At 51.5% G+C, this 121,896-nt stretch overlaps 2 protein-coding genes and 1 long non-coding RNA gene across 8 annotated transcripts; 2 read left to right on the top strand and 1 right to left on the bottom strand.

Moving 5' to 3' along the window:
* Positions 1–1,800: 1,800 nt before the first annotated feature.
* On the top strand, positions 1,801–34,441 carry MX1 (MX dynamin like GTPase 1). The gene is made up of 15 exons (XM_053657741.1): positions 1,801–1,905; positions 3,774–3,862; positions 4,774–4,899; positions 11,459–11,651; positions 12,659–12,796; positions 13,565–13,719; positions 14,416–14,554; positions 15,247–15,445; positions 17,790–17,868; positions 19,472–19,594; positions 19,973–20,114; positions 23,329–23,487; positions 25,493–25,569; positions 26,731–26,970; positions 33,861–34,441. The coding sequence occupies exons 3-15, from the start codon at positions 4,795–4,797 to the stop codon at positions 34,089–34,091; spliced, it is 1,980 nt and encodes a 659-aa protein (XP_053513716.1). The 5' UTR covers positions 1,801–1,905; positions 3,774–3,862; positions 4,774–4,794; the 3' UTR covers positions 34,092–34,441.
* A 2,816-nt stretch (positions 34,442–37,257) lies between these two features.
* On the bottom strand, positions 37,258–92,162 carry TMPRSS2 (transmembrane serine protease 2). Of its 6 annotated transcripts, XM_037144605.2 has the most exons (17): positions 92,003–92,162; positions 84,664–84,814; positions 73,016–73,146; positions 70,614–70,704; positions 60,825–60,895; positions 58,188–58,410; positions 53,986–54,072; positions 53,113–53,232; positions 48,807–48,933; positions 47,557–47,667; positions 44,284–44,327; positions 43,296–43,467; positions 42,082–42,257; positions 41,599–41,694; positions 41,043–41,185; positions 40,403–40,555; positions 37,258–38,885 (listed from the first exon to the last, which is right to left on the bottom strand). In XM_037144605.2, exons 5-17 carry the CDS (start codon positions 60,837–60,839, stop codon positions 38,874–38,876), a joined length of 1,479 nt encoding a protein of 492 aa, XP_037000500.2. In that variant the 5' UTR covers positions 60,840–60,895; positions 70,614–70,704; positions 73,016–73,146; positions 84,664–84,814; positions 92,003–92,162; the 3' UTR covers positions 37,258–38,873. The 6 variants fall into 6 exon arrangements, with proteins under 6 accessions (XP_037000500.2, XP_037000501.2, XP_037000502.2 ...); XM_037144606.2 differs by lacking the exon at positions 73,016–73,146; XM_037144607.2 differs by lacking the exons at positions 70,614–70,704; positions 73,016–73,146.
* Positions 92,163–95,386: 3,224 nt separating this feature from the next.
* Positions 95,387–101,712, top strand: LOC119048818 (uncharacterized). Its single transcript, XR_005082401.2, has 4 exons — positions 95,387–95,484; positions 100,440–100,609; positions 100,897–101,076; positions 101,425–101,712. It is a non-coding gene; the product is annotated as an uncharacterized LOC119048818 (long non-coding RNA).
* Positions 101,713–121,896: the final 20,184 nt, after the last annotated feature.

Genomic DNA, 121,896 nt, shown 5'->3' with positions numbered 1-121,896 from the left:
TGAAATTTTGTTCCTCTGGTACCTCACTTAACTGCCAACTGCTCACTCCTGGGGCTCTGTCTCATTTCCCTCCCTAGCAGGAGTCACCAGGGAGAGACTCCTGCCACTTAAAGAGGCAGCGTCCCAGGTCCCTGGGAGTGTCCAGCCCAGGCCCACCTTGCTCCCACCTCCCCTTGTGTTTCAGCTGCATGCTCCCTCCCACCAGCAGCCCCACCAGGAAAGCGGTCACTCTTCTCTGCAACTGAATTACGTGACGGTGTCCACAGGACCAAAGTTTTGCCGCCCCGATACTGCCTTTTGGGATATTGCTATTCAGCTGGTTACTAAAAGCCAAAAGACTTAGGAAGAACCTTTGACCTGCCCCCTTTGTACCTACTAATAGGTTCAGATGGAAAGGCCACCCCCCCCCAAGGCAATCTTACAGTGCTCACCTTAGTCTAGTTTGAGTTAAACATGGCACATAGAGGGCTTCGGTCAGGGCCTGTCGGCTAGCCCCCAGCCCCATGGTTTCTGGCTTGCCCAGAAAGGGTTTGCCTGACACCTCCATTCCGCTCTTTCTCAACTACCCGTAAATCACCCATTCTCCTTTCCCCCTTTTCCAAAATGTCATATACACCCAGTGTTGCCTAGCTGCCTGGCATTTTCATACATATGTGAGTTCCCCATGCCCACATATTAGAATTTGATTTTCTCCTGTTAATCTGCCTTAGCCCAGCTAGAAGAACTGAAAGGGCAGGGGTAAAAAAAGCAATGAAAAAATGTATTCATTGCTCCCACAGAGAGCAATAAAAAAATGTATTCATTGTTCCCACAGAGAAAAAGCCCCACTGCCCCCTCACCTCCACCCCAGGTGAGTGGCCCGATAAAGGTTTCTCATTAACTCCTGGAGAGCATGTGTTGTCCCACCAGGCCACTCTGGGTGGCATCGCCCAGACCCCAGCAGTGACTTCTGCAGGACAAGGTGGGACCCCAGGCTGTGCTGTGGGGCCTCTTCCCACTCTCTTGGAGGCAACCACTTTGAATTTGTTTCCATCCATGCTTTTCCTGATCCCAATACTTGGAGCTAGGCCTGGTTTGGGGTCTTTGAGTGGAGTGGAGGTAACACTTCCTAATCACAGGAGTCTTGGGGGAGGGGGTCTTATCTGAGCTAAGGAACATGGAGGTAGAAAATACGTTTTCCAAAGAGAAATGTCACTGCCCACTCACTGAGTCATCACAGGGAGCTCCACTCTTGGATCAGCTTGATCTCATCCCCACTTTCCACCCATTTCCACCCCAGAGAAATCACATGAGCCAGGAAGGCCTGAGAAGTACAAGGAGAATTGAGAGAGGAGGAAGATGACCTGAGTCAGTAGGGACAGGAAGATGGGGGAAACTCCGTTAAAGTAAGATGCTTGAGAATCCCTGTTGATGCTGGAATGATCACAGGGAACCTCCAGCAGGAATTTAAAGTCCCCAGTTACTGTCAATGCCATTCATTGTTCAGAGACCAGGCGTTAAGGCACTCTCTAGCTTTGGATGACTCAAAGCTTTTAGAGTAGCGGTTCTCCCAAAGTGCAGCAGAATCATCAGAACCATCAAGCTACTGGGCCCAGCGCCAGTTTCGGATTCAATACGTCTGGAATGAGGCCCAGAATCTGCACTCCCTGAAAACACCCAGAGCAGTGGATGCTCTGGTGCCCGGGGCACCGCCCTTGGAGAGCCCAGGGAGGCTGCAGCTTAGGGCGGGCTCAGCGGAGGAAAGTCAGTTTCGTTTCTGGTCCTCCTGCCCCTCCGACCCTTCCGGTGTTAGACTTTCGTTTCTCTGCGGCCTGGGCGGGCGAGGATCGAGGGGCGGAGCAAACGCTGCAAAAAGCGGAGGAGCGACTGGCTTGCCCACTCTTGGCTGCGAGCGCAAGGGGAAAGGTGAGTGTCGTGCTCCTGGTCCGCGCGCACCTTCCCGGCCGGGTTGCGGGGCGGGGAGGTGGGGAAAGGCGGTTCAGAAAGGGACGTTTGGGCTGCTGGCTGCGGAGACAAGCTCTCCGCAGAGAGGTGGGCATTGCGGGGTCTAGTAATAATAATAATAGTCGTAATAATAACGGTGTTGGCGGCCGTGCTCAGAGCATGCTTGATTCTAATTCAGACTTTCAGGCTGCTGAGGTTCCTGGGTGACCGATCGAATATGCACCCCCCCCCCCCGCCCAAGCCGAAGGCTTTTCTGCAAAAACTTTACGCAAAAGAGTATTTCTTGTCCTGGCATATTCGCATGGAGCTGATGTGGATGGCAATAGAGAGACTCCTTGAGGGCCGGGACTGTGCCTTTGGTTCATGGATTCAGATTACACTGAGGATCTTTTCTGTGCCAGGCCTGGCGCCGGTGTGACTGAATGATGCTGGAAAAAAAAAAAGACACAAAACTCCTAATAATTGTCTTGTTTATCCTCACCTGAAGGCATGCTTACTGATTTTTCGAGGGAGGGGGAAAGAGAGAGAGAGGGGGAGAGAAACAACCATGTGAGAGAGAGAAACTGCGTCAGTCGACTCTCCAAAGACCCCCACCCACCGAGGGTAGATCCCTTACCCTAGGCAGGGCCCTGACCGGAATCGACCCTGCTGCCACGCCCTGAGCCACACTGGCCAGGGTGCATAGTAATTATATTTAAAATCACTCCTTGCTGAGACTGTGTGTGTGGGTAAGAGACACACGGAGTCTTCTGGGCATCGGGGTCTGTGGAGAGTTAAGTGTTTGTTGTCTTGTCTCCAGGTGGAAGACATGCAGCCCTAGGAAAGGCTGACAAACACTAGAAAACCGGGACAGTGCGAAATGAGTAGGAGGCAGAGAGTAACTCTGACCCCCAATGGCTGGTGTTCTCTTTCACTGACAGGGATTTTTTGTTTGTTTGTTTCATAAATTACTTTATTGTTGTTCAATTACAGTTGTCTGCATTTTCTCCCCAACCCACACCTCCCCCCCCCAACCGAACCCACCTCCCTCTCTCCGTTCCACCCTCCCCCTTGGTTTGGTCCACATGTTCTTTATTCTAGTTCCTGAAAACCCTTCTCCCCACAGTCCCCTCCCCCCTCCCTGACTGGGAATTTTTTTAATTCTGAATTCTGAATTTTTTTAATTCAGAAAACTGCCATTTCTGACCTAAACACCTGTCCCTGGGAGACCTTGGGACCCAGAGTAGACAAGGCATGTGTGGCCAGAGGAAAGTATGACTAGGAAAAAAAACAAAACAAAACAGGAAGGGGATTTATTTCTAAATACCTTTCATGGGATGCCCTGAGCACAAAAGATTTTTCAAAAGCATGGGGTTGGGGAATGAATTTTCATATTGCAAAATTCCATAATATTCTTTAAAATTGATCGCCTTTCAAAATCACCATTCTCTCCCTTTACAATAAAAGGAGTACATCCCTGTCTCCCTCCCCCAGCCCATTTTTTTACCCTTGCCATTTACTTATTTGTACCCTTGACCTTTGAACTGCACACTTTGAGAAAGACAGCATAGCTCTTAGAGGAAAGTCCAGTGAACAGAAGCCCAGAGCGCATCAGAAAAAAACTGTGGATGTGAGCGGAGAATGCACAGCGAGGTTCTGTGCCTTATGAATCTGCCTCAGGTTTAAAATAGTCAAGGTTTCCTAAAAGGATTCCAGGAGCCACGAACTGGCCTCAAAGGAGGTGCCCTGTGTCCTGTCTGCATTTGCACCTCTGGAGGCTATGGGAGTGCACCAGGATGAATACTCTCGTTTCTTTGCCCAGGTTTTGGTCTGATTTGTATGTTTTGCAGTATTTCAAGGAAGTGCAAGAGAACAGCCCTGCGTTTCTGCCCAACTTGTCAACGCGACATCGCCAAGGAAAAGGAAGGGATATTGGGGGTAAGTATGGGCTTTATATTTTTATAAGATTTATTTCAAGTCAAAGGGGAAATATTTTTACTTACTCTTATCCAAGATTACTAGATGTGTAAAATTTAAAATTTAGAGACTTGTGGTCCCAGAAAAATGTTCACATCAATTTCAAACACATGCATAGAGTTTGGATGCAGGCAAGTATGATAAAGTGGTCAATTAAATGCTTTCAGAAAGGAAATGAATAACAATAAAATACATGTATGTGAGAGAAATGGAACAGAGATAAAAATCAAGGATCAAAAAGAACAGGAAAAATGACTTGGAATTCATATATATTTTTTTAAATCGTAGGTTTGCCTATCAAATTACCATAATTAGATTCTTTTGGCTACATTAGAATATGTTCTATAATAATTTTACTTTTAAATGTAAATTAAAAAATGCATCATAAATTTCATTCCTTGGCACTATCTACATTTATGATGAGAAAACGTTTTATGTTTTTAACCTAAAATTATGACAGGAAATAACTAGTTTGAAAAAAACCTTGGGGACCCGACCCCTGTGGCTGAGCCAGTATCGTGGGGCTGGTACTCAGTCGGGACACGGGGCTGGGTTGCAGGTACAATCCCCAGTCCGGGTGTGTACGAGAGGCAACTGATCCATGTTTCTCTCCTTCTGCTTCTCCCTCCTTTCCCCCTCTCTAAAAATAAATAAATAAAATCTTTTAAAAAATCTCTCGAGTCCGGAAACACATGCATGAAGACCACTGAGCTGCAGCTCGGCCTTGGTCTCCCTCCGACATTTGCTTCCTTGGGGCCCTCCTGCCGGCTGTTGGGTTTTTTCCCAGTTGGTGAAGAGTGGTGGGGGGCTTGGTTCCAGGGTTGAGTACTCCTGGCTTCTGACTGGTGTTCTCCTGCTCTGCCTGGTTTTAAGCTGAACTGATAAAGGAAGAAGATGGTTCGTTCTGGCCTGCAAACCGAAAATCCCAATTCAGCTTCTATATCCAATCATGAACAATCAAATGAAAATGCTGATAAGCCAAAGAAAAATGTGGACACAGTAAGTTGCTGCCTGAAAATCCCTCTCTGTGTAGATGTGAACCGCATCCGTTCCAGGGCTGCCCTTGTGCCGAGTGCTGTCACTGAGGCCTGAGGGGCCTGCTCCCTCGCGTCTCCCCTGAGCAGGACCGGGAGCACTTCTTGGAACCAAATGCAGACCTTTCTGCCTTTGGCGATGCTGGGTGAGGTGCAGTTTCGGCCAGGGAAACCAGGCAAGATGCTGAGTGGCTCGCGTAGGAATTAGCCTGGGCCTTTGGGCCCAGGGATCCCTGTGTTACTGTGCATCCACGCCATGGTTCGGTCTCGGCTGCAACCCTCTAAGGTGTCGTTATGATGTTCCCACACGGGGTAGCCAGATGGTGTCTGTCTCCTTTTCCTGGAATCAAGGCATATTTTCCTTGGGAACCAAACGTAGCTTCTGGAATGAACCCGACCTAAATGTGGTCCCAGCACTGACACCTGCAGCTGTGTGACCTTCGAGTTGGCTGTCCCTTTAAAAGGCCAGGCTGCCCTTTTCTGGAGGGCGTGGTAACAGGGTTTACTTCCTGTGGCTATTGAGAGGAGTCAGTGCAGGTGGTCTGGCCACTTAGGAAAAGCTCCTTTTCTTGCCATTAACATGTTTTAAAGCCACAGATCAAGAGCTTCATGCAAGTTGACTTCTTTTCATGTTATCCATATTTTAAGCAATATTTAAAACCATGTTGAAGGACATAGAAAAGTAAAAAGCCCACCCATCTCTCCCCGTCCCTAGTATAACTTTCCCCGGCATGGCTGAAAGTGACAGCGAGTGTATGTGGCAGTCAGAATTCACACAGCTCACACCCACTTGCTTGGAAGTGGCTTTCCCTTCTCTGGGCAGGTGGAACGGAGGGTGTCTTGCGACCTGGCCATTCTACTTCTGGGGGGGCCTTGGTTCTCCAGGTGTGGTCCCCAGACCAGCAGTGTCCGCATCACCTGGGAGGGCGGATGTTTGAAATGCAAATGATCACAGACACCCACCCTGTCTGCTCCTCCTCTAGACCCAGAGAGCTAGAAACTCCCTGAGTGGGGTTTTTACAACAAGCCCTCCAGATGAGTCCACTTTGCGCTCCAGTTTGAGAACCACTAGGCCAGAGGAGTCAAACTCATTTTCACCGGGGGCCACAACAGCCTTGTGGTTGCCTTCAAAGGGCCGAATGTAATTTCAGCTCCTTAACAGTTAAGGAGCAGTTCCATTTATATAGTCCTAAAATTATTTTGGTCCCTTTGAAGGTAACCTCAAGGCTGATGTGGCCCCTGGTAAAAATGAGTTTGACACCCCCGCACGAGGCAAACTCTTGCACAAACTCTTACAAACAAAACTGTCAGCCATGCTCCTAACAGCTTTCTTTATAAGGAAAACCCAGAACCAACGCAAATACCCATGAGTGACGGGATGTGTATAGAGATTGTGGTGTGTGTGTGTGCAGCAGAATTCTATACAGCAGTGAAAAATGAATGAACTAGATTCCCAGGCATCCAGGTGGCTGAGTCTAAAAAACAATGATGAACCAGTGAATCAAGCCTTAGAAGAAATGTGCAGTGTGATTCCATTTATATAAAGCAGATGACAATAAGCAATGTATTGTTCAGGGAAAGATGGATAGGTGGTACAAGCATGAAGAAGAGCAAATATGCAGTTATCACAAGCCTCAGGGTAAATGGACCCCTGGGGAGGAGGGGGGTGATGGGGTAACAGGAGGAAGGTGACTGGGGATCAGTGTGCAGCGTGAGTGTCTTAAGTACTGGGAATATGTCTTCTTAACCCGGGTGGTTGGCAATGCATATTTGCTAATTATTCATCTTTTATACACTCTGTGAATGGAAAATAAAAGAAAGGAAAGCGAAAAGAGCCCAGAAGGGGCCCCGATCCCAGAGCTGCTCACAAACACAGAAACATACCCAGTCTCCTGGCACGGTCACTGTGGGCTTCCCCTGCAGCGGTGGGCTCCTCACCTTTCTCAAGTGTTGTTAAGAGAGAAAAATTCACCTTGTTAAAATAAAAACTGCAAGGGAGATTTTGTTCAAGAATATTGCAAAAGGGGAGAGAGATTGACAACTGGGGATTTTAGCCAGCAGGCGGGGTGAGAGAGAGGAGGGAGAAATGTAGTTATGATGGAGGGGGTGGGGGGGCTCGATTAGCTACAGAAGGTAAAGGATTCTGGATGAACTAGCTTAGCAGCAGGCTGAGGGGAGGACTCAAGGGAGCCCCATTCAAGGTTGGTTGAGAGAGTCCTTGCCTCACCCTGAACTTGGTCAGTATTCCCCACAGGTGAAGTTTCGAACTCATGCACTCGGTGAGGTGGTGGTTTCAGCCCAAGGCAGCTCTGTCTCTTGGAACGTGCAGCAGCGTCTGGAGACGTTTTGGTTGTCACAACTCATGGGCAATAGTGACTAGAAGCCAGGGATTCTGCTAAATCTCTTATAATATACGGGATAGCCGCCCCTCCCCCACACCACAAACACTTCTCTGGCCCAAAGTAAATGTATCTTCTCACCATGGTGTGAAGGAAATATTGTAGTAAAATTTGTGTATATTATAAAGCATATACAAAATAGGAATTCAAAAGGAACAGGTAAAAAGAAACAATATTATTATCTCATGTTCCTCTTAGGTTGTCTTCTTACTGTTGCGTTTTGAGAGTTCTTCATGCATTCTGAGTGCAAGTCCTTTGTTGGACATGTGCTTTGCAAACATTTTCTCACACACTGTGGTTTGTCTCTTCATTCCTTGAACAGCCTCTTTTAAGCATCCGATGTTTTCATTTTGATGAAGTCTAATTTGTCAGTTGCTTCTTTTACGGATTCTGCTTTTGGAGACATACCTAAGACACCATAGCCTAGTCCTCAGTCCCAGAGGTTTCCTCCTGTGTTTTCCTCTAGAAGTTCTGTAGTTCTAAGTTTTGCCACTAGGGTTAGGATCCATTGCGATTTAATTTTTGTATATGGCGTGATCTATGAGGGAACCCCAAAAGATAAAACAGAATTATCTTCTGGAGGGCAGGCCCCTTGTAGGACAGGCTTTCTTCACTAGGTGGGTGTTCTAGGAACCCACCTGTGTCAGTGCACCAGCTGGCGTTGTGAGAGGCTCCGTTTGGCTTCAGTGAATTTTTTAAAATATATTTTATTGATTATGCCATTATATTTGTCCCATTTCCCCCCTTCATTCCCCTCCACCCTGCACACCCCTCCCCCACCATTCCCCCCTTTAGTTTATGAGCACGTGTCTCAAGTTCTTTAGATTCTATATTTCCCCTACTATTCTTGCCCTCCCCCTATCTATTTTCTACCTACCGTCTATGCTACTTATTTTCTGCACCTTCTCCCCCCTTCTCCTTCTCCCACTCCCCTGTTGCTAACCCTCCATGGGATCTTCATTTCTGTGGTCCCGCTCCTGATCTAGCTGTTCTCTTAGTCTGCTTTTGTTTTAGGTGTGATCGTTAATAACTGAGTTTGCTGTCCTTTCACTGTTCATCTTTTTTATCTTCTTTTTCTTAGGTAAGTCCCTTTAACATTTCATATAATAAGGGCTGGGTGATGATGAACTCCTTGGATTTGATCTTCTCTGAGAAGCACTTTATCTGCTCTTCCATTCTAAATGAAAGCTTTGCTGGACAGAGCAATCTTGGTTGTAGGTGTTTGGATTTCATGACTTGGAATACTTCTTTCCAGCCCCTTTTTGCCTATAAGGTGTCTTTTGAGAAATCAGCTGACAGTCCGATGGGAATACCTTTGTAGGTGACTGTCCCCTTATCTCTTGCTGCTGCTAGGATTCTCTCCTTCATTTTAATTTTGGCTAATATAATGATGATGTACCTTGGTGTGTTCCTTCTTGGGTCCAACTTCTTTGGGACTCTCTGAGCTTCCTGGATTTCCTGGAAGTCTATTTCCTTTTCCAGATTGGGGAAGTTCTCCTTTATTATTTGTTCAAATAAGTTTTCCACTTGCTCTTTTTCTTCCCCTTCTGGTATTCCTATAATTCAGATGTTGGAGCATTTAAAGATGTCCTGGAGGTTCCTAAGCCTCTCCTCATTTCTTTGAATTCTTGCTTCTTCATTCTTTTCTGTTTGGTTGTTTCTTCCTTCCTTCTGGACCACTCCCTTGATCTGAGTCTCAGTTTCCTTTCCATTACTATTGGTTTCCTGTGCATTTCCCTAATTATTCAATTAGTTTAGCCTTCATTTGTTCCTCTAATTTGTGACTAAAGTCAACCAGTTCTGTGAGCATCCTGATCACCAGTGTTTTGAACTGTGCATCTGATAGGTTGGCTATTTCTTGGTTGCTTAGAGTTATGGGCTCTGGGGCTTTGAGTTCTTCTTGAACCATGTTTTGCTCTGTTTGCGCTTGTTACATATGAGGAGCGGAGCCTTAGATATTCACCAGGGTAGGGCCACCCAGGTCACTGGGTTGTGACGCTGTATGTGGGGGCGGGGTCAGAGAGGGGCAAATGCGGTCCCCTCTGCTGCTTTTCGGTGCTGGGGCCTGCGAGGTCTGTCTCACTGCTCGCTCCTTCGCTGGTTTATCTGCTCGTGAATGTGTAACCACGGTCAGCCTGCCGCCTTGCACCCTCACTGGGTCCGTCTGTTGCTACCCCACACCTGGGATCTGCCCACAGCTGCTTGCGCACCCGGATCGGTCTGGCGGCTCTTTCCTGCCTGACCCAGCTCCGCCAGTCACTGACTCAGCCCCTCTTACTGGTCTTGCTGAACGGTTCCTTATTGTTGGACTTCCGTACAGTTCAATTTTCTGTGTTTGGCTGCATTTTTTGTTACTAAAACTTTGTTGTCTTTAAATTTGGTTGTTTGAGAAGGCACAATGTTTCCACCTAGGCCTCCATCTTGGCGGAAGTCTCAGTGAATTTTTTTTGAAGACTCTTTCGGTGTGTTTGCTCACTCCATGATTTGTGAGCACACCTGTCCACACCTTGCTGAGTGTTCAACAGTTTTGACCAGAAGCAGCATGACCTCCATGCGTCACCCTCCCATTCACCAGCTCTCACCCTGAGTGACTTTTTTTTTGGTTTCCCTGGATGGAAAAAGTCCTCAAAGGGAAACATTTTGCCGATGTGGAAGAGGTGAAGTGAAAAACAGCAGAAGCACTAAATGGCATCAAAATCGACAAGTTCAAAAGTTTTGAGCAGTGGAAAAAAATATCTGGACAGGTGTATTGTATCACATGGAGGGTACTTTGAAGGTGACTGAGGTTTAACAGTGTAAGAATAAATACACATTTTATAAGTAACTTCTGTGGTTTTTTAGGTCCCCCCTTGTATAGATATGTTCCTTTTTTTGCATGTTGATGATTAGATTTTCATCATACCCTTTGCTGAAGAGCTTATCATCTGTCCCCTGCACCATGCTCACACTGTTGTCAGTTCACACGTGTGTCAGTTTATTTCTGGAATATGTATCTGTTCTGTTGACTTCTTTCTCCATTTTTATACCAGTTATCACATTGGCCGGGTTACTGAAGCTTTATAACAGTGACTGAAATATGGTAATTTAGCCCTCCAACTTTGTTCTTCCTTCTCAAAGTCATTTGAACTGGTCTAGCAGTATTGAGACCATTTATATTTATTATGATTGTTTATATTAATAATTGGGTTTGAGAAGGTCATTTTGCTATTTGTTTTCTATTTACCGTTTCGGTTCTTCATTTCTTCTCCTTTTTTATCTTCCTTTGAATTAATCAAATATTTTTATGATTTCATTTTATCTTCTTTGTTGGCTTATTAAGTATAAACACTAAGAACTGTCTTACTGTTCATATTAAACATCGTTAACTGACCAAGCCTACCTTCAAAAGATACTATACTCCTTCATGTTTAACATAAGAACCTTATGACAGCAAGCTTTCACGTCTCCCCTCCCAGCCCTCGTGCTATTTCTGTCATGAGTTTTAACTTTACCGATACCAGAATCCCCACAATACCTTGTTATTTTTGTTCAACAGTCAAATATCTTTCAAACATGCTCAAGTAACTTAAAAAGTGCAGTAGTTACCATTTCTGGTGTAGACTCCTCTGTGTAGATGAAGATTATCATTCATTGCCATTTTCCTTTCGCTGGAAGGAATTTAACATGCCCTGTGGTGCAGCTCTGTTCACCTTTGGTATGTCTGAAAAAGTCTTTATTTCGGCCTCATTTTTAAACGGTATATTCAGTATTTTGTGAGTGCTGCTCCGCTATCTTCTTACTTGCATTGCTTCTGATGAGAAATCGGCTGAACTCTGCCCCTCTGTGCACAACGCACCATTCTCTGGCTGCTTTAAACGTTTACTCAGTATCGCTGGTTTTGAACAGTGTGACTAGACTGATGTCATTTACTTTACATTTCTTATTCATTGAGTTTCTTGGATCTTTGGGTTCATAGTTTTCATCAAGTCTGGGCAATTTTTATCTATTATTTCTTCGATTTTTTTCCCCTTTCCTTTCCCACTCTCTTTGGTGGCCTGAATAACCGGTATATTAGGCCGGTGGACATTGTCCATCTTTGATGCCACAAGACCTGCAAGTCATGACAACATTCTCTTGATTCTCCAGGAGCTCGAGCACCGCCTGTGCAGCCAGTACGAGGAGAAGGTGCGCCCCTGCATCGACCTCGTGGACTCCCTGCGGGCCCTGGGCGTGGAGCAGGACCTGGCCCTGCCCGCCATCGCCGTCATCGGGGACCAGAGCTCGGGCAAGAGCTCCGTGCTGGAGGCCCTGTCGGGCGTTGCCCTCCCCAGAGGCAGCGGTGAGCACTCACCCTCCCCATCCATCAGCTCCAGCTCCCATAACACATGAGCACAGGCTGGGGGCTCAGGCAACAGGAACTTGTTTCTCTCGGTTCTGGAGGCTGGCAGCTCAAGAGCAAGGTGTCAGCAGGCTTCCTCTCTCCCAAGGCCGCTCTCCTTGTGTGGATGACTGTCTGCTGAGTCCTCCTGTGGCCTTTTCTCTGTGTGCGCACATGGATGTTATCTCATTCTCTTTTCTAGAAGTATGCCAGTCATATTGGTTTGGGCCCCACCCTTTGACCTTAATCACCTCTTTAAAAGAGGGCCCTCTCTCCAAATACACATTGGAGGTTGAGGTTTCAACATGTAAATGTTGAGGGGGACCCAACTAGGTCCTTAGTACTCACTCCCTACACGTTTTTGTGTAAGCTGCAGTGTGTGGAAGGTCTCCAGGAAATGCACATGGGTCCCCAGCCCAGAGTTCTGTGCCTCTTTCCTGGACCCCTCCCAAGAGCTGACCCTCTGTCTGGGAGGGAAAGATTGGTGTTCTGGTCAGTGGTGCTGTTTGAGCTACAAGGCCAAGGCTATTGGTGAGGGCTCAGAGGACGCAGACACACCTCAGATGGGTCTTGACGTGCTCTGGAGGTGGAAGATGGGTGAGATTTGGGAGGGGTTTCCAGTATGGTGGCCTAGTGGGAGTTGCATACATACTGGGGGATGATGGAGGCCACTTGCAGACGTTGCTGTTTCCTAACCGAGCTGCTGGCTCAGGACAATGCTGGGATGAAGTGAGAAGCCTAAAACGGTGGCTTCCGTGCATTTGGGAGCCAGAAATCAGTACGCATGCCCATTCGAAGTGTGTATTCTGGAGGCCACCCCAGACATTGGGCATGCTCTGATGAGAGGGACGTTTGCAGTGTGCATGGTCTCCCAGAATGTGTAAGACTTTGAGATCCACTGGTCTGAGGCCACCACATAGGATGTGTCAAGAGCAGAGTATGAAACTGATGTGCACATGGTCTCCTAGGTATTGTGACAAGATGCCCCCTGGTGCTGAAACTGAGAAAACTTAAGAGTAAAGAGAAGTGGACAGGAAAAATCAGTTACAAGGATATCGAGATTAACCTTTCAAACCCTTCACAGGTAGAAAAGGAAATCAACAAGTGTAAGTACCCTGTGTTCATTCATCCTCACCTGTTTAGATATCGGGTCAAACCCTGTGATGCGGGTAGCGTCTGCCTGTCTGTCACTCTCTCCTTTCCGGGCCTGCCTTGTACCCTTGGGAACCAGTCCTCCCTCCCTCCTCCCCTCCCTCTCCCCCTCCTTGGACATCAGGCCCCAGGTCCCTTGTGTTTTCTCTACTTTTTCCTCATTAAGAACAGCACTTTTGGACAGAATCTGACCTCAGTAATATATTGCTTTGTATGTAAGTTAGGTGAATAACTTACATACAAAGAATGTAAGAATAATAGGAATTTTAACATTTAAAGCTTGTCTCCAAATATGGAGTCTTTTTTGTAAAATTATTCAAGGGCTTCTCCATTCCAGAGACCTGATGGAGAGGAATCAGGGTGGGCCTTTTTCCCCAGAAGCACATGTGTTTACAGAATCCTTGTGTCAACTTATTTGCAGCAGGTCTCAGTAAATGCAAACCACAGAGATAATCTGATCAATTTGAAACCTCTGAAGGGAGAACTCACACTTGAAGTTGATATAGACAGAGGAGTAACATAGTTAGTTGCTGCTAAGTGTGATTGAGATGGATAGATAACTTTTTATCAGTTCTAATTTCTTCCTAGCGTGTCACATAATTTTCAGTCATTTTGGGAAGGCACAAAAGTGGCTGGTAGGTGTTGCTTTCAGTGGATTCGCTTTCATGAGTCACTTTCATCCTAAGTGCTAGGTTTCTTTTTTTTTTTTTCCTCTTCTTTAGCCCAGAATGTCATTGCCGGGGAAGGTGTGGGGATCAGTCATGAGCTAATCAGTCTGGAAGTCAGCTCCCCGCACGTCCCAGACCTGACCCTGATAGATCTTCCTGGCATCACCAGGGTGGCTGTGGGCAACCAGCCAGCTGACATCGGACATCAGGTGAAACCTCAGGCTCCATCCTGACCTTGGTCTTGAGGGGAAGGGAGGCCCCATAAGATTAGAACAAGAGTGCTTTCAGGGCTGAGGCTGAGGGGTGGATATGAGGAGAGGTGAGTGGGAAATCTGGAGCCCATGATGGTTACAATTTCCTCCATCAAGTCCGGTGGAGGCTTCTCTGGAGAGAGTGAGGCAAAACTGTAGATTTTTATACTACAGTTTAACTTTTAAAAAATCCAATTTAAATGTGTGTTACACATTTTGTTTTTGCACAGTGACTCATTTTTAGCTGTAGTCACATTTTGTGGCAGACCCAAACTGGCAGGTGTTAGGGAAGGTCTTAGATGGAAAGACAGAGGATTAGAAACAATGATATTTCCGTATCAATGACTCTCATCTTGTGGATAAATGATGTAGGGAAGGATCAATTCCTGTGGCATCTCATTTTTCATTGTAATCATCAGATTTGAGGTTTTAGAAGATGATTAATGAGTGAAAACCATGGCTTTTCCTGACCTCAGAGTTCTTTCTCCCACAAAGAACTGAGTTCTTCATAACTCTGGCTTAGAAAGTGCCACCAGGCTTGTGTTGTGGGCTCATTTGGGGTGGGAGGCAAATACCCCTGTGATGCCAACGGCCTGAAGCAAGTTCAAGGTGAGCACCCTTCTTAACTCTCACACTCGCTCATTTTTTTTACAGATTAAGCAACTCATCAGGAAGTACATCCAGAGGCAGGAGACCATCAACCTGGTGGTGGTGCCCTGCAACGTGGACATCGCCACCACGGAGGCGCTGAGCATGGCTCAGGAGGTGGACCCCGAGGGAGACAGGACCATCGGTGAGAAGAGGGAAGAACCTGAAAATGCTAGGTGGTCTGGTATGGGGAATGTGTCCCTTGAATCCAAATGGGCATTTGTTGGCACACATGCAGGCTGGAGGGACTCCCCCAGCAGATGAGAACTGCTAAGATGTCCAGTTTGGTGCCCACTGAGACCAGATGATATGGGTCAGATGGGCCCTTTTTGGCCACAGGTTGGCTCGTAACACTTGTCTACCTGCTTATAAAAACAGGTGAGCTCAGGGGGTGGGTCAGAAACAGAAAGTCATTATGTCAGTTCATGGATTTGAGGTGGAAAAAAAGCAAGGACATTGTGACACATGCCACAACATGGGTAACTTTGAAGACATTTTGCTAAGTGAAGTAACCCAGATGCAAAAGGACAAACACCACGTAGATTAGGTCCCTAGAGGAGTCAGATTATAGAGGCAGAGGATAGAATGGTGAGTGCTTGGGCCGATTGGCAGGAGGAAAATGGGGAGTTGGTGTTTAACAAGGACAGAGTATCAGGTGGGGAAGATGGAAAGTTCTGCACCTTGCGTCTGGGTTCTACAGGCCCTGTTGCCTGCCCTCAAGCAAGGTTGGGGGACATGCAGGGTCCCGAGACTCTTCTCCCCCAGCGGAGTGAGCCGTCCACGTCTCAGGCCAATGAAGCTGTGAGTGTGCTCTAACGGAAAAGCTCCGGTTCACAGGAATCCTGACCAAGCCTGACCTGGTGGACAAAGGCACCGAAGACAAGATAGTAGACGTGGTGCGAAACCTCGTCTGCCACCTGAAGAAGGGCTACATGATTGTCAAGTGCCGGGGTCAGCAGGACATCCAGGATAGAATGAGCCTGGCCCAGGCTCTGAGTAAAGAGAAGGCCTTCTTCCAGGAACACCCGCAGTACAGGTACAACAGGCTCTGTTTGCCCCAGGTCCCACCCAGACTAAGGACCTCTGTCCTCCCCGGGGAAAACTGCCGCTTTCCCAAAGCAGGTAGCTGGGGGGGGTGTGTGAGTGTGTTTGTTCCTTAGCAATGACCATGGGGTTTGCCTGGAAGAATACTGGAGGAATTCACAAGCATTGCAAAAAACTTTAAAAAATTCAAATTTAAAGAATCAACTCATTGCAGTGACTTAACTAATATGGTGCTGGAGCCAGAATAATAAAACCATAAATACAACAGAATAGGAAAATAGTAGAAAACCCAGAAGTAGACCCAGATACATTGATGTGATGAGTGGTCAATGTGGTGTTTCAAACCCATGGGCTATGTCAGTTTGATTATTCATTGGTGGCATGGAAAAAATTTTTTTTAATATTTAGGGGAAAAATAAAATCGGGCCCTTACTTAACACGTTATACCAAAGTAAACATCAATCAAACCTTAGAGTTTAGAATCCCAGGAGAAAGATCCTTCTAACCCTAATGCCAAAGGCAATTTTTTTTCCAAAAAAAAAGGGAAAGACTGGTAAATTGGTTCAATTGAAAATACTGAGGAAATGCACAGTTGGCAGGAAAGGCGGAGCCTGGCTCCTCCCCTGCAGCCGGGCCAGGAAGACGTCAATGAAAAGGTGTTTGTGGGGTACTGAGGCCCCTGTGTGCACACATGTGTAGCAGGTGGACATCATTACGCACATCGCTGACACCATTATAGTCGGTTTTCCCCGAAGCCTGTGGAGAGGCCTTGTTCAGGGTTGACCGGTGTGTGAACCGGTCCTTGTCCACCGCTGGGCACAGCAGCACTACTCACAAAAGCCGGAAGGTAAAACAACCCACGTGTCCATCAGTGGGTAAACCAAACATGGTCTATCTGTCTGCTGGAACGTTAGCCTTAAAACAGGAAGGACGTTCGGACACCTACTACAGCATGGGTGAACGGTGAGGACATTGTACTGAATGAAATAAGCCAGTCACAAAAAGGCAATACTGTGTGATTTCTGTAAGGCCCCTGGAATGATCGCATTCACAGAGACAGGATAGAAGGGTGGGTGCCAGGGCCTGGGGGGCGGGAGGTTAGTGTTCAATAGGGAGAGAGTTTCAGTTTGGGAAAATGGAAAGCTCTGGAGATGGATGGCGGGGATGATTGTACAACAATGTGAATGGGCTTAGTACGCCTGCCCTGTGCACTTAACAATAGTTAAAATGCTAAATTCCGTGTGATGTGTATTTTCCAGTCACTAGACAAGTTGACAGGTGTGGAAGGAAACACAGGTTTGCATGTGATCTCACAACACAGCCTGCCCTCGGTTTTCCTGCCTTTTACCCCAGAGAGTTCTTTACAGTGTCAACGCCCCGTCGTAAGGCACCCTGGGCACACAGGTCTGCATGGGGCGAGAGGAGGGGTCGGCTTCCTTCCTCCAAACAGCCTTGGTTTGCTTCAGCTCTCGTCTTGGGGAAGAGTGTGTCCCCGGTTCAGTTTTCCTCCACACACCTAGGAAAATGTGGGTCAAATATATTTTATGAAGCCCTATACCAATATGCATCATATATATATTTTATTGGGTTGGCCAAAAAATCTGATTTGTTTTTTTTATAAAATAAAAGACGTTTTTTTATTTTCACCAATAAGTTTATTGATTTGGATATTTTGAGTATGCCAGCCATCTCCTGCTATTGGCTTCTAGTGGGTAGAGGCCAGGGGCGCTGCTAAACATCTTCCAATGCATGAGACAGCCCCACAGCAAAGAAGTATTTGGCCAAATGTCAATAGTAACCAAGAAACTTTGCAAACCACTTTGGACACATTCGATCAGTCACAGCACCTTCTCCGTACACTGCACAAAAATTCACCAATTTTGATGTTTTTTTAAATGCACACTGATATGACAGCTGTCCCAATACAGTCTAACAAAATTGTGCCAAATGAAGTTAAAGATGATGACTCAGCACTACTAGAGCCCTCATACGGAAAAACCAAAGGAATGTTTGGCCCACCCCGTACCAGTGCTACACACAGGAGGGTGTGTGTGTGCATGACGACAACTTCTAACAGATGACTGTATTTTTTGTAAAGACGCACTTGATATATCAGCTGGAAGGGGACATTCTATGCCATTTTTGAATGATCCAGATTTACCAAAACGCAGTCACAGTTCTATATGATCCAATTCTGAACACCGATGGGGCTCCGGCTGCAGGACATTCCGTGTGGGTGGAAGCCAGTGGGGTTGCTGTGGTCTCCCAGCAGCACGAAGCTGACTGGCGTCTCGCGGCTGCACCAGGACGGACATGCACATTGTCTCCTCCCGCAGGGTTCTCCTCGCAGAGGGAAGAGCCACGGTGCCCTGCCTGGCGGAACGGCTGACCACGGAGCTCACCGAACACATCAGTGTAAGTGTGCAGAGAGCTGTCTGTTCTCTGGGTAGATTCCTACCCACACACAGCAGAACCGTGGTGACGGCTGGGATTGCGCACGGGTGGTTCCTGAGGGTCTCTGTGCGGCCCCAGGCCCCAGTGCAATGGGTCTGGGGTACAGCCTGAAATCCGCCATGTCTAGAGAGGGCCCGGGTCGAGTGGGGGTGTGCTTGTCAGAGACCACACATTAAGTGGGTTGCTGATAGACTGAATCCATTTGGCCAAAGTAAAAATCGGAGTCTTCTCAGCTCTGTACAACCTCTTCCTTTCTCATCACTGACCACCACCCTCAAGTCCTGGTAATTGTGGTGATTGTATTTCCTATCTTAAACTCTTCTGGTTCTTTTCCAATCTGTCTGGACAGTCTCTTGCTTGTTTACCCTGGCAGTCCTTTTAAAATATGTCTTTGCACATACTTCTATTGTCCCTTGACCTTCATGAGTCCAGTATCAGAATCCCATTGTGCTGGGCTCTGCTGGCCACCGCCCACACTGACTTGGGCTGGACTTTGGGCTGTGGGCCTGTCTCTCTCAGAACTGGGCCTGTGGATATTTATGGAAAAGCCTGCATTCAAATGGAGCGACTTCAAGGAGAGGCAGCATTCACTTCTCCAGACACCTGGAGGGGCTTCCAGCTGGAACCACTTTAGCTTTTTAGCTTGAGGTTTGGGGGACCATTCAGCGAGTGTGAGTTTGGGCAGCCGACCTGTTTGAGGGCTGGCTTCTCAGTGGACATTTTCTTTTCCCCTCTGCATGCAGCCCCCTGGGGCAGGCTTGTGGGCGGGGCTGTGCCTGCCTTACCATGAGAACCCAGCTGTCGGGGTCCCAGCACCTTTATGTAGAGAAGGTGCTCGCTCACTGGATTCCTGCCCAGAGCAAGCCCACAAGGGTTTCTCCTCTGACTCAGCACCAAGTACATTCCTCTGAATGGGGAGCTCAAGTTCGCTCCCTTACAAACACCCTGGAGGCCAAACCTGGCTTTCCTCTTGCATTCATGGGCATTCACTGTCACCAGCTGTGGCTGCCCAGTGTCTGTTACACACCTGCCAGCTGACTGACACATTGAAAGGGGGGCTTGTACCCTATGAGCCAGTGTTCTTTTTCGACGTTTGCAGTGAAAGGCAGAGCCAGCACATGTAATCAACCATATTATTAGGGTCAGAAGTCCCTGATAACTTTTCATCTCTATAGACAACACGTAAGTTGCCGAATCTTAAATTGTTGCAACTGCCACTTTGCAGGACCTGCAGGGCAGGTGGCTCTCCCTGACCTCCCTGCAGAGCTCACGTTAGTCGGTCAGGGAAGGAGTTGCTCCTTGTATTGCTCTCACGGGGCTAGGGGTCCGCACGCAGTGGTCTTCTCGGTGCGGTTCTGCAGCTCTTGGCCCAGGAGCAGGAGAGCGGGCAGGCCTGGGGTGGGGGGTAACAGTGCCCTCCCTCCTTCTGGAAGATCTTTCTAGAGGAAGCCAGGATGTCAAATGTACTGTTCAGCTGCCCTGCACCTTCCAGAAGGAGGCCTGGGACCTTCTTTTCATTCCCTGTTCATATTCATGTATTTCCAATATCTTGTGTCTGCTTCAGAAATCTCTGCCCCGGTTAGAAAAGCAGATAAAGGAGAAACAGCAGAGTGTCATAGCGGATTTAGAGATGTGTGGAATGGACATACCGGAAGAGGAAGGCGAGAAAGTGATCTTTTTGATTGAAGTGAGTATTGCTCGTTGAATCGCATCGGAGGGTCACGCGTGGAGTGTATGAAAGGGGCCAGGTGCCCTGTGCACTCCTTCTTCTTCCGCCCACTGGGCAGCAGAAAGGGGCTGGGCTTGATGGACAGAGGGCAGGGTGGGGTGCAGAGGGTGGACGGTCACGTTGCCCTTTGATTCTTCATCATGCGACTCACCCGTGATCCCGAAGGCCATCCATGGAGAGTGGGGTGGTCTGGTGGCCAAGCCTCTTCTTTCTCGTTGCCGCACAGTGGCCCAAAGGCAGCAAAGAATGACCCACCTGCCCCGAGCACACCTATGACCTCCAGCCCCCCTCAACACTTGCATGTGCAATAGTTCCACTTACATTTCTTCTTCACAGAAAATTAAAGCATTTAATGAGGACATCCGCACTTTAATAGATGGGGAGGAATTTGTGGAGGAGAATGACACTCGGATGTTCAACAAAGTCCGGAGTGAGTTTTGCAAATGGAGCATCATGGTTCATTCCAGCTTCGAAAAGGGTGAGTACAAGGTGCCACCGCCAACCTGGCATGTCAGGCTGGTGGGGGACAGGGGAGGCAGGGGTGCCATTGGTAAGGGTGGTGGGCATGAGGAGTTAGTGACAGAGAGCCTCGCTCACTCTGTTCCACATTGTGGAACTCGAGCCAGTGAGCATCTATTTCAGAGGACCTTGATAGAGGCTTCTAGAAGAATCAGTGGGTCTTTGTGGTGGTCTGTGTCATGCTCTTTGCATGGCAAATGGTGAAATGACCCAGATGGATCTTGGTTATTAACTGGCCAAGTCCTTGAAGTGGGACCTGTACCTTAGTGGACTTGACAGTCACAGCAATAAAAAAAAAAAGTCCTGGGGGCCACCCTTGCATCATTAAATCCTCAAGAGTTTGAAAAAGATGGAAAATGTGGTATGAAATTTACTTTTTAACATTTCAAGGAACCTAAAGAAATTCCTGTGTCAGCCAGTGAGAAAGCTGTGGCAGCCGAAGAAAACGTTGTGTAACTGCTTTTATTCAAGCAGAATAGTGGGGTTCCATAATTCATTTCAGTGGAACAGAGGTTCAGCTAGACAGGTCTTGGTTTTGAGTGATGTTTGTGGGAAAATGGATTGCACGATTTTTCCCATAACTCTGGGCCACATCTTTGAGTCCATTTGTTCCTTGGCAGAGGGGCGGTGAGCGCGACTGGGTGGGTAGCAGTGTGCCTGATGGAGACAGACAGGGAAGCTCCTTTCTGGGGCGGTCACGTGCCATCAGCAGGGCAGAGGGTTGAACCCCTGCTGTGTGCATTCTCACACCAGGAAAAGACCTCCCCTCCCCCCGCCCCCGTTTGGAGGAGGAACACAGAGCTCAGTTCTGGCCCAGCCCTTGTGGGCTACTTGGCCAGCATGTTCCGTGTCACAGCACTGGTGTTGATGGTGTGCAGCCTGTGAGGACAGAGCTCTTTTTTTTTTTTAAATGCTAAATTCCTCCTAGCCAAGTATTAGTTACAAATCACTGTATATCCACCAGCAAGAGAATTTGGACCCCTAACCCACCCCCTATACAAAAATTAACTCAAATGGATCAACAACTGAAATGTGAGAGCTAAAACTCTCAAACGCAGGAGAACACAGGGCTAGATCTTCATGACCTTGGACAAGGCAGTGGTTCGAGAGAGCAACAAAGGAAAAAGCAGGTAAATTGGACTTCCTCAAAATCAAAATTTGTTTTATGTTTTTCGGTCACCCACAGAATGAGAGGAGATACTTGCAAATCCTAGATCTGATAAGGCTCTAGTATCCAAAATATATAAAGAACAAAATGATCTGATTTAAAGATGGACAAAGGATTGGAATAGGCATTTCTCCAAAAATAAGATATTTTTATGCAGGTGGCCAATAAGCACATGAAAAGAAGCTCAGTCGCATTAGCCATGTGGACCCAACCCAACATGAGATCCCGTCTCACATGTGCGGGGATGGCTGTCATCAGAAAGGCCAGTGAGACGCGTCGGCAAGAGTGTGGAGGGAGGAGAACACCCCTGCCCTGCTGAGGGGGGCGCCAGTGAGCCGTGGCAGGTCCTCACAAGGCATGTGGGCCAGCAGTCTCACTAGTGGGCATATACGCAAGAGAATGAAAACACGTTTGCATAAAATTTGCATATGCCTCATCTGGGCAGAATTACTCCTAAGAGCCCAAAAAGCAGGAACAACTGGAATGGCCATCCGCTGATGGTTGGAATAGGGCACATCCATACGTATTAGTCTGCTGGGACCTGCTATCGCAAAGTCCCGTAGCCTGGTTGTCTTATTCAGCAACAGAAAGTTCTTGTCTTCCAATGCTGGAGGTTAGGAGTTCAAGATCAAGGTGTGGTCAGGGCTAGTTCCTCCTGAGGCCTCTCTCCTTGGCGTCTTCTCCCGGTAACGCTGTAACACTATACAATGGAATATTACTGAGCCAGAGAAAGGCATGAAGTCCTCACACAGGCCACAACATGGATGAAGCTTGAAGACTCGCGCTAAGGGAAAGAAATGAGACACCAGAAAGCCACATGTTGCCCGTGGGGTCCATCCATGTGAAATGTGCAGAGTAGGCAGGTCCGCAGGGGCAGAGAGGAGAGCTGTGGTTTCCAGGGGCTGAGGCGGGAGGTGGGGAGCACCCGCTGGTGAGAACAGGGTTCTGGGGACGATGGAAATTGTTGAGGGTTAGAGAGAGGCAATGATTGCATGCCTGCGACTATACTAAACACCACTGAACTGTGCATTCTAATGGGGTGCATTTTATAATACAGAAATGACAGCTCACTTTACTTTTTCTCCTTGATGAGAAAATATCTCCTGACCAAGAAAGGGTACCCAGGTTGCCATCCCTGGTTAGTTCTTCAAAAAGAGGACGCAGCCCCCTGCTGAATATTTCCCCTGTGGGGGTGTTGTTCTCCACAATCTAGTGCATTGAGAGTAAAAAGAATTTCAAAAGTAGGAAGACAACATTAAGTGGTTTTTTTCTCGTAAACAGTGATACCGTATCCCATTAATGTGAAGTTAAGGACCCAGGTCCTCTGTTACCCCTTTGATGTATAAATTCTTCCTACTCAGGTGAAGCGCATGAAGGAATGACATGTAGCTGATTCCAGATGGTATTCACGGTCAATCCTAGTTTAAAGCAAAATTTTTACATTTTTTAGAAAGAGGAGAGAGGAGGGAGAGACACACTGGTGCGAGAGAGAAACATCGACCCATTTCCTTCCACACTTGGTCCCCCCTCGGGGGAGACCAAACCCAAAACCCAGGCAGGTGTGCTGACCCAGGAATCGAACCGGCATCCTCTGGGTGGGCAGGATGGTGTCCAACCAACTGAGCCACACTGGCAGGGGCCAATCCTACCTTTTAAAGGAACTGCAGGTCCTAATATTCTATTGTGATACAATCGCTGTGGTGGAAATTCCACTGGATTTATGAAACTTCATACTCAAGTACCTCTTTCAGAATTTGTCTGCACGCACTGCTTTCTGGCCTCACACCCTGGCTCTGCCCTTGCCGGCTCAAGGTGAAGAAGGAAAGTATGTTGAGATCTGTTTCTTTACTGCAACCCCCGATATTTTTGGATTTGCAAATCGGCTTTAACGTTTTCCCTTGCTCCCCTGCGCTTTCAGAAAGTCCAGAATGGTATTGTGTCTAGAAAAAAAAACCCACCACGTTATTTTTGTAAAATAATTCAGATCTCTTCTGTCTGATGGTAGGTTACAAGAAAATTGTAAACAAGATCATGGAGTTTGAAAATCGGCATCGCGGCAGAGAGCTGCCGGGATTTGTGAATTACAAGACGTTCGAGAACCTTGTGAGACAGCAGCTGAAAACACTGGAAGAGCCGGCTTTGGACATGCTACACACCGTCACCAGTGAGTCCTTGCTGCCACTTTTAGGGCAGTGTCAGCCTTCGGAGCTCTCCCCTGGGGCGTCTTCCAATCCCAAGAACCTGTTAACCTAAAAATAAAAAGCCAAAGTGAGAGGCAGCATTATTTTATTTGAGTTCCAAATATAAGAATAGCTATTCTGGAAACATTGATTTCAGCAGAAGCCCAAACAGTGTTCTGATTAGGGGGCAAAGGCCAGGGGTATTGAGGAGAAGTGGGGGGGCAGCTACATCCACAGAAGGAAGGCGCTGGTATTGTAACGTGCAGGTAACGTAACGTAACATAGTACCGCCGATTTGAAACAATGTTTGTGAATTTCCAGTGCTGTCGTCCTGTCCTCGTACCTGCTTTCTTGCTATCCTTGCAGACAGCTCTTTAGGACACAGCGTTGCTCCAGGCCCAGTCCGAAGGCTATTTGGCCTGTTTTAACATTCCCATCAGATATAGAGGCGTAAGACACGGGAGGCAGTTTCTCCATTTTAAAGTGGCTCCGTTTATATGATTTTTGCCCAAACCCAACCAGTTCTTGAATTCCCCAGACATCACCTGGGCATTCAGCAATTCACCTCAGTTCTGACACTAACTCCCCAGAGTCAGCACAGAACCCGCAGCCTAGGGTCTCAGTCCCCCAGGACTGCCCCACTTCCAGTGGCAGTCACCTGTCCGCTAAGGGTCAGTACTTTGCTGGAACAGCTCACAGGACTCAGGACCACACTTTTCTTACCTTTACTGATGTATCATAAAGGATCGATTACAGAGAAAGCAGGTGAAACACACACTTAGGGCAAGGCCTGGAGGTGTCCCAGGTCCAGGTCCCATGCAGTTGGTGGCCACCGCTCTCTTGGCATGTAGTTGTGTCACTAACCTAGACGCTTTTCGAACCCTGTCACTTAGGAGTTTTGTGGAGGTGCCGACTACCCTCTTTTTCATGTGCTTTTCTCCTTGGCTTCGGAGGCGTTGCCAAATCTCTTCTCTTTGTCCACTGCTCGGCTGACATGACCACACACAGGCTTCACCCGCCTCATTTTAGCAATAAGTAATAATCCTTCGTGCATTACTGGGGGATGGCCTCATAATGGCTCATTTTTAAAAATAGTTATTTATTTTTGGAGAGAGAGGAAGGGAGGGAGACGGAGAGGGAGAGAAGCATCGATCTGGGAGAGAAGCTTCCATGGGTTGCCTCTCATATGCCCCTGGAGGGGGACGGAGCCTGCACTGGGAATAGAACCGGTGACCTTTCAATGTGGGGGGCAATGCCCCAGGCGACTGAGGCACACCGGTCAGGGCCTCATGACGGCTCATTAAAAGACGTATTTCTAATAAAGTTTTACCTTTCGGCTCAATAATTATATGCCAAAACCTGACATTGTGTTGTGTCAACCAGTGGTGCTGTCTTTATCCATTCCCCCCAAAAATACTCAGTGCTAAGAGCCTTACAGTCACAGAAGTAACTTCAAAACGTGTGTGTGTGTAAACTTCTGTTAGAAAGGTAAGCTGTGAGGTCAATACAAGATTTTCAAGCATAAAGATACTGTACCTCATCTTAGGATAAAATTCTGCGAGAAAGTCCCATAGAAATACAGTTTTCAAAAATTGAAATAATGGAAATATTCTGATTTAAGGGCTTGTCCATGTATTTCTTTTAAGATAGATAATGTGGACATTTTGATCCCATTGATAAATGTAAGAGCCATGTAAATTTTCACTACAAAATATCGATACATTTATAACTTACTAGGAATGACCTTCTTTGCAACTATTTATATTCGGGATGAAAACTTTAACTGTCAACTGAGCCAGGGGACATTTGGGCTTTAAAATTCTTCTAGGGAGTTCTGGAGCAAACAGAAGTATGCCTTCCTCCAGAAGGGGGGGCAGGAGAGAACGGTGCAGGGGGAGTCCTCCCTCCCGTTTCATCCTCTGACTTTCTGCAGTTTGTAAGGATGATGAATGATTCTACAGACTTTGTTTTTTGCCTTTCTTTCATCAGAAATAGTCCACCTTGCCTTCTCAGATGTTACCAAAAAAAATTATGAGGAATTTTTCAATCTCCTCAAAGTCTGCAAGGTAAGACCGACCATTTGTTATTTAAAAATAATAATAATAATTAATCCTGACACTAGAAGATAGATTTCTTAGATTAAGAGCATTGCAATTTTATTGTATACTTTGAGGATCAAATAATGAAGCTTATTAGTGAATCTTACTAACTATATGACCAGTGAAGTCTGATTAGAAGCAATAAAAGGCTCAGAGAGAGACGGAGACAGGCCTGTGGTGCCTCTTTTTATAAAGGCACGAACCCCGTTAATTGTGAGGACTCCATTCTCAGGACCTAGGCCTACCAAAGCCACCCAACCCCCAAATACCGTATTTTGCCGTACATAATGCTCACCCATGGTTTTTGTGTACATTCTTCACAGGATTACGTACCCACGGTACATAATCAATATACCCATGCATAATGTGAACCCTTATTTTACCCTCAAAGATTTGGGCTAAAAAGTGTGCGTTATTCATGACAGAATACGGTGCCATCACATTGGAATTAGGCTTTTAATAGATGGCTTTGGGGGAACATGAGCATTCAGTCCCTAGCACCGCACACAGACGGGCGGGCCGGCTCCGCCCCGCACACCCTGAAGGTCTAGGGTCGGCCTGGGAGGCTGCCTGCACCTCCAGCTCCCCGTCCTGAAATCACTGGCACGAGTACCTTCCCTAGAAACCTGTGAGGACACGTCTCGTGCCGTGGCACTCAGTGAGGTCAGCAGGGATGGGGGGGGTGGTCCAGATGTTGTCTGCGTGAAAGAGCCCCCTGACTTTCAGGCAGCCTGTTTCTCTAAATCCCAGAAACAACAAAAAAGATTCACCCTTCATCGTACCCCAGTGAAGCTTGCTTTCTGATGGAGGCACATGCAAAAGGACAGGAGAGAGCTGCCCCGCTCAGGCCCTGAAACAGCCCTGTGGGTTCCCGGGCTCTGGAGACCAGGGGTCCGGTCACACGAGTGGCACAGCCTCTTTGGGAGACTGTGCCGCTCCGTCGGGGTGGAAACCCTATCTTGGACAAGCCAGGGTGGGGTGCGGAAGGCTGCCCCCTAGCCGTGTGCTGTTTTCATTGGAGTTCGAGTGCCTGCTTTCTTTCTGTGGGCTTGGCAGAGGGCCTATTTTCCTAAGACCCAGTGATTCATTCCTGGAGGGAAATCCTGTTGTGTCTCTTGTGTGTGTCAGGCCAGCGTGGAAGACATTAAGCTGAAACAAGAAGAGAAGGCCGAGGAGTCCATCCGCCTCCAGTTCCAAATGGAGCAGGTTGTGTACTGCCAAGACCAAGAGTATCGGACTTGGCTGCAGAAGATCCGAGAGAAGGAATCAGAACAACAGAAAAGGAAATCCACCTTGGTGACTTCTGAAAGCAGCTCTTCCCAAAGCTTCCTTGACGAGATCCACCAACACCTGTGGGCCTACCACCAGGTGAGCCTGCACATGCCTCAGAACGGTGGCTGTCGTCTCGTTTCCTGTCTTACTGTCTCTTTAAGGGGCCCACTGGCCGGCTCTGTCCTTGAGCCCTTTGTTGGCGTCCATAGAAACCACTCACCTCAGATGAGGAGGGAAAGTTGTGGCTGGAGCCAGCCGCTCACATCTGCTGTTGGTGGGCTGTCTGGCCCTGGCCACCTTCCTTAACTTCTCGGAGCCTCAGCTTTCTTCTCTGTACAGTGGTCCCTCCTCATAGGTTTCTAGTGACTACGGAGGGAGGAGAGTGTGCAGAAGTCCCTTAGCGCAGCAGTGGGTTACAGTGGTGGCTTGCCACGTGGAAGCTACTCACGGAGACGTGCACTTTGATTGCTGTTCTGTACTTCCAGTCCTGTGAAGGGTCATCTGATCTGTCCCCGGAAGGCTGCAGGGCTCAGCTGAGCACACCTCATTGAGAACCACTGTGACGTGTAAATCTCTGGCCCGGTAAAGCCAGCAGGGACTCTCTTGCTTCACCAAGCATCTCCATCATTCCACTCTTCTTGTGCCGAAGTCAGTGTGTCCCAGACTTGACCTCCTGGGGTCATGCTGAAACGCAGGGGTGGGCCGCAGGTCTGAGGTGGGGCCGAGAATCTGCGTCCCTAACGGGCTCCCAGGGCAATGCGGTGCTGCGGGAGGGAGACCAGGCTCCGAGGCTCTGAGCCCAGAGGCTGACTCCCAAGGGTCGAACTGCGTTTCCCACAAGCCCTGGCAGGGGGCGCACTTGGGAGTGAAGCCAGTGGAGGCCAAGGTGGAAGGACTCGTGCGCCTTGGCCTCCGGCACAGCCTCTCACCTGCCTCGTAGAACCTGTTAGAGGAGGCGATGCGCACACCCAAGGCGACGATGAGGGTGAGGAACGGTGCAAAGTGGGCCTGAGGTCCCGGTGTGTTAGTCAGGGTCGCGCCATGGAGACAGAGCCAGTAGGACGTACTGGCAGATAAAGAGATGCGTTTCAAGGCACTGGCTGACAGGTTGTGGGGCTGGCCGGACCGGGCAGGAAAGGCAGGCTGGAGGCTCTTCGGCAGGAGTTCGCGTTGCGGTCCACCAGCAGGATTTCCATTTTGCTCGCAAGGCCTCCAGTGGATGGGATGAGGCCCACCCACTTTACCTAGGATAACCTCCTCCATTAAAGTCATGTGACTGTGGATGGTAAGCACATCCACAGAACACCTCAGGTGGTGTGTGTGATCGAATATCTGGGCACTATCGTCTGGCCACGCCGAGGCAGGACAGGGACCATCACAGCTGGGGCGAGGAGAGCACCTGCTTTGTATTGATAAGAGTGACCTGTGAGAGGCCTGTATCTTCCCACACCTGCTGACTTAGTCTTCCCTGAAACTGTCGGCGGCTGGGACAGCGCGGTAGGTGCGGAATGGCATCTCGTTGTACTTTCAATTTGCATCTCTCTTGTGGCGATGAGAGACATCTTTCCATAGCATAGGAGTCATTTCTGTCTCCTGCTTTGTGAACTGTCCGTCGGTCTGAGCTTTTCTTTTTTAAAGAGGATTCGCGTTTTAAATTTTTATTTATTTTTAGAGAGAGGAGGAGAGAGGGAGAAAGAGAGGGAGAGACACACTGATCGGCTGCTTCTCGTGCCAGCCCTGACCGGACCAAACCTGCAGCCCAGGCATGTGCCCCAACTGGGAATCAAACTGGCGACCTTTCTCTTTGAAGGGCAGCGCTCTGACTGCGGAACCACACCAAGGCTAGTCAGGGCTCTTTCTACAGTGCGGTGTTAGCCCCTGGCGGGTCGTGATGCAAACCCTGTGAGTTCAGCATTTGCCCTCTGACTTGACTCATGGTGGTTTCAGACCGTGCTGAAGTTTTCTAGATTTGTCGGTTGGATTTTAAGAGTCATTTCTTCTTGGGCTTCTGTGCTCTCTGTCATACGTTGAAAGGACTTTGTCTCTCTGAGTTTTTTATACAAAGTATTTTCTTCAAGTAACTCATTTCAACTTCCATATTTAGACCGTTGGTCCTTTTGAAATTGTTAGATGTCAGGAAGGAGATTTGCTCCAGGTGGCTAATAGTCGTCCCAGTACTGTCACTGAAGAACCTCCCTTGTCCCCCCTGGTGGAAAATACACCTGTTCACACTCCCTTCCTGTGTATGTTGGTCTTTTCCCACATCCTGAATTCTGCTCTCTGTTTGCTATTCATACGTCAGCATCAACATGATACATCAGTAGGTCTTTGTACGATGTGTAATTCTCTAGTCCAGTAAGTGATCCCCGTGGCGTCCCCATTTCTTGTTCGCATATTGTGGTCAAACAGACACCGCATAAACCTGACCATTGGGACTGTCGCGCAGAGTGTGGTTCGGTGGCGTTCAGCTGCTCACACAGCTGTGCAGCCAGCCTCCACGCCCACCCATCTCCAGACTCCCTCGTCTCCCCAAACTGAAACTTTGTTCCCATTAAACACTCACTCCCCATCCCTCTCCCCCACCATCCTACTTTCTGAGCCCATGAATTTTCCTACCAGGGACCTCCTATAACACTTGTCCTTTAGAGTCCAGCTTACTTCACTCAGCGTCATGCTCTCAAGGTTCCCGCCTGTCCCGGTGTGTGTCAGAATTCCCTTCCTTTTGGCGTAGAATCACAGTCCGGGGCCCGGACGGCCCACATTCATCTCTGCACTCCGTGCCCATCGCATTGGTCCAACCTGGCACCGCTCTGCATGGTGCCACTGTGAACACGGACGCAAGGCGGCCTGCGCTCACCACTCTGTGCAGGTTTCCCCGCTGTTCTCGTTTGCTTCTGCTTTAATATAAACTGTAGAACTCGTCCTGTTCCTTCTGAAGAGAGGGGTGTTTGCATTCTTGCTAGGATTACACTCACTGTATGGGTCTGCAGAGCGAGAGTGGACGCCTTCACGACTGTCAGTCTTCCTGTCCGGGACCTTTGTGGGTCTTCCCATTTCTGAGGGCTCAGAAGTGTTGTGCATCCTCCGCATGCAGACTGTGCCCACTTCTGCAGTCCCCTCCTGCATGTGTTCTCGGCTCTGTCCTTCCTGCGGATGAGTCTTCGTTCCACTCTTACTCCGTTTGCTGTCAGGAGAGGTGCTTTCCATCATTCCACCCCTCCTGCTGTCCATAGTAGTAGCTATGGGAGTAGTAGCTAGTGGGAGTCTTCCTGGTGAACACTCAGCCCCCTGCAGTTGGTGGGAGATCACCAGCCCTCCCCTTTCCACTCCTGGACCTCCAACTTCCTTTTCTTGCCTTTTTGGGTCCTTTTAGTGCAATTTGAAACAATGGTGACACTAATGGGCAGCCTTGTCTTGCCTCCAATTTTTTTTTTTTTATTGATTATGCCATTACATTTGCTCTATTCCCCCCCTCCCTTCCCCTCCACCCTGCATACCCCTCCCCCACCATTTCCCCCTTTAGTTCATGAACATGTGTCTCAAATTCTTTAGATTCTGTATTTCCCCTACTATTCTTACCCTCCCCCCTATCTATTTTCTATCTACTGTCTATACTACTTATTTTCTGTACCTTCTCCCCCCCTTCCCCCTCCTCCCACTCCCCTGTTGCTAACCCTCCCTGTGATCTTCATTTCTATGGTTCTGCTCCTGATCTAGCTATCCTCTTAGTTTGCTTTTGTTTTAGGTGTGGTTCTTAATAACTGTGAGTTTGCTGTCCTTTCACTGTTCATCTTTTTTATCTTCTTTTTCTTAGGTAAGTCCCTTTAACATTTCATACAGTAAGGGCTTGGTGATGATGAACTCCTTGAATTTGACCTTATCTAAGAAGCACTTTATCTGTCCTTCCATTCTAAATGAAAGTTTTGCTGGGTAGAGCAATCTTGGTTGTAGATCTTTGGTTTTCATGACTTGGAATACCTCTGTCCAGCCCCTTCTTGCCTGTAAGGTCTCTTTTGAGAAATCAGCTGACAGTCTGATGGGAACTCCTTTGTAGGTGACTGTCCCCTTAGCTCTTGCTGCTTCTAGGATTCTCTCCTTCATTTTAATCTTGGCTAATGTAATTATGATGTGCCTTGGTGTGTTCCTTCCCGGGTCCAACTTCCTCGGGACTCTCCGAGCTTCCTGGATCTCTCGGAAGTCTATTTCCTTTGCCATCTTGGGGAAATTCTCCTTTATTATTTGTTCAAATAATTTTTCAACTGGTGGTTGTGCCTTTCCCCCTTCTGGTACCCCTATAATTCGGATGTTGGAACGTTTAAAGATGTCCTGGAGTTTCCCAAGCCTCTCCTCATTTTTCTGAATTCTTATTTCTTCATTCCTTTCTGCTTGATCATCTTTTTCTTCTGTCTGGTCCTCTCCCTTGATTTGAGTCCCAATTTTCTTTCCATCACTATTGGTATCTTTTGTATCAGCATTCATTTCAATTAATTTAGCTTCCATATGTTTCTCTAATTTGTGACTAAAATCCACCAGTTCTGTAAGGATCTTTATAACCAGTGTTTTGAACTGTGCATCTGAAAGACTGGCTATTTCTTCATCACTTAGGTCTATCAGTTCTGGGGCTCTGAGTTGTTCTAGAGCCATTTTTGGTTTATTCGTGCTGTTTAGTGAGCGGAGCGAAGCCTTAGTTGTTTACCAGGATGGGGCGACCCAGGTCGCTGGTTTGTGACGCTGTGTGTGGGGGCGGGGTCAGAGAGGGAGCGATGGCGTTCCTCTCCGCTAGCCCAGAGCATCCAGTCACTCAAACGCCTCGGGCTTGCTTATCCGATCCTAATTTTGCGAGCCTGCTGCACCGCGCGGGTTTCCCTTCTCACTGGTTTCTCCGCACGTAAATGCACGCGACTGAGCGACCCACCGCGCCTATTCCCTGTGCGCTCCGGCAGCCAGCTCGCTGGCGATCAGCCCTCGGTTGCCTGCGCGCCCCGCGCACCGCCCCGGGAATTTTTTCTTGCTAACCTGCTCTGCTTCTGGCCTCGCTCCTCGTACCGGTCCAGCCGAGTATCTAGTTGTCCTTTGGACTCCGTATTGTCGATTTTCCGTGTGGCTTGGTTGTGACTGCTGTTAAAAATAGTTGTTCTTAGATTTGGTTGTGCACAGAGGCGAGGTGGACCCTCTACCTACTTCTCCATCTTGGCGGAAGTCCCTTGCCTCCAATTTTAACGGGAATGCTAGCCACTCTTCCCCATTACTCTTGATTCTCACCAGCTCAGATCAAGGTGTGGGCAGGGCTGTGTTCCCTCTCGAGGCCCTTGCTGTATCTTTCCTGGTCCAGCTTCTAGAGGTGCCCTTTCTCCTCAGCTCATGGCCCCTCTTCCATCTTCACAGGCAAAATGTAGGCATCTCTCCTGCTCTGTAGTCACATGACCCTCTGACCCTCCTATCTGCCTCCCTCCTTCGCACTAGATCCACCAGATAATCCAGGATCATCTCCCTGTCTTGCTGTCAGCTGATTAGCAATCTTCTGTCCACCTGCAGCCTCACCTCCCCTTTGCAGTGAGAGTCAATGCATTTGCAGAGTCCATGGCAGGCACATTTGGTGCCATCATTACTTCCGGCACATGCGTCCTTAAATGGCTTGGACTTCCCTGGGTCAGCGATGTGCACAGTGCCCTTGTGGGCATGGGGAAGAGGTCCCAAGGAGCTGGTTTTCACCACTTAAAAATGTCTTCCCATCTATCAAAGAGAGTTTCGTGCAGACACGGACCTACTATGACAGTCTCTGTGTGGCAGCAACATGGTGCCAGCCAGGGGGAGCTTCTACCTCCAGCCTTGCTCACCAGGTAGATCCCCTTCAGGAATCTGACACATGACGCTCCCTCCCTTTCCACCTTTTCTCTGCCCCCTCCTCCCAGGTGGCTCTGCCCGATGGCCACTGTTCTTATTACATGTGGGTCAGGGCTTGTATGGTACCTACCTCCTGCTTCCACCCAAACTTGGATGTTTGGGACGATCTCCAGGAGAATGAGAAAATGACTCTGGCAGCCATATTGGTATCGGAAGTCTCAAAAGATACTTCAGGTGCCTGACTTTGTCATCCAGATGCTAACCACCCCTTTTCTCTTGTGTCTGTTCTGCAACATCAGACTTCAATGCCTGTGGCCCCCAATATTCCTCCTAAATGCCTCCTATCAGCCTATCCCTTCTCTTCTTTCCTCCATTTCAGTTTGGGAACAGGCCACCCTCCTGGCTTACTTCCCTTCTAGAACACATAGCATATGTGCCCTGTCTATCTTGCTGACCCTCTGGGTTAAATTCACCGAGTGCTTATTCCATACCTGGTGTCTTCCTAAACTTTTATCTTTCAGCTCATTGAACTCTTTTAATCATCCCATGAGGCCTGGAGCTAATATTTTACAGAAAAGTGAACTGAGGCACAGAGCAGTCACAATGCTTGCTAAGTGCGAGTATATGCTTTCTGAGAGAAAGAACACTTGTCTTGGGGAAAGAGAAAGTTTTCACTAACCAGTGGGATGGGGGGGGTGAGAAGGAAGGGTTGAAACTACCTTTCAACCTGCACAGAACTCACAGGGCTCCTTTCTGTGACTTTTGACAGCTTAGCCTCTGTCCTGCTAAATAATCTCAGTGTTGATTTTTTTTTAAGTGATAAAAAAATCTTTTTGGCAGAGTTGTAAATAATTTGAAAGTGTAGTTTTCAGACTCTATCCATTTACCTTTCTGGAGCACATTTTACCCTCTTCCGTCAGAAATAACGCTTTAATCGTAAGGCCAAGCCAGTGGGCGTTTAGTTTGCCCTTGAGTCCGGGCCCGTGCCCTCTGCCTTCTGGGGTGGGGGGGGGCTCCCTGCTGCCCTGAAGACAGGGGATTGAAACCCACCAGGTCCAGGTCCCTCCTGGTGCTCACAAGGGGCAGAGAGAGTCTTTCCCCTACAATGTCCCCTCAACCCCTCTGGGAACTGTTCTTTCCAGGAGGCCAGCAAACGCCTGTCCAGCCAAATCCCGCTGATCATCCAGTTCTTCATGCTCCGGTCGTACAGCCAGAAGCTGAGCAATGCCATGTTGCAGCTGCTGCAGGACAAGGAGAAGTACGGCTGGCTCCTCACAGAGCGCAATGACACCAGCGACAAGAGGAAGTTCCTGAAGGAGCAGCTTGCACGGCTGACAAAGGCTCGGCTCCAGTTATCCAAATTCCCCGGTTAAGTGGAGCTCTATCCCACCCGCGTCTCTGTGACTCCTTTCCCCGACAGCTACCTTTGCTAATCACCCACAACCTAGGAGAAAGCTATGATGAGCCACTTGGTGGCTAGCATGAGACTCAAGGGCCCGCCTTCACGAAGGATGTAGTTTAGGTTGGGTGGATGCTGTAGTCTTCCCAGGCACTCTCCATGTCTGTGTCAGAAACCAACACACGTGAGCGCTGTAGAAGGGCTATTTCCTGCCTTCGTTCCACAACCTCTCACTGAGACAATGTTTTGGGACCATTAGTATCATGTATACACATGCTGTAGGAGTTACACCTCCTCCAATTGTATTAAACTCCTTCTAACAGATATTTCTCTGATGCGTTTTTTATTGGGGGGAAGGACCTGAAAATGACAGCAGGTAGGAACCCCGGGGAGCAGATGCTGCCCCCTGTGGGTGGGATGAGGGAGCTGAGTAAAAGACGGTGGTATTCACCACCGCCGGTATTCATCTGGTCATTCACCACAGTCTGAAGGGAGATGAGGGATGGAGGTAAACAGCGTGAAGCAAGCAGCGTCGCTGGTTTGTCGTGTGCACTGACCAAGCGTCCCACTGGTAAATCCCTGGACACCTCCTTGGAGTTAAAGACAAATGCCCGAGTCCGGGGAGGTGGCCCAGCAGGCAGACGCTCTGGCTGGGGGTGGTCTGGGAAGCAACGGCAGTGGAGTACTCAGCACGATTATGCTGCAGGAGCTCAGTGGTCGTGACTCCTGGTCTAGGGGCTGGGAACATTCACAGATACCCAGCCACGGCCGGCTCATGGGGAGGACCCTGAACAATGGGGCTATAGCTGGGGGTGAGGGGTGTCTGAAAGGACCTGTACCATGTCCTTTAAAGTGAGTCGAAGCATCACAAGCCTTCAGGAGAGAAAGCCAGGGGAGAAGCAGAGAGAGGAGGTGTGTGCCAGCTGTGCCAGAGAGGAAGACCCGTGAGTGAAGGCTTTCCGGAGAGACCGACTCTGCACCACCGGCACGGGCAGAGGGAGCCCTTTCCACCATGATGTCCAGAAAGGAAGGGCTTCTGGCCAAGCTGGGCAAGCACTTGTCGAGGCCAGGGAGGTGGGCTTAATTACACTGTCCCCTCCCATCAGCCCCCTGCAACCAGAGCACTTGTGCTAATGCTGTTCCATGCTTTGGGACAGTATGAGAATTTGTTCACAGGAGGAAGTGCCAGGAGAACAGTGCACCCCGGGGCAGCACCTCTGTGCCTCTCCCAGGTGCCAAACACCTGCAGGTTGATGCCGGATCGAGCGCTCACAGGAGCCAGCTCGACTCATATTTAAAAGGAACCCTATAGCAATACGCACAGAGGTTTGGTAAGGACAAGGGTAAGCAGGCAGTGCACATGTCCCCAGTCCAGTACTGGCCATGTCCCTTTAGACTAGGCCAGCTCCTCACCTTGGTGCCTGGGCGCTGGTGCTCCCTCATGGCTGGCCCGAGTAACTCCCCCAGTACCAGGTGTCCTCACCACTGAGCAGAGATTCTGGGAGACCAGGGACACCAGTGGCAGTGTTGCCAAGGGTTCTTTGCTGCTATAAATGTCCTGGTAGTCCCAGAGAGGGTGGAGAAAGAAAGATGGTAGTGTGTGCTCCAGATAGGAATTTACCTGGTGGGGCAGGGGTAGGGGCGGGGGATAAATCTGAAGGGGGCTCAGGAGGTGCTCGCAATCTTCCCTTTTGGGTAGAAACAGCAGGTGTCCAGGGACCTCCAGGCCTGTGCTGTCAGCCATCAGTGAGTGAGAAGTTCACTGTCCCTCCTCCCAAGCGTTCAGGACACAGGAAGAAATAGGCATGGAGTCCACTCTGGGTGATTCCTTCAGAAGGCGGCAGGACTCAGGTAAGGGGTTGGACTGCCCCAGATGTCCCCCACCCCTGCCCCACACCATGAGGGACACCCCCTGATTCTACTGTCCAGCCTGTGGCACCCACCAGCTGGAAGGTCATCACCCTGGGCAGGAGATACTCAAATGTTAATGACACCCACTGACGGAAACTTCCAGGCACATCTGGGGCTCAGCTGACCCACAGGATTGGGCTGAGTTTGGAGCAGAGCACAGTGAGGGGCTGGAGAGAACTGGACTGACCAAAAGCCTCGATTTTCCAGAACACATGGTCTGGCGCGCTGCAGGGGCTTAATAAACACTGTGAGGGAAGGAGGTGTGTGTGGGAGATGCTGGGCCCTTGGTCAAATGACTTTCTGGATTTGTGGTTGTCCTCCAAAATGCTACCCACCTTTGACACTATCCTTCCCAAGCAAAAGCAAAGCCTAAAGCGCTCCAATCTGAGCGTGAAACCCTCCACCGGGTACAGTAGAAGCAGCCAAGGGGAACGTCTCGCTTTCCATGGGATCTGCGCGGCGCAGGGGCTGTTCAGAGTGACCAGCCTGCAAAGCAAAGTGAGGACCCACGCACCACTGTTTACGGAGCTAATTCTTTTTAAAGGAGACAGCTGGGACCTTCGTGGATTTCTTAAATGTTACTTTAGAAGTAGCATAAACTCCAGCCTTTTCTGAAAACGTCTGGAGCATCGGGGAAGTGGGCTCCGGAAACTATTTCACCCTCCCTGCACATCCAAAGCAGCCGAGGGCTGTGGTCTCGGGATTTGCGGTTCTGTACAAAAATCAGGCTCCAGATGACACCTTGGTCCCAACGGAAAAAGGCTCTGAAATCAGAGCTGGATCAGGACCGCAAAACAGGGAGAAAGCTGCGAACAGACCAGGCCCCAGTGGAAAGCCAGAGGTCGGTTCCGTGAACTCAGCAGGAGGTGAACCCGGTGGGGCGTGTTTCTAGGTTAGGAACCTCCTGTGGGCCCAGCGGGGAGAAGCTGCAAAAGGATGGGCACAGATTACGCACTTTCATTAATACTCATGTTCGCACTTTACTATTAGTATTTTGGATCATTTTTATAGTAAGCAAATTACCTTGTTTTTATAAAGCTTTAAATACAAAAATAACAGTATTTCCATAGTCTTGGCATTCTGGCTAGATCTTTTAAGTGAAGCCAGCCCCATCCTGAGGGAAAACCATTCACAAGATAAATCCAAAGTGAAGAACAATGGAACAGGTGGTCAAATGCCCACCTGGACGGTGTTAGGTACATATCCCCTCACCGGTCACCATCTCTTATCTGTGAACCCGCCCCCTCACTGAAATTCAGTTGTATCTCGCAATTCAATAACAGCAATGCTTTTGTGACTGTGGCAAAAATCCACACAGGCGGGGGGCTTCAAAGACTTGATAAATATTTGGAAAAAGAAGTATAATTTATTTGTACAGCATTTCACAATTCAATTTTACAGTTACAAAAAGATACAAAACAGAAGACAAACGGGGGGGTCACATAAATAAAAAGACACACCAGCGGAGGAACACATTCTCACCGTGACAAGGCTTGTTAAATGACTGGCTTGGGCGGGGGGCAGGCCCCTCGGTGCCGCGTGTCGGGGAGACCTCTGGGGACACCGCTGCCCCTGAGGCCCGAGGAACAGAGAGCAAGTCCTGAGAACAGGGTTGGGAAACCTTCCATTCTGACTTTAGCAGGAGAATCATTTCGTTCTTGGAAAGCAGTGCCCAGGACCGAAAGCGGAACCTCGGGGGAAGTAGTCCCGGGGGCGGAGGGGGACCGCTGACCTCCCCACCCCACCCCCAGCAAGTCAAGCATGACCCCGCCTCCAGGGGAACCTCGGGGCCAAGAGGGGCTGCCCGGAGTCCAAAATACACCTTTGTCTTCTTTGTCGCAAGCACGGTTCTGTTCTTCAGCAAACTCATTTCCAGGACATGAAATTGGGAGCCAGTCACTTGGGAAAGCAGCTCGAATTGCCAAGGACAATAATCTCAAAGAACCAAATGTAGCAACTACTCAGAGGCGTCACGGCCCCGAGTCCATGCGCACTGAGGTAGTAACGTGTGGAGACGTGCCGTGGAGATAGTGTACCTTGAATCACACATCCCTGATTTCCCCAGGTGACCGCAAGTTCCTGTGGCTAGCGGACAGAAGAGGGTCAGCAAGCTGTGCGCTCGGCCCCACTGTGGGGACCTCGGGGCGAGCTCGTCTCCCAGGAGGCCGGGAGGCGAGCCAGGGAGGAGTGCAGGGGTCAGGCTGGTGGAGCGCATCCACCCTGCTGTGGCCACCTACCCCGCAGCGCTCAGTGGTGATGGTGGGCCACGGTGGTCCTTGCTTCAGGGGATCCGTCAATACACTCACCACCACCCCCAAGAAGAAGAAAAGGTTTCTGACACCCTTTCAAGTGACAATCAAGTCATCACCCATGAAGGGTGATGGTCCCTTTATTTCCAGCCACCATCCTGGGCTGCTAAGAAGGCACTTAAAAGTTAATCAGGAAAAACGTTTGCAGGGTGGGGACAGGCCCTGGGGCTCAGAGGGCGGCTGTCCCACCTGGCTTTGTCTCACGCGGTGCCACAGAGACTGAGGGTCCCCAGCCCACGGGCATCCCTGGGTGGGCTGGGGAGAAAGATGCCCATGGCAAACTCCGTCCTCCGCCCTGCGTGGCCCTGGGCACCCACACGCAGCCCGGCCGTCACCCCTTTTGGACTAGAGGTCGGGGAGCAGCCACCGTGGCCTGCACAGCACTGTGAAGACCGCCAGAGACAGACAAGCTCACTATTTAATCAAAATGAAAGGACCTCTGAATCACTTCTAAAAATACATGATTGTGCGCAGGGAGTTAAACAGCAGCCCCTTCCTTGTCTCGGGGAACGGTGTTGAGGAGGGGGCCAGACACGTTAGCTGTTTGCCTGTTCAAAAGGAAGAAGGAATGATGTTATTTTTTAAGATAAACAAAAGTAGAGAACTACTTTCCCCCTAGACTGACAAGGTACTGACATACACCAAATGAGCATGCTTAATAGGACAAAAGGAAATGATTTCCCTACAGCAGGGGCATCAAACTCATTTTCACGGGGGGCCTTCAAAGGGCCAAATGTAATCTGAACTCCTTAACAGTTAAGGAGCAGTTACGTGTACACAGTCCTAAAATTATTTCGGCCCTTTGAAGGCCACCGCGAGGCTGACTCAGCCCCCGGTGAAAATGAGTTTGACGCCCCTGCCCTACGGCATGAAGGTTAAGCAGCTGGGCTGACAGGGGAGGGAGGAGGGCGCAGGGTGTGGGGGGAAGCCCACCACTCAGCACAGCTGGGGCGTGGCCTCCACTGGGAAAACCAAGCCTGACTCAGCCACTGAGAGACATCAGGTGTTTGACACGCCGGCCCTCGGCCCGCAGTCTCTCCTGCCGTCCAGCCTCCACTGGGTGCTCCGGCCGTGCCCAGCCATCGGCCGTGCACTGGACACACCACACGGTTTGCTGTCTCACATACTGGACAGCAGTCCACCCCTTGGCCTGGCTCACCACCCAGCCCCACCCAGCCCCACCCGCCTCGCTCCACCGCGCAGCCCCCAACAGGACAGCTGGGTTGTCTATTTCCAGCACTCGGCCCTTTGCCAGGGGCGGACAGGCCAGCCACTGAGGTCACTAGAAGGTAGTAGGTCCCATGGTTTTATGTGAGCGCCAGATCAGGGCCTGCCCTTCCCTCCCCAGACTGGAGACTTTGGAGAATACAAAACAGAACTTTTCCTTTCATCCGCAGCCTGTCCCTGGCAGGGGCAGAAACCGGTGGAGACCGCCGTCCGTGGGGCCCCTGGGGTGGACGGCACCTGGCTCTCGCCCAGGATGTGGGCGGGACCCAGGAAGAGGCCTCTGCTAAGCACCATGGTCCGGCCAGGAGTCCCAGAAGGCGGGGTCTCAGGCAGCACCTGGGACCTCCCATCTTCACCGTCTCTGTTTACACAGGGGAACCCCCACTGCTCCCCACCCCCAAACTAGGGGACCTGCCCAGGGCGCACTCAACAGTCCAGAAAAGGACAAGGCAAAGCCACAACTCAAAGGGCTGATTTGCGCCCCTGTGCTTTTGCATGTGAGGCGGTGGGGGGAGCCCGCCGAGCCAGCACGGTGCAGGTCAGCGGGGCACGCGGAGCAGAGCGCAAGCCCATGTGTCACGTTCTCCCTGCCAAGCTGAGCCCGATTTTTTTCGTCCAAGCACCACTGGGCAGCACATGAGCGAGGCCAGCCAGTAGTGACAGGGGGCACTGGCAGGGACAGGTGAGGGGCAGGCGACGCTAAATGCAAATCGTCGTCAAGAGAGGCGCTGTTTGCCTCATGCCGATGGGTGGCTAGCAGTCAGCCCCCCGCAGTGGGGCCACAGCTCGTGGACACCCGGGCTTTGATGCCACGTCCCTGCCAGGACGGGACAATTACCCTCATCTGTTGATGAATCCAGTCTGTGAACACGGTCATGTTCCCATACACTCCTGGTCTGTTTGCCTTGGCACAGCCGGATCCCCAGCTCGTTTCCCCAACCAGCCACCAGATGCTGTTCTTCAGAGTGACCAGAGGACCACCGCTGTCACCCTGGGGGAAAGAGCAAGGAATGGAACAGGAGTTCAGATGCACGACCACGCACGCACCACTGACCTGGAACAGGGGTGGGGGGTTCAGGTGGGGTTCTCAGCAGGATGTCTGGGTGGGTGTGTGGGTTTCATATCTCCTCCCACAGGCAACAGTATGTAATATAACCCCAAAGAGACTGTACCCTCGGTGAACTTCGTTCTATGTCAGCTGAGAGTCACTAAATCAGGCGGTGTCTGTATTTTAAAAACAGTCAAAAACTTCCATCTCTTCCACTGACACTTAGACAGTAAAAAGCCCTCCTGGAGGAAGCAGGGGTGTGTGGGTGTGGTTGACAGTGCAAAACCTTTCACACCGTGACTGTCAGCCGCCATGATGTCCCCCAGCTGCCCCCAAGGTGACTCCCTGTCCCCCCGACAAGGAGCCCTCTCTCTCATGGGCTCAGTGGGGTGGGTGGAGCCCAAAAGGCGGAGCAGAAAGCCGCAGTCACCTGGCAGGAATCGACGCTGCCCTGCAGGTACCCGGCGCAGACCATGCTTGGTGTGATGAGGTTGTTGTAGACGTATCTGCTGTTACACACCACGGGCTCGATGAGGGGCACCATCACGGCATTCAGCAAGTCCGACGTTTTCCCTGAGACAGACAGACAGACAGACCGTGCTGTGTCAGAGTCGCTGCAGCCAGCAGCCCTCACAGGAGGAGTGGACCCCCTCCGGGGGGCAGCTGACTTCCAGGGTGGCCTGTCAGCAGCCACAAAACACGACCACAGGCAGATTTTTACACTTCTCACACTCACAAAGCCTTTATCCCGTGAAAGCTAATCCCCCACACAGTTTTGTGTGACCTGACCAAAAACCTGGTGTGTTAAGCAGGGCGAGTAGGATGCATCCCAGGCAGCAGATGGGGAGACTGAGGCACAAGGACTGAGAACCTGCCCAAGTCATCCGGTCACTCAGGAGCAGCACCGGGATGGAAACCCGGGCCTCCCACCTCCACACCCAGCGCTGCGCGCCACGGACCTGCAGACTCACGCGCCGGAGCCTCACCTTTCTCGTACGTGGCCCCCCACCCGGAAATCCAGCAGTGCTGCTTGGGCTCCAGCATCATGCCTGGGTTGGGCAGGCACACGGGCTTCACTCTGTCTGTTTCGAGGAGAAAACACACCGTGAGCCAGTGGGCAGGGGCCAGGGACCCTGCTGACCGCCCCCCACGGAGCACTGGCCAGCCCCCGGACGGCGGTGAGTGGGACTCTTCTCTGCGGCTCCTGCATCCATTGAACCACCGCCCACCGTGGAGGAAAGTGTGCCGGCTGCTGCTTCCCCTACACACAGGGGCCCCGTTTTCGGGTGATCTGGCTTCCGGGGAGCGCACTTCCGTTGGCCAGCCCTCCCGCACATTCCCCGCCCCCAACTCGACAGGGATTCCTCCCTTCTGCTTATCACAGCACACGTTTCTTTCCAATCAGCCTCTCCTTCGGATTTGGTCAAAACTGTCCACACACCCCGAGCCCCAGGAACAAAGGGACACACCGTTAAAAGGCAGAGGCGTCTGCAGCTTCATAAGAGCGACATCGTTGTTCTTGGTCTTGGAATCATAGTTCGGATGGGAAATCACTTTTTCCACGCGGTAGCCATCGCCGTAGAACATAAAGGACTGTCTCAGAATCCCTGCAAAGGCCGTCCAGTACCGTGGGTTGTTCAGCGGCCTGGGGGACAGGCACGAATGCCACTCAGCGCCTCGGGGCCACACAAGTGACGCTCTCACTCGGTGATCAAAAGTCATCCACTGGAGCCACGGGTCCCAGGACCGACACGACCCGTCCGAGCCAGAGGGACAGGCGAGGGGCCTCGGGCTCCTCTCACCCCCACCTCAGCACGGCCGCCCCCACGCACCTTCCCTCCCGGGCGGATCCTCTTCTGAAATTCAGCAGCAGCAGTTCCAAGAACATTTTTGCTTGGACCTGAATGCCTCTCAGAGGTTTAAACCTCATTTCTGGCAGGACTGGGTCTTCCCTACCTATACATGCTAGGGCATTTCCTGACACACAATAGGTGCGTGATAAATGTGTGGTGACGGACACACTCTAGGTCTACAGCCACTCAGGCATTACCTCCGTGTGGGTGTTCCCCGTTAAGAGCACCCCAAAGCCTAGCGAGCGATCCTAGTCCGGGGAAGGGATGGAGCGGGCAAGCTTGGGGAGTGAGCACTGCTTCCTTCAGCCCTCCCCACGCCCTCGGGGGTCGGGGGAGCAGGCGCACCTGCCTCATGGGTGTGGACACTGAGCTCAGACACCTTGAGTGAACTGCCTGGGGCCACATAGCCAAGCTGGCCCAGCCACGGTCTGAACCAGGAAAACAGCTCTGGTGAGTGAGGTTTCCTCAAAACTCCACGTGACCCCCAAATTCTGAGCGTGTCTGAGCGGCTCTCCCGGAGGTGGGTCATCCAGAACTCCCGAGATGGCAGGAAAGGACAGCGAGCTCCCAGCCACACCCTACTCCCCCGTCCCCAGACCCTTGCATGCCGTGGGCGCCACCTGCCTGCTGGCTGGGGACTGGGCTGGGCCACACGTGTCACACGCAGCGGCCCATCTGACCCTCCCAGCGATGCCACAAAGGGGGCACCATTAGGACCCCCAGTTATACACAGGAAGCTGGAGCTTCAAGGGTCAAAAGATTTCTCGCAGGGTCACATGGCCACAGCGTCACCTCCAGACCCAGGAGCCCTCCTCCGGCCGCGAACGTACTCTTCCACGCAGTGGGCGGCCGTCACGACCCACTCGGGGGTGATGATGGAGCCTCCGCAGACGTGGACGTTCTGCACGTGCAGGCTGACCTGCCAGGGCCAGTCTCCGGGGGCGGCGCTCGTCCCGCCCACGATCCGACTCTGCCGGCCCATCTTCCTGTTGACCCCACACTCTGAGGGCGACAAGCACAACGCAGCTGGCCAGGGGGCAGAACCGGGCCCCCTGCCCCGCCCCGACCCTTGCAGGGTGTGCCCCGATGGCTCCCGTCCCAGAGGTCCCCCTAGGCTGGTGGACAGCTGCCACCCCCTCTCATTCAGCTGGTTTGGGGACTGACTTGCAGCGAACATGTCCTGGTTTCTTTCTCGTTAGAGGGATGACGAGACACTCCGCCAGCCCCTTGGGACCCCAACCCCCACCCCAGGAAGTACCACTTCCGCTGCCACTGAGGTTCCAGACGCCCAGCTGGGGGCTCCTGGATGACCCAGGCCCTGGGATCATTGGGAATGAATGAATGCTCAAGATCCCTGAACAAAGCGAAGGAGGCATTTCCTCCTGTGTGCTGGTCACATTCCCCAGCACGTGGCCAGTGAGGCCCCATAGTGGGTGGGATGGGCACCTGCTCTCTTGGAACCTAAAGGACCTTGGGTCCATCCCGGCTGGGAAGCCCCTGCCAGGATCACTGGGAGCATCTGCTAGTCTCACCCCTCTGATCAGAAAAGCTGAGCTTCAGGACCAAGAGCCCCTAAAAGACCGGGACAAGGTCGTCCCGGAGAGGGCGCACAGGGGCGGAGCCTTCCCTGCTGCCTGTGGGTTCAGAAACCCTGTGTAACCCAGACCCAGTGTGGGGGCACCCACAGGTCTCTGGCCCCACCTTGGGGTGATGCAGGAGCGTGGCCCCTTCTCTCCCCAAAGACACGGAGGTACGTGTCTGAAGGTACAGAACGTGTCCCTCCTTGAAACACAAAAAGGAAAAACAGGACTCCCTTACCTATACAGCGTAAAGAAACCACGGTTTTCGAAGAACAGACATCACTGCAAAAGAAGAAAGAGAATGCTGGTCACAAACGCGCAGGAATGGACATTTTCTTCCAACACCCCCAGCTCCCGCCTCCCCAGACGGAGCCGTGATTGAGGGCTGGATCGGGAGAGCGAATCCACACAGTGGGGAGGGGTGAAGGGCAGACACGGAGCATGGGTTCGTGCGTCCGTGGGCAAGTTACTTAACCTCGTGCCTCAGTTTCCCATACACAGAATGGGCCAATTGCAGCACCAACTCATAGGGTGGTTTTGAGGATAAGCACGCAACGTAAGCTATTATTATTATTATTATTATTAATTATTTGACCCTCCCCCAAGGACATTTTTATTGCCTTTTTAGAGAGAGAGGAAGGGGAGAGAGAGAAGATGTTATTTTTAATCTGGAATTTAAAATCAAGCTCTAATTTTTTAAGGGAACCATTGGTAAACTTTAATTTTTTATGACTGCTTTATGTCTATTGCACAGAAAACAATACTATCAATTACTTGCCCGGGAGCAGAGGAAAAGAAAGGTCCCAGTTCGGGAGGTAAACATGAGAGGGGACAGATGAGAAAGAAGTGGCATCCAGTCGCAGAGCGAGTTTCCTCCTAATGCGCTGATGGGGAGGGAGCTGCCCCTGACCTCCAGCCTGCAGGCTGCCCCCCTGCACACCGACTGGGGCACCCGTGTCGGCCGGCTCGCAGACAGGCCTGTTGCACACTCCTGCCGGAACAGACACGCCGGGAGCCTGGCCCAAACCAGCGACCGCTCGCCAGTCCCAGAGCCAGCCTGGCTCCCTGCCACCCCTTCTGAGAAAAGAAGCCCAAAGATGCCAGCCCGAGAAGCCCCCTGAATTCCCGACAGCAGCCAATCCAAGGTGAATCCCTGCTTCTTCGACCCTCCCCCCAGATAACTCAACACGAGCCCAAACCCTGTAAGTCCTTTATAGCACCTCCAATGGAGGGTCCCCGGGACTTTCAGTGAGTCCTGGGCTCTCTGGCTGAAGGACCCTGGCAACGCCAAGAGAGCACATTCCCATGACAAGGTGTTTTCTTTCTTTCTTTCTTTTTTTAGTTTTTAACTATTTATCTTTAGAGGGGAAGATAAAGAGAGAGGGAGAGAAACATCAATGTATGGTTGCCTCTCCTGCGTCCCCTGCTGGGAACTGGCCTGCAACCCAGGCATGTGCCCTGACTGGGAATCGAACCACAATCCTTTGATTGGCAGGCCTGCGCTCAATCCACTGAGCTATGCCATCCAGGGCCGACAAGGTGTTTTCTAAGAATCAAGAGGTTGCTCCTCCCGGACAAGACAACGCCGCCGCATGGCCCCTCAGACAAACCTCACTAGCAGCCGAGAGACTCAGATATTGTCAATACAAAAAGTGTCCAACCTGAACGAATTTTTCACAAGTTTATTTGTGCCAAACTGATGACAACTGCCAGGAAGCAAAATCTCCGTAGACTGAGAAAATGCTCCGGAGAAGGTCAGTTCTGCACCTTATTTCATGCATCAGAGTCCAAGGAGGCGGTGGGGGGCGGTGGGGGGGGGTCCATGAAGTTTACTGACGACAGACTAGGGAGGTGGGAGGAGGCCAAGTGCAGAAACAGCTGAATGTAATGAAGAAAATCAGAGATGCACTTGTTTACATTGGTGAGTGAAGGATACTTGACTGTTAACCATTAACCTGCTACTCTGGTGCTGACTGTGCTTTGAGGGGTGGGGGGTGTGTGGGGGGTGGAAGCGAAGGGATATCCCAAAGGTCTGTTATACGGTGCGTTATCTTAGATGCAAAAAGGTAACAGACGGGCTCCGTTAAAGTAGAGACTGGCCTCTGTTAGAGAAACATAACACCCAGCAGACTTGACTGCCTCTCCTGAACTACTTTTCGGTAGGAAGTTCTACCTTCAGGCCATCCTAAGTGGGTACTTTTGATCTCTGAGTTCGTAAGGCCAGCACACAGGCCTCCCCTGAGCTCCTCAGGTTTAGTATGTGGCCCCCTTTTCATCCACAATATCGAAGGACAACTTCTGGAAATCAAAGGAAAGTCTCTGCCACCCCCTCCACGGACAGGAGACACCATGTGCCCGGCGATGACCCTCCCCTCTTTCCTCCAAAGGCTGTGGCCCAAGTGAGCACCCACTGAGAGGCTCCGCCCAGGAAGACAGGGGCAGCTGTATCCGAGCCTCACCTGGGCCGGCCCAGCCCCACCGCTCTCATGGGCACACCTGGCTGTGCACGCCCCTCCTCAGGCGGGGACTGGTCCTGTCACATTCCCTGGGACAGCCAACCTCCGGAGGAAGTCAGGCCCCCAGCCACCTCAGCCAGCGGTCGGTCTGTCTCCAGGAATGCAAACCTGCTTCCAGCCTCCCACTCAGGGGAAAGGAGGGGCGGAGTGATTAACCCACCCTTCCCTAAAAAAGCACCTGGCCTGTGGCAAGCCACCATCCTGGCTAACCACCTGTGGGGGAGTGACAGGGACCTGGGAGCTGAGGAAGGCTCATTCACAAAGGACACTGTGTCTTTTACATAAAGAACGCTATCTCTGCTAATAATGACCCTGAGGAGACTGTAAACATTTTAAACAGGTGCAAAACAAATGGAATAGCTTAAGCCCACCCTTCCCCCCACCCCACCCCTCCTAACAGGTTAAGCTACCAACTCTGTGACCGGATGTTTGGGTTGATTTCCACCCACAGGGCACACACTGTGCCCCACCTAGAACCTCTGGGACCCAGCGTTTGCTAGTCAGCTTGGAGGTCTGGGAAAAGCTGGCTGGACCGAACTAGCTTCTCCCTCCTCACGCCCCCCCCCAGGGCATCACATGACACTAGGCTTGGGGCCAGCAGACCCACGGTCACTGTTGCCTGGGACAGGGTGGGTCCCAGGGAAGCAGGACCTTCAGTGCTAAATCCAGCCCCATCCCTGGCAGGCATGGTGGGCGGGTCACCCTGCTGAAACCAGGAGGTGCTCTCAGTTCTAGAGACCCTCCCCGACACACTGCAGGCACGTCTAACGTCCAGATAGTGAAGAGAATAGTGTGGGCTCTCGGTTTTGCAATGTCACCTAGTACCCTGGAGGGCAGAGGGCACAATGCAATGTCGCGTGAGCCTTGCTCCTTGGTGTGAGAATCCAGCCAATCCCAGCATCGCAGCTCGGAAAGGCCAGGCTGGGGACCGCGAGGCCCGGGGCACCCCCCTGCCGTTCTCATCACACACTGTTCCAAGGAGACAGAAGCAGCACCTGTGGTAGAGCTTCTGATACAGGTCCCCGTGGCTGGCACTCAGGTTCAGCTTCATGAAGCTGGTGGCCCCGCTGTCATCTGCTATGCCTTGGCTAGAATAAAAACTGTTCCTACAAAGGACAGAAAATCACATTTAAAAGAATGGGTAAGTTGTGAGCAATCCCCAGTCCTGTGCTGTATCACATGACTCCTCCTGCATGAGATTCGGGGGCAGAAAAACGCCTTAGCATTTGGGGAAACAAAATCACAAGGTTTTAACAAGCGACCGTGTGATGACCATCTCGATCCGATACCCCTGAAGCATCGGGTCAAATCCTCCACCCAGTCAAGTTTCTCATCTGGTTTGGATGAGGATAAAGAGACGATCATGGGGACAGACTCACAGATGCAGAGCAGGGGGACAGCTAAGCGGGGAGGGGGAGACGTCAGGGGTGGAGGCATTGAGCAAAAAGAAAAAAGGACTCCTGGGATGGACAAGAGCGTGGGATGGTGGGCAGGGTGGAGGGGGACTGGGAGGGTAAGGGGACGGAATGGTAATGGGGGAAAATATAGGTTAAGAAAAGAAAATGAGAAATGGGAACAAGGACGTGTGTGTGCACGTGATCTGACAAAACGCACGGATGTTGAGACGCGTCACCAAACGGGGGCTTCACCATGGCACTCAGCCCTGAGGGGGGGTGGCATTTCAAAGTGTTTCGTTAGCTGAGATGCCAAGTTCTTATCAACGGTCACACAGGGACACTCCAAGGAAGAGACACTGGTTGTAAAGTCCCACGGCCTTTCCTGGTGAGGCCAGACGGCCGCCCAGCATTTCCCAGACATGCTCTCCTGAGACTCGGCTGGGACTCTCTGGGAGGGGACCCTGTGCTCTCCTCTCCCACCCTTCCTGAGGCCATATGCAGGAGGGAATTCCCTCCGGTACAAATCTGATGATCAACTCGCACCCATTCGTGCATGCTGCAGAGGTTGTGCAGGGTCTGTTCTTGCAGACCTTCCCCATGCACCCCCCACCTTCAGCGCCCAGCCCAGTATGCCCTCCATCAGCATCCTGGACCCTGGGGACTGCAGCACTGGATGGAGGTCCAGGGAGGGCGCCGCGTCCACTGGACAAGTCAGCCTGGGACAGAGATAACTGTCTGTGTCTGGGACTTCCAGGGAGAGGCAGCGAAACTTTCCTAAGTTTCTGCTGCCTGTGGCTGTTGTCAGGGTGCCTCAGTGCCCGTTGTGAGCTGTGGGGCTCCAAACCCACCTGTAGCCCATGTCCTGGCACGCTGCCCTTCCGTAGCTGTCACTCCAGTCGTCCCGGCACACGGGGTGCCAGGACTTCCTCTGGGGCGAGTACACCTGCAGGATGAAGTTCGGGCCGTAGAGACGAACTGCAGGAGAGAGAGGGCTGTGAGTGCCAGGCAATGGTCCCAACCGCCGCGTGAGCCCCACCCTTACCCGGGACACGGAGGCTCGCAGGTGGCCAGTTCCTCTCCCTCCGACGCTGCCCACCCAGGAGGGATGCCGGGGAACCCTTCTCGCCTCCTGAAAAGGGCTCTTTACCCAAAAGAATTGAAAACAGCGATTCAGACAAAACTACGACCACGGCGTCCCCGGCAGCACAGTCACACAGCCAGATGGCCGACACAACCCGAGGGTCCATCAGGGCGTGAATGCACCCCGGACGGCCCATGTGCACCATGGACTGCTCCTCGGCCTCAAAGGGGAAAGAGGCACCGACACACGAGAAACATCCGTGAGCCCCAAAGACACTGCTGAGTGACAGAAGCCAGACACCAGGGGCGGGTCCCACTTCTGTGAAATGTCTGCAGTAGGAACTGGGCAGAGGCCCAAAGGAGGTCGATGGTTGCTCAGGGCTTAGGGGCTGGGGGGAGCGGTAAGGGGGCGCCGGCTCAAGGATTGCTTCTGAAGCGACAAAAAATATTTTAGAACCAATCACAGTGATGGCGGCACATATCTGAATAGGTAAGATCCACTGAATTGTACCACTTAAGTGGATGGGTCTTGTGAATTATATCTCCACAACACTGCTTTTGAGGGATAAATGAAGAAGATAAAAGGGTTTTGAAAAGTGCTCTTTCGACAGTCGCTTGGAGCAGCAGGTTGGCTGTCTCGCCCAAATCCTGGACCCGGGCAGAGCACCTGGGGGCGTGCGGAGCAACTCCTGTAAGGCTCCGCCTCAAAATTCATCCACATGTTGCCCAAACCACAGCTTTTTGAAGAGATCGAACTTTATAAATACAGCGTGAGCCCCTCCCAATTCCATTCCTTCCTCTCCCCAGAAGTGGCTGCAACTCAGAATTCTGCGAACACTCCGTCCTGTGGGGGACAGTCCAGCAGGGATTCGTGGAGAGCAGCGCTGCGTGGCCTGGACTGGCCGGAGTGTCGTGGGAAACCGGCCCCGTGGCTCGGGGGGACACGTGCGGGACCTTCACCGTCGCCGCCACCGGCCCTTGACTGGCTGGACTGTGTGGCTGACACTCCTCCGTGAGATACCAGCCTTGACCTAATGATTTCCCATCACTTCCATGAGGCGTGATTCCACGTGCTACGTGTGAACTAGCCACGTGTTCGGGGTGAGTGGGTGGACAAATCTGCTGGATCCGGACAATAGAATAGGACTCGGGGCTAAAAAAGAAATGAGCAATCAAGCCATGAAAAGGGGGACAGGTACATGCCTGTTACCAAGGGAAAGAAGCCCATTGAAAAGGCTAGATACTGTGGGGTCCCAACTCCTCGGCATTCTGGGAAATGCAAAAGTGTAGAGACAGTAAGGTCAGTGGTTGCCTGGAGGTGGGGGTGGCGATGGGGGTATGAACAGGTGGAGCATAGGGGATGTTTAGGGCGGTGAAGTTACTCTGCATGACACTATGAAAATGCAGACACGTCATTATACATTTGTCGACAGTGTCAAGAGTGAGCCCTAAGCCCTAGCCGGTGTAGCTCAGTGAATTGAGCGCGGGCCTGCGAACCAGACGATCGCGGTTCGATTCCCAGTCAGGGTACATGCCTGGGTTGCAGGCCAGTTCCCAGCAGGGGACGCACGAGAGGCAACCACACATTGATAGTTCTCTCCTGTCCTTCCCTTCCCCTCTAAAGATAAATAAATAAAATCTTGAAAAAAAAGAGTGAGCCCTACGGTGACTGCAGGACTTGAGTTAATAATAATGTGCCAACATTGGCTCCATTGTAGGGCATGGATCACACCGACGCAGGTATCAGAAATACAGGCAGCTGTGAGGGGCATGGGAACCCTGTATCTGCTCAACTGCAGTACAACTAACACTGCGCTAAAAAATAAAGTCTACTCACTTTTTAAAGTAACCAGAATTAAATATACTTTCAAAATTGAAAATAAAATGTAAATGGGCACGGTAGACAGTAGGGGAGACAGCCCCGGCTGGCATGGCGCAGTGCATTTGGTGCCGGCCTGCGAACCCAAGGGTCCCCAGTTCGATTCCCAGTCTGGGGCACGTGCCTGGGTTGTGGGCCGGGTCCCCAGTAGGGGGCGCACAAGAGGCAACCACACATTGCTGTTTCCCTCTCTCCCTCCCTTCCCCTCTCTCTAAAAAATTAGTAAATAAAATTTTTCTTAGAAAAAGAAAGTAAAGGAGACATTTCATTTCTGATTTGTGGATAATTCGGGAGATCCCCCCCCTTCCAACCAGGTGCATTCCAGTGCTGACTAGGAGGACAGCGATGCACCTACAGAGCCTGTGCTGGGCTTTTTTTCTGTTTTAAGTATCACGAAGTTTTCAGCTTGACTGACATATAATGGACAACTAAACTCTGTGGGTATCCGAGGTGCACAACTTGCTGTTCTGACAGACATTCGCGTTGTGAAATAATCACCGGAGTCGAGCTGCCTAACGGATGCGTCACTTCAACCTGTTCCCTCGCCTGCTGCCGCCCGCCCTCTGTGGCGAGGGCACGGAGACCTGCCCTTAGGGAATCTCGGGCGTCCACACGGTGTGTCAGCCGTCCCCGCCAGTGGCCCTTCCGCCGCTCTGCTGGCCTTTTAACACTCACAGAAAGCACAGCAACAGACATAGAACGCAGGATTGATGTGAGAATAGATACACTATCTATTTACACTCATAGGCCCTTGGGAAGAAAGCGCTACACACTCTGGAACGTTCTCCACGGGCTGGGTGACGTTCTTCGGCGTCTGAGGACGAACACCCCCTGGAAAAGTGTTTCCCCTCTACAAGGACGGTTAGAGGCACATCTCGTGCACGGTCTGCTCCAGGAGAGATCACACGTGTCACGTTCGTCTACCTTGTTGTGTCTGAACAATGATGGAGGAGTCAGTGCCTCCCTGAGGAGGACCCAGCGCAGCACAGACGCACAGCCCTCCGACGCCTCGGCTGGCTTCTGGAGACGTTTCCTACCCCACGCTCGGGGCCTCGGCCACTGTGGGCAGAACCGAGCGCCCACCGGGAGGAGACTGGCGGGGGCAGCAGAGGGAAGGGAGAGGAGCCCCTGTCCCGATTCCCTGGTGCTCGTCAGCATGTGCCGCGGAGTCAGCTGGATGGCAGCCATTGGGAAATGGCCTTGACATGCAAGCAATATTCGCTTTTTTTAATGCAAAATCTTGCTTGAACGAGAAGCGAAACCTCGTATTAGTTGCCTTGAAGGTAAACCGTTACTGGCTGGTGAACAGGGGTGTGTGTGTGTGTGTACACCTGGTACGTCTGCAAAAGAATGTGTGTTTGTGTACATGCTATGTGGACACGGCAGTGTGTGTTTGTATATGTGGTATATCTGTGTGAGTGTGTGTATGAGCATGTACTTTACATGTGTGTTTGTATATAGCCTCAAAAACTCTCCAGTTTATGTATAAAAATGGAGACAAATATTATCTATCATCACTAAAATAAAGTGTGCCAAGAGTTGGAAGAGTGAGTCATTTGCAAATACAAACACTCCCAACCCGGAGCTCTTGGCGCAGAGTCTGAGGCTTTCACCCGGGGACACAGGTGGCCATGCAGGTGGCAGAGGCCCACCGGGGGCACAGGCTTCCTCGGGGAGGAACCCACAAGCCAGGGCAGATGGAGCATCCCACACAGGTGTCCGACCTGGCGGCGAGGATGTGCAGGAAGGGGACGCTTGCCGAGGACGACCACGGGGGCAGGAAGAGGACCACGAAGTGCACAGTCTTTCCCCAGCGCCAACTGTGGGTCGAGCAACCAGCCCCCAGACGTGGTGTCGGTGGCAGCAGCCCAACCCTGGCCCACGACCATCACCTCTCCTGTCACAGCCACGGACACCTCATGCGCTCCCCACTTCACACCCTACACTGGCCGCTCCTTGTCACTGCCATGCAGTGATGTCCTGTGGCAGACGGGAGCGGGCCTGTCCCAGGAACCGGCCCTGTCTTGTCCTTCCCACTGCTGTGTGATGCAGGGGAAGCAGCACGCCCTCTCTGAGCCTATCTCCTCCTCTGAAAACCGGGTTAACCCAAGGCTCCAGGTGGGGACTCGTGCGGAATGGACCGACGTGCGGGATGTGGGCCCTCGGCCCCCGGCTGCGTGCATCGCCCCACTCACCGCACTGGTTCTCGTCCTCCCCGCTGGGACAGTGAAGGATCCCGTCGCACCACTGGAAGGCGCTGACACAGGTCCCCGAGGAGCCGCACTCCATCGACGACACCGTGCACTTGCTCTCCGCTGGCAGAGAGACGGGAAGGAGACACCCATCAGGCTCAGAGACCAAGGAAACTGCCCCACGCCCACCAGAGTTCTGTCGTCCACCCCATGTAACAAGGGGGGGAGAAATCTTCTGCTGAACTTTAACAAGGAGGGACATTTCCTCGCTGCTACATATCAAAGAAGACAGGGCCACAGGCCAACGACACAGAGTCCAGAGGGTGCCCTCCAGTCAGGGTGAGGGAAGGACCCCTGGCCTCGGACAGGCTCCAGGTCTTCTCTGCCCCACGGGGATCCCCGGGGGTCTGTGTGGCCCCAGGCTGATGGAAAAGGGCTGGTGGCAGAGGGAGGGCCTCCCGGGCCAGCAGTGGCCGCTGCTGCACGCTGGGGTGCAGGGGACCAGGTGTGGCCCCAAGGCTGGCCACAGTGGTCAGAGTGCCAGGTGGCACCAAGTGCCCCAAAGCACTGGGTAAACTTGAAATACTTCTGCCGAGTGTCAACACTACACACATGGCTCAGAGTTAGGAAGAAGCAGGCAACTGGGACAAAGGTTTGCCAGCTTCCAAGAGGGGTCACTCATGTGTCACCGCAACCGAACAGAAGCAAAGGGAAGGCAGCTCGTTGTGTGTGAGAGAAACTTCAGGAAGGGCCGTGGGAGGGACCCCCAGCCCAGGGAGCAGGGCCGTGGAATGGTGAGCACGCTGAGACAGCCTGAGCACCCATCCCCAGCCCTGAGTCGCACCCTCTCTGGCTTCAGGGCGGTTGCACACTTACTGAACTTCCAGAGCAAGACCGAGGCCACCACGGCTCCTGCGAGGACGGTCACCAGGGCGAAGGTGATGCACAGCGCCTTCTTAGTCTCTGAGAAAAAGACACGAGCTTACAATGTGTTGCAAAGTTCTGTGTGTGTGTGTTTTGTAAGTTATTTTTATTTTTTCCACATTTTTTATTGTTGTGTAAGTACCATTGTCTCCATTCCCCCCCCACCCCAGCCATCCCCACTTCCCACCCGCGATCCTACCCGCCTTGGGTTTTGTCTGTGTGTCCTTGTATAAAGGATATGTCCTTTATACATGTTCCACAAAGTTTTTCCTGAAGTCACACTCTCAAACTTTATCCACTACTCCTATCATACAGCATATTAAGAAATAATCGTTTATTATGCACTTAAGTGGAACACAAAATCAGTGTCTCTCTCAGATCAATCAATACATTTTTTTTAACAGTTTAAAGTATGGTCTTTCACAGAGGAAAGAAGGAAAAGGGTCGAGTCAAGGAACACGCCTATGAAGGACCCAAGGACAAGGAAAATGGGAGGGGAGGGTTGAATGTGGGAGAGGGGGGTGGGCAAGGCAGAGGAGAGCCATGGGGGTGGGGAATGGGACAGCTGTAACTGAACAACAACTAAAAAATATTTTTAGAGAAAAAAATAAAGTATGATCGTAAAATTGTTGCTGATTAATATAAAAAATTGCCTGAAAGAGGAAAAGTACCTTGTTTCGGTAATTACAAGCATAAGCGAAATAATAATAATGTCCCCCAAACTACCACCCCGAGGGCCATGGTACTCCAGGCGAAGAACCGCCTCCCCCAGGACTGTCAGTGAAGGCCACGGTAGACCCACGCCGGCCTGCTCCAGCCCCGAGCCACCCGTGGGTCCTTGCACTCCCACTACTTGCGGCTCGATGACTACAGAGTTATGTAGGTGCTCAGGGGTCCCTGTGGCCACTGGCTACCATGCCATTTGGTCTGAGAGCAGGGACGTTTTCAGCTAAGAACGAAGACTCTGGAAAAGGTAACCAGCGTTCGCCAGTCAAAGCTAACTGACATGCCACCGTGGGTCAGAACAGAAGCCGAAAGTTGTGTCAAGCTTCAGAGGGCAGCGCCAGACGCCCTCATGCCCAGCCGTTCCCCCGTGGAGGGCGGCCCCCCAGGCCCAGGTCCTCCTGGCAGCCTTCCTGGGAAGGAAGGTGGAGGGGAGAGGGGAGATGGGGGAGAAGGCATTTAAACGGACCCTCCAACTGCTTCAGCTGATACAGGAGGACTCCCGGCGGGAGAGGAAGTCGGCGTGGAGAGGACGGCACACCGGAGTGCACATCTGTGCTGCTGGAAGTCCCGCAGGGCGGGCCTCTGGAGTGGAGAGCCCAGAGCTCTGGTGTGGCTGGGCTCAAAGCCACGCCTCCCGATGCTCTCCCATTCTCGGAATTCCAGTCGTTCTCAGACTGCAGCAGGTTCAGGGACACCTGGGGAGCCTGCGGGCCAGCTTCCTGGCTGCGGCCCACAGCCAGAGATTCTGATTCAGATGGGGTTGAGCGAGGCGTGAACCTGCAGCCCTGACAGCCTCACAGGTGAGGTCAAGGCCACTGGTCTGAGGAATGCCAAGGGCCACGCTGCCACAGTATCAGAACTTGGCCTACGGTGACTCCATCTGAGGCAAGCTGAGTGAGGTCAAAGGGGCCGCTCTCTCTGGGGAAATCTCACATGGCCAATACTACCCATTGGCCAAGGATGGTTATTTCCTTTGTACGACTTCCGTGTATGCCATTTTATTTAAGAAAAAAAAAACAGCTTGCCGGGTGAGTTGAGGGATATTAAATTAGGTGGTCATATCCTCTCGGGTGTGGGGCAGGCACTCTGCCCAGGTCTCACGGGGAGCAGTGGGCAGCGGGCGCTCCGGGGTTGTCTTCGGTGGACAAGCATTTTATCCTCTGCGTCCACTCAGACCAGACTCGACTCAGGGCTGGTCCGCAGCTGTGTCTGCTGTTGAGTTTCACGGTGACTTCGTCGTTATCGACTGAGCCTACCGCTGATTCAGCCCCCGGTTTCTGGGGCTCCCGAGAAACGGCAGCCCAGGCTGGTTGAGCCTCATTCTCCAAACTGACGCTGTGAGATGTGTGCACACCGATTCGGGGTGACACCCCCGTGACCGCGGGGTGCACATGGACTCCCCACACTCGGTTTTTCTGTAAGCCTGCAACTACTCTAACCACAACAGTGTATTGTTGAAAAAACACTCCCAAGGCCAAGCACTCCGCTCATAAAACATCCAGGGCCGGGCGGAGGGAGGGCCTGCTCCAGCGTGGTTGGCAGGGCAACAGTGTGGGTGTAATGAGTTGCAGTTTTAATTTGAACATTTCACCTAAAATACCCCATGGTGTGCTTGAGTGTGATAGTGTTATGTTACCCAATCACACACTTGTGATTGTGTAATAAAAGATTCTGTAATAAAAACAGGGTGTTACTTGTGCCGAACCCTGCATGTTTTATATGTTATAACCCAACAGAATGTTCTAACAATAATACCAAGGTAAGTTGAGGAAGCTATTTTAGAGTTTGAAGGGCAATTTTAGAATGCCAAAACCTTATGTGTAGGCTCATCGTCTTCTCTTATAAAAAGTAACTGACAAGAGATTTACATTCCCATCCAGCTGCCCGCCGTTACCAAGTTTCCCCGCCCCCACCCCAGAAGAGTGAAAGCATGCGTGGGCTGTCTGAGTCGGCCCGGGTTTCGGTCACTGGTGTGAACACCGCCGGCTGGAGGCGCTGACCTCAGGAAGGAACCGCTGGTTTCCGAGCCCTGTGCTCTCTCTTTTGGAGGCAGGCGCCGCTGTGAGGGCTCCCTCAGCCCCCCCCACCTGGCTCCTCCCACCCTGACCGAGGAAGCTCTCCGACTGGCACCTCAGCTGGATCCTTCTTGGTTTGGGGGCATCCTGTGCACAGCAGGATGTTTAGAAGCAACCCTGGCACCCACTCAGGACAGGTGGGCAGCAACCGCCCCCCACCCCAGTTCTAACAACCAAAACTGTCTCCAGACAAATATCTCTGGGGGTCAAAATGACCCCTGACTGAGAATCACTGGTCTCAACCTACCCAACCACCAGAAAGACATCAGCACGGAGACGGCACTTCCTTGAGCAGAGTCAGAGGGGAAGAGAGAAGCTCAAAGGCAAGGAGAAGAGACCATTGAGGGGAGGAACCAGGGAGGGGGTAGCAAACACTGGAATGAGCCCCGTGAAGGGGGAGGGGAGCAGAAACACAGGAGTGTGGGCCAGCGCTGGCTGCCAGCTGGGGGGGCCAGGCAGGGGGTGCAGGGCCCCCAGTAACACGGGCGCTATGCATCGCACCAACCCATGCTGCCGTGAGCCCATGGAGGCTCACTGTACCGCTCACCAGGAACAGCACAGGCTGAGTGCACATCTCCCCAGATAAATAAAAACACCACTGGTGCCAGCGTTAGTCCAGACAGCCACCGTGCTGGCTCCAGGAGGGGACGGGCCGTCCCGGTCCACTGCCGCCCTGGGCCGCTCTTCGCGGACGCGAAGAAGAAGAAGGGGCCCAGGGAGGAAGGAGACAAAGTAGAATGCGAAGCAGGGAGATGAACGCGAGGACACGAGAAACACGCGATCAAGTGATGGGCAAAGGACACAGAGCCGTGGGTCCCTGGGCCTTCGTCCCTACAGCCCGTGCGGGCCCGCCCGTCTCGGGTCGTTAAAGACACACTGCGGTCACGACGACCGCACAAGCCCCTTCACTCCCTAAACACAAAACCTTTATTGAGCACCTCAGCCACAGGGGCTGAGTCTAAGGAACCATGCCACAGGGCGGGTCAGATAGTGGACTCCCGAGTCCTGATCTCGCCACTTATTTATTTACGATAAACCACACAGACCAGGAACAGTGAGAGGCCCACTCTGAAAGACCATCGTGGGAGGCAAAGCTGAGACCAGGAGTTAAGGGAGCGCCAAGATCTCTGCAACCCAGAGACTCTGGAGAAAGGCCCCAGGGCAGGGGGTGGCACCCGGCAGCATCCAGCCTGGACGCAGCCGAGGGGGAGGGGGAGGGCACGTCAAACAGACCAGCCCCAGCGGCCGGGACCGCTGGCCATAGAGCTGGTGGGAACGGTGAACCCACCAGAGAACATGAGGGACCCCAAACGTGGGTTCGGGTACAGGAAATAAATGCAAAGAAGGTCCTACTTGAGGTGCACAGTGTCCCCGAGGAAGGTTTGGGCTGCGTGCGGACGGCGGGTGTTGAAGCGTTCGTCAGCACCCTCACGGTGTAGTGGGGCACCGCGGGGGGGTAGTAGTGAGCAGGATACATGGAGAGGGCGTTGGGGGCCCTGGCGGGCTGCGGCAGGTACAGGTTCTCGGGCTGGTAGCCATGGTTTTCGTAGTAAGGTCCGACGCCGGGTGGTAATCCCTAAACAATTAAAAAGAAGATGGATAATTTGAAACCCCAATGACCCTCAAGGTTAAATACAGGGGCTGGCACAAATAATGTCCCTTTTTTTATTACAAAATCTTCTCTTACAATATCACACTCAAGCACACTATGTGACATTTTAGGTGACATGTTCAAATTGAAACTATCAACTGTTACCCCCACATCATCACCCTACCAACCACACCTGAGCAGGCCTTACTTCTGCGAGACCCTGGATGTCCCACTGGGCGTCCCACTGGGCTTGGACGCCACACTGGAAGCAGTCAGGAGAGTCTTTAGGGTGTCTATAACAATGCTGAAAGCTAAACTTACCTAGACTACAAGCTAACCAGAAGTTTTAGCTCATTGTCAATAGGTTTTATATTTCTTTGTTTACTACTCATTTTTAAAAATATTTTATTTATTAATTTTTAGAGAGAGGGGAAGGGAAGGAGAAAGAAAGGGAGAGAAGCATCAATGTGTGGTTGCCTCTCATATGTCCCCCCACTGGGGACCTGGCCTGCCACTCAGACCTGTGCCCTGACTGGGAATTGAACCGGCAACCCTTTGCTTCACAGGCCCGAGCTCAATCCACTGAGCTACGTCAACCAGGGCTACTATTTGTTTTTAACTGAGGTATAATTGACAAGTAATATATTAGTTTCTGGTGTACAACATAATAATTCGATTGCCACAATGAATCTAGTTAACTTTCATCACCACACACAGTTATAACTGCTTCTCTTACGATGAGACCTTCTACAGATCTGTTTTCTTAGCAGCTTTCAAACACATGATACAGTGTTGTTAACTCTACACCGGCTGCCCCAGATCGTATAATGGGCAGTCCATACCTTTTGGACCCTCTTCATCCATGTCATACACTCAGGTTTTAAGAAAAAGAGTAGAAGTCTGGGAATTCTGAGTCGGCACCTGGAGAATGGGGTGCGAGGTATAAACTAGCGATGCCAGCATTATAAATACACCCATTTTGCAGAGAGATGCGTGAGTGACAGAGGCTAAGAAATTTACCTATGCGTGTTATTTGCAAATTCCTTTTCTGGCTCCTCTTGTCTTACAAAAATGAATCCTGCTTCCACACCATCTCTTCATGGGCATGCGCCTGGTTTACAACTGGGGGCCCTGAGTGGTTCTGCCCAAAACAATGTCCTTGCTCAGCACATGCATTTTTTTGGAGAGTGCGTGAACCTCTGCAGCCCTCTCCCTGCTGCAGGTGGGATTTCTGGGTCCCCAGGTCTAGACCCCACCAGCCTTCTATCTTCCCCGAGTCAACACCCCTCCGTCACCCGCTGGCGGGAGGCCACACTTGCCCTCTACCAGCGTCAGAGGTCCCCACACAGACCTTCTTCCCACTCGTCGTTAATTTCTCCCCTTATTTCTTATTGATTGCAATCTCAGAGAGGACCATTACTCTGAACAGAGGCAACACAATGCTGAGAATTTTAAACGGAGCCTCCGGGGAAGTGAGATTATACAGAAATGAGCCCCATGCAGGCTCCCAGCTTAATAACTCACCAACGCTCTCCTTTCAAAAGTCCAAACGCTATGCGTCTAAACCAGAGCGGCAGACAGGAAGAGAAAATGAGATGCAATCTCCCATCTAACTGGGGCGCCAGAGGCAAAAACAGGCAGTGCGTGTGTTCCGCCTCTATCGGCCACATCTGAGAACACGCCGTCCACCCAGGAAAGGCTGAGGCAAGCACAGTTTCTGGTCCTGGCAGATTCCCGAGCAGTGGATTTGAAATTTCCAATGGGCCCAGGGAATATATGTACCGGTAACAAGTAAAGGGGTGGGGTTGGGGGGCAGGTGTATTTTGCAGCTCTGGGAGCTAGAAAATTGTTGTCAACCACAGCTCCCCTAAGTGCACTTTCCCAGGTATATGAGAAGTAAATAAAATGAGCAGGTGAGATATGACAGTGGACAAGGAGAGTGCACTTGTCTCCAGTGCAGGCTGGGGTCCAGGGAAAGAGAGCCAGCCCGACCCCCCAGTCAGCCACTCCTGCCCCAGCGTATCAGGGATACACAACAGTCTGCTGGCCCCTGCCCCCTGCACGCTTCCTGCCCCTGCACTTACCTCCTCTTAGCACCGTCCTGCCCCCATCTGTTCCCACGCTGACGCTGACCTCCGCCCCATCCCCACCGGCCAAGGCGAGGACCCACATCTCCCCGCACCCGCCCAGGGCTTTGAGGCTCCCATCCCTGCAGCTGCTGTGCGGCCACACCCTGGCTCCTGTGCACCTTCTGTGCAGGTGCACGGAAGACCTGGCCCAACATCCCACATCACACGCAGTCCAACAAAGAGCTCTGAACAGGCCGAGCAACACCCCCCCCCAGGAAATAGCAGAAGAGAACAAAGAAAAGTCCAGGAGGATAGTAGTTAATCACTTACTGAGTTTAAAGCCATTCCAACTTTATCAGCAGCATCAGGTAAGGGTAGGTATTTGGAATGTTCAAGATGACCTAGAAGAAAGAATGGTAAGACTGTCATTTCCATAACAGTTTCCTTCTAGAAAGAACTAGAAGACTGCCCAGGTGAGTTACCTCTCTCCGGAGCAAACAGCCTAGTCCTCCCAACAGCTAGTCACTGCAGACGTCTGGGAGCGTGGCCACGCCCTCCCGTAGGTGACCTCTGCCCAAAGGAGAAGCTGGGGACTAGGCGCACACAGCAGGCGACTCAAAGCCTCAGGTCCCTCAGAGGCTATAGGGAGGCAAACACCTGGAGCCAACTCCTGGCAGGGCCACTTCCTGGAGGTACCACTGGGCAGTGGCTGAACCGAATGACAGCCGGTGCCATCAGACGCACAGACAGCACCCGCGGGCCTGAGGTGCAGCAGGGGCCTCGCACCCTGAGCCGGTGGGCCAGGACTTAGGACCAGGTAGAGGCCACACCTGACTCTTTAAAGAAGCCGGACAGAATCTTCCACTTCTTAATAAACACATACTTAAAAAATAAAACACATCTACACCCACCCACTCCTCCATTTACTGGCCTAAATCCAGAAAGAAAAGAAATTCAGAACTAGCCCTGTGGACGGTTTCGAAGGCAGAGAAAGCTCTGGGCCGTTTGTTTGCTGACGTCCCTGAACAGTTCGCAGCGACATCCAGGACTGTCCTTAGCACTCGAAGCTCTATAGGAAAGCCCACCTGACCTCCCTCTCCCTCCTGGGAGCAAACAAACGAGGCCCCTTCCCTGCCTTCTGGCCACGACCATGCTTCCAGGAAGGGCCTTTGCAACCCACCACCCGTCTGCAAGACCGTGTTCCAACGATTGAGCTCTGGACCTGGAAGCTGGCCAGACCAGGTCCCTCTACTCGCCTGTGAAGTGCCTGGCATACAGGAGGTGCTCATACAGCAGCAGGCAGCACAGTGTGTGGTTAAGCCCCCGACCTCTGGGACCAGCCTCTGGGTCCAGACCCCAGCTCAGTCCCTCACTAGCTGTGACCTGGGGCAAGTCAGTGAACGTCAGAAGGCAGGGGCGTTGGTGGGTGTCGGGAGACAAATGGATGCTGGTGAAGCTCTTAGTGCCTGACACACAATAAAATACGTTTCTTTTTTATTTAGTTATTATGATTGCATTTATTTATTTACTTACTTAAGAGAGGGCAAGGGAGAAAGAGAGGGAGAGAAACATCAGTGTGTGGTCGCCTCTGGAGTGGCCCGCGACCCAGGCACGTGCCCTGACTGGAGATGGAACAGGCAACCCTTTGGTTCAGAGGTGGTCACTCAATCCACTGAGCCATGCCAACCAGGGCCGTTTCTCTTTTAAACAAAGGTGACTGAAAGACTGACCACTGTTGCAACCCGCCAGGGGCTGAGGGAGGGAGCAGAGCCAATCGTGGCATTTGCAGATTTGCATCTGGTCAGCGCTCCAGAGCATGACGTCAGCCCGCATCGAGAATCCAGCCCAGCCCAGACCACGGCAGCAGAACCCGCACGCCCATGCCCTTCCTGTCTCCTTAGCAAAGTTATCATCTGATTCATTAACCTAAAAATAACAGGAAAACAATACCAGGATGGTTTTTCCATTTGGGGAAACCTCGCTGAACACATCCCCTCAAATGCACCAGATCATTTATTTACTCTTCATGTAGCTAAAATATAAAAACGAGGACATATTGGTAGCACTGAGGTTTTTGAAGATTTTTTTTAAACGTCAGTAGCTTTCTGGGTAAAAGGAAAGAGAACTGATGCAGGAGGGAGGGGCCCCCATTTAGAGTACAAATCTAACATTTAAGCCTTTAAATGGTGTGATTATCACACAGGAACACACCTGTCCTGCCTCTGCCTTTTGAGGAGAGAGCCTTCTAAGACTCAGCACCCACCCAGAAGCTCCACTCCCTCTGGTCTAAGCAGGAATAAACTCGTCACCTTCCTGAGATGACTTTCAAAAGAGCCCTGGCCAGGCAAACTTCCTCGCCCCTCTGGTTCATCTGCTCTCGGGTGGCAGCCACCACCTGTGCCTCTGAACTATCTCACCCGCTATGGGTTTGGATGAAGTTTCAGGAAACGAAAATTCGACCCCACTGGCGGCTTTCCCAGGCGAGGAGCCCGCTGAAAGGAATCGATGCTCCAAATCCAGGCTTCCTATTCTTTCAAGATCCCTAACAGTGAGACAAGGAAGCCGAGCGGAGAGGAAGGCACACAGGGAGCCACGGGTGCGAACTGTCCAGTAAAATCCCGGGGACCCAGAGGGACGGCAGGGCGTCATCTCTCACCCAGCGACCCCACGGCCCACGAGACTCAGAATGGAAAACACTGAGCGTGCCCAGTACAGCTCCCCAGACTTTGGAATAGAAGGCCAGACTCGAGACCCGCTGCCTGTGATGCTCTCTGGCCAAGCAGCAGGGATGGGCAAGGTTCTCACAATGGGACTGGGTCTGAAAGAAGACCCGTTGAGCACCTTGGGTGACTGGCTCCTCTCTTCACCGGCGTGTCCACGCCCACACAAGACAGCAAATCTCCAACTGGTTCCTGAAAGGAGCCAGGCCACTTAGACTCGGGAGAGAGAGAAAAAGAGAGGGAAGGAGGGGGAGAGAGAGACAGAGAACACTGTGCCACGAGCGATCCTTGCTGTTACTTAAAGGTCAAGGGTGATTGCTCTTCCTTCCAAATGCCAACCACAATAAAGCACTTTTCCTTTAAGGGACAAAAAAACAAATGTGCCCCGAAGGTTGCAACCCCACCTTGTTGTCAACCAGCTCCACCACCCTCCACGTGAGTCACACCACAGAACAGGTCTCGTTTCGGCCCAGTGTGGGCCTTCCTTCCCGGGAGCCGAGTCACACCTGAGTCACCTGCGATCCTGCCGTGGACTCCTACTAGCTGCACCCGTGACCTGACCCAGCGGTCTCTTCTCAGGGAGTCTTCTCTCCGGACACCCCAGCGCCCGTCTGCCAGAGCCTCCTCCGGGAACCCCCAAACTAACACAAACGAGCCCAGGCTCCCAGATGCCGGTTCCCACACGGGGGCTCAGGAGTGTTCCCTGTGACCGAGGCCGTGCCGACTTCGCCACTCACCCCCGTGCATGCATCTGCTCCAGCACGCAGCCCCACTGGGCGCCTTCAAGGGGCACCAGGTGTGACGAGGGGTGACAGGCCGACAAGCCCTGCCTTCCTGGGCCCCAGATCCTATGTCTCTTCTTCAAATTCTAAAGCACCTACAGCAGGTCCTCCCTACCCAGTGGACAAATGGCCCACAAGAGTCCCTTATGTCTCGAATGCGGAACAGAATCACGTTCCACAAAATGATGCGCTGGGGCCTGTGGGGACAGCATGCACGGTCCAGGATAACAGGCAGCGGTGAGCTTCAGTGACAGTTCTACACAAACCCGTGCAAGGGAAGTCGACAAATGGCATATGCAGTGACGAGAGACACAGACAGGCGTCACCTCGGGACAGGCACTGCCCACAACATTCGAAGTTCTTTTCTGATGAATGCCTCATTGTCCCCACACATGTTTCAGGGCAGGCATTGGGCGCGGCCCCTTTTTATTTTTATTTGTTTTAAATCCAGCTGGCATCACACAAAGAAACGGCTCCAGTGGGTTTCTGAGCTCCAAAGGCCTGTTGAGTCAGATGCAACGTAAGGGCGAGAGAACTGGGAAGCCTCAGCACCCAGTCAATGCCCCTCAGGTCCAGGGGCCCCAAACGGAATGCACCCCTAACATGACAGAGCCCCGGGTCTCTCCAAGGGGGTGGGGTGTGCAAAGGCCATTGGCTAAAGAACTTGCCCCAGTCGGTCTGGGAAATGGGGATACCAATAAACAGGGTTAGCAGAGGACAAGCCTGACCCGGGAGGAGCGCTCAGCCCTGACACAGTGTCGGCAGCTGGGAATCCACCTTCCCGAACCTAAGGGGCCGTCCTGGGCAGGGGGCTCCACTGACTCCGTGTAAACCCGAAGGACGAAACCAGGATCATAATGGGCAGAAGTACCAGGAAGGCGGGTTTAACTCAGCCCAGGGAAACCACGTTTCAACCACGAGAAAGTTCAAAATGTCACCTGGGTTGCCTTGGAAAGGACAGAGGTATCAGTCCTAAAGATGTCTGATTTAATACTAAAGATCATTTCTCAAGAATATTCTAGAACAGAACTGGGCTTCAGCTGGGAGGCCAGACGTGATGACTCTTCCTTCTGTGTGGTCAGAAACTTGAAGAGTGAAGCCTGCCGTCCCTAGAAAACCCAGACCGAGGGCTGAAATGAGGTCAGGGGCGGCGTCCGGCCAGGAAAGCCCCTTGGACGGCAGTGACCTGAAAGGGAACCCAACACCGGGTCTCGAGCCACAGACAACCAGCGACAGTAAAGACTGGGCTTTGTTTCATCCCCCAGTTCAGCTCTCACTTGGAAATATGTTTCTAGTGAGCGTCCACTGAACCGTCAGCGCCGCACCCCGTTCCCCCGGCCTCCCCGAGCGCCCTCATTCTTCTGCCTGTTCTGTCCTCGGGTGAACTTCCAGACTTCAGCAGGTGCACCTGCAGACACCTGGTGCCTCCAAACATTTTCTCTTTCTTACCCTATTTCTGAGCCCACACCTCCTCTTACAACCACTCAGTGCTGCCCCCGCCTCATTGATGTCTGAGGCCTCACCTCCATCCCGACACCCAAACCAAATGCCTGCCATTGTCCCCTGGGACGAGTCCTCTCCTCCCCCTCCTCCTTGGCTCAACTCTAGTAAGAGCAAAAGCATGTCTTTGGGTCACCTCCTCTCTCCCAGCTCCCCCTCCCGAAAATCGGTGTCTGCCTTCCTCCCCAGGTGCTTCTGCTGCCGCCCATGACACTCCCCCATGTCCCAGCTCCTCTTGTCCTGACCACTGTCTGGTGGCTGGGACAAGCCAGGTCCCAGGCCAGCCGGGCACTTCTCCCTCCTGACCTCAGACTCCTGCTCCGAAAGGTCCCCAGGCCGCCCAGCCCTCTGTAGTGGGGATCACAGGGGCACTGTGTGTCCCCTCACCGTATACCAGCGCCCACTGCCCCGAGGACCTGTCGGCCAGAGCTCCCCAACCCCGAGTCAGGAAGGGAGAGCTCAGCTAGCCCAGCCCAGTACATATCTCATCTCTTAGGCCCATGTCCCGCAGCCACCTAATTGGTCCTGGGCCACAGTTAATCTCAGGGGTCCCTGGCAGGCCCCTGGGAAGTAGGGAAGGGCCATGGAGAGCACCAATGGCTCAGCAATTGTGGGAAGTGGAGCCACCCTGGGGGAACCCAGAGCAGTGGGAGAGAACAGCGGTGGGCGAGGCCCCTCCAGCCCCTCCGTGACACCCCTCCCCAGCTGGGACAGCTTCCGATCCTAAGGTAACCAAAACCAACCAGCCAACAGACTGTCTTCCCTTTCTGCCTCCACGCCCAAGGCTGAGAGTGGAGGGAGAGTTTCTGGCAGATTTAGAAAAATAGACTCCCCGCTCCCGGAGTCTGTGGCAGCAGCTGGAACCAGGACAATGATTCCACTTTGTTACAAAGCTGTCCCTGTCGCCCCCTGCCAGGACTCCTACAGCAGGGTTAGGAGGAAGAGTGGGAGTCGCCAGCTGGGCGCTGGTTTCCTGGTTCACTGCCCGTCACCCCCAGGTCGGACCCAGAGGGACAGTCAGCGCACTTATAAGATGGCGATTATTCCTGGCGTGATGTCCTGCGAGCATCGAGGCTTCTCTCCTCTGTAAGACATGTCACCAGCATCTTGTCCCTGGACGCCTCATCCCCCAGGAGGGTCAGGCCCACAAGCAAGCCCCTTTCCGCTGAGGATCCCCAGGTCTCGTTCTCAGCATCTCTTCCTCCTTCTCTCCTCTGGCTTTCATGCACTCAAGCCCCCTTAAGGGAGGCAAGAGCCAGATGGCCGGCCCTCACCCCCAGGTCCCCTAGAGGAACTGGGACACTTTTAGCTCACCTCTCTGCCAGCTTCCTTCCAACGGCGTTAAACAGGTAAGGAACACCGCCCGTCTGAAAGGAAGTGCCACATCCCCGTTCGCTCTTATCCCAGTATCAGCGTGGTCCAGTTTGCTCCTAGGACCAAGGTGCCCCCCCTGCCCCCAGGGCAGGGCAGGGCAGCCGGGGTGGGGGGGGCGGTGCCAAGCTCCAAGGTACTCCAGGAGCAACGCAGCTGTCCTTAGAAGGTTGACCTTGGGGGCACCCATACAAAGGAAGTTGCTGGGGAACAAAACAAAGGGCCACACCAAGAACTAAGGACCATGCAGCTCACCTGTTGCTAGTTTTGAAAAACAGAAAGAGAGGTTTCAATGACCAATCTGCAGCCCCCACCCCACCCCGCACTGAATTTGCTTGCTCAGTGGGGCCCTGGCCTCCGCTGCTAACCTCATCTGCCCAGCAGGGTTTGCTGGAGTGCGGGGTGGAGGCAGACTTCACCTCTGGAAAAGCTGGGGGAGCAGGGCCCACCCTCTGGTGAACTCCTGGGGGGCTCCCCACCACCTGGCCCACCAGAACCCCTGCCTCCCCACCTCGGCAGCAGGGATGGCCCAGGAACCTGCGCTTCTTCAGTGCCTGCAGGTCCCCTGTCCTTGGAAACTCTGAGCCACATTCCCCGTCCTTGCCCTTAGTCTGGGGGGAGGTTGCCTTTATTCTCACTTCCTGGTGAACGTTCCCACCTCCCAGGCAAAGTCAACAACCTCCCCTCACTTCAGGTTTTTTAAACATCTTGGAACTCCTCTTTGCTGTCTCTGTAATTTTCCATTCTTTGAGTGGCTCTCCACAGCTGTGAGCGCCAGGAACACACGGTTCAGAGGGCCTGTGGGTGCCCCTGACCTTAGCCCCAAGAATACCAAGCGTGTTTGAATCAAGGGGTGCTGCGGCCTGGAGGCAGAGGCCTTGGGGAACCAAGCCCAGCAGGCCGACCTCGGGCACCCCAACCCCCACCAGGTCTGTGGTCCGTGCATCCCAAACCAGATTCCAGACCAGGGCGTTATGCCCTCAGGCAGGGTGGCTGGGACAGGTAAATGCCTGGGCATGAGCCAGTGCCCAGGGAGGGGGGTAACCCGCAAACAGGGCCTCTCTGAGCGGACTCCCAAACTTTTAGGCCATAAAGCAATTCTCCCGCAGGAATGAAGGTGCCCGCTGCCTGGCTGGTACGCTTGGCTGCCCGGCCACTGTCCCGAGTGGCACACGCGGTGGACCCAGACTTCCCCGTGCCTGCACTTCCCTGCAGGGAGCTCCTAAAGTCCAGGACTGCTCCGCCCGACCGGTTCCTGCGGGCGCCCGGTGCCCAGGTACACGGCCGTGAGAGCCGCTGCCGGGCCGCGGCCAGGGCTCAGGCTAAGGGCAGTCCCTCCCCGGGGGCCGCCGAGCTCTTGGTGCCTCGTGCGGGAACCCTTCGGGAGCCTTTCCCCACCGTCCCCGCCGCGCCGGCCGTATCGCCCCGGGCATCTCTGCGGGTTTCCAGTTTCTCCCAACCTCCGGAGGGAACCAAGAAGCAGGAGTTCAGGTAACACTCCAGGGCTGCAGAGATTTTCCCGAAACAAAGAAAAAAAGGATCCACAATCCCCTCCTCTTCCTCGTTCCCGAAGGAGAAGTGTGTACCCCTGGTCCCCATCTCGGGGCCACAGAGAGCAAGTGGCGCAGGAGTCGGTTCGGACCCAAAGGACCCGCCCAAGGGACCCCCGAGGCACCCTCTTCTTGTACCGGTTGGCAAGGGACTCACAGGACACCCTGGCCCGGACGCATGATGCCAGGGGCCTCCGAGCGGCGCGCCAAAGGGTCCCAGGCACGCGGCATCCTCCCAGCCCCCACGGAGGGCGCTTTGCCCTGCTCAGCTCCTCGTGTCCGGCACCTGCCGCGCTCGCGCTGCGCACACCTGGCCTCTCCTCCCACACCCGCACCGAGTGCGTGGGTCGCCCTGGGCGCCCGGGTCTTCCTCTGGCCCCCGGGAGCCCTCACCCGGCGCCCGGCAGGGAGACGCGTACCTGCAGCTCCCCGGACGCGGCACTCCCGCCCCTCGTCCTTCCTCCTCCTCCTCCGCCTCCTACAGAGCTCGGGTCCTCCTCGGTCACGAGAGGTAGTCGCCGACCCTCCCCGGCTCGCGCTTTAATCCCAGGAGGCGGTGTCCGAGTGCCCAGGGCGACACCCCCGTGCAGGTACCGGTCACCTCTGGCGGAGAGAGGGGCGGGCCGGAGCTGCGGCTCCCGCCGGGCCGGTCCGGGCGGGGCGGCGGCGGCGACGGCGGCGGCGGGAAGAGGCGTTCCCCCGGGGAGAGCCGGGGTCGGGCTCCGGGCCCTGGCCTGCGGCGGGACCTAGAGGGAGCTCCGGGGACGCTCCCCGGGACTCGTTTTCCGCCCGCAGTTTAGGGCCGGAGAGGAGCGCGTTTCCCTTCCCAAGTCAGTCGGACCTCGTCCCTCGCGGGCGCTTCCAGCCCAAGGACTCCATTTGGTTCAGGAGAGGGGTTCCGGCGCGAGCTGGCCCCCCTTGTAAAACCAGGAGCTCCCGTAGACGGCCGGCCCGAGCCAGGTCCCCGAGCCCCGCTTGGCCTCTGCGCCAGCGGCGAGGACCCAGGAGTTGGCCGCTGGGGACCCCTGGGGACCGCTGACCCGGGCGCTAGCGCGGGACGCAGCGCGGCGTGCGCAGGACCCTCTGTAGTCCCCAGGAGTCGCCTTTCTCTGCCCTCAGGTCTTAAGTCCCTTCCCCCCACCTTGGAACGTCCCCAGAAGTGGCTCTAGGACTCCCCGCCCACCAAAGGCAAGGGGACAGCGGGTGAGCAATGGGAGCGAGACAGATAAACCTTAGTCCAGAAGGCATGGCTGCCCACCACCCAGCAGCCCCCATTAAAGACTCCTTCCAGTACTGTTTGCAATACACCAGATAATGTGGATTACTTCAGAATAAGGTGGAAACACAAAAAAACCCGACTTCATTCCAAGTCACGCTGCCTTGGCTCCACGCTCCTTCCTGGCCTGGCCTCCCTGGGAGCTGGACTTCCCTAGTAAGATCCTCCACCCGGCCCCTTGGCCCTCCCCCGGGCCCCTTGGCCCTTCCCCCTGAGATCTACAATAGGGGGCTGTCCTGCGTACAACCCAGTCCTAACCACCTCTCATACTTCACTGGTGTCCAGCTTGTCCTAAGTAGAAGACCCTCCGAGACCAAAGAAGTCATGCCCTCTTGTGGTGGCCGTTCTCTCAACTGATTTGACTGGTGGGCTTGGAGCCCCCTAGGAATGAAGGACACCATTGTTCCCCAAAGCCCTGATGTCTGCCACACACCAGGGAGTCTGTGTGTGTCTCTACATTCAGTTCTCCTGCTTGTTTTCTTGACGTTCGTGTCCCCTTCTTTTGGCAACATTCTGTAATTTCTGTGGGGGCACACATAGCCCCCAGGAGCAGACCACCAGCCTGGGGCACCACCTCCCCGCAGTGGTCCTGGACTGGCAGTGCCCCGGGCACATGACAAAAGCAAACTCATGTCCTCTCTAGTGGAACACTGCCTGCCCTGGCTAATTTCACGTGCCAACTCAGCTGTGCCAAAGGACGGCCAGACTGCTGGTCAGCTGTGCTTTCTGGGTGTGTCTGTGAGGCTGGGCTAGGAAGGAGGTTAACATTTGAGTCAGTAGCCTGAGTGAGGAAGATCCGTCCTCCCAGAGATTGGGCATCACCCAATCCTCTGAGGGGCTATGTAGAACAAAGAGGCAGAGGATTTGTCATGGCTGCCCTCAGCCATCAGAACCCCTGGGTCTTGGGTCTGTGGGCTCACACTCAGTGACACCACCAGCTTTCCTGGTTCCCCAGCTTGCAGATCACAGGTCATGGGCCTTCTGGGTCTTCACAGTCACGTGCATCAATCCCTGTAACACACATACACCCCCATCAGTTCTGCTTCCTTTGGGGAACCCTAGTACACCCCCTCACCCAGGAGAAACCCCCATGCCAGCCACAATCACAGTGAGATTTAATTCAAAGCAATTAAAGTAAGACATAAAAGTAGGCAAAAACAGCAAGCAGTATAATCGTAGATATTGCCACTATTAGACACATTATTAGATGAGACAGTAAACATGTTTACTATTTAAATAAAATAAAAGAGAGAATCTGAAAACTGAATCTGAAGAAAAGATGGCTTAAGATGACCTGGCAGAAGTGGGGAGATAATACTAAAGAGAACTTTTAGAAATAAAAAATGCAAATTTTCAATAGATGAAGGAGGAATCAATGGCATGAAATACAAACCTCCAGATATTCGGATATAGGGACTAAGTTACAGAAGAAGCTAAGTGGTATGAAGAATAGAATATGATTATCTAAAATATGTCTAATTAGATCTCCAAGTGTGATAATAAAGAGAACAAGGTAGAAACAATATTTGAAGTAATAATGATTGAGAATTTTCTAAAATTGATGAAAGTCATGAAGTTTTAGATTAGCGAAGCAACACGAATCCCAGGCAGAAAAAAAAAAAGAGGAATCCACAGTTAAACATAACAGAGTGAAATTGCAGAACCTCCAAAATAAAGACAGGATCTAAAAAGCTTCTGAAACAAAAGACCCCCCCCCAGAAGAAGGCAGAATATGGTAGAATAAGATATTTAAAGTGTTGGGGAAAAGTGATTTTTAACCTAGAATTGCATACCTGTACAACAAGTATCCTTCAGGAAGGAGGGAAAAGACATTTCCAGACAAACCAAGACAGTGTTGGCCCCAGTAAAGGAACCTGGAAGGCCTGCAGTTCAGTAAGACATGAAATGACCCCAGAAGGAAATGCCAGAGGGAACGGTGACCAAGACAATGGTGAAAATGTGAGTAAGTCTAACCCAAAACGGACAGCGTAAACTAGCCCCATTGAAAATGTTTAATTTGTAAGGGAAGGAGATGATGACAGCAGCGAAAAGTAGAAGTAAAATACTGGAAAATAACAGCATGAAAACCTAGGATCACCCCTAGGGGAATGAACAAAATTAGAGCGTTTCAATGGTTGTGTTATTCTGGAGAAGAAACATACTGATTAACTTTAGACTTTGTTGAGTGTGTTTGTTGTAAAGTGCTTCTCAGATAAGATCAAATTCAAGGAGTTCATCATCACCAAGCCCTTATTATATGAAATGTTAAAGGGACTTATCGAAGAAAAAGAAGTTAAAGAAACATGAACAGTGAAAGGACAGCAAACTCACAGTTATTAACAACCACACCTAAAACAAAGGCAAACTAAAAGGACAGCTAGATCAGGAGTGGAAACATAGAAATGAAGATCTCAAGGAGGGTTAGCAACAGGGTAGTGGGAGGAGAAGGGGAGAGAAGGTACAGAAAATAAGTAGCATAGACAGTAGATAGAAAATAGATGGGGGGCAAGAATAGCATGGGAAATATAGAATCTAAAGAACTTGAGACACATGGACATAAACTAAAGGGGGGGTAATGGTGGGGACGGGGGGGTAGGGTGGAGGGGAATGAAGGGGGGAATAGAACAACTGTAACAGCATAATCAATTTAAAAAATTTTAAAAAAAGGATAATTATGAAAGAACGAAACTAGAGTGCATACTGACTGGGTCTAAACCCAACGCAGAAACAAGGTGATAAGGGGAAAAGTCAACAATGCCAAGTGCAGTAAAGCAAGGAAGACGGATGAGGCAGGGAGGGGGGTGAAACTGGACCCAGGAAAACAAGTCCAAGGTGAATGGAGGACTACATGCAGACACATCAGTCATCATAATGCATGCAAGTGCTCCAAACGGTCCGGTTTATATGAACTGAATTTTTAAAAATAGACACTATCAGAGTATCTACTTTTCAAGACTGCTGTAAGTTATTTATGAGGCACATGTAAAGGAAAGCTGGTTTGGCTATACTAATAGTAGACAAAATAGACTTTAGAATAAAAAGTTGCGCTGAGAATAAGGAGAGTCACTTTATAATGTTAAGATAAACCACTTGGGCAATGTCACAGTCATGAGCTTGTGTATACCTAACAACATAGTCTCCAAAATATTTAAAGAGAAAATGTCTAGAACCACAAGATTTTCGCCAATTCACCATCCTCCCTCATGGGCGTGAAAGGTTAAGGCAACCAACCAACCACCAAAATAAATAAAACAAAACAGTAAAATTGTAGAAGATTTGAAGAACATGATGAGCAACTTCGTTAATGGGCATATATAGACACCCGCATGCAATAATCAGCCAGATGGTTTTCCGGGTTATTTCTTAGAAACAGCTGAGAGCCACGCTATTCCAGAGTTTCAAAAATTCTTCAAGGAGTAGAAGTATAGAAAATACTGTTCAACTCATCAATGCCTAAACCAGGGGGGATAGTTCAAGGAAAATTATAAGCCAACCTAATTCATTAATATAAATGTAAAATCCCAAATATTAGGAAAATGCATCTAATGATGCATTAAAATCATAAAAAGCATGACCAAGTTGGGTTTATCCTAGGAATGTGATATTGCTTTAACATTAGAAAAGCAGCTTTCAGTATAGCCCAACGCAATAACACATTCAAACAGGGAAATTGTAGAGTTATCTTAACATATTTAGAATGAACATTTAATACAATTCAACACACATCCAGAAGGACTTTGCAAAAGTGGAGTAAAAGAAAACTTTTTTACCTGATGAAAGACATCTATATAAGTCCCACAAAATACCCTTAATGATCAAATGGAAAAGATTATGACCTGTCTGGAGTGGCTCAGTGGATTGAGCACTGGCCTGCCAACCAGAGGGTCTCGGGTTTCATTCTGAGTCAGGGCACATGCCTGGGTTGTGGGTCAGGTCCCCAGTAGGAGGACACTTGAGAGGCAACCACATGTTTTCCTCTTTCTCCCTCCTTTCCCCTTCTAAAAAGAAATAAGATCTTTAAAAAGAAAAGAAAAGAAAAAGATTACTTCTAGAAACACTCATCTCAGATCATCCTGAAGGTTTAAGCCTAGGTAGTCAACAAGGAAAAGAAAATAAAACTAGTGAGAATTACAAAAGAAGAGACAATTCTATCATTATTTGAAGATATGATTGTATGCTTACAAAACCCTCAAAGAATCAAGAGAAAATCATGAGCATCAAGAAAGTGTAGCTGCCTACGTTAGATAGGTACAGAGGAAATATCCCCAAATAACTTGCACTCTTCCATACCACCAACTAAGCGCTGGACACGCAAATATTAACTGTCCCACTCACTGTGAAAACGGTTGTGTGAGCTGGTAGGAGAACGTCACTCTTGAAGAGGCATGTCCCGGTGTCTGCATCTTAATTTCAAATGGTTCATCAAGAAAAAGCTACTTATGGAAAAATGCTAATAAACGTTGGGTCTGGGCGGAGGGTGGACACGTTTTCCTTGTACTGATCTTATCGTCTGTATCTTGTGTGTCATAAAAAACTGAGAAAGACCGTAAAGGTATACCCCCTAAATGGCAACAGAAAATTTGTTACCTTAATTAAGTAGATCTACCAAAATGTGTGAAAACTACTATGGAGAAGAGTGTAAGCCTTTACGGAAAGGTAACAAAGACTGAATAAATGGAGAGATATGCAATCGTGTGTAGAAGATACAATATTAGAGGAGCTACAGTGTTATAGCAACCATCTTTTTACATTTCCATAATGGGTTTAATACAATTACAACCAAAATTCTCATAGAACGTGTTTTGGATGCATTGATGAACTTAGTCTAAAATAAATGTGCAAGAACATGACAGAATAAAGGGCCGAGAATCACCAAGACACAGGGGAAGGGCAGCAAAGGTTTGGCAGGATTATTCCCAAATAAACCATCCCATTCAGAAAATCGAATGTACAAGACCAAGTGTGATGACGTCATTTGTAGATGCTATGAATGGTGTTGGTGCAGGGAAAAGAGCAGCAGTGGGAAGGAGCCGAGGGATAGAAACAGAATCAGGTGTGTGGGGGCGTGAAGGGCAGGGGTGGCAAGCAGATCCGTGCAGAAGCCTCCTGGGAGAACCCATTATCCGAATGGGAAAACACGGGGTGAGCCTCCTACGTCCCATCACGCATGTAAATCAGCGTGGGTGGATGAAAGACCATGTGTGAAAACAGTGTCAGAACTTTTAGGAGATGCGGTGGTTTTGCACCGTGACAGCTTCACCAGAACGCGTTTCTGGTTAGGCTGGACCGTGAGAGATCCTGGGAGACTGCGGGGCAGAAATGAAGCAGGGCCAGTCTTCACTCCCACGTTTTGATGCTGGTCAGCAGGCTCACCTCCTCCCACGAGGCAGTGGCTGGGCCTGCACAGCCCCCTTTCCCCCAGATCCCCAGCTTGCCCAGCTCCTGGGCCGGTGTATGTTTAGCTCTTCAATAATAAGCCTGCCACCACCAACCCTCCCCCACTTCTGCAGGAAACCCTCAAGGTCAGGGCTACAGTCTAGCCTTGTGGGCTTCAGCTCATGTATATGGGTCCCAGCTTGTCCTGTTTCCCCAATTTCACATGTGCTGCAGACTGAATGATAATCGCTCCCCCAGATCATGTGGTGAAGTCCTAATCCTAAGGTAACTCTATATAGTGAATGAACTTTTAGGTAACTAAGTAAGGTTCAACAAGGTCCTAGGGTGGGTCGGTGGGTGATAGGACTGATGCCCCTTATAGGAAAAATGGATCTCTCTCTCCTCCCCCTCTGTGTGTGTCTGTGTCTCTGCCTCTCTCTCCACATCCACACCCCGAGGAAAGGCCATGTGAGGACACCACAAGGAGACAGCCACCTGCAAGCCAGGAAGAGACCCCTCGCCAGGTACAGAACAGGCTGGCATCCTGCCCTTGGACTTCCAGCCTCCACAACTGCAAGAAAATAAATGTCTGTTGGTTCAGCCACCCACCCTGTGGCATTTCGCCAGGCAGCCTGAGCCGCCTAAGACAGCCCCTTTCCCTGCCCTGTGATCCTCAAACTTCGGCCTCAGCATCAAAGACCAGACTTGTACGGAGACTGGTGAGGCAGCTCCCTCCACTGCAGAAGGTCAAACCCTCCAGCCAACTCCTTCTAAAGACACCCGGACACACCTCGTTACAGTATGCTGGACGGGGGGGGGGGGAACAGTGAGGAGTACATCCGGCTGGGTGACGTGAGCCAGACATGGAAGGACAAACATTGCAGTTCCACTTAGGCGAGGTCCCCGGAGCAGTCAACCCCACGGAGCCAGAAAGCAGGTGCTGGTGCCCGGGGCTGGGGGGTGGGGCGTGGGGACTGAGCGCTCCATGCAGACAACGCTTCGGTTCGGGAGGGTGGAAAGTTCTGGGCACGGACGGTGGCGATGGTTGTACAGCGAATGTGCTTAATGCTGCTGAGCCGTGCACTTAGAAATGGTTAAAATAGTAAATTTCACGTAACGTCTATTTTACTCCAAACACAAAGAAGTGCTAACCTGGCGAAAATAAGTAAAGTTACTCAGCACTGCGTATGGCCAAAATTCGGTCAGCCGGAGGGAAGGTGAGGGGGAAGGAGGAGGGTCTCGTTGGCACAGCCGCCGGAAACGGCTTCCCAGTATCGTGCAGTCATGTCGAAGAGACGCAAAATTTCTCCCAGAAACTCCACTCCTAAGTACGTGCCCTGAAGATTCCTGCAGCGAGCTCAGGAACCTCCTCGGGAATGTCCACAGAGACACCACTTCTATCCCCAAACCTGGATGCAACCCCAAGACCGACAGGAATGGGTGGTGTGGCCACACGGTGGCACTCCACGTGGCAAGGAAAACGGGGAGGCCAAAGCCGCCCCCACCACCACAGACGGGTCCCCCCGACCCTGAGCCTTCCTATAAACGTTCGATATTACATGACGATGTGTTTAGAGGCACACACCTACACGGCAAAGCTGAGAAAGAGAAAGAAACGGATAAGCGCTCGATTCAGCGTAGAGGTTTCTTCTATCAGGAATGCACGGGACTGGAAACTGGGTTCTGGACGTGATGCTATTGGTGACAATTTGTTTCTTAACCTGGACAGTGACGCCATAGGTGGTCACTTTATTTTTTTATACCTTTTTGCACTAACCATGTTCTGTCATATGTATGGAATATCTCATTATTTTATAAACGATGTATGTATAATCATCGACGAACTGTTTTTAAAGGGTCTGTCCTGGGAAATGAATCCCCGGGTAGGAATAACGGAACTATTGCTCTTTGGTCCCATGCTGCTAAGACAGGGACGGTAATTCTGTGAGGTCTGAGGTTAACCAGCTCCAAGAGTCCCAGCGGTGCCCATGGTCAGACGGACAAAAGAGAATTCACTAGTTCCTTGAAATACAGGACCCAGGACCCAGAGAATGTGCCCCTAGGCAAAAGGATGTAAGAGGAGGTCGGCACTTGTCTTCAGAAGCCCCGTAAAGCCACCTCTTGGTGGGCCCGGGCCCTCTGCTGTGTCCCTGAGAGGGGGTCGAGGCCCCTTGCCCACTCGGGGAGCATTTGCCCCCCAGGAACCTGTCGGCACAGTCACCGGCTTTCGGCAGGTTCCTGGGAGGAATGCAGATCCCAGCGGTTCAGACAAGAGCAGGTTTTGGTATTTGTCATTCGTCATGGTTGAAGCATATTCTAAGGCTTGGCCCCAGGCTCAGCACATCCTGGGTCTCAGGCCCATAAAAGAACAATTGCCTTTTATTAAACATTTACCGTGCCCGTTGCCACACTCGTGGAGAGATGGGTACTTAGATTTCTTCACTCTACAGCTGAGGACATGTGGTTGGGGACAGCGCCTGGCCTGCCTGCCTCACAGGTGGGCTGAGGCCAGGGGTGGGTCTGTGGGAACGACCGGCTCATGGGCGGCTGGATCAGAGTCAGGGGCCTGGACTCTTGTCACCAAGACTTGGGAAGGGTCCAGGGACCCCAAGGCCCATAGGGCCCTTGGCTTCAGAGCCAGAGGGAGGCAGTCACAAAGGAAAGGGTGTGCAGGGGTGTGGGGGGTGGCCAGCAGTAGTTGCCACCCCCCTTTTAATGGCCTCCTCCAGTGCCCAGAGTCCCAGTGTCCGACCTTGGTCCCCCCCACCTGCCCCAGTGCTCTGTCCTTCACGGGGAGACTCCCCAGGTTGGGGTGTGGCTGATAGGTGCTCACTGAGATTGGAGGGTCCCCTTAAGCCTCGCTCTGGGATCAAAGTTATCACTTTGTTAAAGATGGAGGAAGAATGGGATAATTGCAAGACAAACAAAAAAATCCCACACGGAAAGAGGAGGAGAGGCAGCATTTGGTAGCCACCTGCCCTTCTGTACACCTGGTCCAGCAGGAAGGACCAGGACTCGCTGCTCTGCCGTCCTGAGACATCCTGGTGGCCCCAGCTATGCCCTGGGGGGCTTCCTTCGGTGGGAGGGCAATCCCTGCTGTGCCCAGCAGCGATCCAGGACTGCCGCCAAGTCACAGGCTTTCCTCGGCTAGAACCGGCTTCTCTGGCTGGGAGTCGGTGGCAGGTTTCCTGGGGGGTTGGTTGCCGTCCACTAGGGTTCTGGTTGGACAGGCTCCTCGGAGCTAGACTCAGGCTTGGCCTGGCTGGCCCTCACCGGCTGGTGTCCTGTTACAGAGCAGAGGGTTCTGGGTAGAGGTCCCACCACCCCGCCGTAGACCTCTGGTGTCCCAGCCAGGTGGACCGACACACCACGCTCTGGCCTCTCACGTGACTTTGCGACTCCCTCCTTGAATGGTGCTGTTTCTCCTCTACAGATAGTGAGTTCCTGAGCTAACAGGCCTGCTCGGGGGTGGGGACAAGTGACACAGTCTGGAGCCTCTAAGGGTATGGACTCTTGGATTCTACCCTGGGTGCTCCTGGCTGCGTGTGCCCGAATGCCCATCGTCAGCACCCTCGCCGACCCTAATCCCACCCCCACCCTACAAACACACTGCCCCAAAGAGAGCCACCACCTAGCCCGGAACCACCACCCCTCTCTGCAGGTAGTCTGCACCCAGTGACTGCAGACCAGAAGCCCCATGCCCCCGGGCTGAGCCCCCACGGTGACTACACCGCAGCGCAACGCTCTCCTCTGCCCAACTCTGCTTCCTTCAGTCCCCAGACGGCTGCCCCCAACAACGCTCCTCAGGAAACCTCCTGCTTCCCAGGAATCTGGGCACAGGACAGACGTTACTTAACCTCTCTGTGCCTCAGTTTCCTGCTTTGTAAAGCCTCATAGCCATGTAGTTAGGTTGACATGAGTGACCACATCGAAAAGGCTTAAAAGGGTAGCAGGCACCTACTAAATGCCCAGTTACTACCACCGCTACTGCTGCTGCCATTACTGCCGCTGCTGCTACTGTTACCACTAGTAGTACTGTTACTACCGTTACTAGTATTGATGCTACTGGGACCATTACTGCTGCTGCTACTGTACTAATCTTAGCACTGTTACTACAGCTCCTGCTACTGTTACTGTGGCTGATACGACTGCCGCTACTGCAGCTGCTGCTGCTGCTGCTCCCAGCACTCAGGACGCACCACCTTCCCCTAAAACATGACCTGTGGTAGCTTTTAGCAAAGCGCCTCCCTTTCTGAGACCCACTACATTACTGGGATGTAGTCTAGACTTTCATGATGGCTCCCGAGGCTCTAAGAACCATAAATTAAAGGTATTCTCTTCCTTAAATCATGCGAATCAATCCATTTTTCACTAACCTGTTCTAGAAGGAACCCCCGACGGGTGAACCATCAGCCTCAGCCTGGTGAGTGTCAAGCTCCTCGTGTTTTCCTAGCACATTTTCACCTGGGACCATGGCAGGCTCCGTTATCACCAGAGCCCCTGTACCTGCCCTCCCTCTGTTGGAAAGCCAACAGAGTCTGCTCTCTCTGCCTTGTGGAGGAAAATACTTTTTTTTTATTGTGTCAAGACTAATATTCTTCCTGGGCTGCTGAATGCCAGCATTTTAGACAATGAGTGGCATGTGCAGACTCCAGGGCGCAGCCAGGGGGCAAAGCCTACCTGGGCACCCGCCACGCCCTTTGCAGAGCTTCAGCAGAAGCCCCGCTGGCTCTACCGGCCACAGTCGATTGTTCAGCAAACTTCATTAAAGGTCAGCCTGTGCAGTTTGATTTCAAGCCCACATCCTGGGCTTTCTGAAAAGCACCGCTTTCAACGCCAAGTTAGATAAGTCAGGACTGGTGAGGCATGAAGGCGAGACCGCTGATAGGGATCCTTTTCTTTTAAGCAACACGATTTCCAGGAGAAAAAGACCCAAGACTAAGGCCCCACTGGCAGCCTTGGCAAGGGGGCAGGGGAGAGGGCGGCCGAGAGGGGCTGCAGTGTGGACAGAAGGAGTGGCTTCTCCCTCCTGTCTCCCAATGAACACACACACACACACACACACACACACACACACACACACACACAAGCTAATTCTACAGGTGCTCGGAGGAGTTTGGGACAGCGCAGGCGCCACAGGGACATGGAGTTGATCCTTGGGATGGGGACCAAGGTGGGGAGGGCGCCATGGGTCTGAACACTGTCCTTGTCCACCTCTGCAAAGGTCTACTTGGCAGAGCAGGTGCAAGATTTTCCCCAAAGAACCTGTGCTGCGGTTTGAAAACCTTTGGCGCCTGGGTCAGACTTTGGAGCTTCCCAGAGCCTTCCAAAGGGCTGGGTTGACCTCAGAGCAGGGGTATCTGTGAGGGTGTCAGAGTGGAGATAAGGCAACTTCACACCTGTGCAGGTCGCCTGCTTGCCCTGCCCCACCCACCCAGGGACACAGCAGGGAGGGGGAGTGCCTGTGAAAGTCTGTGTGTGTGTGTGGGGGGGGGTGCTCTGCATGGTGCTCACTGAAGCCCAGGGGAGGAGTTTAAAGCTTCAGTTGCACCAAAAAATTATCTTCTACCCTCCTTTTTTAAAAGAATTTTATGAAAATGTGTTTCTAAATAAGTAGTACAGTTTTTGTTATTCATTTCAGAATATACATTACTTAGGTCTTTCCAGTCCAATTAAAATATAGTGTCAAGTGCAACTGTATTTCCAGAAAATTTATTCATGAAATGGGCCACAGGGGGCCCCGGATGTGAGTCCTGGGTCTGCATCCCCCTGAGCCTCCCCCCGCCCACCCAACACAGCCGAGTTTGTCCAGGCATAGCAAAGATCTGAACAATTGCTTTCTTTGAAAAGAGAGATACTAAAAATATTTCCTTCATAACAAGTTCTTAAAAATCTGAAACTTAAAGTGTATTCCACCACAAGTTTCTCTCATCATAAAACATGCGTATTTTTCTGCTCATGTACGATTTCTCTATTCTGGCTAAAGAGCACACAGATAACTTCGAAAACCAATCAAGCCAGATGATCCTAGTCTTTGCTGTTGAATTCCTTACCCCTCTCCAGTTCCAACCCTGCTGCTCTGAGCCAGGGAGGCAGTTCAGGGAGCTGCACCTGTTTTCTATCATCTTTGTAGTTTTCTTGGTCGCAGCCAGGTTCAGAAAACCCTCGTGTCTCCGTCGACCAGAGACGCACCACGTTCCACCCACAAGGGCCAGTGCTAGGTGGACATAAGGCCTTCGGGATGGCTTTGGAGATGGGGGCCATGCGCCCAGAGCTGAGCAGGACTCTCTGGGTGGCCGCCAGCTTGCAGTGACCACCTGGCCCTCCTTCCATGTCCTGGGGCATGAGGGTGCACCGGTGGCCACTGTACTCAGCTATCACCATTTATGAGTGAAGACAAATGGTGATAGAAACAAACCATAACCGATCAATAAGCAGCATAGTTCATTTTGACTTGAATGCCTCTGGTTTGATTGATTTTTGAATATGTGACATGTAAAGTGCAATTTAAATGCAAATGCATGTGTATACGTACATGCGTGCATATACACATATTTGTATGACATACGTGTGTGCACACACATCTTTTGTGTGTACATATATACATACACACACGTACCCACAGACACACAGCGTGGGGCAAAAGTAGGTTTACAGTTGTTCCTATGGAAAATAACGCAATAGTTCAATAGTAACACAGGAAGAAACTCAGCATTTTGCACACTCACAACTTGCACACCTTCTTTGGCCCCGCCCCATACATATGATGTATGTCCCTGTGTACAGGATCCGGCACAAATAACACACCTTTTTTTAATTATAAACTCTTTTGTTCTAAAGATTTTATTTCTTTTTAGAGAGGGGAAGGGAGGGAAATGTATGGCCGCCTCTCACACGCCCCCTACTGGGGACCTGTCCTGCAACCCAGGCATGTGCCCCGACTGGGAAATGAACCAGCGACCTTTGGTTTGCAGGCTGGTGCCCAATCCACTGAGCCACACCAGCCAGGTCTTATTACAAACTCTCTTATTGCAAAATCATAAGCATGTAATTTTGTAACACAATATCACACTCAAGTACGCCATGCGACATTTTAGGTGAAATGTTCAAGTTCAACTATAAATCATTACACCCATACTATTACCCTACCAACCACACTGAGGCAGGCCTTCCTTCTGCCAGGTGCTATATTTTTGAGGTATCCAAACACACAGACATTCCTCTCTGTCACTGGTTGGGGAAGCCATAGCAGTGCTGGCGAATCTGCACTTCAGAAATGAGAGCGGAAGCCGCCCGCGCCCAACTGGAAGCAGCTCCCGGCTTCAATCGGCCGGACTCTCCTGTGGTGGGAGCCCGGACAAAACCCCCCGAAGGCCCACCAGCTCCTCGGTGGAAAGGAGCAGCGGTTTATACCCTTAAGGAGTCTTTTTTATTTTTAATTCTTAGAGAGAAGGGAAGAGAGGGAGAAAGAGGGGGGAGAAACATTGTACGTGCCTCCCATAGGTGCTCCGAGCAGGGACCAAACCCACAACCCAGGTGCACGCCTTGACCAGGAATCAAACTAGTGACCTCTCTGTTTGCAGGACAATGCCCCACCCATGAAGCCACGCCGGCCAGGGCGTGAAGAGTTTTTGAATCACTGCCTCAAACTCCGAACCTGGATGTTTCCACCGGGGTCGGCTGTTGTAGCACCACCACAGCCGTCCCCCGTCACCCATCACCCGTCCCCCGTCCCCCGTCCTGCCCCCCTCAACCCCCCGACCCCACGAGCCATGACTTCACCCAAACCCCCAGTTCTCCAATGACCTCACCAGCCTTCTCTGCCCAGTCACTACCGTCTCTGCCTTGTGACCATGACTAATGACCTGGCCTTTATCTCCTTGTTTCAGTAGTCAACTGCGGAGCCTGCTCCTGACAATGATAGACCAGTGTCATGTAGCTAGACAGTGACCAGTTACTGCATACAGCTAATAAATTGAACAGTGGTCACATTCCTGTTGGTAATACTTGCAGCGCCGGGTACAAGACGTCTGTGGTGAAGCAGTAGATCATTCTGCTGTCAAGAAGGAAGAGAACAAAAGCCCACTTTCTCCTTTACCGCCCACGTCCTCAGAAAAGGACTGCTCACGGGGACCAGTGGGCCCCAGGGTCGGGGAGAAGGCTCCTCTACCCTCTAGGTTCTTCCTCTAGATTCTGCTCCAACCTTCGAAAAGACGTGGGACAGGTCGGCAAGAGAAGATAACCTGACTTATGCACACGCACGTGTCTGGGAGCCGCACACGCACATGTCTGGGAGCTCTGCATGCAGGACTGAGTCAGAGGCGGAAGGAGCGTGGGTACAGGGACATTCTTAGCTGAGGGTGAGGTAAGGCACCTGGGGCTTCGGGAGGTCGCTGCACTGGAAGCCCGGTGCAGTAATCAGTAGTTCGCCCCGCCACGTAGATAGGTGAAAAGTCATTTCTGTTGATCCAGGCCCCTAATTTAAATTCTTCCAGTATTTAGTAGTCGAGGGGGCAGCGGAAATTCCTCTTGAGCCTGCAGGGTCTTTGTTGCCTTCAGCTTGAAATAATCCACATACCACAGAGACACACTTCGAGGTGACTCACTTTGAACCTCTACGCCAGGGACCCACTGGCGATGTCGTGGGAGGGGCTGGAGATCCGCCCCAGGGCTGGCTGTGGGTGCTGGGGTGGGCGTGAGAGCGCCCACCTGTGGAAAGAAAAGGCAGCAGACATCCAGAGTCACACAGGGTGAGACAGCCTGACCTCCAGGGGGCCCTGAGGTCGAAGTCTTGAAGTTCAGGAGTAGTTAACTCCTGCAGTCTCCAAGGCAGGTTGCCGAACTTCTCTGAGAATCGGGTCCTCTGAGAATTCGGTGAAACAGCACATTCCTGGATCATGGAGGGTTAAATTAGCCAGCAAATGAGGAGACTCTGTAAATGTGAAGAGCTGGGCAAATACAAGGTATTCATCTGTCTCAACGAGTGGAGACAGATCACACCAACCTATTCAGGCAGGAGCTGAGGCAAATCAAACAAACCCAGGGCTGGCGGGGGCGGGGAGGGACAGCCACACCCCAGCTCTCATGTGGGTGGGATGCTTTCCACTCGGGTAGTCACGAGGGATGTGGATTTTTCCCTGATGGTTTCCCAGCAGATGCCAGCCAGTGTCGTGGGGAAAAGATGGTTTATTCTAATTCAGGCGAAACCAGCGAACAAGCTCATATGGAGACTTCTTGTGCAGGCGCCGTCCTGTCCAGGGACCATCCGTAAAATGGGAGGGACTTCCCCGACGCGGCATTCTCCTAGAGATGGTGTGCAGAGTTGAGTCACAGTTTTGTGTTTTAATTGTTTTTTGACTTAAATGCATGGCCAGAGGTCAGAAGAAAGAGCACTGGTCACCTTCCAAAAAAGTGTCAAGCAACGTCAGGTCGATCTTACTGGTCGCCGTGGGCTAAACCAGGCAATGACATATCTTACTATAGAAGCACAGAGAATTCTAAAAACATGGAAACCGACATTGTACAATTGGGAGATTTCATGTAAAACCCAGCTTCTCTGGAAAACCTGGCAGGTGGGGCTGACCCTGGGCTCACCATTCTGATGGGGCAGAAGCCGTGTCTGTGGGCCGAGCTGTGACAGAGGACACCACACGCCAGTCAAGGGGTCTCGTCACGCAGGATACTGGTGGAGTGGCCATGTGCAGAGCACACTTACATCCCCTGGGGTGAGGGCTGTCGGCTGTCTCTGCAAGAGGAAGTGGAAGGTAATTAGTCTCCACTTAGCGCCCCGCATAGCAAACCCTCGCCCACCTTCCCCTCCCTCTCTCTTCTCTTTCTCCCTGAAAAGCGAAGGTTTCTGCCCTCTGAGCAAATTCTCCCCTCCCTTCATTGTAAAAATACACGGCACTATCTGGAAGGTTCCTCTAGAGCTGGTGGATAAATAAATCCACAAAGAACCACTTCTGGTCAGTTCTCCATTTCTCGCCCCCACCGCCCGCTTCCCTCTGAACAAGGGAGGGGCAGAGAAACTGTAGGGCAATATATGGATCCATATCCAACTGTCCAGCCACACAAGAAACCATGAAGAACACCACCACGCAGGAGCAGGTGGCCACGCAGACTCAGTCGGTGAGATTCAGTGAGACACCGGAATTTTAACAGTAGAAGCATTGGTGGCCTCACATGGAATGACAAGGAGGTGACCCAGGTATGTGAAAATCACAAAAATAATTGCTTTGTGACCATGGAAGTAGATTCAAAATGGACCGGAACACAGGAATTCAGTGCCACGTTTGGAGAGAACAGTTCAATACCAGCAAGACCTCACCTTCGTCCGATGGAACGCAGGAAAACAGGTAACACAAACAGAACAGGAGAACGCGCCACTTGGGAGAGGGGTCGGTCAGCCCCGGAAGATTAGAAAAAAGTACCATCACAGAGGTCATATGCGTGTATGAGGTCTGTCCGGAAAAATTCCAGCCATTGTTACTACAACAAGAACGGTTTGTGCGACATCAGTGTAACCTGGACCAAGGAGAGGGGACTGGAATGCGCATGCCTGAACAAGGATGACTTCACTGTACCAGTCAGGGGGCTGTGGATGCTATTGAGTGAGCATGTGCACTGTGTGGCCATCGCATTCAAAATGACTGAGCAAGTAGAGCAATGAATCTGCATCAAATTTAGGGTTAAGTTTAAACATTCCTCCACGGAAACTATTCAGATAATTCAGAAGTCCACAGCTATGGGCAGCTGGTGATTGGCAGCTTCATCATGACAACGTGCCCACTCACGCATCACGTTTCGTGCAGGGTTTTTGGTGAAACATCAAATCACCCAGGTGACTCAGCCCCCCTACAGCCCAGGTTTGGTGCCCTGTGACTTCTGGCTTTTCCCCAAACTAAAATCACCTTCAAAAGGACAGAGATTTCAGACCATCAGTGAGATTCAGGAATATATGAGGGGGCAGCTGATGGTGATTGGGAGAAAGAACCGTGTGAGCCCCCAAGCTGCCTACTTGAAGGGGACAGAGCATCACTGTCCTGTGTACGGTGTGTTTTATATCTTGTGTCTTCTTTAATAAATGTCTCCGTTTTTCATAGTACATGACTGGATACCTTCTGGACAGACCTCTTGTGTGCATGCACTCATGTGCGTGTAATGTTTCCAGTCATTCTCACATTTCTGGGCCCTGCCTCAGAGAACCTGCTTAGGTGGTCCCAAGGTCCAAGACACATTTGTCCCTCCCCCTAGTGCTCTCTGGGCATGGGGGTTGTCAGACCGCCCCTGAGGGGGTTCACCTCTAGTGAGGCCTCATCTGTGGGGACAGGGTCGGCTCTGCGTGGCTACTTCACCAGGGGTGTCCTTCTGGCCTCTGGGGGCAGCACCTGGACAATCCACGTTCCAGAGCTTGTGTCTTGCTAATTCACATTTTAAAACCATCAGGAAAGAAATGAATAGTCACAGCCATTCATTTGCAGCTTGGCTGTGATGCTGACTTTGTGATGGTGAGTTTAAAGTTGGAGTTGTACAACAGTGTTTTGACAAAGCTCCCCACTTGGTCTTCAGCCAAGTCCCTGTAGTGCCCTCAGTGTGGAGATAAAAAGAGGAGTAGATTCAAGTTCCATCCCAGAACAAGTAGTCAAAGGGTCACATCTTGTATTTTCCGAGTGCTGGCGAAAGCCAGCTGGACTCTCCTTTTAAATGTGGTGGATGAGCAGCAGAAACATTGAGTGGGAAATCTGAGAGGGCTCCCCTGGGTGAGGTGGCTGGGTGGCATATCAGGGGAAGGGGTGGCAAGCTTAAGGGGACTGGCGGGTGGTAGGCAGAAGAGATCATTTGGGGGAGGGAAGGGAGCAGAGTCCATCACGGTGTCTCCCAACACAGGAGCAGGAGATGATGTCGGCTAGAAAAGTGAGAGGCAGAGAGAAAAGCAAATGATCGGGATGACTCCCAGCCATTCACAAAAATACTCTTGACTCGGGAGATGGTTTCGCTGGGGCCACCTATAGAGGACACGCCCCTCGGACACCTCTGACCCATAGTTAACTCCATGCTGAGACAAGAGTGCCCACGAAAGAGGGCCAGGCCAACCTGCGTGTGCACTTAGAGTTGGTCAAATATTGATTTTGCAAGTCAGGCCATTGGTTTTAAACCCTGGCTCTGTTATTTACATTCTCTAACCGTCCTCCACAACAGGGGACAGATAGTGCCGCCCCACAGGCTACTGGGAAGATGAAAGGATGCAGGATGTGTACGGGCAACAGCGCTGTGCTCGCTGGATGCTGAATAAGGGCAGCCTGCTGTCATCATCCTTGGACAGCATCTGACGATTGTCAAGATTCGTGAACAAGTGCTCTCCAGGCCCAAGTCACCCAAGAAGGTAGAGAGGAAAGGAGTCTTCCTACTTTCAGAGGAGAAAGTTGGGAACAGCTGGGTGCAGAAGCAAAGGGAATGAGCAAGGGAAACCAGTCCAAGGAATCGAAACCCCGAGGGCCAGGTCTTGGGAAAGAAGCCTGTGGGCCAATTCTCAGAACCTGGGCGTTTTGGTCTGGTTGTCTGTACCCTGTACACTCATACTTTCATCTGTGGCATTGGCGATGTTGACCTAGATCTTGACCCCTGCCTAATGGCAGCTTGACCGCTTTGTGTGTGTGCCTTCCCTCCTCCTGACATTTAATGAAGAGGAAACCACACGCCTTCTTGCATTTCACAGACCCAAGCCTGAGGTCATTTCCTGTGGGAAGAAGTAACCAAGCACCCCTTGACCCGGAAGGAATTTGAGAGGGTAAAGGGGTTTCACGGTGCTGTGTTGGTTCTCGTTCGGGGGCCTCAAGTGGCACCCAAAGCAACTGAAAAAAAAATATTTCAGAAGGAAGAGTTCATGGTCAACACTTTTAGAAAATATAATATTTGTGCCAATGACATTGCATAATTACAACAAGTATTTAGATTTAAATTTTGTGTTATTTATGATGGAATTATAATTAAATGGGTGCTTCTGAATGTTGGTCCCCCCACTAATTTTGTATATTGAAACCATAACTCCTAAGGTGCCAGCATTTGCAAGAAAGCCATAGGTCATGAAAGCAGAGCCCTCAAGAATGGGATTCGTATCTTTATAAAGGAGACCCCAGCCTCCCCCTTTCTGCCTCGTGAGGTCACAGGGAAAAGACGGCCACCTATGAACCAGGACAGGACCTCCCCAGACAGTGCATCTGCCTGCGCCCCGATCCTGGACTTGCAGCGTCCAGGACTGCGGGAACGAAATGTTTGCTGTTTGACACACCAGTCCATGGTATCTTTGTTGTAGCATCTAGAATGGACTAAGAATATAGGATTAAAATTTTTTTTTCAGTTTGAAGAGGATTATCTGCCATGTGCTGGGTGCTTGAATCGTGCTTCCTGAATGTGGTCTCCTTGGATTTGGGGAATGGGGTTGAGCGTCAGGTGTTATCAGCCCTGTTTTACAGACAAGGTGGAGTTGGCCCCTTTTATTCAGAGCCCCACAGTGGTCAGGGCTGGGCCAGGACTCATGCAAGGGGAGGGCGTGGAGCCCATGCCCACCACACGTCCTTCAGTGTAGTTGGGGAGTCGGGCTGGGCACCCGTGTGGCCGGGGGGCTGCTGCATCCAGGTGAGGGAGACGGGGAAAGGCTTCGGGCTGGTGCCCCATGACCTGGAAATGGTGGCAGGGAAGTAATGTTCAGGCATGGTCCTCAGAGGCCGTCCCTCTGCACCCTCGCGACCCAGCACGGGGGCAATCAGGTTCTTGCAGTCTCTAGCTGATGTCTAGGCCATGGAGACATAGGTTACCGGTCAGGTCCTTAGAAGAGGCACATGTCCTACCTAGGAGTTCCCTGGTCGCTGGGAAACGCTGAAGCGGGGAGACAAGCAGCTGGCAGGAATCAGGGCCTCAGCGAGGGAGAGAAGAGACAGAAGCTCGAAATGAGGCCGGGCACTTCCAGACTGGGGCCCGTGTGTCCGTGTCCACAGTCCAGTTGCTGGACGCAAGGGCCCCATGCTGCCCCCCACACCTGCAGGAGGGAATCTGGGTGGTCTGTGTTTACTTATATGCACCATTCCACTTCTTTTCTTACGGCTTCCATCAGGAAACTTTTCTCCTTTTCCCACTGGCAGCCGCTTGTAGTCACTCAGAGCCCCGCTGGCTGGTTTTTCCAGTTGGACCAGAACTGCGGTCAGAGGCAATGTTAACCCCTGGGGTTCACAGGAAAGAATTCAGAATGCGTCCCTCTCTAGACCTCTGTGTGTGCAGGCAAGGACTGACGTGTCCAGGAAACCTGGGTTTGGGTTCCAGTCCCCCAGTTTCCGGCCAGGTGTCCACCTACCAAGGACGAGGCCCCAGCCTTAGCTGGTGTCCTCTGTGCAGGCACTTGGTGACGTGCCCTCACCATGAGGGCTGTAAAGGGCCACTGAAAAGAGAAGAAAGCGCTGAACAATGCACAGAACCAAACCTGAAACCACAGCCCCAGCCCTGAGGGACAGGAAACTAGGGACAGGTGGGAGGGACGGGCTTCCTTGAAATTGGCTCCTTCGAGCTCTTCCCTGGGTCGACAATGGCAAAATAGACTGGCTGTTTACACAAGACCTGTGTTCAGTGCCAGGAGCCAGACCCCCTCCGTGTAGGGGCTGATACTTACACAGGCTGGGGGAACCTTCACAAAGAAGCAAGATAGAAAATTATAAATACGAGAGCACGTCAAAAGCAGACATCTATTCAGAATGAGAGAAGCCACCACAAGAAATTACAAATTCTAAAATGCTCACAGTACCACAATATCACAAATCCAGGGGAAATAACATAAGGGTTTTACTAACTTTATAATAACTTTGTAACTACACTTTGGGATGCATACTTTTTACTTCTTATAACAACAGCTCTCAAACAGCGTTTCTGTCAAGAGGATAATATGGAGAATGTGGTAGCTTCTACCTCTACACCTTTGGAAAGTTCTCTCTCCTCCCCTCCCCACCAATGTAGGGTGCTGGGCACCATGGGAGACTCCTGGCCTGCACCCTTATACCCCTGCTGGCACAGGGTGGTAGGAACATTCTGGAAGCCATTCCCACACCTCACAGTAAACAACGAATTACCTGTGCATGACGGCAGACAGCAAAAAATTACTCATCCCAACTGACAGGTGTTCCCAACTCAGGTCCCCTTAGCACCCACCCAAATAAGCCCATGGTGACTGCAGTATCACCAGCATAACCAGCAGGAGCTGAAGGACAGCGGTCCTTACAGCTGCAGCTGAAATAGCATCTTCCCTTTGCAGGGTTTGCAAAATGTTATGTTTTGGCAGCGCCCTCCCAGGGCTCCAAGGCCGCCACTGCATTGGCTTGCAAATGAACCCTGTTCTGTGCTCCTTGGGGAGCGCGGAGCCCCCGCAGGGCTGGTGCCTGGGATGGACACCACCGCCCACCAGGCCAGCAGGAACCAGCTGGGAAGGCGTCACCTGGACCCCACCAAGCCCTTCCAGGCTTTGTTTCTGCAGGAAACAGAGGAGCCAGGACCAAGAAGAAACCCACAGTCTGCCGAGCACCTTACAGGATTACAAGTGTTTGTGCCTTGATTTACCCGCTGCCTGGCTCGGTTACTGAGAGGAAAGCCCCACTCATTGCTGCACAGGAACAGCACACAGGGCTACGCTCTGAGGCTGTGGCCTGACCATTCAGAAGGATGGAGCTCTCCTCAACCGAGGTGAGACATGGCAAGTCTGGGGGCACAGCATCAGGTCAGGTGTGGACAAGTTAGATCAGCGGTGCATGCCCGACACCCAAGAGGGGACAGTAGAGTCTGGGGCTGGGGGGAGCTCTGGGCCGCAGGCCCTAATCCTACCCACTGGTGTCCTTATATGAAGAGGAGAGGTGGACGCAACAGAGAGACCCCCATGTTGCCCATGCACAGACCATGGGCCCATACAGGGACAAGGTGGCCATCGGCCCGACGAGGAGAGAGGTTGCAGGAGAACCAACTCTGTCGACGACACCTTTGTCCCTGACTCCCAGCCTCCGGGGCTGCAACAGAACACGGTTCTGTTGTTCAGATGCTTGGTCTGTGGCTCTGGGTCACAGCAGCCTGAACAGCCTGCGACAGGGGCGGTGGTGGGAGCCCAGGAGAAAAGGTACATCACGGATGGTGGCAGGAGACCATCATGACCTTTGTGCCCTACGGGTCAAGTCAGGCGACAGCTGACAACATTCCTCCTTCCCAATCTGTGTTTTGAAATTTTTTTCTGGTAATAAATAGCAGATAGGTGCTTAATAAAAAGTTCAAATGTTGCAGAAAACATGGAGAGGAAAATAGAGGTTGCTACAAGGTGCGGTACCTTGACATTTTTCATTGTCTGGCAACACACACCGACGCCCCACAACACGTGCAAAGAGAGAACAGAAAGATGCGGCTGAAGACAGTCCCGAGGCCTTCATGGGGCAGACGTGGAACAAAAGGGTGTGACAACAAGGGTGGGCGAGAGTGGGCCCTGGTGCCACAGGCTCCGTCACAAGGGCTCCTGCCCCGAGGTCATCGCAGACCGAGGGGTGGCTTCCTGGGTGTCGCAGAGACCCTGGGGCATCCAGAGAGATGAGAAGCCAGACTCAGACTGGGGGCTTGGGGAGCAGACTGGAATAATCTACAGACCTCCCTCCTGGGACATCCCCAGGAAACCAGCCCCGCAGGCCTGGGCTCAGGGAGCTTCAGCGGGAACGGGAGAAACACAGCCGCTGGCAGCTGCTCCCCCGTGAGCGCAGGGGCCTCAGAGGCCGGTTGGACCTGGCTCTAAGTGGGGAGCAAGCAGGCCAGGGAGAGGCAGCCACAGAATCGAGGGCTCCGAAGGGGAAGCTCACCTCAGAGGCGCTGGGTGACAAAACCCCACTGTGAACCCCAGTGCTGGGAGCCACAGGAGAAAACTGACCTGTATGATGTGCATTCTCTACAGGCAAGTTGATTTTACGGAAGATTTGGCGTAGGCTTCAAAATAGGGATGTAAGTCCGTTCGAGGGGTAGCTGAAGGAAGAGCTGTTTTTCTCTGCCTGGATTCCGTGGTGTCCTAGAGAAGGTCTTTTGCACATGGAAAAGGCGATTTGCAAACACCTTTGTTAAAGATTTACTATTTATCAACAGTTACGTATTGCAAAACCTGTTTTTATCCTTGGACCTTAGGATCAATTTGTCTATTCTATGTACACACACAGAAACTATTGATAATCCCTTGGGATGGGGGCTTCAAAAACTGTTTATTAAATGTCCTTGAACATTTTGAATTGCATTACTTATTTTTAAATATTTTTAGGTTTATTTCAAGCACTTCAATTGTCTCACAAGCTAAACTTCTTGAAGTGTCTATGAGATTTTGAACAACCTACCCTTGTGAATACAGTGACTTGTAAACTGTCTTAGAGATTTTAATACTGTTTTAAAAGGCAGTAAAATTCCTTCAGCTTGATATCCAAGATCTAAATCAATTCCTCAAAAACACATTAAATTGAAATCACGAGTCTAGTCTGTTATATTCTGGAATAGTCTAAATTCTCTTAAACAGCATCAATATTTTGATCACCAGTCCTGCTCGAGCTATTCCTTAACTTGATGCTGATAAGCTGGTGCTCAGGCCTTTTTGTCCTCTCGACTGGGTTTGGTAGGACTTGTGTTCTGTGGGCCTGAAGCAGATACAATTGAGGACCCTCTTTAAGAAAAAAACAAACTTATGAACATATGGGCACCCTTATGATCATGGCAGCATGATTCACAGAGGCCAAGACCTGGAGACAACCCACGTGTCCTGTGACCGAGGGCTGGATAAAGAAGATGTGGCCCATACATACGATGGGACACCACTCAGCCACGAGAAAAGATGGGAAGCTGCCATTTGCAACATTGGGATGGACCTTGAGAATATCATGCTAAGTGAGATAAGTCAGTCAGGAAAAGTTCACTCCAATGTGGGATATAAAACTGAAATTTGTGGGCACAGACAGCAACGGGGTGGGGGACGGAGGGGCCCTGATATAGGGTGACAGAAGGTGGTCGGACTTTGGGTGGTGGGCCACAGTGCAATGCACATATCCTGTATCTCAGACATGTACACTCAAAACCTATATGACTTTATTATCTATTTAGTTTTCAATTTTTTCCAAAAAATAAAGGGAGAAGCAGAAGTTTCTCTTGAGCCAGAAGCTAAAATTGCTTTTAGCTCAAAACCATCTGCACCCCACTGAGGCACGTGGGGGGGCTCGTTTTGAACACCCGCAGTCCAGAGTGTCTCCGACTCGCCGACACGCATGACAACGCTCCGTGTCCCCTAAGATCAAGAACACAGACCGCTAAAGGCATTTTCATATAAGAAAAGCTGTAAAAGATTTAATGACTCAGATTAAACTGTCTAATCTGCACTTAAAGCCATAAAATGTACTAATTTTACTACACACATGAAAAAATCCAATGTCACATAGAAAAATTCTCGGTTCCATATTGCCATCCAGTGAAGCCACTGCACTTGAACCCGACCACCACAGTTGTCATCCTGTTCCCTTGCTGCCACAGCCACCACTTTGGGGCTAATAGTTCTCCGGAGCCCATTAATGGTCTTCGGTTTTGTCCAGTTTCTTCGAGCCCAGGCAAACCGACTCAAGCAGGGTGTTGTCACTGGAAACTTTACCCCAGACTGTTAAGTATCTCTTTACATAACAGGAGAACATTGTGTCTTTTGCATTCCTTTTGTGGGCAAATTTATATAACACAGACACCCTATTGCTTTTAAGGTGGCTTTTTAAAACCTTGTTTTTAATACCCTAACCCCCGAATGTGAGATCCAGCAGCCTGGAATAATAATTCAATCAAGTCGAATATCTTTTCTTCTTTATCTCCTGCCAGTGAGCCAAGCAGGTGGCTACCCTTAGCATCCCAACCAAGCGCCGACTGGGGTCATTTCAGGCCACTGTGCTTCCAGGAAAAAGAAGCTTACTTTTAGGGGGCAAAAACAGCTGGTGTTATATTTCACAATAATAACATTAATCTGAAGAAACAAGTGTAAGAGCCCTACCCAACATATGAGAAATTTTACAAGAACTTAAATGTTAGAAGGCAGGCTAATCTTTTCTGGGGGATGGCTTTTTGGGGGGGCACTTTATTCAGAGATATATGCAGTGATGGTGACCCCTGAGGATCTGGATTTCATGGCACCGTTTGTGCTGTTTGGGGTTGGCTGTGGTTTTCATTTGCTGGTTTCATGCTCTCGGTTTATGAATGACTGTTCTGTTAGTTATATGTTATCCATTTAGTTTGTTTTGGGTTGTCCAGTTATTTCAGGAGTAATGCATCAGTAGAATTTTTGAAGTAGCATTTCCTAACAACTACCCCCTTTCTCACTGGCGTTCAGGGTGGTCCCCAGCCGGTCCCCATGTGCCTGGAGGGATGGCTCCCGGCACGGCCGCCCGCTGGGGCCGTGACAACACAGGTTCAAGTCGTCGCATGTTTTCTCAGGGAAAGTAGACAGAAATGACTGGCTGTTGGACTTGTCACAGGGCACTGTGTGTAATACCGAGCAGTGTGCAGAGGTCGATGTTTTTCTCTAACGGAGGCACGACCAGATGTGGGGGTGGGGAAACATCCCCTTCCCCCTCCTAGTTCTTCTGGCCGCTCGGATAATTAAAATCACGTAAGACAGTCCTGATTGGTGTGACTCGATGGGTTGGAGTGTCGGGTCCTGGCTGAAAGGTAGCAGGTTTGAGTCTGGCAGGCCATGTGCCTAGGTTGCGGGATCGATCCCCAAGTCGGGCATGTACGGGAGACAACCAGGATGCTTCTCTCTCACATGGGTGTGTCTCTCGCTCCCTTCCTCTCTGTTTCTAAAAAAAAAAAAAGCAATGAAGAAATGTCCTTGGGTGAGGATTAAAAAAAGAAAGAAAAAATGACATCAGACAGATTAGCAGAAGAAAATAATTACGTTTAATTCCATATGTATATACAGAGGTTCCAGAAGAACACGGGCCCGAGGACAAATTGGGCAGTTTAGGTTTCTATGCTGGTCTGCGGAGAATGGGGGTAGTCACGTTTGGCTTTAAAGGGGAAGAAGACCATTTACATGGAAAAGCAAATCTTTGACAAACATTTCCTGGGCCGGCTTAACAATGGCACACAGAGAGGACTTTGATCAAACAGGCCTTGCCAGGAGTCCCCCCCCTTGTCTATCACACAGTTCACATTAAACTAGTTACCCACAGGGTGGCTCCCTTCCTGGGGCAGGTCCTCTACGAAGTACTTTTAGGCAGTGAGGGGAGGCCCCAGGTTCTTTCTGAGTCCTGTTTCTTTAAAACAACCTGTTTACAACAGCCCTTCTGCCGAAGAGACATATTTCAGGGTGACAGACTCTGTTCCCCAGGAATGTGCGTGTCCAGGGTGAGTTCACTGTCACCTCTGTCCATTTTTTGCTGCTGCCGTTGCTGTCACCAGATAACTTTCCCGTGCAGAATGCAAATGGTAGCGGTTGGCAGAGGTTGTCCTTGGCTCTAATTAAATGTATGGGGATCAAAAAATATTGATTTCTGGGAGCCCAGAAGCACAGTGGAGAGACTAGTTGTGTGTGGGCACGCACATACACACATGGTCTTACACACATGTACATACACTCTTGCACATACATGTATATACACTCATGTGTGTGTGCGCCCACAAATCTCACATGTGCACACCCACATGTATACAGACACATGTATATATGCTGGAGCCTGATAGCACAAACATGCTCACGCTCACACACTTACATGCAAACAGCCATCATCCCTTGCTTCCTCTTCAACAACTTTCCGAGTCAGCGTTCGCCCAGGGGAGCGGGTGAGCTGTACATCTTCCTGACGGGGAGTGGGTGAGCTGTACATCTTCCTGACGACAGGAGAAGGGGAGGCGGAGCGAAGGAAAGGGTGTGACGGGTCATTGCAGGTGTCGTGGGCTCCACACATCATCGCCCTTTCGAGGTTACATGGAATAACCTGGGGTGGTTCGAAGAACTCCTCATTTCTCATGAAGAAAATGACCTAAATGATACCTCCTGAGATTAAAAACAGTCTCAAAGTCCAGTTTCACAGAAAGGGAGAGAGGTTGTGGAACTTGGCACTCGACCCTGTTTGCATCTGGCCCATCGTGAGCACTCCCCAGGCCTCTGACAGCGGTCAACGGCTGCCCCGTGGAGGGCAGGAGGACGAGGGCCGGTCCCAGGGCTGTGCCTCAGCCTGGTCTACGCCCCACCCCCCACCCCGCAGGCGTGGGCGTCCTTGGGAGACTCAGATCTCCTCCAGTCTGCCGGGTGACGCTCAGAGACATCCGGTCTGTTTTAGGCATGGAAGCCGAGAGCCTTTCGCCTCTTGGTAGTACTCTTGCATTTTGGGACTTGTGAAGATTTTAGGAGCCTTTGTTTTCAAATAGAAGGTGTCATTTTTTCACATTGGATTTATTGGAGTGACATTGGTGAATAAAATTATGAAGGTTTCAGGTGTACAATTCTATAATTATCATCTGTATATTGTGTTACGTGTTCACCACCTCCAAGTCATCTCCTCCCATCACCATACCTGCCCTTTCTACCTCCCCAGCTTCCTTTCCCGCTGGTACTCACCATACTTTCTGTATCTATGAGTGTTTGGGGTTTTATTATTTTTTCACTTAATCCCCTGACCTTTTTCACCCAGCCCTATTAGCCCCTCCCCTCTGACAGCTGACAGTCTGTTCTCTGTGTCTAGGAGTCTATTTCTAGTTTGTTTGTCAGTTTATTTTGTTCATTAGATGCCACCTATGAGTGAAATCCCTTGGTGTCTGTCTTTCTGTGACTAGCTTATCCTACTTAGCATAACATAAAAAGTGTCTTCTGGGCTGAAAAATCCTGTAGACAACCAGGTGACGTGGCAAAGGAATTTGTCATGGAACTACACCCAGAGGTTTACCATGTCGTCCTCTGTCCCCTCCAACCTTAGCAGAAGTGGTGGTGGTCTCCTATCAGCCATTATAGCAACCCAGCGATTGGAGGATGGCTCTCAGAGCTAGAAAACCTAAGCCAATCACAGAAAGCCCAGTCTCCTTGATAGCAATTGGTCAGAATGCCCCAGTGTAAGCCAATCAACATGTGGCACTTTCTCGGTGGACAAGAATTGTCTCAGAGATGGACACCTGACTGGTTACAGACAATGACCTATCAAGGAAGGTTGGCTGGTGGCTTCTGGAAAAGATTCCCAAATGGATGGCCTCTTTCTCTCTCAGAACGTGTTAACATTAATTCTCAGTTACTGCTGGCAGCCATCTGACAATGAACCACCTTTAGGAGGAAGCTCACACTAGGGATGGCAGACTGGAGACAGAGAAACACTCTGATCTTTGGTGACTGTTAATTTTTTCTTTAAATCAGGCAAGGTCCCAGTAGACGGCACACTAGAACTGGGATCACTTGGTAGCATTTAATAAGCTAACTGTTTTTAAAAGTTACAGGAGAGATAAGAGCAGTGCCCATTTGGGGTTGGTATCAGTGGAGGCAGCGGCTCCATCCTGGTCCCCACCCTAGGGTCCTGAAAGGAGAGAGAAGCCTTCCAGAACTGAAGGCAGAGGGGGCTGCATGGAGGGGTCTTCTGAGGCAATGGGCCCATCTGTGGGAGCTGCAGCTGGCTCCAGGGGTCCCCACAGAGTGAGAGCCGAGAGAATAAATGCCCAGCCTCCCTCCGTACTCAGCTGGGATCTCCTGCGGATGTTCTCCAAGGGCCGAATTCAGCTGGAAGCCCATCCGCGCAGTCTGCTGGGCTAAACAGCACTGGGAAGGCTGGGGACTGTAGTGGGGGTGCGGATCAGGAGGAAGGAAGCTCTCCAGCACATTGTATAGAGCCACCAGACTAAGAATGACTGGACCTGAGCTGCAGGACAAGGTCAAGTTCCTCCTCTTAAAGTCACTCTGAATTTGGTTTTTATTTTCTTCTCCATTAAAATAACCGCTGTACAACCTAGGTCCCACCAGGATCCTGCTTCTTATGCAGATAGCAGGCTGTGGCTGCCTGCTGCTCACTAACTTGTCCTGCATATTTGGGACAATGCTTTGGGGCAATCGTTAGAGCCTTTCAGGTGTTTTTTTTCACCCACCCTCCCCCGCCTCCCCTTTGGCAACCATCTACTCGTTCTCTGTATCTGTGGGTCTGTTTCTGTCTTCGTTTTGTTCAGATTCCACATATACGTGAAATCGTACGGTATTTGTCCTTCTCTGGCTTATTTCACTCAGTGCAATAACCTCTAGGTCCACACATGTTGTTGCAAATGGGAAGATTTCACTCCTTTTTACTGCTGAGTCACAAGCCATGTGTAAGTACGGCGTATCCTTTATCCACTCACCTGTGGATGGGCACTTAGGTGGCTTCCGTATCTTGTCTATCACTTGTAAGGCTGCAGTAAATGTAGGGAGGCATGTATCTTTTCTAATTAGTGGTTTTGTTTTCTTTAAATAAATACCCGAGAAGTGGAATTGCTGATTCACAGGGCAGTTCCATTTTTTATATTTTTGTGAAAACTCCGTACTGTTTCCCACAGCGCTGCACCAGTTTGCATTCCCACCGACAGTCCGTGGTCCCCCTTTCCCCACATCCTCCCCAGCACTTACTGTTTGTTGATTTATTGGTGACAGCCATCTGACAGATGTGCAGTGATGTCTTATTGTGGTTGGATTTGCATCTCTCTGATGATTAGTGATGGGGACCATCTTTTCAAGTGCCCGTTGGCCGTCTGTGTGTCCTCTTTGGGAAATGTCCTTTCAGGTCCTCTGCCCATTTTTTTAATTGGATTGTTTGCGGTTTTGTTTGTTTGTTTGAGTGTTAATTTGTATGAGTTTCTTATATATTTTGAATATTAACCCCTTCTTAGATGTATCATTGGTGAATATCTTGTCCCATTCAGTAGGCTATCTTCTTGGTTGAAGGTGGTTTCACTGTTCTAAGACAAAAGTAATGTTATGGGCTGCTTGAAAGAGAAGGAAGAAGCTCTTTGAAGGGGCACAAGCTACTGGCCCACGGGTGTCCAGACCTAGACACTGGTAGTGCCATCAGAATGCCAACTCCTAAGTGGAAAGAGGCACCAAGGGCACCTTGTATGGCAGGAGCCTGGAGCTCGGTGTCGGAAACGAAGGGAGGGGCACGGTTTCCCTGCCAAGAACGTAAAGCTGGATTGCTTTCCCTAAACACTGTTTGCTTGACCTTGGAAGAGGGTGGAGTTAATTAACCATGAGCCTACCGGCCATAACCATAACACAAGAGAGAAGAAAGAGGAACCCTAAACAAACAAAACCAGAAGAGATTACAAAGTAATATTTCAAAGCAAAGGATAAAAATAAATGCCTTGAAAACACTTCCACTGAGTACAATGATTGGAAGACGGCTTCTGAGGAAATCTAAATATTAGAGCAATCAACAAAGGATTTTAGCTTACTGGGCGTTATCCAAAAAGAAACAGAGAAAAGGATAACGACGGAAACAAGCAATAGGAAGAAGAACAATAACTCAAGCAACTATGAATCAAGAAGTAGATTTAAAAGGACTCCTTGGAAATGCTAGAAATTTAAAAAAACTGTAAATGTTGAAATAAACAACTTAAAAAAACAGGACCGCCCTGAAGTGGACACAGTTAAAGAGAAATTAGAGGAATAGGAGACTGTACCATAGAATTAATGCTAACAGAACAGAGAGACAATGAAATGAAAGAGACTTAAATAATACGGAGACTAAAATGAGACCCTCTGCATGCATCTAACAGGAGTTCCAGGGTTCGAGAACGTAGGAAAACACGGAAGAAATACCCAAATTATAATAGCTAGTGATTTTTCAAAACTGAAGAGAGACATGATTTTCCAAATAAAAAGATAACACTGAGGAGCAAGCAAGGTCCTTAAAAATAAGCCCACGGTCAGCAGGGTGGTCAATAAAAATGCAGAACACTGAAACAAAGAAAATCTAAAGGCTTCCAGAGAGGAAAGATAGGTAACCTACACAAACAATCATTAGGTGTCTCAACCCCTGACGGAAGGTGGTGAATGAAAACTCTCAAAAGGCAGAGGAAAACATCTTCCAGCCCAGAATTCTGTAAACAGCCAAACTTTGACGAAGATCGAACTCGAGATAAGCTCCTGGGACTCAAAGACACTGAAGACCGTCACGTAGACTTTGAGGGAAGAACCACAAAAACAGGGGCTCTCAACCTTGATGCTCTCACTAAACCACCTGGGGGAATTTTGTTTATTTATTTACTTATTTACAAATATTTTATTTACTTACTTTTAGAGAGAGTGGAACGAAGGGAGAAAGAGAGGGAGAGAAACAGTGATGGTTTGTCCCTCACAGGTTCCCCAACTGACCAGGGACTGACCCCACACCCCAGGCATGTGCTCCGACCAGGAACGGAACCGGTGACCCCTCACCCTGCAGGACCAGGCCCAGCCACTGAGCCACACCGGCAAAGGCCCAGGGAACGTTTTAAATCCCGGTGCCCAGGCCACATTCCAGAGCCAAGGGTCAGTTCTTTCTCATCTCCCTTGGTCATTCCGATGTCTGGCTGGGGTTGAAATCACTCTCCTACCTAATCGCTTTAGGTGGATGGAAAACCAAACCAGGAGGTTTTACCAAGAGCACACAGATCAGTAACTTGCGCCAGTTCATGTCATTAACTGTTGTCTGGGGGAGGGAAACCCTCTGCAATAATGTTATTGGTGCAGGGGAGGGAGTTAGGGGCAATCTGGATTTCACTTGGTTCGTTCTATTCCTCGGGGCTCACTCCCTGAAGTCCTGCTTTAATCCACAGGGAAGAAGTGATCGGTGACAGCAGCTTTCAAATGTCCCCAAGGGCAGCCAGGCTTGGGAACCACTAAGTCAGGGGTCGTCTGTGCCAAGGACACCAGGAGAAGCAGAGAAGGCAGAAGCATCAGGGCTGATGAACAGTCCTGGAAACCTCGTAGACGTCATGGGCTGTGTCTTTTAAAAGGTACAAACGGGGCTCATTTTCACCATGATGTTAGATGAAGAATCCACACATTAACCAAATGAATCGTTTCCGAACTCGTGGGGAATGTCTAGAGAATTTGTGGATAACCTAAAGAATCCCTTACTTAACTTTCTTTGGGGTTTACTTTGGCTTTCATATCTGGAGGGCAACAGTGGCTCAGAAGCCTTATCTTAGTTGGAGGACTTTGAACAAATCAGCTTATTATTTGGTGGGGTTACTTCCTTAAGAGCTAATTTAGTTTATGGAAGATAAGGGGGTTGCTTGGGGCTCTTGTGGAAGTCTAGTGGCCTTTGTCCAAGAATTTCATTTTAATTTATTTATATGCAGAGCACCCTCAGCCTCCTGCCCTGAGATAAACGGGTCCAGGATGAGGAAAGCAGCATTTCTGCCCTGAAACTGGAACTCTGTCTCAAATGACCCTGCTGGGAACAGGCACCGGACTCGCACTCGAGTCATTGCCTAAGGAATCGAACGTTGACACCACACCACCCAGAAGGCAGGCTTGCTGTGGGGGGTCGTGGACGCCTTTACTCAAACCCAGGGGTCATCAACATGGCGCACCATCTACGCCAAGGGCATTTCCGGGCTGTGGGCAGACCCTTCACTCAAATAAAAGCTGGCCAACTCTGGAAGGACTCGGGTGGTTTCCTTTTATAAATTAAACATGGCTGCCCAGCCTCTCAGGGTTCTCCACGCTTCATGTGCACGAACACCCCACACATGTGTGGTGTAAATTGCAGATGCCCCGGGCCCACCCTCCCAGGCCATCCGGGGGTCTGGGGCAGGGCCTGGAATCGCATTTTACGCCGGAGCCCCACTTGGAGGAGCAGCACCGCGCCGCCCCCTGCAGGCTGGCTCCCTGCCTGCTGCAGGCCTCCTGCTGCTCCGGCCAGGGGGGGTCTCCCGACACGGATGTCCGCCAGGCAAGGGCCACTTCTCCAGCGCCCTGAAATCCGCCCCGCCACTGACGATGGCCACGGGAATAAGAAACGGTAATGTGTCCTTGCTCTCCTGGAGCACTTCCCGAGCGTGGAGGCTCTGCTGCTGAAGGCTCACTCGCTGTGGGTGATTGCTGTCACCCTGGGCGATAGCTGTGGCCAGGAACGACCCTCCCAGGGTGGGGAGGCAGCGAACGGGGTGTTGCAGGGAGAGCTGGTGTGTTCATGTGCCTTTGAGAGTGTGGGACTCGGCTGATTCCCTCCTTTTGCACGTGGGGAAACTGAGGCGCACTAGGGTCACTGGCTTGCCCACCGGCTCTGACACAGAACCAGCCCCTCCCCTTCAGTCCGGGGGCTTCACTCTGTTCCTTTTGGCTCCACCAGACTCTCCCCGGACTTTCGTTGGTCACACTCTTCTGTGTCTGGGTGTGCGGCAAGGTGGCTTCCCTCTAGAAGCAGCACAGGAGGCTGGGGTGCGCTGGCTTTTGGGGCCAACAAACCCACGCGATGTGTCCAAAGCCTTGGAGTGTGGCCCAGCTGAGGGGTGGAGAGTCCCCAACTCCTCTTGCTAGTAAAGGGACTTGGCCTTTTACCTGGGGCAGAGTCACTCACACCTCTCAAAAATTTTCTAGAATGGAATTTGGGCTGTAAACATGCCTCTTGTTTCTCAGGAAGGTAAGGAATGGGCTTATAGCTAGTGTGCTCTCTCTCTCTCTCACACAAACACATGCACACACCTCCCAGATGAGTGGCTTCCATTGGTCTGTCTGGCCAGGATCACAGTTCTGGGGGGAGGACAGGAAGGTGACCAAGGTCAACGTCAGCCTCACCCCACCGTCCCCTCACTGTCCCCCAAGCAGCGTGGATAAGGGAGGGCCAGGGGCTCGGGTTGGGGCCTCCACCTGTGGCAGCCAGAGTGAGCCCTGGGCAGGTCGTGGGCACCCCAGTGAGCGGAGAGAAAGTGCTCCTGGAGGAAAGCGTTCTTCGATGTTCACTCTCTGCAACTCCCACTGGGTTCTGGATGGTGAACCATGAAGAGGGGGCGCAGTGAGCGGCTGCAGTGGGCGGTGCTGCGGGGAGCCGCGCAAATGGAGAATCCGCAGGCGATGGACACTTTCCACCAAGGTGGGAGGAGGACAAGGATGTGAGTGAGTATCACTGACACAGCGAGGAGAGCTGGGCAGGGGAGGAAGATGAGTGAGCAGCACGTGGACCGTTTCCACACGGGGGTCTTGAAACACACACACCACCACCTCCTCTCCCCCTCCTCCTCCTCCTTGTTCTTCTTCCCCTGTCCCCTCCTCCCCCTCCTTCTTCTTCAGCTCTTCCTCCTCCTCCTCCTCCTCCTCCTCTCCCTCTCTCCCAGAATAAGATTCTTCATTTTAGGCATCTTCTCTCTAAGTTTAGACTTGATACATAGTTCCAGCAGGAGGGTACGATTTTCTATGGAGTAGCACATGTGACCCTGCCCATTTCCTCGTCTCCGTGGTGCAGCGCGTGGCCTGCTGCCTGGCAGTGGCAGGCGGGATGAGGTGCGGGAGCTTGCAGCCTGACCTGCGTGGGGTTGGGGCTCTGGCCCTGGTCACCTTCACCCCTCCAGGCCAGGGTCTTGCTGAACACACGGGAGTCACGGCTGCAGGATCCCGGAAGTGCCTACGATGCACTTGCCCTCTGGACGACACCTTCCTGGCTCTCTCCCCCGGGTTCAGCAAAGTGGTTTCCAGCGGTGACTGGGGTGTTTGTGAATGAATCACTTGTAGCTGGAAGCTAGAGCTTAGTGTGGCTCCCCAAGTGCCTGCATGTTTCCTGGTTGTTAGGTCTGGGGTTTAGGGATGGGAGGGGGTGTTCTCTTCAAACGGTGTTTGCTGGATTCTTAGGGCAGCATCAACTTCCTCAGTGTGTTCCCACCACGCCTGCCTCCTGTCGGGGGTTTATCATCCTGGCAACTCAGGAACAGGGTGCCTGCACTTCCTGCAGCTGCAGGGTCGCTCCTCATACCCAGCACTTTGGTGCAAAGCCCACCTACCTCCATCCCCCCATTCTCTCTTCCTCCGCCCCCCCCCCGGTTCTGCCATAGATCCCCCTCCCCACAGAATATGATTCAAAGGTCGCCGCTGAGACCAGCGGTGTTGAGTCCGAAAACGCAGCCAGACTGATGTTCGCTGCACAAACCCTGCTGTAGTCTCTCAAGCAGCCATCCACGCAGCTTTGGAGTTATGCCCCGGAAGGCCGTGTTTAAAATTAGCAGGCAGAGTTCATAGCTTGTCATTCGGATCTCCCTCGAATGACACAAAATTCAGGGTTTTTGAAATTGTGTTTGTTCTGGAACCCACTTCCTCTAATTGAACTTTATAAAAGATGTTATTTCTTCCTGTTGCAATATAATAGAAGTGATAGCAATCCAAAGAAGAATAATAGAGAGAAGATTGATTTTTAGATGGACTTTTAGATTTAGTGCACTTTTAGGTTAGGAGACATAGAGTGAGAAGGGAAATGGTGATAAAGTCTGGGGTCCGAGCATATCCCCTCCTTGAGAGAACCCCGTCAGTGGTTTAGAATAAGGATGAAACCCCCCTCACTCCAGCTCTTTCCCCTCCAGCCACGCCCACTGCCCGCTCCCTCTGGCCTCAGGAACCCTGCACATGCTGTTCCTTCTCCCTGAATGCTATTCCCGCCTCCCTCCTCTTTGCCTGAATTGCCCTCACTCTGGCCTCAGAACCCCACTTCCTGGGCGGGTGAAGCTTTCTCTGACCTCCTAATGGGCTCACATCCACAGACTCCTGCTTGGAGGGCACCCCCACCCCTGCAGCTGGTCTGTAGGCCTGGATGTCCGTCCACACCTGCCCCTGCCCAGGGAGCCGGCACGGGCCATGCGGAGGCCGAGCTGCCATCCTCAGTGCTTTGTGTGTGTGTCACGGTGCGTTCACGCCATAAACCTGCAGGGGAGGGCTCTAGGATGGAGTGACAGGGCCACCACCACCTCCTTTTGTGGAGGAGGGAGTTGAGGCTTAGGGAGAGCAAGTCTGTTGTCCAAAGTCCAAGGATGGTGAATGGTAGACTCCAGATTCTAAAGCCAGACTCTTAACCGTTGAGCTAAAGACTTGCCAACATTTTCTTAAATGAGACATGGCTTGGGCTGAGCAATCCAGGCAGTTGTCCTAAAATGTACCTCCCTCAGGGCTCCTTGAAGCCTGATTGGTCCCTGAGAGAGTGACCTAGGTGGGGTTCTCTTACAGGGAGGAGACAGAGGACCAGCCCCCATGGCCATACCTCTGGGAAATCTTGGGGAGGATGGGAGAAATGGGCACTGATGTCCACATAGAGCCAAGGCATGTCCTGCACCCTCCCCTAGGTGGGAGGAGTTTTCAGCTGCTGGCACGATGAAATTCAATGAATGAATGAACTAATGCATGAATGAATTCTATCAGCCTTGCAATGATAGCCTGGGTGCTGCTTTTGGAGTGTGGCTTCTATGTTAAATGGGATTCTGTCATGAGGTGTAACTTATTACAGTCTTTACCAGTCTTTTACACTTGAGTGAGAATTAGTATTGGCTTACCCTCCTCCTGCTGGTTGACAGTGGCTGTGCAGAAAGAAGGGGGAGGGGACACCTGGGTTCCACAAGGCTGAGGAATCTAAAGTGCCAGGAGGGAACAGAAGGGCCCTGAATACAATCTCTGACCCATTTACAGTCTTTGCAGGGTTGCCCCACCTCCCCCAAAAGCCCCGGAGAAGCGGCCAGATATCCAAGAGGCATGAAGAACTGGAACCCTAGAAAGACCAAGCCTGGCTCTAGGATCAACTCACTTCTGCCATAGATGGCACGGAGCAGACACACTCCCAGACCAGTGGACGCGGGTGTGTGTTCCTCTGGGAACTCCAAGAGGCTCCTCTGTGCCAATCCACCCTGCTCTAAGGTTTGGGTGTCCCCACACAGCGTACCCATGTTCGAGTGGGCTTCAGGATGAGAGTGATCAGGCCACCACTCTGTCAGCCAGGGTGCAAACACACCTTGAGTCTCTCAGAAGATTTATTACAGGGGATTGGATGACATTCTGGCTGCTCCACAGGGAGGCGATGGATGGAATGTCAGGAGCCCACTCGTCCTCAGGGTGCAGCTGAGAGGCCAGTGACCAGTGAACGGCTGGGCAGCAGCCTGCCCACAGTCCGCTGCCTCCCGATGCCTCCCGGGCTGCGGACGAGCATTTCCTCTCCTCTTCACCAACCTGCCTGTTCCCTCCCCACTCCCTGGGCTCTTGGCTCATTCTCTTTCATCACAGGTGGGCCTGGGAGTCGGGGCAGGGAGTGGCCTGGGGAGGGGACTTGGCGGAGATAAGCCCAAGGTCCCAAGCTATGGACTTTGCCAACGTGCTGGGGAGCAGCAGTCCTGGAATTTTTCTGTCTGCTTAGTTGCTGACGGGCTGTGTAACCAGAAGCCAGTTGTTTGCTCAGCTCATCACATGAAATGAAAATAGCGCTCCATCTACTTTACAGGAACATTATGAAACAAACCTGGTATTGTATAGCATTGTTAAAGAGCCTGCAGGTCCAAGTCCAATTAAAACATTGTTAAAAGTAACGTTGGCTTTCACGAGCCATCTTGATACACCCTTATACACTGGGCGTACAGGTGTGTCAGAAATAAACCCACTGAGCACCCTTGTAGTGAGCTTGTTTTGTGTTAGAAGGAAAAAAGGTGCCTTATGAGAAGTCATCACTCCAAGGCCCAAGTTCACTAGGTGTGTGGTCCCCAGATCCTCCAGCAGAAGGTTGAATTGGAAGGGTGTACAGTATTCTGGGTGAGGAGAAACACAATGGTCAAGTTCCCCAGAAACTGCATCTTTAACCCAGGCCCCAGAGTATTCATACAGGTCAAGTTCTTAGAAAAATGAGCGGTCTCTGCACTCCCCCCCCAAAAAAAATCACCAAACTCACAGGGAGAGCCCGTAAAAACAATAGACAGCAAGCTCAGACCCACGGAGACTTCAGACCTCGGAACGACCAGAAGCCTCTGCTGTAAGTATGTTTTGGTTCCTTCGTATTGAGAAGAAAGCTTGACCGCAGGAGTGGACAGGAAAGCAGTAGTGCAGATGTTAAAAGCACTGAGTGGACCCCCCAAATTAAAGTGATAATAATGAGAATTGAAAAACCAATGGTGGCAGAGAGGGGACAGGCCTCCCTTAGCACTCCAACCAATAACTAAGAAAGGCGTGAGCGACATGGAAAATCTCCATTAGGCCAACAGAATAGAAACTACTGTTTCAGGCAAGACTCATCAATGGATGTGAAAATCAAGGGGCGAAAATGTAATAGAAGCAGGATGTTTGCCTTGTGGCAAAGTATATCCCCATAGGTGCTGTGTGCGAGGAGGGATGGTGACCCGGGGGCAGGCGTCACCTGACCGAGTGATTACAGGCAACACCCCCAGGAAGAGGACACCTGACCTCAGAGCTTCCGGATACGATGCACCAGGAAGGGCTTGCATCACTGCTGTGGCACGTCTGCCCAAAGTACGCAGTGTGAGTCACGTCACAGGGAAACACTGGAAAAGCCAAACTGCAGGACGTGGTACTAAATGGCTGGCTGGTCCTCCTCCAAAGAGTTAAGATCATGAAGTCAAGGAGAACAAAAGACTCGGAAGGCCAGGTTAAAGGAGACCGAATAGACATGACAGCTACACGCAGCTTGTGATTCCAGACCGGAGAAAGGACATTTGTGGGAACCTGGTAGGATGTGAGCAGGGCTGGGTGAGACGGCAGCACCGCGCCCACGTCACGTCCTGGTCTTGCTGATGCGCAGCGCGTGGGGAAGACGCTCACGTTTGGGGCAGCCGAGTGAAGGGTGTAAGAAAATTCTGTGTCCTATTTCTTCTTTAAAGATTTTATTTATTTTTAGAGAATGGGAAGGAGAGAGAAAGAAAGGGAGAGAAACTTTGATGTGCAAAGAAAACATCAGTTGGTTGCCTCTTGCACACCCCCGACCAGGGACCTGGCCCACAGCCCAGGCATGTGCCCTGACCGGAAATTGAACCCAAGAGATTTGGGCTCGCAGGATGACACCTAAATGAGCCACACTGGTCAGGGTCTTTGTCCTGTTTTTACAACATTCTGGGAAGTCTGGAATTACTTCAAAATGAAAAGCTAAAAGATGAAAATATGTAATAGTAAGGTGAAGGGTAGATTTTTTTTTATAAAAACCTATCCAGAATATAACTCAGAAAGAAAAAAAATTGGAAAATGCGCAGGGAGATTGGGGCATAAAATATGGAATGAGAAAAATCTACAACTATCTAATCAGAATTTCACAAGAAGATAATAAAGAAAATGAACAAGGTACAATATTAAAACAAATAACAGTTAAGAATTTTATATAATGATGGAGAATTCCAACTCTTAGATTCAGGAAAACTAAATGACTCAATGGCAAATAAAATTTAAAAATCTGTATCTAAATGGCAAAACGCCAAAACAAACAGAAAATGTGTATTCATAGAATCATATTCAAACTGGGAAAAAGCGAGAGCATCCACTTGACACGTCAGCTCAGCATTAGAAAAATACAGAAAAGGAATAAAAATTGGAAAAGAAGTAAAGTGACATTTATTCACAGGCATCGTAGTGAATGTATGTATTGCCATGCAGAATGTATGCATGGTCATGTATGTCATGTAGAAAGTCCTAAGGAATTTACAAATACCAGTGATTAGAACCATCATGTAAATTTAGGAAGATTTCAGGATGCAATGCCAGTATTTTAAATAATCAGCTTTTTCTGTATATGAGCAAAGAAAAACAGAAAATTAACTTTAAAAATATCACTTACAACACTATTAAGAATAACATACATGGAGATGAATTTAACAAAAAAGCATACAACACCTCTACACTGGAAAGTAAAAGTCAGTGCTGCCAGAAATGTACAAAGATCCAAATAGCGGAGATGCTGCATGTTCACAGGTCAAAGTGCACATGGAGCAGGCCCACCAAGCCTGGGGTCCACCGAGCCGGTGGGGTCCTCCCCAGGGGGCGTGGACCAAACAGAATCCCAAAAGAAATCCCCGCAGCAGAACTTTTAGGTAAAATGTATCCAATGAACAGTTTCCACTTAAAATGTTAACGCTAAAATTCACATGGAAAGGCAACAGATCTAGGGGAAAAAATGTTTTGAGAAAAGAATAACGTGGAATCGGACTGTCACTGCCTGATTCTAGGGTTTCTTTAAAGCTACAGTCTACACCAAGTGAGACTGACATTGACCGAAGCATAGACCAGACCAGAGCCTAGCAATAGACTCCTGCTTTTCTGGTCAATTGAGTTTTGACATAGGAGCCCATGCATTTCAATGGGGAGAGGAGAACCTGGAAGCCGAACAGAAGAGCCCCCGTCTGGGCCTCACCCTCCCCTATAATCGATCACCCAGGACAATAAATTCTCAGTGAATTACTGACTGAAACATAGTAACTGCAGCTACAAACTTCTGTCTGGGGGGAGGCAAGGACTTTCTAGGCAGGACCCAGAATGCACTGGACATAAGAGGAAAAAATGGGTCACTTTATGTCACTGAAATCACAAATCATTGAGACAATGAACAGGCAACACAAACACTGAGAGAATATATAGATGATGCCCACATCTGACAAAGAACTTATCCAGGATACATGAAACACTGTTATAACTTGATAACAAGATGAAATCATATAAAATATAAAAATACAAATGACCCAATAAAAAATGTGGGCCAAAAACTTGAAAAACACCTCACACGAAAAGATATACGAATAGTGGATAAATACATGAAAAAGTGTGCAATGGTGTTAGACATCAGGGAAATTCATATGGACACCGTGATGGAATGGCTATGTCGACATTAATGATATTGGAGCATTAATTCATGTTAGTAGTGGGGTTACCGACAGGGCTGGCCCTGAGCGGGTCCACCTCGGGCTGGCTGCGGCGGGTGGGTTCGTGGTCTCGTGCAGGGAAGGTTTCACGACACCGGTCCAGGTCTCGCTGTGCTTCAAGGACACCTTTACTAAAGCTGGGACAGTGACACAGGGGAGGGCTCTGCGTGGGAGACGCACCAGGAGAGCCCTGGCTGGGCTGCCTTAGCTCCCTGGGAGGGCAGACAAGAGACGGCTTTGGGGACAGGTCCCCATAAAACCCTCACCACAGTCAGATAATGGGCATCTTCACCCCCAACAGGCCCTTGCACCCCCCCGTGACCCATGCCGGTTCGGCCCATCCCATGCCTCTCATTGCAACCAGGTGCTCGGAGGAAACATCCACCTGGACCACGTGAACAGTTTCAGTGGCCGACGTATCTGGAGCCACTCAGGAGACTTGACGCTGAGCTGTGGTCCACGGGAGGGCCAGTTTTAGTCCCTCCTTACTCTGCCCTGTCGCCCATGGGGCTCCCAACCCTGAGCTTTAGGGGCCACGAAGACCCTGACCCTGGGAAGGCCTGACCCCGCTCTCGCCCTCTGCCCCACCAGGAGGCCAGAGCTCCTCCCCCCTCTTCCTCAATCAGCAGACACTCCGGCCAAGGGCGGCCGCTGCGTCGGAACAAATCTCTGGTTTCCATGTTCACCCAGGCTTTCATGCACACAGTAGTACCCCTTTTGGGGCTTCAATTCCCCTCAGCAGGTTAAAGGACACTACCCGGTTTGTGGTTGTTTTCACTGGGACCACCGCCCAGAGCCGTCTGTTTAGTCCGAATAACCGAGTGGAATGCACTTAAGCCCCGAAGAACAAAGGGAACCGTCACATGCTCTCTGTTCCTGACTGTATATCCCTCCGAGTCTTGTCACATAGAGCTCCACACTTCACATATTTCTGTCACAGTTGTGATCCACGGCCCCTCGCTGTCACTGACTCGGCGTGCATTCTTTGCTGTTTGTTCTAGATCACCCCCGTGACCCGCACATCTCCACACAGCAGGGAGCGAGGTTGCTGATCCCAATCAGACACACGGAGCCGGGCAGACTGGATCTGACTCAGCAGCTGTCGCGTCTGTCAAGGTGAACGGGCCCTGGGTTCTAAGGGAAGGTTTGTAACGCAAACATCCACCTACATGTGTGCCGTTGGGGGGAGGTTTGGGTGATGGGGAAGGAGGGGCTTTTGGCACAGTCTCTGCCAGAATGGTGGCGGGCGGTGGTGCAGTAGGGGCTTGAAAGGTCCGTGGCAAGCTCCTCCAGCCTGTCACCCACACCCGCCCCCCCAATCCCGGTCTCCCTTCTCTCTGCCTTCACAGAACTCCTGCCTGCCCATGCGTGGTGGGCAAAGTTCAAGTGCCAGGGTGCAGAACTGAGGTGGGGGGGGGAGCAGGTTGAAGGAGCTCAGCCAGCAGAACAAGGCTGCTCTGAAGTAGGGAGCGCACCCGTGGGGGGTGGGGAGGTGGTTCTGGGGACGTCAGCAGCTGGGACTATGGGGTCAGCAGAGACATGAGGTGTCACGATTCAACAGGATTTCATTGCAAAGCCTAGAAACTGGGGGGGCACTGAGAGATGGGAAAAATACAAAAAAGAACTCAGGATTCCCATCAAGTTTAAGAGTCTTTACAGCTAAAAACCAAAGTAAAATCTAATCAAATAAGAGGGCAGCCTGAGGGGAGACCACAGACCTCCAGGAAAAGAGGGAAGAATGAATAAGACTCTTCTCAAGGGCTCTGCCTAGTGACCGGCCCTTGTTTAATTTCTAGAAACCACACCACAGCGAGTGCATGAAGGGGCTTAGAGAAAGACCAGAGCTGCTAGCAGCTGAAGCAGGGGTGAGGCTGGATGGAGGTTGGGGGCATTGGAAGGCGCAGGGATCTTTAGGCCAGCTGCTGAGAGAGGAGGGGGGATTTCAAATAGTTTTTCCATGTGCTATGGAATAACTCGTTCCATTTACAGAGAACACACGAGGAGTTAAACACCTTTTTCCTTTGTCTGAATATTACCCTTGACCAAGCTGAGCTACACGGAAGGATCGGGAGGTCCCCGTCCGGCGTTCTGGCGTTCTCCGGAGCTGAAGTGTTTGTCAGGCCACAGTCACTGCCGCAGAGACACTGGATGGGACGGGTCAGGCTGGCTGGAGGGAGGCGACTGGAAGTTCACCGCGCCGGTCTGGGCAGGTGCAGAGGGCTGGGGCAGGAAATGGAGAGAGAGAAGGCCTCAGAACGGCCAGGTTGGCCAGGTTGGGGTGGGAGACAGAAAGAAGTCGGGGATGGGCCTGTGGCTGTCTAGTGCCCGCTGTGACGGTGGTGACCATCGTCTCTGCAGACCACTCACTCAGCTCGCCTGGAAAGGAGGGAGAGAAAGGGAGAGCAGAACAGTCGGACTAGTCAGTACACCACACCATTGTCCCTTGCAGGTGCGGAGGGCGCACCCCGAACTCCGTCGCTCCCCCAAGACAGCTTGAATTTCCTAGTGGAACTGTTGTAAGTACACCTGGCAAATTTCTCTCCTCATCAGAAAAGGTTTATTGTCTGTAGGTGTTAATAGCGTCTGTTGCTGAAGTCCTCAAAAATGTACAAATCTGTTCACTGAGCTGTGAGTCACTCATTCTGAAAAGGAGGAGAAGGAAAAAGGAGGAGGAGGTGTTAAGGCAGGTCTGCTCTCCCGTGCTCAGGGACTTCTCCGAACCCCACCTAAGCTCCTCTGGACTGGGGGCTTCCTGCCGGCCGGGGTTTGGGGCACCCAATTTGCTGTTGTCTCTCAGGGGAATGAGGTCTGGGACATGATCTGTGTCATCTGTGAACAGAGGCCGAGGCCACTGGCAGTCCGCTTGCAGGCAGCCCTGCAGGGGCAGCTGCAGCGGAAGTGGGGGGCGGGGGCTGTTAGAGACCAGGGTTTGTGGGTGGGAGGCCTGGGCTGTTTCTCCTGAGGAAATAATTCAGGGCAGCCTGCGGGGACATGGTTCCAATTTGGCTCAGCAATGCCAGCAAAGGCCCAATGAAACCAGTGGCTGCCCAGGCTTTTCTTCCTCTTGTCTGAGGTGTCCCTGCCCTCACTTCGACCCCCGGCTGAAGTCCGTCCCAGCATCATCTGAGGGCCCACAGGTGCTGGAGCCTCTGAGTCCCCAGGAGCAGACAGACCAGCAGGCTCACTGGGCGGCTGGAAGCCAGAGAACTGCCAGCCTCTGACGGGGACGTTGAGGCCTGGCTGGGAGGCCTGGCAGGGGTGTGGGAGGAGAAGAGGAACTCCTGAGGCACCCTCCTCTGGGCCTAGGCAGAGGACGGCAGCCCTGAGAGGGACAGAGAGAGCGGCCCTCTGGACAGGTGGGAGAAGAGCTGAGGACAAGGCCACGTGAGCAGAGGTGGCCTCTGCTTCGGCGCCTGTGCGGTGGGAGCCTGTGTGGCGGGAGCCTGTTCTGGGTCACCAGGGACTCAGGTCCCTGACAGTCGTCCCACCTCCCTGCTGCGCTGACAATAACCTGGTTTCCCGCTTCCTCAAGGGCCTTGCCCACGACCCAGCCAGGTGTGGACCAGACAAAACACCCCTTCGCTACCCGGGGAGGCAGGTGGGTGCAGCCAGTGCGTGGAGTGCTCATACTAATGGGACACCCAGCGAGATACATGGGACCCACGGAAGCACACGGGGGCAGGGTCCACAGGCCAGGAGAGGCCGCCCGCAGACACAGCCATTGGATAGCAATCCTGACAGCACTCTGGCTACAGGCAGGTCCTATTTCAGGGACACATACAGGTGTGAACTGGGGGTTTGGGAGGATGCTGACCGAGCTCCTCATCCAAGGTAGGCGACACCCCCATTTTGTTCCAGCACAGAGGTTGTCCTAGAGTGTGTGGCCTGGGTGAGCCCCAGGGCAGTGCCTGGCACGTGACCAGGGCACCCGTATCAATATTTGCCATTCTTTGTTGTGTTTTTTTCCCAAATAAGAGATGCCTCTGAGATCTAGGTGTTTACTTCAGAGATTAAAGTGGGTCAGGGAAGTTGGCCCCAGAGTGATGCTATGAGGGGCGTTGGATTTCCCTGCTGGCTGTGGTTAGAAAGCCAGCGCGCCTGAACCGAAAACTCCGCACAAAGCAGGGCTAAGCCAGAGTGGGGGTGTGTGGGGGGTGCAATCTGAACAGCCTGTGAGCGCACCGGGACCTTCCTTGCTTCAAGGCCACCCTCCCAGGCCGGAAGGTGCCCGTCTGGAACCAGGCCCTCTCTCCCTTTTGCCCAGCAAAGCACCACACTCGGTTCCAACCCCGGGAACTCTGCAGGTCAGCTGAGCAGAGCTTCATCTTCCTGAAATGCACCAGCGTCCTCAAGTCTTTAAGGCTGAAAATCTGACATACCTCGAAGAGTGGGAACACAGGGTCCCACTCTATGGGACCCTATGCTCTTACGGTTTAGCCATAAGACCCTATAATTTTAGCAAGGCACAAAGAAAAGACTGCTTGAGGGTGCGTGTTAGCCCCGCCCCCCACACTGAATTTAATGCTTTTTAAAGCACACACCTCACCCCTGGGCAGAGATTCCGGTCCCCCCACCTACTGACTGGGGAAGACACCATCAGTTGGCGACCTACTATCCGTCCCCCTATATCTTGACTGGCAGGGCCTCAGTGGTCCAGGCAGACACGGGTCCAGCTGAAAGCATTCACCTTTTCAGACACCCCTTGAAGCTAGGGGTGGCCACATGACACTTCTGGGAAACAAGACCTAAGCAGACATCTGCTAGGGCTTCTGGGAACATTTTTACTTCCTTGAAACAGATACTATCCTTCCTTTCCCCATTTCTCCTCCTCCTGGAAACACAGAAGCAATGCCCGGAGCTATAGCAGCCACATTGTGATCACAAAGCAATGATCTAGAGAATGAAAGCCAATACCAGGGACGGTAGAGGAGAAAGGCGGAAAGAGCAAGGGTCCCTCCCTGGCGGCATCATTGGTCCACTGCCCTAATGTGGGGCCTGGGTTAGTCAGGTTGTGTGCTATTTGCAACTGAATGCTCCTAGGATGTACTGCAGTTAATGTGGGAGGCTTCATGATGTGATCAGAATTGACCTGGGTTGAAGTTAAGAGGGCATCTTGGCCGGTCGCTGCTGTGTTGCTCCAGAGAGAAACACGGGTGCATAGGACGCACCCACAGTAGAGACAACTGGTGGGGTCCCCTGGACAAGAGTCACCTGTGGAGGTGGGGTTGCAAGGTTTCATCTGTCCCCAGAACCCTTTCCCTGGGGTTGCACGCGGTGGGATGGTCTCCAGTTTCCGTGGGGTCCGCTAAGGAGCTGGGCGACACAGGTAGCATCTCCGCTTCCCTGGCCGTGCGTTTGTTGCCTTGGTTGACTTTCCTTTGTGTTCCTCTCCATGACGGTTTCTTCCTGATTTAACCTTCTCTGCACCGAGTCAAGGAGGGCGAGATGGCCGGTGGATGGAGGACAACAGGGGAGAGAGAGTTCCTTGGAAAACCTTTTTCAACGCCGATAAGATAACCATGTTGGGAGTGGGGGCAGGGAGGCGTTGGCACACAAAACAGCACTGTTTTTATCAGAGAAGTGTTGTATTTTTTTCTTCCCGTTGTACAAGTAGAACTGGTGTTGGCATGAACTCAGTCACCTTCAACCCAAATATTTACATTCCAGGTGAATTAGTCCTGCTCTCATGACTTCCCCTGCTTCCCCTGCCATCCAGGGGAAGGCCCCGTGCGGGGCAAGAACGCCCTGCCTGGCTCGGAAGAGGCTGGCACTTCACGGGGCGGCCAAACACAGCCTTTGACCCCACTGACCCAGTGAGCCTCCTGAGATGTCATGGAGCGACCCCGACCTTGTGGCCGCCCTACAAACACTCTGCCTCCGGCCAGATCTACCCAGCTATACTCCGTGAGCTGACCGGGCAGTAGGGCACTGGTCACAGGTCACACATGAAGCGCCCTCTGCCTCCCTCAGGAAGGACTGCTGGGGCTTTAGTGGGACTTGCCAGAGATGCCAAGCCCCATTGCCACTAGAAGGCAGGGCACCGGGGACTTGGGGGTGCAGAGCACACCTGTGCTGGACCCCTGCTCCATCCTTCCTGCCAGCCCCCAGACATCCCAAATGCAGTGGGACTGGGGGGGGGCATTCTCGTTTCTACCTTGAGCTAATCAGCAGTAGAGTTCTTGCTTCCATTGCCCCTGCAGACAACTTTGACTGCTCGTAGGACGTTTTGGGGGCAGGAGACGGAGGAGAGAGCCTGGGGCTTCACTCTGACAACAGAGAACCACGCTGACGTGCCCACCCCGCCCCCATCCGGGTCAGCCCCACCAGGCTGTACAGGCCAGGAAGTCAGGGCCATCCCCTTAATTCAGTGTCTCTAGCTCGAGACATAGTGATTGCTCACAGTTGTCGCTCAATGCTGGTTGCGTTGAGATACCCCTTTTCTATTTGAAACAAAGACATAGTTTTTGGCTTTGGAAAAAAGCATTCTTCTTTGCATTTGAAATGCAGAAAGAGTTCAGGTGATGCTACAAGAATTGACGCTCTTGACTTTGGTTTCAGGGATTCACACCACAACACGTTTGGCGCCCCTTCCCAGCGGGCCACCGGGGGCAAAGCACCAAAGGGAGCACCCAGGTCCCGACAGGCCGTATTTTATCAAGACTGAGCTCTCACCCACAGTAAGATGCCCCATTGTGTTCCGTGCCCCTCAGCAAAAGTGGCAGCTGTCAACTAAACCAGGACACATCATCTTTGTCTCCCCAGTTTAGAGATGTTAAAATGTGGCTCCCGGTCCATGACCTATAGGAGCTGTTTATTTTGACCTGATGTGCGATATCATGTTGGACAAACCAGATTCACAGCCATGAAAGAAATGTAACGCCAAGACCATCCAGCATCGGGAGCCACCTGCTTGGGCATAGCAGACGCAGGTGACAGGAATTCAGAGGGAGAAATGCCAGCCGGTGCTGCAGAGGATCGGGGAAGGCTTTAGAAAGAAGCTGAAAGTATTTGAGTCCCAAAGGGCAAAGCTTCAGAAGAAAGGAGGGGCCAGGCAGTGGCGTGGTGGCGACTCTCTGAGCTAAGGCGAGGAGAAGGGGATAGGGTGTGGTGGGCCGAGGTGGGGCAGTGGGTGGTGAGGGGGCGCAGGGCCATGATGATAAGAACATCAGCTCACTGGCACCAGATACTGGGCGGGTACAGAGCTGGAGGGTCCCCGGAAGTCCCCCTGAGACGAGGTTCATGTACAAGTTACAGGCTCTGGGAGAGCTTCCTGAGAGACTGGTAAAGGAGCGTGGCAAGTGGACCAGGGGACAGGAAGAAGGTGAGTCCCGGCCTCAGCCTAAGCCCACAGGGCACTGGCATGGACGGTCTGTCTCTGAGTGGAGTGAGCAGGCTGGGCTCCCTCCTGTCAGTCTGGGTCCTCTGGCCTCCTTCCTGCGGCTGGACAGTGTCCCCAGGCACAGGGACTGGCTGAGATGCATGGGGAGTGACTCTAGCAGCCTGTAATGTAAGGGCTGTGAGAGACCTGAGCGGGGCGGGGGGGGCAGGGGAAGGAGGTCGGAGAGCACCCACTGCTCCCCCGTACAGGTGAAGTGTGAGAGATACACGAGGCAGATGAGGTCCCCAAGGTGGTACTACTAAAAACTAGGCACAGGCGCTCTGCTTCTGCATAAAGCGCCTCGTGCGCTGGTCCTTTCACGGGGCAGTTACTGGTTTTCTTCACGCCTCTCACTGCCCCCAGCCACCGAGAAAAGGACGTGATTATACAGGAAAGGAAGCTGAACAAAAATGGGAAAAGCAGTAACACCAGTGAGCTGTAAGAGTTTTCAACTACCTTTGGTTCTACATAAAAATGGATGGAGAGATAGATAGATAGATAGAATGGTAAAAATAACAACATAATAGAAAGTTTAAACTAAAAAAAATTAGGAGAAAATAGCTACCGCTTGAACCACAGAAAATGCGTGATGTCCCGAATATTTAAATGCTGCCAAAAATCAAGGGAGAAAAAGATCAACGGATCAATTTTCTTCATGGGCAAGAGGTGTGAACAGCAGTTACAGAAAATGAAATGCAAGTGGCCTGAAACATGCAAAAACGCGCCCAAACTCCTACTGAGAGAAAGGCGAATTTTTAAGAAATACATGTAATATCCCAGCTATCAGACTGATTAAAAAAAAAACACCAGCTTTTGGACACATTCTGTTGGAAGAATGGTACAGAAGGCATCCTGGCCCTGACCACCAGGGCTCAGTGGGTTGGACGTCAGAGACCGAAGGGTCACCCATTGGGTTCCCGGTCAGGGCACGCCCGTGCCTGGGCTGTGGGCCAGGTCCTCAGCTGGGGGCGCGCGAAAGACAGAAGATGGATGTTGCTCTCCCTCTCCCTCCCTCCCTTCCCTTCTCTCTAAAAGTAAATAAATAAAATCTTTAAACACAAACAAAAAGGCATCCTCATGCACTACCCGTGGGATTGCAAAATGGAAAAAGCAATGCAGAGGGGACTCTGAGACTGTCTACCAAAGATACATAATGACCTGGTGATAAATAATAAGTTCTAGGAATTTATCCCAAAGGGACACTGTCAGATCCTTCAGTGCTGTCCGTGACACCCACCCCTTGCTGCGTTCTTCAAACTGCTGTGCATCGAAGGAAAAACCACTGTCCATCGGCAGGACACTGGCTGCATAAGCCAGCGGAGGCCACGCATGGAGCATGGTGCTGCTGGGATAAAGGAGGGGAGGTCAGGGGACACTGCAGAGTGATGGCCAGGACAGGCTGCTGAGCGACAAATGCCAGGTGCAGTCCAGTGCGCATCCACGCCACCCTTTGTGTAAGGAAGGGGAAGAATACACCCATGTTTTTGGTTATATTTTTAAAAATGGAAAGATAAACCAGAACTTAATAAAGCTAATACCACCAGGCGAATAAGGAAATGGCGGGGGTCTGGGGTTGTGGTGGCAGGGGGGCACTGGGCTGCAAGCCAGACCTCGGGGAAGGGGCCTGGTGGGGGGCTGCAGGGGGTGGGTTTCAGAACACAGGCTCCCCGGGGAGGTAGGCGGGAGTGCAGGGCAGCCAATCACATTCCTGGCAGCTGTGGCCGGAGCTCACTGGAGCTGACCTGTACTGGCTTGAACAGTAAATATTCAAGAATTTTGCAAGTTGGTTGTTAAACCACAGGTCACTTTACACCAGGGGCAGTCGGGGTGCCGCTGTCGGAGGGCTGGCTCAGACCCAGGAACTGGGTGAGGGATGGGGCTCTCTGTGGGGGGGAGGCGGATTATCCTCCCCTTTCAATCACCCAGGCTTGATTTCTGACTTTGTTTCTTGCAGATTTTGAAGAGTATGTGAGTGATGGGCTAAGCTTCTAAAAAAAACTGTCACGATTTGTGGCATTTGCCAATTTCATTGGTGTGGATTGAGAAACTCCAAAAGGAAAGACCCTGCAATCGAGACCAACGCACGCAGGAGAGCTTCTCCCAGTCCCTGCCCTTCCAGAACTCACACATACAACATCACCAGAAAGGGGAGTTCCCTAGCATTTCAGGGGCCGTTGAACGTAGGGTCCAAGCTGAGGTGGATGCTGGAGTCCTGAGACCTCTTCACGGGCTCCCTGTCAAAATACGGTGCAGGGAGGGTGGGCAGTGAGCAGAGTTCCAGGTGCATCCAACTCTGAGTGACCACGAGGCCCACAGACAGACCCAGTGGCCATTCCTGGGTCCTCGGGTGTACAGTTAAAGTGGACATCCTTGGTGGTTGATTCAACTCCTAACATTCATTACTAGGCATTGGAGAAGGAGCCGTCATATTGAGGGAGGCGGAGTAGAAGCTTGGAAACTGCTCTCCCAACCCCACCCTCCCCCCACCCAACCCAAGTCAAGACAGGGATTCAAAAACAGCACTGCAACCTGTGGGCAATGGCAGGAGTCGGGGCCACCTTAATGGCATAAAGGATGTGTGTGTACGTGGGGCAGGGGGCACATTCTCACATCTGCAGTCTGGCGCCGGTGAACCCGGACAGACCCTGGAGGGTGACTGGACAGCAGACTCAGCCAAGTGGTGGCCTGCATTCCCTCGGGACCCGGTGAGCCACCGGTGATTTGGCGAATGCGTGCTTTTCCGTCCCGTTGTGGAAGAGGCTCCTGAGGAGCTTGTATTCCTATCGACGAGAGGGTCTGCATTCACGGTTTTGCCCCATCCTCAGACACCGCGCACTCGAAACAGATCGGAACCTCCAGGACATCTCGTAGGACGTCACGCTGGTCCATTGCATCAACGACACCATGCTGCTGGGCCCTCATGAGCCAGGAGCGGCTACTACGTTGGAGGCCTTGGTGAGGCGTGTGCTCCAGAAGGTTGGAGATAAACTACAGAAATTCACAGGCCTGCCGCAGGAGTACAATTTTAAAAACTAGTCTGGGACTCACTGCTACATTCTCTCCAAAGTGAAGGACAAATTACTGTGTCTTGTGGGAAACGCCAGAAAGAGGGAGGCACGGTGTGTGGTGCGCATCCTTGTATTCCGAGAATAACACGGACTCTACGTCTCGGAGCAGATCTGGGCCCATACACGAGGGGACAGGAAGACAGCCCAGAGTAAGAAGGGAATCCGCAGCAGGCTCGGGCTCCAGAGCCACTTGTCCCTAGTGGGGCCGGCAGGTCGTGTCCTGTCGGAAGGGTCAGTGGAGGGAAAAGTGCCGTGTGCGACTTGAGGCAGCCCCAGTGGAAGGGTCCCTGCTCAGGACCCTGAGACTCTGACACAATCAAACCAGCAGCATAGTAAAAGGTTGTACAGCAGGGCCGGGTGGAATTCATCCCACCAATGCAAGAGTGAAAACTCTGAGAAGCAATCGGTATCATGCACCGTGTTAACAGAGTAGAGGGGGAAAAGCCGCACGATCACGCAACTGATGCAGGAAAAGCCTCTGACAAGTCAACGCTCTCTCCTGACGAAAACACTCGACAAACTAGGATGAGAAGGGAACTCTCTCAACCCAACAGAGGGCGTGACGAAAAACCCACGGCCAGCACCGTCTGTGCCCAGTGGTGAAAGGCTGAAAGCTTTCCCACCAGGATCAGGCACAAGACAAGGATGGCTACTTTCCCCACTTCCGTTAAACGCTGCATTAGAAGCCCTAGCCTGATAAGTTAGGCAAGAGAAGGAAAGAAAGGCATCCAATTAGAAAGAAAGAAGTGGAACTAACCACAAAGCTACGGTGAGCAAAACAATGGAACACTCATAGAGACAGACACACAGACCAAGGGAATGAAACAGAGAGGCTAGAAAACCACTTAGACGTCTGTGGTCAATTGATTTTCAACAAGGGCACCAACATCATTTGGGGGAAGAAAGAACGTCTCTTGAACAGATGGTGCCGGTAAAACCCTGAGAAGAAAACAGGGGTCAATTGGACAACGGTTTCTAGATATGACATCAAAAGCACAATCAGCAAAATATAGATACATTGGACTTCACAAATATTAAAATTTTTATGTAGCAAAGGACACCACCAAGAGAGTGAAAACACAACCCACAGAATGGGAGAAAGTATTTGCGAATTATATAGTGTTCAGAATACATAAAGAACACGTATAACTCGACAACGAAAAGACAACTCGATTAAAAATGGGCTAAGCGTTTTTGATAGACATTTATTCGAAGAAGATATACAAATGGCCAACAAGCACATGAAAGGAAGCCCAGTATCATTGGTTATTAGGGAAATTCACATCGAAACCTCAAGGAGACGCCCCCTCCTCCCCACTAGGGCAGCTGTAATGATGCCAATCAAATACCACGTCCACGAGCACGTGGACACATTGGAACCCGGGTACATCGATGTTGGTAAAACGATGCAGCCGCTGCAGAACAGTCTGGCAGGTCCTCAAAAGTTAAAACACAGAGTCAACCACACAGCCCAGCGACTCCACTCCTGGGTGTACATCCAAGAGAATTGAAAAG

This window comes from Artibeus jamaicensis, unplaced genomic scaffold (genome assembly GCF_021234435.1).
Source record: "Artibeus jamaicensis isolate MK-2021 breed Jamaican fruit bat unplaced genomic scaffold, CSHL_Jam_final scaffold_474, whole genome shotgun sequence".
Lineage (NCBI taxonomy): Eukaryota > Metazoa > Chordata > Mammalia > Chiroptera > Phyllostomidae > Artibeus > Artibeus jamaicensis.
The sequence above is the reverse complement of the archived record's forward strand: the minus strand, read 5'-3'. Positions and strand labels throughout refer to the sequence as shown.

What these genes read in the sequence shown, in the direction of transcription:
- TMPRSS2 (XM_037144603.2), bottom strand. Translation starts at nt 67,057, where the DNA reads ATGGGTGCCCCCAAGGTCAACCTTCTAAGGACAGCTGCGTTGCTCCTG. An exon ending in GGTCTTGCTCTGGAAGTTCA is followed by an intron (nt 53,233 to 53,985) that starts GTAAGTGTGCAA and finishes TCTCTCTGCCAG; the next exon opens with CGGAGAGCAAGTGCACGGTG. An exon ending in TGCCAGGACATGGGCTACAG is followed by an intron (nt 47,668 to 48,806) that starts GTGGGTTTGGAG and finishes TGTCCTTTGTAG; the next exon opens with GAACAGTTTTTATTCTAGCC.
- MX1 (XM_053657741.1), top strand. Translation starts at nt 4,795, where the DNA reads ATGGTTCGTTCTGGCCTGCAAACCGAAAATCCCAATTCAGCTTCTATA. An exon ending in CGAGGGAGACAGGACCATCG is followed by an intron (nt 14,555 to 15,246) that starts GTGAGAAGAGGG and finishes TCCGGTTCACAG; the next exon opens with GAATCCTGACCAAGCCTGAC. An exon ending in TCATTCCAGCTTCGAAAAGG is followed by an intron (nt 20,115 to 23,328) that starts GTGAGTACAAGG and finishes GTCTGATGGTAG; the next exon opens with GTTACAAGAAAATTGTAAAC.